The sequence below is a fragment of the Micropterus salmoides genome, unplaced genomic scaffold (genome assembly GCF_014851395.1).
Source record: "Micropterus salmoides isolate LMB-PRFRI ecotype aquatic unplaced genomic scaffold, ASM1485139v1 Ms_hic_scaffold_2, whole genome shotgun sequence".
NCBI classification, from domain to species: Eukaryota; Metazoa; Chordata; class Actinopteri; order Centrarchiformes; family Centrarchidae; genus Micropterus; species Micropterus salmoides.
Window position 1 is genome coordinate 17,176,811 of NW_024041150.1, and position 144,179 is coordinate 17,320,989.

General features: G+C 41.2%; 2 protein-coding genes across 2 annotated transcripts; both read right to left on the bottom strand.

Moving 5' to 3' along the window:
* Nucleotides 1-1,950: 1,950 nt before the first annotated feature.
* LOC119911899 (fibroblast growth factor 14-like) lies at nt 1,951-48,022 on the bottom strand. The gene is made up of 4 exons (XM_038730879.1): nt 47,885-48,022; nt 39,032-39,148; nt 13,903-14,101; nt 1,951-11,806 (listed from the first exon to the last, which is right to left on the bottom strand). The coding sequence occupies exons 1-4, from the start codon at nt 48,020-48,022 to the stop codon at nt 11,664-11,666; spliced, it is 597 nt and encodes a 198-aa protein (XP_038586807.1). The 3' UTR covers nt 1,951-11,663.
* Nucleotides 48,023-53,294: 5,272 nt separating this feature from the next.
* LOC119911900 (fibroblast growth factor 11-like) lies at nt 53,295-104,293 on the bottom strand. Its single transcript, XM_038730880.1, has 2 exons — nt 103,059-104,293; nt 53,295-53,413 (listed from the first exon to the last, which is right to left on the bottom strand). Exons 1-2 carry the CDS (start codon nt 103,249-103,251, stop codon nt 53,295-53,297), a joined length of 312 nt encoding a protein of 103 aa, XP_038586808.1. The 5' UTR covers nt 103,252-104,293.
* Nucleotides 104,294-144,179: the final 39,886 nt, after the last annotated feature.

The following is a 144,179-nucleotide window of genomic DNA, read 5'->3' on the forward strand; positions in this document are numbered from 1 at the left end:
CAAAATTGTATTCATTTGAATTGAAGTAAGAGTCACTTCTTCCAATACCGAATCTCACTCCAAACTAAATTGAAAAGTTGGCAGCCCTGTGTTAGCACATTTAATGCCTGTTTGCCTGCACAAAAGGTAAAGGAGAAGAGCTGTCGGTACAAATGCAATACAAATGCAGATAGGTTGAAAATATCTGAACATTTTTGGTCAATGGGAGATTCAGCCAGGCAAGAACTAAAGGAAACTGTGTTGAGAATTTCTTCTGAGAGCACAATTTGGTAACACATCAAGTCATTCCGAGCAACTGAATCCCATTACTGCACAAAGGACACAAGGAAGCTCTATTTAAAGGGGAACTATTAAAAAAAATTGTATACAGAGATAGGCAACAAAGATTGGAAAATCAACCCGCAAAAACAAAGCATGTACAGAAGGGTGTTTCACATTGAGTTTAACCTTAATTTCTACATGACCAAACAAAAATGACCACCATGAGGTATCAACAATTTGAATAGATTAAAAATGAAGACCACCAAGCACAAAAATTGCTTGCCAGACAGCATAAAGAAACTCGAGCAAATTGAGCACATACAGTCTAACACTAAATGACACTAAATACGCAGAATGTGGTGTGAGAGGGAAAGTAGTGGTTGTGCATCATCCAGCACACACTAGTGAGAGTGGCAAGAAGAGATAAGCCATAGAGTGTTCACGAGCTGGGACTTCATGTAGTCACTTTCAAGTCAGATCATCAAAGGCAAAGGGAAAGATGAAGACGGAGAACTTGTTTGCTGGCATAAGATCAATTGGTTTTGCTATGTAAAAGAGGCCCTCAAGACAGTTTACTTCAAGTATGGGCTCTCTGACCAGTCTTTAAGAAAGATGCAGGTGGCACAAAGAGTAGCCAGAGGCAAGCTATATGTCAAAACCCCTCAGCAGATGTACGAGTCCTCCAGGAGTCAGCGCACAGAAAAGGCAAGACTTGCTGACACAAAGAAAAGCACGCCACAGTGTGATGAGGACTTTTATAGCTACTTGAATGTGTCAAAAGAACACAGTCCTAGGACACAGCAATAAATGATAAGGACAATCCAAAACATTTATTTATATATATATATATATATACAAGCAGAAGCATTTAACAAAAAAACAAACTATACCAGTTGTTTTGATAAGTTACATAGCCTAGATTTCTTTTTTGTTGAAAGCTGCTGAGCATTACTTCAAGATAAATCCATATCTTATCTTTTTTTCAGTGTTGATTGAAGTGCAATTGATGCACTTTAATTAAAATAAATATGTTTACAATTGTTTACTTACATCTGACCACATGTAATGATAGCCAGCTAGGCTGTGTAGTGAGTAAACCTTCAATGCTAGCGGCCATGGGCTTTAGTCTCCTTTGTTAGCGTGTTTGCCTCCCATACTTGAGGTGAGTAGTACAATCTCAGGGAGAATCCTCACGCATGTTCTGCATTAGTCTATCAGGAAAAGGTTTGTGATTAAAAGGTGCATATAACCCTTCTCCCAACTTTAAAACGTGTAAACGTGAGGCGCAGAGGGAGAGATGTGAGGAAGATACCGCATGAGGTGGAAGCAACAGGTGTATGCCTCTTTTCTGAAAACAGCAGGGAGTTATGTTATTGCAGCTTGAGGTAGACTTTGGAAATCCCTGGTGACCAACTGAACTACAGGTGTGAAAGCAACCAAAGGGGCTGAGCCCAAACCGATATCAGATCCTGTGATCATATTGTGTAATTAGATTATGCTAACCCCCCCAAAAAAACTCTCAGTACACCAGCGTTACAATCATACAAATATATTAGTTTGTTTTATTCAATTATATCCAATAATACATCTCCCTTGATTTTGTGTAAGTTATTATAGAAATAAATACAGATCATATTGCAAATGCAGAGACAAGAGTTTGGGATAATAGAGTGTTGTGGGGGGGGGGTTAAGGGGTTAAAGAGTAAATATTGGGTAAAGACTGTTTCTTTGAAGGTGTCCAGTAAATGATTGGCGCATGCATGCTTGTAGTCCCGCCTGTCTGTGATCCTCTACCTCAACCCAGGAGTTTCAAACTACAAGTCCCTTGCCTCTCTGTAGTCCTTTTTCTCCAAGTGATCCATGGGTTTGGATGGCGTGTAGTAGTTGTGTTGTTCCACCATGCCAGCAACAGGGGGAGTTATTGCACCCGAACCACATTTGCATGGATATATTTATATATAGAGATATATAGATATATTTTTTGCCCCATTTGTATACAAAAATAATGTCATTGTGGCTTTGATAGCTGGAAGACTGAAGCACTCTTTTTGCATTTGGAAGACAACAAGGAAAGTAAGATTATGGTGATTTCCTTAAAATCTTTTCCGGAAGACTTTGTCACAATAACTTGGATCGTCCATGCAGTACAAAGAGGAGCAAAAAATAAAAGAATCAAACGTTCAAAAAATCCTTCAGTGGTCGATCACAGAATCACACGCACACAGGTGGAAGATGTGTGTGTGTGTGTGTATGTGTGTTTGAGGGAGAGACAGACGGTGAATGAGCAGTCGGCGAGCCAATTAAATCTCCGTTAACAGATCGAAGGTCAGAGGTCAGTCAGTCGGACTTTGATTGACATGTGAGTGCTGGAGGATTGTGGGAGATCAGGAGGAAGAGGTTTGAGACCCCACAGTCTTGACATAAATAGTTTTCCTCTCTTTATAGACTGAGCTCCATTGTTCAATATCCCACGTATGTGATGGGATAAAAGACACAGATATACATTTAAATGGCAAAATAAACACGTTGAATCAACAAACACGCATGGACAAATCAACAAAGATTCATTAAAAGGGCATTCAAATGGAAACCAATACTCAGAATCAGAAACTCACAGTACTTACACTGAGAAATAGTCAAAACACAATCCATACTCTTTTTTTAAAAGAAAACACTTGAAAAGGTGGGTAATAAAGACATTTTAGTATAGAGTACAGTGTAAAGTCACCACTAAAACATTGTCGGTGCATTAACTTGTGAGAGGTGAAGTCCCTCCATGATCTGTTGTAAAGGTCACCCCATTTAGCCACATCTGCGCTGGCTTGGTGCAGGGTGCTGTGTGAGCAATGCAGATGTGTCCAGGGACTGTGGGTGTGTGCTTTTGAAAACACAGCCTGATTTTTCTATTTTTTAAGTTAATATGTTGGTTACTACTATCCAGCACGTGACATTAGGTGCTCGGTCCGCCGATTCCGACATAAAAGCACTTTTTTACAAAGCAGCTAAAGAAAAAAAAAAACAAGAGGCAGAGAGAGAAAATCTGTCCGAGCACGGCGTCACTCTTTTTGTCACGTGAGCCGCTCTCTTCCTCCCTCTCTTTTTTGTGTTTTCTGCTGCATTGCAGATGTGGTGAAGGGACTCCACCTCAAAGTAACGCACATACACAGCAACCAAGCTCACAAAAAGGGCAAAGTCTTAGAAAAATAAAAGCTCTAAAAAAACACACATAATTCGTTTCTATATCAATATTAATCCTGTTTTTTGTTTTCCAGACCCTCCTAGATAATGTGGCTGCACCTTGTTAATGGAGTTTATTGCTTTCTGCCCAAGGACTCGTGCTCATTGATTTGGCCTCTGATTTATCATCTATTTTTCTCTCTGCCTGATACTTTATTCCCTCTTCTTCTTGGATACACATAATGGACATACAGAGATAATCACAACAATCACAGTTACACAACGATTACGCACAAGGACCAAAGCTGATGAATGAGATCTAGAAAAAGCACACACACACACACACATACTGCCTCCAGGTTAAAGGGATGTTGTGTTTGCAAAAAGGATTAGAGAGAGGAAGTGGAACTTCAAAGGGAGACTGTGAGTACACTACAGTATGTGACACATGTCTCTCTCTCTCTCTCTCTCTCTCTCTCTCTCTCTCTAGCTGAGTCCTTCACAACCCCGGATGACCCTCTCTGCAGTTGTAATTCGCTCAGTAAGCAGGGAGGGCCCTGACTCGGAAGAAATGGGAGGGAAGGGAGTCCCCAGGGAGAGAAGTGTGCGTGTGTGATGTGTGAAGTGTGCCGCTGAATCAGATATACATCATTTAACCCCCTTCGATATCCACACACACACACACCTCCCAACTTTTTTTTTTTACTCCAAAGACATGGTGATGCCAAGCCCTCCAAATGGCCAATATTTAACATTTAGAGCTGAATCCAGAGATTTATCAGCTAGTTACAGGCGATGTATTCAGCCATGGGACGGTTTCACTAATCAAACATGTGTTCAGATAGACAGCGGGCGAGATAAATGGCAATCTTCACATCCGGTAATTCACACAGAATCGCTTGAAGTGAAGCCTGAAGGCCGCAGAGCACACTGGCTGGATTAGAGAAGTTGATTTCAGGCTTCACAAAAGACTAACAGCAGAGAAAAATGGGAGAGTAAGAACACCGCAAAGCACGCAAACGAGTCTGTGATACACACACATACACACACACACACTCATGCAATCATGCGAACTGTCTGGGAAGGTAGAATTATATTTTTTTAATTCTACCTTTCTGCAAAGTGAAAACAATAACGCTGCAAACAGAGTGGGATACACATTTTCAAGCTTCCTCTTTTAAAAACTTTATCTCTATCTCCTTACCCAAATATATTGTTCAGAAGTACTCGAATAACAGGTAACATCTAATAGGATTAATCTGATTACAAAAGATAATATCTGTTACAGTTTCTGCCAACGAATTACAGTAATTAGATTACAGAAAAAATAAGAGATTCAAAAACAGCATGGGCACAAACATAAAATGTTCCTGTCTGATGGATAGTTAATCCTGGTTGACCAGCATGGGGATGACTGTTGCAATAAGTCAGTTCGCAAACTGGAATAAAAAAGCTAATCTATCAGCATTTTCTACAGTGGCACAATGAACAGATGATGCATAGTTGCATACTAATGGCCGATGCAACTATAAGTGGCTGATGGATCATTTGTACTGTTCACTCATAGTGTGTTAACTGAGATACGAATCCATCACTAGATGTCAGTGTTGACTGACGCTCAGTCATGAGATCTGATGGCTTGGTTTAATAGACTCTTGATTCTTGTGGCTAAAGTTTAAAGTCACTTAAACACAGAGTTTGAGGCAGGAAATGAGATGATTGTAGACCTACACGTACCACAAACAAATGAAGTCTATATGCGTGTCCTCTTATCTAGAAATGCCACCTCGTGTGCGATCATTTTTTTCATCTGTACAAGCATACGCACCAACAGAAAATAATTTAAAATACTTTTTAGCTTTAAAGGGACTACCAAGCAATTTAGTATTCCACTTCCACAAAGTTTGGGGACTTAAAAAAGAATAGTGAAAGTTATAGCAGCGGAGGGCCGACATTTCCCACTAAGCAACCCATCTTTCATTAGACCCTCCATGCCCCCTAAATGCTCACTTATTTGAATCCCCATACCTGTTAAAACATTTGAGCTCAATCCAAACTTGATGGCAAGGCGAATTTTAGATGCATGATGCAAGATAAAAATGTTTCTACTTAAGCACAAAAAGGAAAATAAAGGAGAGAGACTGGAGGTAAATCACAGAAAATAACAGGCACGCACTTACTGCAGACGCGGTCGGTTGCTAGCTAGCTTACAGCTAACATAAGTATAGCCAGTACAGTAACAGTCCAGTGGTAAAATTTGTGCAAGTAACGTGAAAGGCGAAAATTTGCTTCACTTTCTGTCTGAGCACACCTGTACAAAGCTCATTCCGGAGCCACAGAAGAAATTTTACAACTGTTGTAAAGTGACTTTCATGTGTAAAATCAGTGGATGTTACATATCTCTTATCTGAACTTTATCTAAATTACATAATTACATTAATTACATCATTATTTTCACAGTCCACATTAATAGCTTGAACTAAAATTTTAGCCCTTAACTCTCCTTCACAGCTCTTTCTTTCTATTCAGACTCGAATTCTGAAAACAACAAATATGGCGCATACTTGAGAAAATATTGCAACAAAGATTTCACAGCCCTTAAAGTAAATATCACAGAAGTCATGGCTATGTCTGCTTGCTGAATTCCTCTTTTCCTCCCATCTCACAGGATCTCTCTATCTTGTCCCAGACAGTCTTCATTCTATTCTAGCAGGCAGGAGCCTCACTTAATTAAATATTTGTGTAATTACTTTGCGAATAGTACTCAAACATTTGGTTCTGGATTTAAAGATCCATGGGGGTGAATGGTCATACACAACAACCTGAGGGTCTATTTAACAATTTAATTAAGGTCTTTAGTGTGTAATTGAGGTTTTAACTGTAGCTTGTGTTGAATAATAAATAAAAATAATGGGTTGCAATTCACTGAACTGTAACTTTCTTTTCTTTCCTCACAAGTCCTTCATTTTAATTTATTTGTTGAAGTGTCTTTCTTTCTACTTTTGATCCATCCTTACTTCCTTTCACCTATCTTTCCCTTCAAACAACCTCTTTTCATTCTTCTCAACTGCTGTCTTTCTCTCTTCAGAAAAGCACAGGTGAAGTTTGCTTCATCTCTCAGTTGGCAGATCACTTTGCTTCAAAGCTCGCCTCTTTTCTTCACTGGTTATCAGCTATTATTATTTACAACCACAGGTTACAGGGGAGCAGAGGATTATGCATTAAATGAGAAGTGTGTGCAAATGTGCGTGTGTGTGTGTGTGTGTGTGTGTGCGTGCGTGTTCAGGGAACACTCCACATTACTGCAGTTCTCTCATAAAACTCTTTTTCTTTTGCTCATCACCACAAATTATTAAACATCTTTGGTGCGTATGTCTCTCTGAGCCCTGATCATAGCCTCTGCCTCCTGAACACACAGCACCCCACGCTTCCCACAATACATCAACATTAGGCAGAAACAATTACCCTGCATGGCATATTGTACCAACAAAGTTTCGTATTAAAAATGATTGCTTTTCGTGTTGAATGGGAAGAACAAATTGAAACACATAAAAACAAGAATAGTGAAATATTATCAAAAAAATAGTTCCATTTACCAGGAGAGTCCATCAGAGAAACACAAAAATGTCAAATCAAATAAATCACAGTAAATATCTATCTTTCCATCTCCTTTTTTAGAATCATCATCCTTTTGATGTGCTATAGCCAGGACAGTTTCTTGCTATATGCGGACCATGCCCCCGAAGCCACCAGGGAGGCCCTTAAGCTACCATTTTAGCCTCTTTATTGATTTTTTAAATTGTGTTTTAATTAAAATGACCGGGTGTAGCCAAGCACCCTCATGTGTTGAGTGAACCCTAACCCTAAATATCCAAAAATCTATAAACGTTATTATTAAGATGCTGTGATGGATAGGGGAGCTGTGTCTGTGTCAACAAAGTCATCATAAGACCATCACTCAATGATTGAGGTCCTATTGTTGACCAATGTATATTGTATTTCACCTATTAGTTAGCCAATGTGCCTTTGCTGCTGTGCACACAGCTAGGCTAACAAGTAGGTTGGGGATGGAGGGGTCTAACTAAAATAAGGTCCACTAGAGCAATGCTAGCTGGGTCCTGTCCAAGCATTAGTATATTTTTAAATAGTTGCCACATTGTCTAATTTTAGGGGTTTGGGGTTAGTGTGGGGAGGGGGAGTAGCTGGGGAAATCTCCAGAATCCTTTAATGCAGTATAGTCAAATAATTCTTCTCACTTTGAGTTTGTGGCTTGTGGATTGCAGTGTTTGGGCTGTGTGTGTTGACAGATAATGATAAATTGCAGCGCCTCCAGTAGAGAGTGATAGCAAGCCGTGTTCAAATGGTGTGCCTTAAGCTACAAGTCTGTAATGTAACGTATGTGGTATTACAATATGAATAATACTTGTTGATAAATTGTGTTGATTAACTTAAGAAACTTTGTCAGTCTGAAATAGTTTGGCCAGCCCAAACAGAGCCAGAGGGGAAACCAAGTCCATCTTCACTACCTACTGACAGACAAGCACTAAGTCTATCTTCAGCAACTGCGGACTCACGAGCGCCACACCCTTCTTTTGTTCAACCAATTGATTCAGGTGATTGTCCCTCAGTTCTGTCAGAATCAGTCAAGACAGGCAGCTTCCATCAACATTGTCTATAGAGGAAATTAGTTAATTGGGAAAAGATAACGCGGATCTGGCTTACGTACTCGTGAAAAAATGATGGACACACAACCCGCATGGAAACACAGAAGGATTTGGAACTGCGCCTACAAACAGGCAGAGAGATGTCCTTACCCGCTTGATCTCTATCACACAATCTCTAGCGGAAAAAAATCTTGCATGGAGGGTGTCTGCAAACACGTTACACCAGCAACACAATGGAAATTTCTTAGGAGATGCTTTCCAAATTTGATGCTGTCATGAAGCAGCACATTGATCGTGCGGAGAGTGGGCAGTTCAGTCATTCCAGCTACTTTGGAAATGTGATCCAAATAGAGGTGATTGCTTCAATCACCTCTCAGAGTGGACGTAGCATGCAAATCAAGCAACACTTTCTAGGATTACTTGTGGTTTTCCGAACAACAGTTCTTGGTTTCTCATCTTTGATTCTGAACAGGGTTGAGTAGCTAAACATTCCTTTTGACAAATACAGAGGACAGTCGCACGACAATGGGGCCAATATAAAGGGGAAGAACAAACGTGTTCAAGCAAGACTGCTGGAGAAAAAATCCTTGCTCAGTTAATGTTCCATGCGGGGCGCATACATTGAATTTTATGGTGGCTGATACAGCAAAAGGGTCTGCAGATACCATCAGCAGCACCACAACAATGGGCAATCTTAAACGACCATATGACTTTGACACTGAAATCCTGGAGAGCAATGAGGCGGTAGAGCTGTGTCAACAGCTCCACAGCATCGACGCTGTGTGGTACCAGGCCCATAACAGAAGGGAGGCACTGTTGGAGGTCAAGCCACAGATACCCTGACCAAGGTTGAAGCACAAGCTTTGGCAGAATAGTTTCAGTCATAACCTTTTCCATATGTGCACAGTGGTATGGTATGATATCCTAAACCAAGTAAACCATGTGAGCAAGATCCTGCGGTCTGAAGGCCTCTTAATGAACAGTCTCGCTGACAAGATACAGAGACACTGGCTTTGCCGCTCCTCTGCTAAACACAAAAGTGAGGAGATGAATATGTAGGCTGTACTTAAAGAAGATTAGACACGCAAGGAAACACCATGAAGCCCCAGACAAGCCTGTCCGAGATGCCATGAAGAGACTACTACTACACCACTGAGTCATTAAAGGAAAGGTGTGAAACACTGGGTGACTTGCGAGCCAGATTTGGAGTGCTGCTTGACTTTTGACTTGGATGGTGAGGCATTTTCCAACCAGTGTGACGAGCTCTGCAGCACAGTAAGAATTGGAAATAAAGATGGCATTGTTGGTAAGGAGCTGGCTCTAGAAATGATTAATTTCCCAAGTCTTTGGATGAGCTGACTCCACTGGACCTCACAAGAAACAGACCGAAAATTTTCATGAAGAGGGCTTATTGTTACATGTTTATAGTTCCACATTAACGGCAAATATATATTATTGGTATGCTATGTGTTTTTATCATTTGCACTTTTATATGGATGCTATGACCCCCCCCCCCATAGTTTAACAAAAGAGGGTCCTCCAAACAACTTCTTGCATAGGGCCCCCGAAAAGCTAGAAACAGCCCTGGCCACAGCTATCTATTTAATTATTTATGACTTTGGTTATTTTCCCACCTCACAAAACAGTCACATTAATCATAATATATTAAGTTTCAATCGTTATAGTACATATATAAGACATTGAACTGACAAGTAAAAAAGGCCTGAATTCCTTTGCATCATAACCAAAGTGTCCAGGATATATTTATGGTAATTCATCTGAACAAGTTTAGAAAAAGATTAACAAAAAAAAGTTGGGGGAATTTCAAGAGACATATTTAAAAAAGGACGGTCAAAATCCATGCAGCAGACGTCAAGATACTGTGACTTTTACTCCCTAGTATGGGTCAAGCTTAAAAAAAATACTGGATCTTACACTCCCTATAGCAGTTTGATGGCATATTTCATTGGACACTGCCTGGTAAATACCCACATCTCTCTAACTCCACACTAGAGTTCTGTCTCCCAAGCCTGGAAATTTAGCTTTCTTCAGTCCTAACCCTGCGTTACTCAAGTGCTGTCAATTGAGTCATTTTCTCTCCTCTCTCCACGGAAAAACAACTGTAGGCTGAGAAGTATTTCCCATGACTTGTGAAATGTGTGGAGTGCCCCTTTAAAAACTGTAAAATGTTTCTTGCATGGGGACAGTGATGGGGTGTCATGGAATCTAAAGAAATTGTTATATATTTTTTAAAATTCATCAGAATTTGCACAATAGGGATGTAAAAATAAACATATTTCTGTTTTTTAGACAAGAATACCACATTGAGTGAAAGAGGGTCCACAGATACTGTGTGGGCCTTGTGGGTTTGTGCAATGCATGGCCAGCCACAGTGAAAAAAACCAATTACAGTGCCAAGCTACACAGTCAGGCTCCATCAGTACCCCATCACACTGATGATATCCTCATCATCTCCCACAACCTGCATTCACACTCGCCACCATGTCGGCGTGTGTGTGCATTTGTGAGTGCGTGTGTTAAGTATGTTAAGTCGTGACATAATTTTCTGTGGTCGTTGCTCATAGATATCAGGGCGCTAAAGTGTGTGCACAACACATACACCTTTGCGCGTGTGTATGTAAATGTCAGTGTAATAATGAGTGTGTGTGTGTGTGTGTGTGTGTGTGTGTGTGTGTGTGCGGCTATGCAATGTGCAGAGGGAGCTCTCGGCCCCTCGTTTGAGGGGCGAATGATTATGCCCCAGACTCCATTAACAGAGCCAAAGAGGACAGGAGGGGTTTTCTTGTGCCGCAGAGTGGAAAATTGAGTCTGTGTCACAAACTAATCAAATCAAAGGTGGATGGAAGAAGGGAACACACACGCACACAAACATACACAAGCAGGGCTGACAAATATCCAGGCCATCTCACAAAGTTGCTGACACACAGAAGATGTGGACTGAGCAGATGGCTGCAGAACAAAAGTCTGCAAGGGTCTCTGTGACAGTGTCTGTGTCAGGCTAACATTAGCATGGAACCCTGTGGGGAAATAAAAACACAACCCATTTGTAAAGTGTGTGCTGCAGAGGGACAGATTTGACCGCCGCACCCGTTGTGGTAAAACCAGGAAGACTTTGCTCGGATATTTGGTTGACTGGAAGGGTGCTGCTGATGACGGCTAAAAGATGAGTGGGATTTTCTTCCAGCAGGTTACACACGCTGTGGTGACATGCTATATGATGCTAGGAGACTGTTCACCTCTTCATGGAGTTATTGCTTTTAAATCCCAGGCTTTGATAATCACAGAGGTTATTAAATAATAAGGTAGAGGGGCTGGTGTGGATGGGGATCTGTGAAGGTAAAAGGGGCTTCCCAATGGCCAGCTCCACTCTGCCTGGACCTGCTCCTTTTTTCTCCAACTTTAGTCCAGTGTATTGTGGTATTAAGAGTTCCCAGGGGGTCAGTGTTGCAGGCAGCAGGTGGGGGGTAGCCCTAACAATCCTGTTCAGGTGTCCACTGGCGCCCAGTGCCCCATGTCCTCCACCCGTTGAGTCTTTGAGCGCTAGGAGGAGGAGGTTTTGGTTTTGGATTGAGGGTCCTTCTTGCCATTCTGCAGCACAGGTGAGTCACTGGAGGTCTTGGGTGTTTTCCTGGGTGGACTCTGCTCAGCGACGTCATGTAGAGAGGGCTCCCTGTACATGGCCACTGGGGAGGGAGAAGGTTGCAAAATGTTAAGACTGGGTAAAGACGAGAGACAATATAGGTGAATAGGGTTGGGTATCGTTTAAAATTTTACGATACCAGTACCAAAACCAGTACCCTTAAAGTGATACTGATACCAATAGAGTACGTCATTCAATACCTTGCATAAAGTGCCACCTGTTGAAGACATAGTAGTTGACTGGTAGCATATTATTATTTTTATTGTTGTTATGGACAAGCAAGGTGATCTATTCTATTTTTTTCTTGTTTTAAATAACTGTTAAATAATAGTATTGGGAAATTGTATCACATCCCCCTCATCCTAATTAGTTCATCCTCACAGGTATTATTTATGCAGTGAAAGACTACAGCTTGCAAATTTTTTAATATTTGAATGAGAGAGGAAATCATACACATAGTGACGTTAACAATGTGCTTATTTAAAATACAAGTTCAAATAGATGACACTGGATTACTCCCAAAATTTGATTTTAAAGCTGCACCAATTAATATCTTAATATGAATAACGGATCGAATGATTATGCGTAATGTAACCGCTCTTTTACAATGATGAAAGCAGTGTGCGAACTATACCATGGCTTTCAGGGGACCTCCCTTTTTTTTCACTCTCACCGAGGGCGAGGGCTGGCGGGTGGGCAGACTGATTCTCATCTCAGGGCGTCATATACCGACGATTTGAGAAAGAGTGACAAAGCGTAGTTATTTGACGGTAGCATCTGTGTGTTTCTATGGGACGCTACAGACCCGAAGTGCTAGTTAGCTAGCGCTGGCTAAATGTATGCATGTCGACCCGATAACCCTACCTGTTAGGGTAGGGTAGCAAACGGGGGCGTTTCATACGGACGCTGAAGGGTACCTTTAGCATAAAATCCTCACGCCTCACGCTGCCTGAAAGCGTCAATTATGACGCATTGAGATGAGAATGTGTTGCAATAGCTGCAAGCATGTAGGCCTGGGCTGTATGTGAACGTATCAGGCATGTTTTTCTTATTATTATAATAAGAAAAATGTAATTATTAATATTATTATCATATGTAGCCATTTTTATACAATTAGGCTTCACGCAACAGCTTTTTGCGACCTGACCTTTCTTTTCTCCGTGAGAGGGAAGAATTTTGAGAGCCCCCAGCTGCAGTAGGCCTACTGCATGGATCATGCCTAATATCCAGTGAACGATCACGAACCGTTTACAGCACGTCGGCCGTACTAGCGACACAACCCGTACCAGTAGTACCGACAGTAGGTCGGACCAGGGACAGGAGATCGAGGAGCGACTGGCCCGCTGCGGAGTCTGACGCTCCTGAATTTATGCATGGATCCATGATGATAGAGAAATATATATAAATTATTGGCAATAAAGCCTGCTGTCAATATTTTAGACTAAAAAGCATTTTTCTTTCAGACCATTATTTTGTTTTTTACAGCCCTCAACTTCACTTTTTCGGTACACTTTCTCAATCTCATCAACCTCAAATCCAGCAGCAGTAGCAGGAAAGCTGTTTGCAGAAAAAAATAAACTAACTGTACACTACCGGGTACAGTTAGACAAAGTTAACTACTGGCCCACAACCACAGTGGAGTATTTAATAGCTAAAGAGCCAGTTATTTTCCTTAGGAGGTGTGAGACAAAACCACAGTGACTATTGGACTTCAGGTGGACAGAAACATGACTCTACTGGATGTGCGAATAAGAAACTATTTGCTAACACTTAAAGCATATCAACTTTATTTGTCAGAGTTATGTTTACAGCTTATTCCACTGTCCCCAAGTGGCTAACAAAGCAGTTAATGCAGCTTTATTAACTACGCTCCAAACGTTTCCTGGTTAGTTAAAATAAACATTTGGGAGTGATATTATCCTTTTGCCATTTAATGCCCTAAACATTTGATGCCAAGTTGTACTTTCTTGGCAAAAAATCTTTTACATAGAGTAAGTGGTGTGTTTTACATTTCCAGCAAAGAACATCGCACTGGACACAGTGTAATGACAATGGCAATGACCACAAAGCATCTTACACTAACACTCACTGGTCCCTGCCTGTGGAACATCTTGTACAAGATATATTAATCTGTAGTACCTTCAATGAGTTTGGGCAGGAAGTGCGCAGCTCCCTTTGTCTTCTTGACTCGGTTCCCTTTCATGACCTGTCCATCTCGGTTGATACCGATGTACCACGCCCGGCCCGACTGGGTCTGTCTGTACAGGATGGACGAGTAGGTGACGTAGTAGTTTTCAAAAACACACTCCTTAAACTTACACTCCGGCGTGAAGTGTTCCTGAAAAAAAACACACACACACACACACAGACAGAAGCACACACATCAGGTCAGCGGAGAAGAATAACACATTTGGATTAGGATTTGGATCAGCCATTTTTTTATCTGTTCTGTTTTTTTATACATGTTTACTCTCCAATTCCACTGGCTCAGCTGGGAATGGGAGGAAATGGGCCCCACATTTCATTGTGACAGGGTTGCAGGAGCATTTGTGGCTGGATCAACAAACACACACACGCACGCACGCACACACATGCAGACAAACACGTGTACATGCCTATTCGCCACATGGACGAAGTGCTTCCAGAGCTGGAATATGCCATAACTCAACAGGGTCCGGTTTACCTGTAACAAACCACAATCAACCAGATCCTTCACCCCCTCCATAGCTTGACGACCCCACTGCCAGCCTTCAGCTCTCTCTCTCTCTCTCTCTCTCTCTCTCTCTCACACACACACACAGACATAGACACGAATAGTTCTGCATTATACAATACGTCAACATCGGAACACCCCCCACCCTCCTCAAATCCCTCTCCCTCTCGTTACTGCTCTCACATATTCCCTCCTTGGATCATATTCTGCCTCTCCTTCTCCACTTCATCCCCCCCATCCCTCCGTCATTTGGTAACCTTGTTGAGGAACAAACCAATTTGCAGGATTGATTTGGAGCCTTGATGTGACGGGTGAGCAGAAAAGGCCTGAATAAGGAGTTTGCTCTCTCTCTCTCTCTCTCTCTCTCTCTCTGTCTCTTCTTGTCTGCCACCGCAGGCGCAGGGCCTTAACGCCTGCCTATATCCATTGTACCGCACATAAACAAGCTAATTACATTGACTGTATCGCCCATTCTTTAATTACACATCCATTCACTTAGGCAGCCATTCATTCCCTCACCCACCCATTAACTTAGCTCTAATAGTACACAGCGGAATCCAAACGTCTGGAGTCTCTTGGAAGGTGTAATCAGATTGCTATCATTAACCGTGTTTGCACTGCAGTGTGTTGCATCTCATCTTGAAGCCTGCTTTGTACAGCCTGAAGTTCATTAATTGATTAATTACGTGAATTAAACTGAATCTGGCCAAATGAGTAATGTGTAGCGTGATGCATGTTTAAATGAGTGTGTTTACCAATCCATGACGAACCTTGTGCAAAGGAGGTCTTTTCGATTAGCCATTATCATCCTGGGCGCTAGCAAAGTCAGATTTTCCAATTAAAGACAAAAATTTGGGTGGCCTTTGACACTGTTTCCTACTAGAGTAGTTCATTTATGTTTGTGACCAATACAGGTACTCTACACACTTGAAAGTGTATTCTGATCTCCAGTATTTTTAGTCTACAGTGTTGACAGCAAATAAATAGAAAGAAAGCTTAAAACTTCTCCACACAGAGGTTGATCAGCTTTGATCATTACGTATACATTTGATACCTTACTTTCTGCCCTCCGAGTGATCATGCATAAGAAGACAGCTCACAATACAGTAGATTTCAAATTCATGGTTAAATATCATATGCTAGGAGGTAAAATATGGCCTCCAGCAGTGTTAATACTACTTTTCCCAGTAACTAGTAGTGTAATGGATTACTTTTTCAAAACAATATTGTTATTATAGTTACTAATCCAAGTAACTCTGCGTTACTGCGTTACTGAACGCACCATCCTTGACGTGAATGTGCGACTGCGCTGCAGGTCAGCGGCACTGGAGCTTATGTTGTTCAAGTCAGCTTTTAGCCAAGAAGCTAATGGAAGAATGGAGAACGAGGGAGAGAGACGTTATTTCCACAGCTCTCAGTATCTACTGGCATTATTCTGTCACAGCTGCAAAGAACATTGTTCCTTGTTGAACACAGAATTTCCCCTTGTAAAACACCTTTAATTAATATTTCATGCAATTTAACTCAATTTAACTGTAATGCTTAGCATGATACTACGCTGACCAAACCACCCAGCAGGAAAAACAAGACTTACAAGGAGCTTGAATGATTTCATGTGCGCACTCACCTGACAGGGGAAAGTGTATTTGCAATGGTCTAAATACTTCCAAAACCTTTTATCAATATACTTCTTACATCTGGCATTTGTAAATATTTGACAAACAAAGTAACTCCTACTGTATAGGACATGCCAACCATCATGTATCAAAATAAGTTCTAATTAAGTCTTTTCTACACTTTTGTCCTGGCCAGAAGCCAACCACATGTACTTAGTCACAGACACACACCCAGGGTGCCATCAGCAACACCGCTTTATAGGATAACAGACTATTAAGCAGTCATTTATAGAGACACATTATTCCCACAGCAGACACACAGGGGACAGATGCACATCTGTCTGCACAGTGATTACTCTGACTAGACTTCAGGCTGATTTCAGACCGATCACTTCCTCGCTTTCAAACATCTCTTCACCTAACAAAACACTGAAGCAGAGGCTCCACTAAATAAAAGCAGCAAAAGCGACCTGTCACCTGATTCCAATTACTGTCATTCCCCCTCATCTGAAAGACAAACCAGACTTTATAATGAGTGCTGCAGTTCCTGATGTGTTCAGCAGGGGCTGCTCCAAACATGCAGGCTGTCGGCGGCTTCTGTCACTTCCCCTGCTGCCGTTGATGCTCCAAAATTAACTCGCGTCTACTTGCCACTCCACAATGCTCAGCTCTACCCAAAGAGCCCCTTTGAGCACGCTAAAAACCACTCGAGTCATACAACAGCCACAAATCCACCCAAGGATTTCTTTCTGCGCTGCTTTTTATGCGCCAAACTCCATGCTGTTTTGTATATATTAAGTAGAATTAGCTGAAATGACCCATTATGTTGCATTTTAAGGGCCTATTAGCAGCTCTAAAAGTTGTTTTTAACTAACTTCAGAAAGAGATTAACTTTCATTTGGCCATGATGCATTTCTACAGCTTTTCAATGTAGGTGGAGACCACTCAGCAGGCTTACATCAAAGTATTTGCCAAAATAGATAAGAAAAATAAGAGAATATGAACAGAGACAGTAAAGAACTGACAGAGACACACCCCCTAATCAGATCAAGTCAGAGTCAATAGAAAGTATCTGAGACCAGACAGTACATTTACTAAAATCCTCTGTTCCACATAGATAGTGTGTACGACGAGGATTGCGTGTGTGTGTTTCTGCGTGTGTGTGTACATCCACTCATGCGTGTCTGCTGTTGTGACAGGGAGACATGACGGATCCCTCTTACATCAGTGGGAGGCCGCCCGGCGCCAGATGACATGCATACACACACACACTCACACACACGTTCACAACATCAACAGTGAAGGATGGACCGGTAGCCTCCCTCATCATTCACTCCCATAGACAGGAGAGAGAAAGAGAGGGACAGAGGGAGAGAGAGGGAGAGAGAGGGAGAGAGAGGGAGAGGGGACAAGATGAAACAAGAGAAGGAGGAGGGGAAATGAAGTGGGGGGGAAAGACGACAAAATAGATGAGGGTGGAGACACGGAGGATGTACAGTAGGATTATTCTCCAGTAATGATACACACACCCTTGCCTCATTTCCATAGGTTGACACTTAAAGACATTATTCAGCCCTGTTCGCAGGCACACCGCTGCTATTAACCATTGCGCTCATCTGGGGAATTGATTCTATGTAAGACCTCTGTGAAAAGTCAGTAGGCATTAGTCCAGAAAAAACCTGGATTAGGCTTTGATTGGACGCACGACGCGGCCGACGCAACCGAGCGTGAAGAACTTAAAACGATTTACAAGCTGCAATTGGGCACCCACAGGTTAATCCAGGGGCTTTAAGTCGCAGACACCATTCGACCACATCCAAGAGGACAAATGTATTTCACAGCGTCGATAGGGCACATGTATGAATGAGCCTGTGTGTGTGTGCTCACACGTGTGTTTGTCCTGTAGGCCTACATGACTCAAGAAATGCACGAGATGCGTTACTGCTGTCACACCTATAACAACTAACTGCTCGCTGGGAGGTTGGATGGCCTCGTTCAAGCAAAATAGGCTTTTGCAGGTCAGTGTCAGCGTGTGCAATTGATCGACTAGAGAGATATAAGCTTCAAATATGGCAGAGGTGGAAAGATGCCATTGTGCTGTAAGTCACAGCTAAGTCTCAAATCATTGAAGTCAACTCCCAAGTTAGGACAGGTAAGTCCAGGAGCAAGACCAACAAGTCCCAAATAAAACCCAAGTGCTTTGTGTTTTCGTGCCTTAAACAACCTTCTCCAAATGTAGTGCCGTTACTTTTTTTTCAAAGAGTAAATTTACAGAAATAATAGATTTTTCCTTTATTATTTTCAAATAAACTTTTAAATACAAAATGCATATTCCTTTGACACAAGTACAATCATTTGTCATCTCTGAGCTAAATAATTCACATGCAGTGGCCGAATGCCCCTAATTATATTACTTAAATGCATTACTGGGGTGCAAGTACTTGACTAAAATATTTCCATGTCATGCTACTTAACGCTTGTCTAATCCACATCATTTTAGAGGGGATATAGTTTACTTTTTAACGGCGCTTCATTCACTTGTTTGTCATGTTAAGGTCAACAGGTCCCGTTTGCTTCACAACTTCAAGTCAGTCCACTGACTGTCTGTCAGATCACATCTTCAGCCTCCCTGTCTCTCCCCCATCCCTCCTGTCTCTTCATTTCACAATCCAATAAAAAAGTAACTGCTGTTAAAATATCCTGCGGGAGGGAAGAAAAAAGTTTAAAGGGATGGCTCGGGTTATAAAAATATATGGGATTAATCATGTTTTCTTTCATCCAGAAAGCACTTGCCCCAGTGGCTTTTTCTTGTGGCACTGTAGCAGAAGCAGTTTGAGATTGAGATTGTGAAGAAATCAGCTTTATTGGCCACCAAAAGACATTTGTGTGATGCAATTATGTGTACATAATTTTCTATCATAACGGTACATTGAGAACGTCTGAAGATTGGATAAAAGTTAACATCAGTGCCATTTGATGTTATGCTACAGCTGTGTGTTATTTAGCGTTAAATAATAAAGCTACGGGGAAAACAGAACCAAGAAACAGTGGGATAATCCTAACAGTGAAATAAAGTGTCCCTGCATGGTGAATGATGAAATATTTACCTGCAGATGCAACTCTTGTCAGAAGGATAAGAATCAGCACTAAAAGCACACGGAGCAAGGTTAGCCTTATAAAAGCTTGTTTACCAGCAAAACTGATCATTATCTGAGCAAATGAGCAGAAAAAAACAACTTTAATTGAGGACAAACAGCTGAGGAAGCATCACAGGAGCTTGCAAAACAATTGTCTAAAGATAGGAGTAATTATCATTTATTAATTTATGCAGAACATGTAGCCCCACTGGCATTCTCTGTAGTGTTATCATCAGCACTGCTCTTTCAAACTCTTTGCAGAAACCATCGCTCAGCATTTAGAGGACTCAGAAACGGTCTACATAAAAAGCTCCATTTCCAAGCCAGCATTGTGCTCTCAGGTGGATAAACTAGCCAGCTCGAGTTTCAAAAAGCTTTAACATCTGCAACCTTTAAGTGAAAAACAACCTCTGTCATTCAAAGCAACTTTGTACGCTCGAGTTTTAAAAGCAACATTTTTCCGGTTGACTTGCACTACAACTGGTAAGCAGGGTTGTTATTTCACATATGCTTCCCTCTGAAAAAGGCTTGTGCCATCTTCACTGTGGTGAAGTGTGTGTGCAAGTCTGCTCTGTTACTGTAGGACAGCACACTGCAACAAAAGAAATGACAAGAGGGGCAAAAGATTGTAGTTCATATTCAAGCTCATTTTAAAGGCCCTTTCAGTCTCAATATATCACAGGTTTGTTAGCATGTAAACTATAACTGGGTTTGATTCACAGTTTGACTGAAATGTATGCCTGTGTTTGCAATAATGACAGATGTAAACAAACCTTTATGCAGCTGTTATGTGTTAGTCTGCATCAAATTAGTGATTCTGGGAGTGGCAGGCTCTAATACAGTTTAGAATTGTGGTGGTTGGAGACCCCTTTGTTTATATTTATATAAGGGATTGATGAAATGTATTTACTCTACATTCATGAGAGCTTTTACATTTGGTGAGCTGTGCTTTCCTAGTCAGAAAATAAGCACAGGAAACCCAGTTTTGGTGTGAGGCTGTTTTGTCTGATCCAACGTCGACAATCAACTCAACTTTTAAGCCGAGGTGGACAGGAAGTACTTAAGCTTGTAGTTACTCAACTCATGACGGTACTATCTGTTGAATAGACCATATTCCTACACATAAGCCCAACTACACCGTGCACTGTATTACCCGACAGATCAGCTGTTTTGTTCAGTTACAGCGGCACAGCCCGCAAAAACACAATGACGCACCAAGTTTGAAATCTTCAGTCAATGAAGTTTGATTTCAGTCTGATCTCACAACTTTCCTACCCAAACAGCTGATCTGCCATGTAATACAGAGGCACATTTGGGCGTGGGAATGTGTGATTTTCGCTGAAAAAGGCTGTCAGGCAGCAGGGTAAAGCAGTAAAATTATTGTTAATATAACTAAAGCCCTGGATAAATTTGCTTTTTAACAATGAGACGTCATTGTCCACATATTTGTCTGCGTACTTTGCGTGCACAGGGAGGATTAAACGTGAATCCACTAGGGGGCAGACCAAGACCGGATTATCTCTCGCCAACACCGGATGATCTTCCTTGACAACTTCCGAATTTGCACATCGTAAACAAACCAAACATAGCAACACTCGAGGGGGTTGTGATTTTAATGAGACATCACAACGATCTTGGCAATTGCGTACTAGGTCCAGGAGTTTTATTGTAAACATCCCGCCAACAATCTCCTTTTTTTTTAAGTCTGCTACTGACCCTCTTCTTCTTCTTTTGTGTTTAATGGTGGTTGGCAAACCACCGCCACCACCTGACCTACCAGTCAGATTGACATACTACCCCCCGTTCATGTGCTGAATTACATCTTGCCGATGCGTAGCATTAATTCCTGGGGATGTGCACAACCTACGCTCCAAAGGAACGCAGGATACGTGTGCTAGCCATCTTGCGAACGCGTAGTTAAAAGCGAGTATGTCCAGGGCTTTACACTTAAAGCATATTTACGTGGCTAAAATAAGTTTTTTTCCGCTGCCACTGCCCACAGCAGTGCATTGCTTAGCTTCTCTGCTGGGACTCTTTGGGTGGGCTGGCCACTGTCTACTGTCGATAAAACAGTATGTCAGTATGTCGTGTGTCTTGAAAAGTAAGACAACAGTGATTTTTGAATCATCCGACAGTCCTCCCAGCTCACCACAAATCAAACAGACCTCACAACAACCTAACCACTGGCTTTTAAGGTCTTTTCTCTGTCTTATTTCCACCCCTCGGCCTCTCAGTGCTCTTGTGAACTCTCATGAGTGAGTTGCTGACTGACAGAGGAGAGAGAAACAAAGTTTTAAGCATTACAGAGGAGAGGGGTCCTCATCTGAGCCAACATTCTGGCATTTACAGGGATACCCTGAGGAGCGCTGGAGCTCGACCAGAAAACACACCCACAGACACATGTACACCGAATGGCAGCTCCTGCATACACAGGCAAGCGCATGAGAGAATCTGTCCAAAAACACATGTGTAAACAGACATGTCGATGATGTCTGACAATTGACTAAACGAGGCACACGCATGAAACAAACTTTTGACACAAACACACACATAGACATATGAATGGATACCTCAGCAGACACACACACACGCACACAAACGGTAATGGGAACAGCTGGAGAGGGTGCAGGCGGGTGCGCAAGGGGGAAGAAGCAGAGAGGGAGGTAGGGCGGGAGGGATGTCCTCTGCTTCTCACCTTGACTGCCAGACCCTCGCTGTGCGTTTGGGGATTTTCCAAAGGGAACCAGAGATAACCTGCCTTACCTCTAGACAGCATTTTTCATCTACTCCTCTCTTGTCTTCCCTTCCTCTCTGTCTCTGTCTCTCTTCTTTTCTTATCCTCTCCGTCTTCCCCCATGTTTGTTACCAATGCCTTTCTCAAGGCCACATGTGTCTGTGCACTTTTGCAGCCACATCAGAGAAGGAAGGTGTGTTTGTGTGTGTGTGTGAGAGAAAGACAAAGGGGGGTCGATCAGAGTGCGAGAAAGGAGGGAGAGCAGAGGAAAGGAAACAAGAGTGCTGACTCAAAGAAAAAGAGACAAGCGGTTTCTGACTCGATGGGCGGGTAAGGAAGGTCAGAGGAGAGGAGTTGGAGGCAATGAGTGAGTGTGCGGGGGAGTGTGTGTGTGCAGGCAGCTCGGTCCTCTCAGGTCAAACTGAAAGAAGCCTTTGTTTTTAAGCTTTGTTGAGGGAACTGACTAATTGCCAGTTTGCCACCTGTCAGGTGTGTCTGTGTGTGCTGATGTGTGTGTGTCGATGAGGAATCAGGGACAAGAAGTACTTTCGTATACTAAATCCTTATATTTAAATACTATCACTCCATAAACAAATCAAAGATGTATTATGTCAGAAAACATGAATAAAGTGCACAACACAGAATCTACATTATACATGGCAGTACTTGTGGGTATTGTAGACATGTGAGGAAAATGTGTCAGGAGGTCATTCACCAAAATCTGAGGAAGACCTACAGCAACTCTGACAGAGAGCAAGAACTGGGTGAGTGTAACATCTTAATAGAACCCATGAAAACGGAGGTGCAGAGAGGTTGTCCGCAAAGTAAGGGCAAGCTCCGCTCCAGGACCAAGCAGCACCTCGTACAAAGTGTACAAGAACTGTCCCAATCTCCTGCTGCTTCTGTGGAAGATCCTGCGAGTCTTCTGGAGAAGGGGGAAGATCCCATGATGGAGAGTAGCTGAAGAGGTGTAGATCCCGAAGGAGAAAAACTCTACCCTGATACAACAGTTCAGTTCAGTCCAGTTCATCATCTCCCTGCTGTGTACAGAGGTCTTCTTCAGTGTCATCTGTGCACTAACCTGGCAAAGAACAACTATATCGACACAAGTCCAGAAGGGTGGCATTTCAGGGGTGCCAGGCTGTCTGGAGCCCACTGCTGTGGTGACACAGCTCATCAGGGAGGTCAGAGAGAACACAGGTAACCTGTCAGTGTTGTGGCTAGACTTGGCAAATGCATATGGCTCCATTCCAAGGGCTGGTGCAGCTCGTACCGACCAAAATTCACGTCCCCACCAGAGTCGCAGACCGCATGTGTGTTTCTTCAGGGTAAATTAAAATAAGGTGGAACAAGGTGGAGATCTGCACCATCACAGGGTGCACTATCTCTGTGTACTGTCTCCCTAGCCATGAACATACTCACTAAGTCTGCTGAACCAGAGTGCAGATGGCCTAGGATGAAATCCGTTCAATGGCAACCACCCATCAGAGCACTAATGGATGACTTTTCAGTCAGATGCGTTTTAAATCGGCTAAATCAAGATCTTTGGTGCTGGGAAAAGTGAAGGAGTAGGACAATATCAAGGGTCAATATTGCAGGCACAGACATCCCAATCATCACAGAAAAACCCTTCAAGAGCTTAGGCAAGGTTTTTGACAGCTTTCTGAGGGACACCACATCCATCCAGTCGACCCGAAGTTAGCCTTTCCTACGACGCTCCAAGCCTGGGTGTATCAGCATGGCATTCTTCCCAGAATCCTGTGGCCCATCCTCTTCTATGCAGCTTCAATCTTGACAGTTGAAACCTTAGAGAGGAGGGTCAGCAACCACCTCAGGAGACGGCTGGGGCTGCCAAAGAGCCTGAGCAGCATTGCAATCTATGGACACCACAGCACACTGCAACTGACCTTCAAATCCTTGGAGGAGGAATTTAAGGAGTTAGAGAAGTGGTACAGCACAGGGAATCGAGTGAACCCAAGGTGGTTAAAGCAGGGATCCAAGTGAGGACTGGCAGCAAGTGGAAGACAAAGGAAGCTGTTCAGGAAGCAGAGACAAGGATGTGTCACAAGATGCTTGCGGGAGTGGTCACATGAGGTCGAGCTGGGCTGGGATCCTTTCCAACTCCCCAAACAAAGTTTGATAACTGATGACAGGTTACTTGCATTTTTACACAGAAAGCTGCTTTGAACAGTCGGACCATACCGTAAATGGTGACGCCTGCATGAAAATTGGTGGGAGTAATGAACTGAGAATGTAACAATGCACTAGCAGAAGGGCATGGGAGAAGACAGTATTCAAAATGCTTTATGATGAAGGAAATGCTTATGCTTAGACATCAAGTAAAAATGCAAGTATTTCGGTGAGAAACACTGGATATAAGAATAACTATTATGACAATAATCTTATTCTTAAAAATCCAGGACTGAGTGCTGCCTCACTCTCCAAGGTGCTGATACAGCTGCAGGAAGCAGTTAGGGAGCTCTCTTTCTCCTGGGCCCACATCAGTGGGAGACTGCTGACAGCTGTAACTTTCTGCCAATATCATGTCATATCATTAACTTCACCTGTTTCCTAATGTGTACATATGGACATAAATATATATTATATATATATACAGTATATCAATGTCATGTGGCATGCAGCCCCGGGGAAAGCCGGACCCAATTTCTAACCAGCATGCCTCATGTTAAGTCCAGCATGCATCACGTTAAGTTAGCGCTGTGCAGCGCCGCATTAAGGCATACGGACCTAATGTGTTGTGTCTACAGCTGGTTTATGCTGCCCTCTAGTGGCCAAAACATCTATTGCAGGTTTTACACGACTCTTCTGCAAGCAAGCTATAAGATAAAGCAAAAATTATATAATGTACAGTGTAACTTCTTTGGAAGAAGCTATCTTGGTATTCTCAGTAACATATACATATCATGGCAGAGGCTACAAAGAGACCGAAGAAGACGTCAGAGAAATCAAGGAAAAGAAAAAAAAGAGTGTGCCTGAGCAAGAGACCAGACAAGAGTAAGTATGGGAATATGCTTTACCTATTGGCATAGGCTAAAAGAGCTGAAAGGATGCAAGACAGATGCAGATCTTGCCTTCTTTCTGTTGGACTCGTCAGTAAAAACTTATTAACTGTCTTGCTATGTCTTGTGTTGTTGCATTTATTTATGTTTTTATTTATGTATGTCTGTGTTAGCAAAGTTGTTGACTTCGAAAATCAGACAGAGGATTACCCTCTAGCTATAAATCTCGAGTTGGTGTTAACAAACGTACTACATTACAGGGACGTAGGTATAGACAATGCAGACAGTGCACTGGGGCCCGCGACGGGAGCGGCCCGCCGAGTTACGAACTAGACTTTGTCAGTTACATGGTATAACCATATCCTGTCTTATCACTCAAAGTAAACACCCAATACACATCAAATTTTTTCCCCCCATGAAGGTCAAGCAACGGCGGTGCGGTGGTCCAGTGGTTAGCACTGTCGCCTCACAGCAAGAAGGTTGTGGATTCAAACCCCGGTTGCCCCGGCCTTTCTGTGCGGATTTAACATGTTCTCCCCGTGTCTGCGTTGGTTCTCTCCGGGTGATCCAAAGGCATGCAGGTTAGGTTAATTGGTGTCTCTAAAATTGCCCTTAGGTGTGAGTGGTTGTTTGTCTGTGTGTGGCCTTGCGATGGACTGGCGACCTGTCACCTCCATCCACCCAAACCACCTCCTTACTTCGTCTTTTCTGTTAAATATTATATACCTTCCTTTACTGTCAAAAACTGACGCTACAGGGCTTCCCCTTAAACGTTGAACTATGACACTAAAGGGATCCCCAATGCGTTACAAACTGACGACGATGGTGACGAGTCAGGGAGCGAGAACGAGTTGGTACAGCTGTCTTTATTGACAGTGGTGAATTACACTAGTGCCACAAAATCGCACAAAAAGAACAAGTCTTACATGATGTTGCTTTAAGGTCTCACTTTGTTTATATACAGTATAAAATGGAGTTGGTGGGTGAAAAAGAAACAACTGCAAAATTCAATTAATTTCATATAGTGATGTGTAGTAGATGTGCACATGGTTACCAAAAATCAACCAGACTTCAAATCATTTAATTATTTAAATGTTTTAAAATTAAAATGTATTTCACTATAATTTCAAAATCATCAGTTTCTATCCTTTGGATATTGCCAGTTGCCTATCAATCAACAAAGACCATTATTTGGGTGTGTCTCTTTGCATAAGTTCTCAGGGAAGTTAAAGAGGACATTCCTTAACAAAACTTCTCCAAGTATATCCTCATCCCTGCATGAATCCTGTGACCTACTCTTCACATAAGATCTGCAAGAAAAACCAGTGAGCTATCTTGAAGAGACCATCCCCATATGCATATGCTCTCCCTCCCTCCCTCACACACACACACACACACACACACACTCACTCTCTCTCTGTGTCTCTGCCAGTCTCCACAGAGAAAGGAAGTGCTCGCTGTTATAGAACAGTGAAGATGGATGTGGTAACTTTCTATATCACCAAAGACCATCCATTCCAAATAACTGGTTTTGTAAGACATAGCAGCAAAATACATGAAGAACAACTTCACTCATAAGAAATCATTTACAGAACTTTTTCTACCGTATTAATGCTTGATATTCTAAAAATCATCATTTAAATATCTACACACACAAGTGTGTGTGTGTGTGTTTGTGTGTGTGCGTGTGTGTGTGTGTTTGTGTGTGTGTGTGTGTGTGTGTGGATTGTTAGTACTGCTTTGAATGTGGAACAGGGCTCTACCCTGTCATCAGGGACAGTCATAACTAGTCACGATGCAGCAAGGCTATTGTTTTGGCTGTGGATATAGCTGCAGCATTTTAAGGTGGATATGAAATCCTGTCTCTTGTCACCTCTTCCTCCACTTCCTCATCCTTCATGATGCCCCACATCTTCTTTTTGCCCATTCCCCTGCCCTTCCTTCCTCATCTCTTTCTCATCTGTCCCTTCCCTTGTTCCACTGGTCCCGCCCTCCCTCTTTCCCTCCTCTCTGAGGCTGGTCATGTAAGCAGAGGTGTTCCCTATTTAGCGTCCGGTGCCTCTGTGCATCTCTAAAGGAGTCTCCAGTGGAGAGCTTTAGAAGCCACAAACAGTGCAGAGAACAGGCAGGGAGGGGGGAGAGAAAGACAACAAGCAAATTAGAGGTATGGTAGGAGTGATAAATAGAAGTAGAAGGTGATCAGGGAATGAATAAGCACCGAGGTAAATTAGAGAAATCAGGGGTGAAGTCTTTAAAATAACATATAATATTTGGTTCTTGAAGCTTGCTCTCATATGGTGTACATTAGACTGCAGGCCAAAGTGACCAAATCCGATTGCTCATATGTGACTCAGATCAGATCTTTTTATAACAGCGTGAACAGCCCAAGTCACAAGGAATCTGATCTTTTCCAGTTCGGATTCAGGCCACTTTCATATGTGGCCAGAAAAGCCATAATTAAAACAAGTGGCTCTCTTTTTTCTCTACCTTGCTGTCATCTGCTTACAAATTCCTTTTCTTCCACCTGAAATCCACCTGGTCGCGAGCTCTCTTATGAGATAGAGAGGGAGTGATTTGTGGGGCAGATGCATTGTACAGCGCCAGAAACTGTCATGGAAAGGACAGAAAGTCGTGAACATTTGTCATAATTCAGGAGAAATGTGACCCCGGGAGGAAACTGTGAGCGGACATTGAAATACAGGAGTCTCCCAAATCGGGAGGGTTTGCAGGTATGAGCAAACTGAAGCTACGTGCTCCTTGTTGTTGTCGTGTTATTTTTTTGCACATGCGGGTTACTTTCAGGCCGTCGACAGTTCACACAGGAGTCTGATATGGGCTACATTTAGACAATAATGTGAACTGTTAAACAAAAATATCTGATATGGGAAAAAAATCGAAAAGAGCATTGAGGCCTGCATTGTGAACGTAGCCATAGACCACGTGCAGAAGTAGTCGGTTAACTACTGTAGGAGTCCACCTAACTGCTAACGCCAGTCAGTACATGCTAGCACTTTTCAGTAACCCTAGCTTTCTGGGCTTTGTTCTATTTTCTGTGCACTTCTGTGTACCCTCTGACGTTTTTTTCTTGGGATCATAATTTAATTAGATTTTACTGAAGAGGGGGAAAAGCTGTCCAGGCTAATAAGCTTGCTAACTGTTAGCTGTTAAATGGGACAATAAGTTCACACAGTTTATTCAAAATACATATTTGTACCACAACTCCTGTCTCATAACTTATGCATCATGTAAAGCAAGAAGCAGTTTATAATACGACAGAAGAGACTTAAATGCCAGTGGATGGTACATCAGCTAATAAACTACACTAGCAATATAAAAACAAACCATAGCTTCCTCCATTTTGAGCTCTCCATTTCCCCAAAGGTCAGCACTGTCAAGGCAGCTTGCTGTTGGTCAGCTGCATGAATTTGTGGCTCAAAGGTTAGCAAAAGACTGTCCTCAAGAAGAACAAAAGCATCAGCCCCAAATCGACATTCATTTACTCCCAAGTGACAACGCGCTTTGCTTGTAGTAATGCATTGTAGTTATAAAGGGACATAGTTCCAAATGATGTTGTCCTGCTGATAGGGGCGCCAGACATATTTTACATGTCAGAACACCTTTGAACTGAGTTTTGCTTGCATGTAATGCTGGTGATCTAGTAATAAAATCTCATACTGTCTTTAAACCTAAATGGACAACAGTGTGCATTAAATATGGAAATTTTTTACATCTTACATGTGAAAAATCTCTCCTCAGGCATCCCATATGCTATCAATACCATTCCTGAAATTGTATGTGAAAGGGTTTTGTTTCTGCCTCCTATTCTTCCCTCCACAGATTCTCAGTATTGGGTCGTAAGTAGAGCTGTGTTTGTTCATCCTCTGAGTGTAGATCCACAATGTCATCCAGCAGAGTAAAGTTTTACCTTGGCAAACTTTCCCCTGTTAACTGCAGTGAGTCTGGCCAAAGCTGGTCCTGGATATCGGAGTCCGGCCCAATTATGTCTACCTACCTCTGTCAGATTGTTTATACCTGGCTGCACATGTGTGTTTGTGGGAATGTGGAGGGTGGCTAAATTGCACAGGGGAGTGTGTGTGTGTGTGTGTGTGTGTGTGTGTGTGTGCAAGTTAACTTTTTGCTGTGTGTGTGCCTTTTACAGCATCTCAAAACACCATGCCACCCCCCCCTCCCGTCCCGCCATCCACACATCACTCCTCCATACCTCTCCGCTCCACCATTTCTCTACCCGGGAGGCTTTTCCAGAGCACACGGCTAATAAAGTGGGCCATGTCTGCGGCTGAGCACTATTTTTATCAGAAAGCAATTTTCAGGAGGTGCCCACAGGTAAGCGGGTCCCAGTGCCTCAGACAATGGAGCCATGACAAGGAGTTTCCCCCCGCCATTAACCTCTGCTGAGCCAATCCCGAATGCCCCGCTGCTTCAGGAGCACTGAACAGCCACCACATAGACTTGGTCCTTGTCCCTGTATTAATATCAAGACCTCCAAAAACAATTGAATTGTTTAGTGTTTTCTTAGAATTATTAGTAGTATTAGTATGTATGATTTAGGATTCATAGGGCAGTAGACATGATGGAAAGAGAGGCAGTGGATGGGAAATGAAAAGAGATGTACTGTGACCAGATGAATAAAGGTACTGCAGAGGTGAAGGCGACTGAGAGAATGATGAAGAGGAGGTGTGTATTGTTAGGGATGTGTAAAGACAGATGGATACACACAGCCCATCTGGCCCCTCTTTTTATACAGCTGGATATCCAGCACTGCATTGAAAAAGTTACTGTTCCTGCATGATATCACCACAGAGTCAGGCTTCATTTATTACTGATTATTATTAGCCCTGAACTGCAGCAAAGTGAAATTTTTAAGTGTATAGATGTAGGTCACTCAAAGATGAGCGTTTTTGCTCAGTATTTCCTCTCTTACACTGTAGCTGACACTGTCCCATGGAAAATTTCTGTCACATGGAAGGGGTAGAAAAAATATCACCAACACGTGCACGAAATATCCAATGAGCCAATAATCAACACGGTGACCAGAGGCTGCAGCGAATTGAACTTCAAGAAGAATGAATCAGGTCCACAGGACATCCACTATTACATAATTGCAGCAGTCTGTGGGTGCATGTGTATTCACCTAGTCCAATGCAAGATATTTAATATAATATTACATAAGAGTTATGAATTGGTGCTACATAAATAAAATTAAATTGAACTAAACCAGGACCATTCTCATCTCAGGGTGTCCAATACCAACGCTTTTAGAAAAAGTGACAAAACATAGTTATTTCATAGAGTCTCATAGAGACTACCCGGGGCGTCTCTATGAGACGCTTCCGGATGCTAGCTAGTACTTCCGGTCGTGTTTAACGTCAGTTAAATAACGGTATTTGAATAACTTATGCAACTTACGTAACCTCCATAACTGACACTGACATTTTGTGGGTCATAAACAAAAGTAAACTAATTTTTGAGTATGGTTCAATGGATCAAATGATACCATTTATCCATTGTTAATGTAAATATTGATTTGTGCAGCTTTAACTAACTTTAAGTTATATTTTAAAGCAGGACTGGTAATAGAGTATTTTTACATTGTGGTATTTTTTTTATTTTACTTCTGAATCTGAATACTCTCCCCTCCAATGACTACATAGTTGTGCATAGCCCCACATCTGCCCTGTCACATTTCTAATCAGTGCTTCAGTCATATTTTTGGAGCTGTGCTGCAAAATGTTATTCCAAAGCATGCCACTTCTGTGTGTCTTGGACTTGCTGCATTATGCCCTTACAATTAGCATTCACCTGGGACAGCTGTCACTGTTCTAGCCCCATGGCAGCTTTGCTGACCAGCATTAAAATGGAAGACTTCAACTAACATCACTTGATTGGTATGTGGGCAGATGCTTCACTTCAGCTAAAATGTTAAGGAACATGCTGTCACAGAAACGTATTTAGTACCTCTACGCGTCTTTTCCACATCAGCGTCCGTTCACATTACATTAAGAAATGGATAATGTCCTCGAATAGATATGAACAGACATTTAGTATTCTGTATATGGACAGGTTTGCAGTTACAATGAAAATGTGAGAGAGGAGAGCTGACTGTGAGAGGGAAAGGTTTCAGGGCGAGGAGGCAGAGGACAAAGGGAGAAAGGGGAAAAGGAGAACAGAGAGGTAGAGGACAGAGCTAGGACAAGGGCAGCAGATAAGGGACACATCATCAAGACAGGGCTATATATTCAGAATAAAAGAGGTTCACGGTGTGATAAAAAGCATGTGAGGAAGAAAGTACTGATGGCCGCAGAGCAAAGAAAAAGACAAACCACAAGAGAGGCCAACAGACACAAACAGCCGGACAGGGAGTGAGACAGACTGACAGGCGAGTAAAAGCTGTACAAGTGAGACAGAGGGGAGATAAAGGGAGATGGGGGAAGGAGGGGGGAAGAAAGATGAGTACGGAGGCGGTTGTTGCTCCCAGCGGAGACGTTATGTTCGCTATGAGCCTGGGCCTGTCAGGCCATCCGTCTCTTCCTCTCTCCCTCCCAGCATCCATTGCCACTCATCTCCCCTATTCTTTCTCTACCTTCCTCCTCTCAAGACAACGACAACAGTCAGCCCGGTTTGTTGTTACTTGTGGTACGAGTCAGCCTATCCTGCCTATCAAACTGCCCTGCCACCCACTCCTCAAGAAGTTTGAGAAACCTCGGCCTTGAATACAGATTCGTGTGTGTGTGTGTGTATGGATACACACAAGGAAGCTTTGCACTGTATGTATGAGACGGTAAAAAATCTAATAAAAAAGTGCCAGCTTTTCATTCGGTCTGATGCTTGTGTGTTAAGCTTAGGTGTCAGTGGGTGTCTCATTTTAAACCTAAGTCCATTTCCACCCTGTACATTTTAATGTAAATGTAGAAAAAACGGTGCTTCGCAGTCACTCACTCCTCTGTTCTCCTTCTCACCTCTATTATCATCTCGTTTTATCCTCCTGAAACAAAAGCAAGGACAAAAGGACATTTGCTCCATCATTTAGACTTTCACTCCTGGAGTGTTACTTATATATTTCTTATAATGTCTTTCTCCATCTCAGTGCTACATAGGTGATCCTTAAATGGCAGGGCTGGACTGGAATGTTTGGAAATTCATCCCTCTTCAGTAAAGTAATTCCGGTTTATTTTTTCCCTTGTCCTGGCAGGAGCTCCTTTCACTGCCGCTGTGTTAAATGTGTCTGGAGGTTTAAGTGTCGTCTGGTCAGCCAAACACGCGAGTTGGGGATTTACCACACTTGCATGTGATCAATAATTCATGCTGTGTGTTTGCAGGGGAAATACCACTGTGCAAACTAAAGTAATCAAACTCCATACATATAGATACTTAATGGGTATTAAAGTTTAATTTGAATTCTCCTCGTTTTTGTTTAAAGAAACATACATTGTAATGATACAGCAGCTATTGTGCATATTTTTGAAATTTTCAAGGAGCTTGAAACAGTATATGGACAGACTGGTGCAGCCTGCAGCTTCAAGCTGCTGGATGAGAGTTTCCCATGGCAGGAGTTGACTAATGTTTGGAAGGCGGTATTGCTAGAAGACGTGGCTTCAACTTCTTCATGTTACTATGACGTTGCAGCCTACAAATGGTGATTCAAGGATTTTCCCCTTTTCAACACGTCCACATAACATTACCTATTAACTGTTAGTTTGCTAATGGTACTGATATCCCAGCCCGTTCTCATTCCCAGAGCGACAAATAGCTATGCTTTGTGATGTCTTTTGGCATCTGGTACCAACACACATGGCACCCTTTTGCGTCAAAGTGTAATGTACCAGGGAAAGCCCTTTAGCACCAGTACTATTATAACAGAAAAGTGAAAGCCTAACCAGATGTTGCATATTTATGCTTGCTAACTTAACCGCAGAGCTTTACACGTACAAAAACAACACTTAAGGTTACACAGGGCGTTATAGAGCGACACAAGTGGTCTTGAAAAAGTTTCCAGATGTGACGGGCTGGAATGAGAACGAGTTGGATATCCACTTTCTTCCTTTAGGTAATTACAATTTTGACCAAATAAAAACACAAATCAACAAACACCAAGGATATATATGCACTGCTTGGTAGATCCCTTTGACCTCCCTTTCTGAGGAGACAGGTAAAATATAATTTCTCTATGGGCAGCAGTGACCTTGACCAAGAATTGCTTATGGGACTTTGTCATCCTCTAATCACTCATTGTCTTCCTTGTTTACAGGCGAATTTCTCATATATGACAAAAGTGGAATACATGATCAAGCGCATTTCATCAAAAGCACTGTAAGCACTGTGTTCAGGCTGTCTAATTAGCTTGCAAGATAAAATGAGGTCACAACTATTTGAAATGTTTATAAAAGGTGACATCATTAAATTAGATTCGGTGAGAAATTACATTTCAGTGATTCTCATGGGGAAAATTACTTGTGGCAGCAGAGGAGTAGAGAATATAAACAAGTATAGAACCAAGAAAAACTACTGAAGATTGTACAAAAAGAAAACCACATCAAAAGGAGCTTGAAATGATGCAACTGATAAATGAAGATAAATGACGGGGCTTTAGAAAGCCAAGCTGGAAAACTACTTTTCTCCTTTCTCTGAGCCATTACTGGCAAATGTACAGCTGGGAGGAGGTACTTCATTTGCAAATCCTTTAAATAAGTGTTGTAATTATCTGCTTGTGTGTGTGCGGTTGCAGAAGGGAACGCATCTGCCACAGAGGCCCATGAAAGATTAATGCTGAGTAGCCACTGGAACACTGCCGCAGCCGAGATGAGCCTTTGTTATTGCTACAAAAAGGTAACAGGAAACACCTCTCAACCCTGGTTCCATATTTTTTTATCCTGATTCTGTTGATTTGAGCCTGAGAAAACAAATCATGAGGATGTAACTGCCAGTCTTGTCTCCTAGAAATTACGTTCATACTACTTCTTTGCAAATTAATTTAGCATGAAACATAAGACAACTTTAATCAACATAATCAGGAAACATTGTTATTTAGTATTTAGACATAGTGAAAGTATTTGCAAATCATTCACTTCTATTTTATTTATTTTCAATAATAACTCCCTTTTGGATACAATATCCACTCTTAACAGCTAAAGCATGATTGAACTTTTATTGAGCTTTTTTATGGTCATATTCAGCACTCACAGTTAATAATAACTTTAAGTTAAGTTAAGTTAAGGTTATGGAAATATCATCGTCTCTCATCGGTTAAATATTGACAGAGTCAACAGTTTTCCTATTAGCTCCGTTTTACTTACCTGTGGGGATTTCGGACACAGCCTTTAACTGCCAGGTGATGCTGAGCAGCTAGCATACAGGACTGCTGCATCTGAATACAAAGTTGATAGGAGCAGTGAGTGTGAACTAAAGCAGTACAATTTTGACCCATAAAACCAAACCAAGGAGCTGAAAGATGCTAAAGCACTTCGTCCAACTGAGTTGAACTGTGCGTTCGTCACTACAAGCGACCTTTTTGCACATACACATAATTTGATCCGTTGTTGATGTGAAAATATTGTTCACAGCAGCTTTAAAGGAGCATTTTAACTTTTAGAATTACAACCCATTCACCTCAATCAGTTCGCAATGTAAGCATGGCAGCCCCTTATTTGGTCACAGTCTTGCAAACCATAGCTTTCTTTCTGTCCCTCTGCAATGCAGACCAAACACCATCCACAAACTAACAAACATCTTCCTCATGATAAATCATTAAAGAAAGCACACATAAGAAATTGAACAACAACAGAGTTTCTCCTCCTTCCTCTCCTTCTCCCACATCCCCACAGTGCAGTTTCCACTACAGTAAGCAAAAGGAAATGTGTGTGTACCCATGACCTAAAATGGCACATGTAGCAAAATATTTTCCGAAATTTCTACATATTCATGTTAAGATTTTACATCAAGGTTATTTCTTTGACTGCTTGCTAAAATTTCCCTTACCCTGCGGGGGATGACGCAGGGGCCTTGTTCCCTGCACATGCTAGCGGTTGCATAACAGGGTGTTAAGGATCTGCACTGCCTCTCTCCGGAACCCTGAGGGCAACGAGCGCAAAACATGCCTTCCTCCTCTATTTCTGTTCTCCGACTTTTTCTCTATCTCTCTGGTGCTCACATTTGCAAAGAACAATAGCAGAGCAGGTAGTTTAAGTTGAAAGGGGGAAAATTACTCCTCTTCTCCTGTGTCCTCCCTCCTTTTTCATCTGAGGGATTTTCTCGAGCACCCCCCCTCCCCCTCTTTCTGTTTCTGTCTCTCTGTGGTTTTTTCCCTTAGTGAAAATGGGTCACCTTTCTTCTGTCAGGAGAATGCTTGGGTAAGTATAACCTCTATGTGTGTGTGTGTGTGTGTGTGCATGCAAGGTTTTTACTGTCTAGGGGGGTTCCAAGCCCTGGAAAAGTCATGTGCAAGGACCATTTTCTGGGGCTCATTAGGGGAAAAGTTTTTTGGGCTAGCGTTATAGTAGGGTTAGGAGAAAGGTTAAAATATGTATTGGGGTTACTTTTATCATTTCGGCAAGTTGCAATGACAGTTAAGGCTACAATACTCAAAACTTCTTCTGACTTTTTTTCAACCTTATTGTCGTCAAAGTGGCCACTCAGATCATTTTTTCCCTTGGCACCTTCGTTGCACATTACAAATGAAAGTAAACACAGACCATGCCAAGTTTTCTATTTGCACAACTTACATTACTTACTTACTTGCTACACATTGAACATGCGTACGTATATAACATCTTCCTTGTAAATCTACATATACTTTACACATTATATATGTGTGTAAATGTAACAATAAACATTTTTTTCCATGTGTGTATCGTGGAGTGCATTACATTGTGCAACCCTGTGTAATGACAATAGAGCTGAACCTTGAGTAAGTAGTTGTATAAAAGGTAGCGTGCTATATGTGTGAGACTATGTCATAAATGTTTTTTATTACTACGGATGAATATGTAGCATTGATTTGCTAGTTGGCTAACCAAACAGCTTGATTAGCCTGCAAGTAAATACATATGCAGCTACTAATCTAATCCAGTTTCTGTGTTTACTTTAGTTTAAACATCTCTACAACAGTGCAAAGTTCTGTTACGTCTCTTCAATTTGTGGTTGGCAAAGTGGTAAACTGTTAGAAAAGAAGGACCGACATTAACCAGTGTTCATGTCTCAACAGAATGATGTTCACCTACTGTAGATGAGGCAGTAAGCAAGGGACTTTGTGTATATCTCTATACGTGTGTTTTCCAGGCTGATAGAAACCCTGCATCCCCTCTCTTTGTCTCTGGCAGTATGCATGCAGGCAGTGTTGGACTTTCATGTGAGAGCACCATTGCACTTCAAACAAGATCTCAAACACATTGACTGTGTGCCTAAAGGAGAAAAAAAGCTGAAAAAAGAGATTCTCTCTGCATCCTGATAGAGTGCACTGGGATCCACCCTCTTGCCTCTTCATCTATTCTTCCATCTACCTGTCAAATCTGTGGCTCAGCTGTGCCGCTTCTCTCTGCACATCAATGTGAAACAACTCTCTGGAAGCACCGCATGAGCTGTTTCACAAGTTGTAGAATGCAAGTGCTGCTGTGACCGAGAGTGGGAAACCGTTTCATGCACAGACACATGCAGATATGACACACAGTTACACAAGTCACCACCTCAGCCACTGTCACCAGTGCGAGTAAAAGGGAATCAGGATGGGGTGAAAAGTTTCAGAGTGTCAGACTACAGCATTATGTCATGACGGTGTGTGTGTATTAATCGTAGTATACTTAGGGGTATAGACAGCTCATCATGTTACATTGCTAATTGCTAATATTAGACCATAGAAAAGGATATTTCTGGTTTAGTTTTTTAAAACCATTAATCTGCTACTTCTTCTAACGCTAGCCTCTTGTTGAAGACAAGGTGACTTTATTAAATACATTTGTATGGCAAAAACATTGAGAGATCTTGACCTTAGAAAAAGTAAGATTAGGTTAAAAAGCTTGATTAAAAAGTGTGACCTTGAATTACGTTACACATATATCCAATGTTATGCATACTGAGATGTGAATTTCACTTCCATCCTATCCCTAGTGACAACACAACTTGCATACTTGTTATACTGTAAATGTGAGATAATATGAAAAGGTCTGTGCCTATATGAAGCTAAACATCCAACCATCCATCCATCCATCCATCCATCCATCCATCGTCAACCGCTTATCCTGTGTAAAGGGTCGTGGGGTGAAGCTAGACATGCGTGTTTAATTTGACAAACCAGGCATTAAAAAGTTTAAAGTTTAAAAAAAAGTTTCACTTTTGTTGAATAAATTACTGCAAGTTGGAATAACTTCATTTTTTAAACCCAAACACAACGCATGTACATACTGTATATGCTAATAAGCTAATAGTATGGCCATTGTGTGGTCATTTACTCAACTCATCCTTTTAAGTTACAAGACTGAGCCCATGAAAAAACAGATAAGTGGACAATTTCAAGCAATACTGGATAACTACGAATAGACAGCTAGATTTTGAAAGTATTTCATCACCTCCAATCAGGCCTCCCTCCAAATGGCAGCTAGGTAGGTAGGCAGGTATCGAATGAAACGTTTGGCTGTGCTTATACAGTGGAGAATTTCAACAAATAAAACAAAAAATGCGTCTGAAATAAATTGCCCGACCCAGATTAAAGTTGACCTAAACACAAAGACTTGATAATTAATTATTATATTATATATAAGATTTTAGGGTTAAGTACATTATTTTTCAGGACTCACTCACCATTGTTGAAAATACTAGCTTGGTTTGTTGGCACAAAATCATGTCTTTCTTTGAAAGCAACAACTTGTGCTCTGTATTTATGCCAAAAATATAAGTTGACATTTTTACAATACACAATCTAAAACTGGCATCTGCAAAGCTTCTTAAAGGTTAAGTCTGTAAGTGTTAGTGGTGAGGGTTGCGAATTGCATCCAACTGCTCACTCACAGCTCCCCCCTCCCTTTGCGTGTAGAAGAAACTACGGTGGCCGACATGCTCTGTCGGCTCTTGTGCTAAATAATACAGTATGTGTGGTCCTCTATATGTTCAAATTTCTCTTATCTTCTTACAACTTCTTACGACTTCTTCTTCGTCTTCTCCTTTTTTTCGGCTTTTTTGGGCTACTGTAGAAATGTGGTGGGACAACATGGCGACTTCCATGCAAGAAGTGTGTAGATAGAAATGGCTCATTCTAAGACATATTGGTTCACTATGTAAGGTCTTTATACACCACTGAAAACATTGTTATGCATATTATATTCCATCTCTGTCAATAGATCCTCCTACATATTACACACTCGGCCTTTAACTAACATATGAATAATATACCCATCTGTATGGTGAATTATCGTAACACACTGCACATTTATTGTGAATGAAGGCTGTGGACAATGCTATTTACAAATGGTGATCGATTTGTCTGGTTTGTATTGTATTACTTGGCAATGGCTATGAAGTAAATGAAAAATGGAGCCTGGGCAATGCAATTGAAACACAAATGTTTATATTTCCATACATCTAAATCAAGCAGAAGCCCAGCAGCATCACACTTTGCAAGATGGAGAATTTCTGAGCATCATCATTTTTTGTGAATGACCTTTTTTTTCACTGCAGAGATCAACAGTTTGTGGTAAGTTACAGTAAACATTTCAGCTCTGTAAATTATAAATGTAGAGGCCCTTTGTTATTCTGTAACTTTTAAGGACAATATAAAGACATCACAAGTCACTTTCACAATTTTTCCACATAGACTTTCATAACTGCATGTAACTCCTGACATATTTCTGTATTACCTTCATTTTAAGAAACACTACTGCCACATTTAAAATGCACGTGTTGCTGCCCCAAACTGCCTACTGTGTTTAATTAGATACAGAGCCAGTGGTGGGGTGGCACTTTTTCAACCAGGACTGGTGTAATGAATTTACAAATCAAGTCTTTAAGGGCTTACTGCATTACTGTACTGTATGTGCTGACCGTACCGAAGTGTAGAGGTAGCCCTCGCTGTTCATGGCAACGTAGAGCCCTGTCTTGGTGCTCTGGATGGCCACTATCCTGAGCCCCACAGGAATCAAGTTGAACTGCACTGCAAAAAAAAAAGAGGGAAGGGGTTGTTAGAGCAATCATTCTTTCTCTTAAACGCTCACAGTGCTTCCTCGTGGCATAAAAACACAATTGCTTTCCATCTGTCTCCTATTTCATCCTCCCTGGTGTACAGTATATCTGTCAAAGGCGGGAAAAGGACGTGTGTGAGAAAGAGAGAGGGAGAGACAGGGAAGGATTATGAGGGGGAGATATAGGAGGAATGAAGTTCGGTTGCTGGTACACCGGAGGTGAGACAAAGCTGGGAGTGACAGTAAGGAGAACTCCCCTGCAGGAGAGAGAGAGAGAGATAGACAGAGCTTGGATTAGCAGAGAGCTTTAAGGATACAGTACATTAGAAAGTGACATCTCCTTAGCCTTCTTTGAATTCATTTCCTCTGTCCCGACACAGTAAACAGCACTTTGGAATGCAGTTCGCTGAATCCGCTACCTGCTGAACCTTGGATTTCTTATGTGCATAGCTCTCCATATAAAACTACCTTCAACATGGCCACTGGGACAACACTCACACTGTGTATTTGTGTGTTTGAATCAAAAGTGTCAACAGTAGGGTTACCTGCATGTGCTTGCCATTTGTTGTATCATTTGTTGTGCAGTTCTGTATGTTCATGTTTCCTGTGTATTCACGTGTTTATCCTTTTGAGATCTCTTGAGCGAGTGCAATCTAAAACAGTGTCTTACATAATCTGACATGGTAAGCTGAGTGATACTGACAAAACAGCCTCTGGCTGCCAGCTGCTCTATGGTCACATTGTTATGATGACCAAACGCTCCCATGACGATTAAAGTCAATGAAGCATTTGGATTGAATCCGGGATGAGAAAGGCGACCAAAACAGACGAGTTTAAGAAGATTGAAAACAATAACCGCTCTAATTAAATTATTCAAGGAAAGGAATATCTCCACATTTTAGGAAATATGCTTATTGGATTTTTTGCTTGACTTCCAGGGACCATATCCTCACCATGAGGTACCAGACAACCAGCGGAGACTCAAAGTAGTCCATGTAACTGGCTGGTGGTTACCAAGTCCTCATTTCTACAAATTTCTGTTTGTGTATTAAACAAAAAAGAAATTAATATAAATATGTCAGTCTTATGTCAGGCACTTTGAACTGCCTTGTTTTTGAAAGTAGCACTATAATAAACTTGCCTTGCCTGCTTTCATTCGTTATACTAAGCAAAGATAAGTGACCCTCAGCTCTAGCGCCATAGCTAAGACAGAGACACGAGAGTGGTATCAATCTTCTCATCTAACTCTTGGCAAGAAAATATCTGGTCGAACATGATATTAATAATAATTCTTGACTTTCTAACCTTAACAAGTGACAACAACAAGGTCCTCTTACTAGCCAGCAGGTCCGTTTTTATGCATTTCATTATAGATCATTAGTTTGTGTGACTGTAGTGAATTACCGTAAATAAGCTCTATTAAAAGAAACAAAAATCGGGACCGTTACTCATTTCTAAACCCTGGCTACGGTCAAGCAGACATTATAAAGTGGCAGTGGGGTTATCAAAATTTCAGATTTGAAGTCTCAGAAGCAGGTTTTAGATCCATGGAGCCATTAGTTGCTATTAAAAAATCTATTTCAAATGAAAGGTTCTGCCAACATAATGGATGGAAGTTAAGTTATCAGATGGAAACAGAAAGTCAATGCTGGCCATGATGGGGGCAAAAAACAAACAATAAAATGTGTCAACACTATTTTTGATGAATAATGAGTTTTGAAGTGTTTGGAATTATTTAAGAAAGTTTAGTTTATCTTTTAGTAATGCATCTAAAACAAACAATTTTCTTTCAGTTTTTCCTTCTATTTAGGCACTGTGTGTGCTAAACAGGCAGAAAGTTGTACATTTCACTTTTTACTGCCAGTGTGAACATAGTCCAATTTTACTGTAATCTCACATTAAACAGAAATAATATTCACTCTGTCAGCCAGTCCTGTATAAATTAAAGAAAACACAGCACACAGATAGTGATGTGTGTCCAGCTTGAAGGTGCACATTTAGGTAATGAAAACTGCACATGCTTCTCAAAGGGCATCACTTTGTTTTGAAAAGTGGTGGGCACATAATGGCTCAGATTAGGGTCGTGATGATACACGAGAACAAAATGAGAAGATTTTTAACACTATTTTGAAGAAATATGAAATGCTGAAATATGTAACGTGAAATGTGTACGTCTTGGGGTCCTCCTCCAGAAAATTGGAGTATTAAACACTTAATTTCCTTCATTCTGGAGACAGTTTCTGCTCCAATTTATGGTGGAAATGTCTTTATTTAACTAAAGGGAAACAAAAAGTTCAGATGGCACGTGACAATTCAGAAAAATAAATATAGAATATAATGCTGTAATCAGCAGCTTGTTTTTTTTTAGCTTAAGGTACTTTCTTGGACAATGCACTTTTTTTTCTTGTGTATTTAAATTTTTTATTATTGTGCAAATAAACCTTTCTCAAAGCATTTTCATTTGTAATTTACCATTTTTTGGTGCTAGCTATTTTCAGAACATTTTTAACAAATGCTTTCAAAAAGTGATGGGGACAGAATCAGCCATTTCAAAATGTGGTGGGGACATGTCCACAGCGTCCCCAGTGAATATGACACCTATGTGCTTCTCACCCCCCCTTTCTCCCTCCCTCATTCAGATCTTCAGAGTCCTGCATCTATTTGCTCGATCGATCCCTGCATCTCAAACAGTCGGTTTCGCAAATGAACAAAGTGTCACCAAAGACCATGGCCGGGATGACAAATAGAGCAGGACACGCAGGCGTCGCCTCCTTCCTGGCCCTCACCTTTCCTTTTACTCTTGTTTCTCACTCTCTTACACCAGCAGTCTGCGGTGTTGTTGACCCCACATAACCTACTGCACATTGAGACACACACATGAGGAAAAACACCACCACACACATGCAGCGCTGTACTGCCATCAATAATGAAATCTGGAATGCAGAGAGCATTTGTCATTCACTTGATGATAGTTTATTTGGTTGTTTTTGTTTTTATAAGATAGAAGAGCAAAAGACTAAAAAATGGATTAAACTGCGTTGGTCTGCCCTAAAGTTGCAACTGTTAGCATGGCTAACTAGCTTACAACCTCTAGTGGTAACTGGGTGTTACTTCCATCTTTTTATGTTAAAAAGCGACTGTTGTTCCCCCATTGTGTGTAAGAAGGTCCTCAATGAATGCTAATCAGAGAGTAGGCTAACGTTAGTGGTACTAACTAGCTCTGTTGGATTTGGAAACTCTTTATCCAAGATAGTGTTACATTCGCCCAACACGTCAGTCTTAATATAAAAAGCACTCTCTCTTGTTAAAAAATTAAAAGTAAAATATTTGGTTTGATGATACAAACAATGAAACATAAATCTAACTTCTGCCTTACTTGTCCAAGTGTGCTAAGCAGCCAAGGATCCTACAACTGGCTAGCTCTACAATACAATACAAGAATGTCTTCTACTGTAAATGTATCAGGGATATGAAGCTTTAGTCTTAGTCTTTTAACCCGATATAATATATGTAGCAATCAAGAGCAGGGTTTACAGGGTTCTTGTTTTACTACTAGTCAGCTGGAAACGTTAGAAAAGATAGCCAGAGAAAATGTTAAAGCTAATTTTAGCTTAATGAGCCAGGTAGCTGGGCAACAGTTTTCATTTCAGCTAGCTGGCAAAATTGACGTCACCAGCTAGAAAAGAGAACCCAGCTTTTAACACGTCTAAAATTGAGGACATATTGTTTTGAAAAATTTGGAGTGGTGAATCTGACCCTGTTGTTGTAAACTATGTACTGAGATTGGAAACTCACCCTCCCGCCATTGTCTTTTGTTTCCTTCATCCCTCTCTTTCTCTATCACGCTATCGCTGCATCTATCTTTATTTCCCCCTACTAAGAAAGTTTGCTTACTTTCTCATACTCAATCAAAAAGAGCTTGTCTTATCAAATGGATCACATAACTCTCTCCTGGGATAATAGAGGCATCCCACCTCTCTTTTGTTTGCCCTTTTCCCTCATGGCTCTCTCTCTCTCTCCGTCCTTCCGTTTGACTCATTTTTTTTTTCCTCTGCAACTTAGAGAGGAGGTCGGTGGATTAATCAAAATTCTTTTGAGGGAGAGACGGAGGGAGGGAAAAGGAGAAGAGGGGAGGGAAATGAAAGGGAGGGAGGAGGGTGTTGCCAAATCAATCCCACAAGTCAATTTGAGGCTTGAGATCTTTCACACAATAAATAAACAAGGAGAAAGTGGAGATGGGATGAGGGGGAGGAGGGGCGGCTGAGCGGGGGGGAAGCAGTAGCAGGACACAGAGTTAAGCTGTGCAGAGGGCATCTGCAAGCCTGCACACTGTGCTGCCGCTCTGCGGTGTTGTATTGTACAGCCCAGTTGGTCTCTACTGGAATGAGAAGAGGATTATAATCTCTCTGTGAGAAGTCACATAGAGTTTAACTGGACAGGCATTCTCTTATGTGGAATAAGATAAACAAAATATTGGACTCACTGAGATCAAGTTCTCTTTTTTCAAACTTATGGTCAGTGCATCAACAAACTTGATGAAATCATGAGCTTCATCGTGAGATCCCCTCACTGGTGACTCAAAGCACTGCTGTCAGGTTGCACATAGTTGGAGTCCATAGTCTCTGTCCAACCAATACACGCTGAACAGCTGGACATGCTGGACATGCTGTAGGCTACAGGCTCAAAATTATAGTAGTTACCATGACCCAACTGTATATACTGACCACCCAGTTAGTATACAAGAAATGAATGTATTTTACCATGTTTATAACAATAAATAATGCGATATGTGCCACTGCTAATTTAACTTAACAAAGCCAAAGTTGTAATGGTGCATACCATATAATCATAACATCCTTCAATTCAGGCATTGGTCCTTGGCTGCATGTCTTTCACACACTTTGTTTCCTGTCTCTCTCTCTACACGGCTTACTGTCAAATAAAGGCAAAAAATAATTTAAAAAACAACAAATAAATTATATGATATATTAAATGTTCATAAATAATCAAATAATTTGTATTCCCAAAGGTTATGGTTATGGTGTTATGTAAATGTCCATCTTAAGGAATGTATATGTTTGTGTGAATATTAACTACAATTACATGACCCATTCCACTACAGTTCCACAAAGTTAAATTAACATCTACATCTTGAAATAAGACAGACCACCGCATTGGGATCAGTACAACTTGACACTTGAATTAATAAAGTTGTAGGAGACAAGTTGATTTGCATTGGCAGTAAATAAAACAGCCTGTCTTCATTCGCAGTCTGTCATTTGCATTGTAAAAAATGAGCTTTAAAGACTAAATAGTAGATTAAATGAGTTGTCGCTGAGCTTCACGGCTGATTTCCCTGGTGGTCGATGTCTCTGATTACAAGACAACTACCTTCCCTCCCCTGTTATTTAACTTCTACCTCTTCCCTGAGGCTTTCCTCTCCATAACTGGTTTCTCTCAGCTTTTACCCGTCTTCCTTTCAGTCCATCTGTCTTTCCCCTTCTCTTCTCCTCTCTCCCTATTTTTTTCTGTCTTTTCACCCTGCCTTGTCATGAATTAACAACCTTTTTCTTATCTCACTCTGTTTTTTTTATACGTCTCACCATTTTTCTCCCTTATTTGTTCCCTTTCAGTTCCCTCGTTGCCTGCTGTCGTTCTCTCCATCTTGTGAAACCAATACTCAATCCACGTCCATTCATCTTTGTCCTATTTTACCCTGCAGCCTTCTCTGTCTGTCTCTTCATTACTCTCTCTTCTTGTCTCTGCCTCCCCTCTTTTGTATCTTCTATCCTCACTTCCCCCTCGTTGGGTATTCTTCATGCTCTTCTTTTCAACCTTACGAGCCCGCTGTGGTACTCTTTTTACCTTTCTCCTCATCTAGCTGAGAGAGCTGTTGCTTTCGATGTTCACATTTTTTCCTCTTTGAATGCTGCAGCTCTCACACAGCGTTTCCCTCATCTGCCTTTCAAGTCTTTGAATTTTTTTTTCTCTCTGTCCTCTGCGAAGAAGCGTTATCGAGCACTGTTGAAAGTTAGACAGAGAGAAATAGCATACTTGTTCCAGAGCAGAGAAAAAGATAAGGAAAATTTCCCTCCAACAGTGGGAGATGGTAATTACAGTGGATAAAAGTCAGGGAATCAAGCTCCTCCTTATGGCTTTCCGATGTACACACTGAGAGTCAATAGCTTTCATCTCTTTCTGACTCTCTCCCTACTTGCCTTCCTTCCTTTTTTCTCTTCTTCGCTGTCTATCAAACTGTCTCAATATGTTTTTTTTCTCTTCCTCTCCAAGAAACAAAATTCGGAAATATACCAAACCCAGTGACAATCACACCAGCAGCTCCATCCGTCATCCCTTGCTCAGTTCATTTATTCTATCCCTGCTTTCTTTTGTGTGTGTTTTAATCTTTCTTCAGCTCCTCTGAGATATGGTTCCCTCCATGTCTGTTCCTTAAATCTTCTGTTTGGTGACAGCACTCACCAAACCCCTTGTTCTGTGAATGTTTCACTTCAGTTGCTGTTGTCATCTGTTATATATCTTTGCTTGTCTATAATATCTATTTGATTAACCCCATATTTAGCATGCACATCTCATGTTGGCATGTACATGTGAGCTTTAGGCCCCTAGTTGTTAATGGATACATAGTACCTATTTATTATGATCCTATCTTATTATGAGCTATGGGACCACACATCAACACAAAATTGCCTTCTAACTTACAATTGTTTTTGGTTATTTCACATTTGAACCTTGCATGTTTTTGTTGGTTTGAAGTGGTTGGCCGAAGATAACATTAAGTTTAGAAAGTAAGAAACTTGCCCAAATTGTAGTCACAATGTGCAGAAATTGAAAATTCTTGACTATAAAGCCCCCAGAACCAGTATCAAAAAGACACTTTGGCAGACTACAATTGACAATTTTTGCCATCAGAATAATTTCAAATATGCCACAATCACATTACAGTTTTACACAGTTTTCACATACAGATTTGTCAAATCAATACATTTTTCCACATTCATTACCACACGCCTATAATGTAACTGATAAACTGAATAAAAGCAGACAGGAATATTTCAAGTTACTTTTAGGTCTTTGCTAGCTGCATTTCACACTGGACTAAAATGAATGGAAACCTACTACAGTGGTTTGGGGGTTTGGGTTTTTGAGTCTTATGCCTTCTTGTTTTATTTTAAAACGTGTCCTTGTGTGTTCTTTGCAGCTTTATTAATCCCTTCCTTCCTTGTATATTTAAAGTTGCCGTAGAAAGGAAAACTGTGTACTGAAAACTGTAACATGAAACTGATATAACTTGAGCCTCAATCACCATTGTTTCCTCCTTCATATGTAAATATTGCTCATGCAAGAGACCCCGGAAAATCGGGCAATTGTCGCAAATTCGCATCACACCTTCCTTTCAGACTACAGCTGAGATAACTGTTTATATAACCCAAATGCCTGTTTGTGCATATTCGATACGTACCTGGGAACCTTTTGCAAGCACTGGTTTCTCATTTATGTCTGTTGTCGCTAATTTGCATCATACCTACATCATACCTGAATTTATATATTTTCTATGTTCTATAGACAAATTAACAATCTTCACTTAATTTAACATCAACCTGGAAGCAAATGAAAATATTTTTTTTTTATTGTAAATAAATTTAAATAAAAGTATGAACCTGAAAATGAGGATTCTATGGTACCTTGAAGTTTCCTTATGCTTTGTTGTTTAAAAGATCATACTTTGTCTTTATGTCAACTGTTAATGGACTGACATTACATTTATTCATTTAGCTGACACTTTCATCCTGGGTCTCTCACACCAAAGGCATGCGTCTTATCCACTGCACCATCACCACCAACAACTTTTGTTGGATTGTTTGGACTTTGATTCCGCTTGCTTTTGACCTTTGCCTGGTTACCTCTAACCCGCAAGCTTGCTCATCTTTTTTTTAACTTTAACCATAAACTGTACTTGTTCCGTCTGTGTGTTTGCATGTTATGAAGTTAGGAAACTGCATTAAAAGTCTACATAGTATTTCAGGAAATAGTTGGCAATCTGTAAAGAATTACAAAGTGGCTAAAATGTGCAAAAATACCTGTATTGTCCTTTTAACAGAACCTTTTTCCTGGTAAATAATAAAGCAAAAGTCCCTCACCATACTCTCTCTCCCCTCTAATTCCTCTTCCAGCTTTATTACATAACAGCTTGGAACAGACAAGAACAGAGAAGGAGAGTGGAGCAGGATGGGAGGAGGGGGTGACAGCTCCTCTGACCTCCCACCAGAGGGGGGAGACACTGTGATTGAGGAGCCATCAGCTGTGTGCCAGCTGTTCCTTCTGCACCCCATCGCTCCCTCCCCTCTCCCTATCTTCATTACTATCATCCTCGTCTTTTTTCCCTCTCTTTTCCCCTGCCAACCCGTCTTGTCTTGCTGGCTCAGATTTCTTTAGCGCATTTCAACGTGCCCTCTTTCTCTTTCTCCTCTCATCTCTGATTCCCTTATTCTCTTATTCTCTCTTCCTTCCTTCCTTCCTTCCCTTTGTCGCTTTTTGCTTTAATATACAGTCCCTTCCAGCTTCATGATAACTTCCTCTATCTCCTAGTTATGGAAGTGATAAAAGTATTGCAAGGCCATACAAAAGCCACGCTCACATCACGTTTTGCAATATCCCCTCAGGGCTTCCGTACCTCCTTCCAACTTTTGTCCCTACGCCAACCTTTCCCTTCTGCCCAGAAGAACCAGGAGGTGAAGGCAGCTGCTGTAAAGCCAGGTAGCCCAGGAAGAGAGGTGACAAGAGGGAGTCAGCGAGGTATTCAGTCCCATTATTTGCTCCCTTCTGCTCCCTGGAGGCCATTGGTTCAGTGTCATTACACCAGGTCACAGCAGGTCACAGGTGTGAAAGAGCGTGAGGAGAAGTCAGGGTCAAAGCGCGGTGCGGTTTAAAACACTAATGGAGGAACAGAGGGATGAGAGGTGGCGATTCTGGGAGAGGCCCTTTAAAGCTATACTTTGTAATTTTGTGTTTGCAAGTTGAGCTAGACAAGCACATGTCTGAAAAAGTGCGTTTGCAAGTGTGTATTTGTTTGAATGCGCAAATCCAGGAACATGCATCACCATTTTTAGGGCAGATCAGTTGATTAGTACCACAGTTGGCCAAGAACTTCATCACAGTGGGAGACTCCCTTAATTATTTATCCCATTTGCTGCTGATTTGGCCCTTTTTTTTGGGTTGTCTTGGCGTGCACCGCCGTGGGGTTCATACTTTCTGCGCACACATGCATAAACACTCTCTGAGGAGACGAAGGGGAGTGGAAGGTGACACATTGTAATATGGTTGCATGCCTCAGGATTTCATTTAGTTTCACATATTTGTCTAGATCAGATCTGAAAAATATATTCAGATGCATTATTATGCAAACTGTCCATTGGCCCAGCTCCAGTGTCGGCCTGGGCACTGAACCCTCACAGACTTTAACTGACATCACTGTCTGAGTGCATCTCTGCACTCTACTGAGTGCTCTCCATTGGAAATAATGGCACAGTGTGAAAGCCCTGTCACAACGGAGAAAGAACTTTGGTTGCCTGGACAAAGACATTTTAAGGACATGCATTAGGCTGAAATCTTATGTTGTAAAAAATTTGGACCAAATCTACATATTTTAATGTCACTATCATTTCATTATAAGTCAAATAACTATTCAGTAATAGTGAGTAACATAGGTGTTTTCAGCTGACTTGCTAAAAATATAAAACACACAGTTTCCCTGTTCAATGAGAGATTATTACAGATATTTTGATTTACCCCAAAATAAAGTGGTTTAGAGAGTCTGGATAAATTGTTGGCTTGTTTACAATCTGTTTTATCGGCTGACTGCTTGCCGTTTTGGCCCCTTTGTTGTGGCAGAGTCATCTTACTTCTAGATATCAGCAATTCATTTGGTGAGTACAAGGCAATCATAACTAAGAGAAATTATGGCTGAAAATACGAAAAGAAGACCCAGGTCGTAATCAGGGATGCTAACTTGCCACCTTTTTGTGATAACCGTTTTTATTCCAAAATTCATTTTTGTGATTCATGTAGATCCGATGTGAAGACTGAAGAGGCCGTCTCTGGAAGGTCAGTGTTTGACTGCCAGCATGCCTTAAGAATCTCTTACAGTACTGTTATGATGACCTTAACTGGCTTATATGACAATATGTCAAGCTTGGGACTGTTATCAGTCCCAAGACTGATATGGTTTAGTTGTTTTGATTTAGCAAACGGTAACCACCCCAATTTGGATGTAACATGTAGTTGTTGTTTTTTTCCCCATGGAGTCTAATGTTAGATAGCATACTTGTTTATTCCAAATTCCACTTATAACACTTATTATGGCTCTGGGACTACTCGTTTAATGAACGATTTTCGACAATGACAACTTAAGTTGAGCTCCTCAGCCAACTTAATGTTAAAATTTGCCCCTGGTGGTTCCATTTTATTTAACTAAGATAATGGCAACACTAATACTGTCATAACCATGATATAATTAAAGACTTTGCCTTTGCATTTGTTTTTAACACGAGACTTATTCATGAGACAGTGTAGACATAAAACCCTGTTAAAATGGACCTTAATAGATGTTCTGTTAATATAACAATGTAATTTTTATAGGGTAAGTTTTTCCTTATATCCTAATGCTAATATTATCTCTCAATCCACATTTTAAAGCTGATATTTAAAATAATAATATTAATAATCCTGGGGGTGATGCTCCCTGACTCCCCTAGGGGATTTACATCTTTGTCACCTTTTTCACCCTGTGAAGAGATTGCATCCCTTTGTAATAAATCAGACATATGCCTTAAGGCTAATCATGTAAAACCTGACATGTCACATATCAGGGGCCAAGAGGTGTGTTGATCCAAGGCTGGATTACTAATGGTAAAACGGGCCTCTGCCCTAGACCTGTTCTAAGTTCATTGTGTGGTAATTGGTTTATGGTATTTTGATCAATCATAACTTTATATGGGGATACCATAAATGCATCACTAAAGCGTAATGTCAGCTGACTTTAGTGCCTGTTTTATTACTTTGTCTTGATCCAGTTTGCACACTACATGATCTGTACTGACGTAAAAAACAGCGATTTGACTGAGAAATTAGAGCTACGATTGAAATTGAAAGTAAAAGCTGTTTTGTTGCAGGCCAGTTTCCATTGTACTAAAAGGGCTCTGCTCCCGGGGAGACTACTGAAGATAACCTGCCAGTCAGTGTGTTACCGTACATGCCCACGCAGCTATTTCCACCTTTTCAATATTCTGTGCAGCCAGGTAGATGATTGTGCTGCTGATTGATACTCAGTTACAGTAATGTCAATCATTGAACGATTTCTGCATGAATGAATAAATAATCAGACAGAAAAAAGTGCACAATTTACATGTTTTACAGGACTTACCTGTCAACCTCTCCACACTGCCCACTGAGGATGCAGGGAGACAGCATTAAACCAGATCAGACCAAATAGAATTCCAGTTGTTATAAAATTAACCATAAGTCAAACCCACGCAAATATTTGCTGGGTGTTACATAGGAAGGAGTGGTGAGAGCAGCTCTGATCAGTTACTGTAGAGCTTTCTGGAGGTGTGTGGGCTTAGTTTTACCAAACAGCTGCGTGAGTGCCCTCTCAAAAGTTTTCCCATTACTCCTGGATTTTCAAGGCATTGTAACTCAAAATCCTGTCTTTTAGAGTGAATAGAAACCCGTCCAAATCCAAATGAACACTTTTGAACACAAAATAATGGCAGTGGCTAAGTTCCTTAAAACGTCCATCCATTATCTATAACCGCTTATCCTTTGAAATCCCAAGACATGCTTGGGAGAAAAGGTGGGTACAACCTGGAGAGTCACAAGTCATATAGACACATAAGCCCCTTTTCCACTGCATGGTACCAGCTCGCCTTGCCTTTTATTGGTTTTTCTTTGTGGAAAAGTTGTACCTGTATCTGCTACTTTTTTTCGTATCACCTCCATCGAGGTTCCAAGTGAGCTGAGGCGATACTGAAACTGTGATGTGAAAACACAGCAGACCAGTGATTGGTCAGAGAGAATCGTCCCTATTCACTGCATCAAGATTGTGTGCGCCAGAGGCCAGCAACAGAAAGTTTTATATTTTATATACAATTTTCATACGTTATTTCATCACTAAATCCACTTCTGAGAAGTTTTGAGGTGAGAAATCAGCTGTGTAGATTTCAAATATTGAGTGGCGGCGGGTGAAACCTGCGGAAACCCGCGGGAGGAGCGTGTGAGGCCGGCCAGCCGCCCGTTCACAGAGCCCTCTGCTCCCGCCGACACACAGACCACTGCAGCAACAACGGCAGAGGAAAACACAGCTGGAAGGTTTTTATACCACTTATCTGTCTTTACATTCTGAGGAATGTTGAAACATTTTAACTTAAATCAAGAGAAAGCTTTAAGTGCTTAGCGCCTTAGACATACTGTTCAATTTTCTTTCCTAAAAAAAGAAAAACCTCATCCCTCAAGGTTAAAACCAGGTTATTCACACCTATTAACATTGCTGCTGCCCCAAGTATTCTGAAATCTCACTGAAATGTTGAAGTACAAACATTTCTGAGGGAACCACAATTTAGAGTTAAAGTGTGATTACACTGTAAATCCAACTTTGTGCTGGCTTCATGTTTTAGATCCAAACTGGTGTTTTGGCAGAAAAAAATGCTGTGTTGCCACAACGGGAAATATCCTACAATACAATATTGATCGCTTTGGGAAGGTTACAGGGAGTCCGGGGACTCTGGGAATCATGGTTATTGGTCAGTAATCACCCAGGTGATGATCCCTCGCAGGGTGATGTGTGTTGCTGTTCTGTATTTTTTTGGCCATGCTATAGCAACATTACTATAGGGATGGAAATTGTAGTTGGTCAGTCCACAACTCTAAACACTGAAAACAATCCACATGGCGGCGGTAACCACCTGGTATTTGAAACCATCTTTATTGTTTGGTATTACATATATAAAACAAAATACTTTTTTTTTTTCTTTCTACGTTTTCTTTTCACTTTTTGTTATGGTTTCATCATCTAATTTTATCATTTAATGATAATCATTGCATTCATTATATTTATTTATATTACTCTCACCATTTAAAAGGAGATTGCTTAGCTGCTGTATTGTTTTATTTGACATTTATTCAGGAGCAAGAAGACTACGGTAGATAACCCTATTAGCTTCCAGGTTATTCACATTTGAATAATCTGCATAGTAATTTAGGTTTATAAGTATCCCATAACAAATCCATAGGAATCACATTGTCCTTCTCACATCCCTGTCTGAGATAAATGAGGATGTTGGGAACATTATCGAGCACTGGCTGCTTTAGAGCACACAGCTACTTAAAATCATCCACGCTTGAGAGACACAGTACCATCGGCACTGACTTGGGTTAAACATGGGGGAAGGAGTGATGTTTGATGACATCGTGTCTTGAGGAGACTCTCCAAGCAGACATGGTACAGCATGTGGAAAGCAAACAGATCAGCCTACTAACCTAACAACCAGGCTATGTCATCACATCGGGATGAAAAAAGAAGTTGCCTACTATAATGTTGGGGAATTTATACTATAGAAACTTGGGTTTATTGAATGATATATGCTAACTCACAAACTATTTGGACACATATTACAGCAAGCATGGCATTTTTCTTCTGCCGCTTTTCTGTAGCCGATAGAATAGTCAGTGTGGGCAAAGCTCTGACCTGGCCGCCACCAATCGTTCCTAATGGAGGAATGCGCATAGTGACAGGAAATCCTTGTCTGCGCAGAGTGTGCAGTGTATAGCTGTGTCAAACTTGTGTTTGAAAAAGTCAATCTGTGGCAGGGACCTGCTGTGTAGTCCCATTTAGCTGCCGTTCACCCAGTGCACCTCGCCAAGTGTGCATTCATTTTCAACCTGATTGATCCTAGTGTGAATCAAACCAGAAAGCATGGCAGTGTAACGGCGTTCAGATATTCAACTGTCCTGCCAGGAAGTCCCTTTTTAAACGTTGTTTGGCATGCAAGCTGCGGAACAGCTATGAAATACACACCTGCATCCAACTATCTGACAACATCTCGGTGTGTCTGATTGTTCACTTACAGAAGGAGCTGCTTTCGTCCTTTGTGCCTTCCATGGTGCCATCCGGCAGCATCTGGAGGTAGAAGCCGTGTCTGCAGTAAAGCCGCGTGACGATGCCCTTCAGCTGGGGCTCTGCAGAGCAAACACAGGGTTAAACACACGTTAGCATAGAGTAACACACACATGCACACACACACTTGTCGGTGCACATATATTAATGCACACACCTACCTATGAGCATGCACGTTGACTAAACAAGGATGGTCTTGATATTTACACTGTGAAATAGTCAAACAGTGAAGTGTGTGTGCTTGCATGTGTGTTTGACTGTGGCCTTCAGCATGATTGATGGGACCCCGGTGTCTGCAAAAAAGAAGCATCTTTCACGGACAGGTTCGAGTGAGGCTGGCAAAATGTTCATTGTGTATGTGTGTGAGTGTGTGTGCGTTTACGCTCATGCACGTTTTCGTGGTTGCTTGTAACTGCTGCCCACCACTCTCCAATGGACTGAGCACTTCAAACATACAAGCTCTCTTGTGAGAACTGGGGGACTGAAACAATGCCAGCACCAGTCTTAAACTTCAAATTTCAGTTAATTAGGCTGGATGTTTGATGACAGTCTATGTGGATCCTGGATTCAAGGTCAGACAGACCTAACAGTGACAAGGAAAGCTGTGTGGCTCCTCTGATGAAGATTTGTGTCGGACTGTTCACATGTTACAACATCAGAAAGCGCTACTGGTGACCCAAAAAAGCTTTTGGATGCCGAAGAGAACAGTAAGTTGAACACTTTCTGAACAAACCGTTCTCACTCACATACGGACGCATGGTCAAGACCCCTTGGCATCAGTTTATAACACACTGGGAAGCCCCTTAGCAGCATAGTTCAACACACTGCGTGGAGGTCCAGTTGCTTCATTTACATGAGTAGGATATAAAAACAACAGAAATGCCAGAGTAAAGAGGTGGTTGGGGTGGATGGTGGGCCAGAAACTGGACTTTAAAAGTGGTTAAAAACGCTGCTCTCTGTCCGCTCCTACACACATACACACAGCGCGTCCTTAACTAGGAACTGTGCATGTGCAACTCCCAATAAAGATCATGTAGAGGCAAGATGCATCACTCCCTAGCTAAAACGAAGCCGTAAATGCACAGGGTGAGAGATACAACAGTATGACAAAAATATGTTCACCCTGTATGCTGCAGGGTAGCAGGGGCTGGGGCCAATCCCAGCTGACACCTTGGGGCGAAAGGCAGGGTACACCCTGGACAGGTTGCCAATCCATCGCAGGACAAACAAACAACCAGTCACACTCACACCTAAGGACAATTTAGGGTCACTAATTAACCTAGTCCACATGTCTTTGGACGGTTGGAGAGCACGGGGAGCACATGCACACTTCACAAGGCCAGGGCAACCGGGGTTTGAACCCGTGACTTGCTGTGAGGCCACCGTGCTGCCCCACAAAAATCTGGTGTTTTTTGAAAATTAAACCATGTAAACCTGTTCTGGTACAACCCCTAAATAAGGTTATAAACCTGAAAATGAGCATAATACCACCTCTTTAAGTTAAGTGACGTAGGTTACGTAAGTAACGTAACATAAATTATGTAAATTAAGTCGCAAGTTAAGTAAGGTAGTTATTTTAACTCAAACCATGATGCTTTCCCAAACCACACCAGGTAGTTTTGGTGCCTCAGCCTAACCAAATTGTGATGTTTACAATGTTAATGACATGCTGTTTCACGATGTTAACCAGTAGTTTTATTTTTAATGTCTAACTGGATATATTTATTAATGCTAACTTTACCAGACCTTGCATATTTAATGTTGCTTGACACAGGGGTACCCAGGGCGTTAAAAAGCGACGCTAGGTCTTGACAAAGTGTCTATATGTGATGAGGGAGAATGTGTTGTTCTGAATGGAGAGGCGTCAACTAAAATGACACACTTTAGTATTGGCAGTGGAGAATCTGCTACAAAGAGTAATTTTGATGGTTAAAAGACCCTTGTTTGTGATTTGGGGTTTAATTGGAAGCTCTATTTATTTGTCTTGTTTTAATTTATTCATTCATGTGTCAGGTATAAATATATTTTTAGTTTTATAATTGCTAGTTTTAGTTATTTTAACATATGTTAAGGGTCTTTGATCTTTTTTTATTATTATTATTTCTGATTTATTTGATTAATTTCCAAAAATTTAGGCAAATTATGAATCACCTTACAATTATAATTTTTTTCTGGGGTGTCTGTGATCAGTTATTTGAAAAGGTAGAGATAAGTTGACGTGCTCTAACATCGTGTTTGTGTTGAGTTTCTTTTCTCAAGCCGCACATGCATGACTGAGGGGGCTCTTTCACTTCCGAAGTGCTGAGGGAGACTAAATAGTGGATCAGAAGGAATGTCAGAATGCTGAAGTGTTTCCACAATGAAGTTTTAATGAGACGCATAAAATATGGATGAGGACGAGAAGTACGGGGGCATCTGGCAGTTGGCCCTCGGTTGACAGCAGGGGTGTGAGAGAGAGGGAGAGAGAGGGGGAGAGACATACGCTGCAAAAGCTATCCATCCCCACATTTACACCCATGGAATGAATTATACACATAAAACAAACATATTTTCCCTGAGGTACATGGAAAACAATGATGTAACACAAATTAAACAGTTTTTCTTGAATTAAGTTGAATCTTTCAGCTTTTTTCATATATCAAAACACTATAATACAGTGTTGGCATCATACCGAAATACTGCAGGTCAAATCAACCTCATATTATTCCGCCTTGGGAGAGTTCACACATCATTCTGAGATAGTAAACCCCAAGTGAGCTATTCTGAACTGCCACATGTTGGCGAGATGCAATGAAATGTTCAAACGGGGATAATGACTCACACTTTTGAACTGTCCTGTATACCGACTCACCTCCACACACCTGGTCAATCACTGTGTGAAGTGAGTGTACTTATCAGATGTTTATTTTAAAAATTGTCGGACCCCCCCTCCACCCCCCAATTCAACAAACACTTAGTTTGAAGCATACTGACACATTTAGTAGACATTGGTAAATGCCCATGGCTTTTAAACTGATGCTCCAATTTACAATGAAGGCTTTCTGTTAAAAATGTGTCATCTCTAAACCCCGGCCAAGATAACTTTGTTGACATCATCACAGGTTATTTTCTCAAAGTAGGAAATTTCAGAGCGACATTACACCACTGTTTTGACAGGCTGAGTAGTACTTTCCATGAAGAGTAAATTGACATTGAGAGCAATAGGCCATTCTTACTTAGCTGGCAGGCCATCTAATTATTCTTGTAGTAGTAGCAATCATTACGGTTTAACATTTTCAAACTTACTCAGCAATCTCCCTGTTATCAATTCAACAGTTTTCTTTTTTCAATTTTAAGAGAAGGTGACACAAAATTTTAAGTAAATATTCTCCTTTTTGTCATTGCAAAGCTAACGCATCTTTTGTGCACCTGGAGAAGTTGAAGCTCATTAGGGTTAAGCCTTGATGTCTCTGAATTAGTCAAATAAATGCTGGTGTGTAATCCTCCCTTTCATGCTGCCAGTGTGACACAACATGTTTGGAAGCTTTTCATCGGAGGTTCTGGTCTCAGCAGCGAGATTCAGCCGCTGTAACTACTATAAGATAAAAGCTCATCCATCCATCGCTGGCTGACTAGACACAGAAGGTCAAACATGGAGTGTGGTAATCTGTAATATCCTGAGTGTTAATCCCAAATTAAGCCTCAGACCACACACCAGGCCATGTGCCGCTTAACACATCTGCCTCAGTGCAGAGCAGCGCTGAGCAACAAACGCACACAGAGGAGAATGATGTTGACCTCTAGCGCGACTCCGCCTCTGTACATCTGCTGTCATCCAAAACACTCCACTGCTCAGACACAAGGACATGCAAGTGGTACATGTACAGAGCACATTCCCAAACACACACACACACACACACACAAAATCCACGTGAGAGCAAATGCTAGAAGCAGAAGAAATTGCCATTAGTCATACCTAAGGCAATATGTTAAACCGAGGAGTTCACACACACAGACTTTGCCAAAGTGTGTAGAGTGTGGCTGCAAGTATAAAGTGAAAATACAAGAAAAGGCCATCATTACCTACGATTTGAAACAAAATAAAAACAGCGCTATAATTTTAATACATTTTCAAGAAAATTACATTTTAGAAAGTGAAGTCAATAGTTCACCTTATTCCATGAAAGCTTGTAAAACAATACTCTTAAAGTGATGCTTTGACCTCAACAGAGCTCAGATTCTGTCCTCACAGTTCCAACACAGCTTGAAATCTGTTGGAAACCTAAAACGTCTTCTGATGTCCTCAAGTCAAAATTCTGGCCAAATAGTGGCACTAGAGTCAGTGTTCATCAAAGACACTGGGACTCATTGATTGGGGACCATCCATCCATCGTCAACCACTTATCCTGCGTACAGGGTCGCGGGGGGCTGGAGCCAATCCCAGCTGACATCAGGCAGAAGGCGGGGACCTGGACAGTAGTAACATAGTTGTATATATTCAGTATTTTCTTTTACCACACAAAAGTTAGGGAGTCTTTGGAATTGTCGGGAATAATCCTTTGGGGGACTACAAAAGTCCATGGCAATCTATCCAGTAGATGTTGAGATATGTCAGACAGATGGTCGAAGGAATGTCATCCTCAGGCTCCACTACTACTCGGGCAAAAATTATAAGCAGGGCATGTGATTGTTTTTAAGGTGCTGGGACAATTATTTTATGTTACCCTGCCCAGGAATTAAATTCATATTGGTCAGTTCTGCAGGGCACAATTTACATCCAGTGCCAATGTTCAGGACCAGTGAAGGAAGTAGTGTGCACTACATATATAGACAGAAGTTAATAGTGTATAGGTTGGGGTGGTAGATGGGTATTTTCCAGTGGGGTGACCTTTGCAACTGCTTCAGCAGTCTCCATGTCTCTGGTGAAATTTAGGTGTATCCGCTGCTGGTGATATGCATTATACATGCAGAGTCCAACTAGATTTGGTCAAGATGTGAAAACTTGTTTTCCACATGCATACTGGAGTGGCCTGGTCGACTTATGTACTTTGTGTCATGCATGAAGTAATTCAAAGCACTCATAAAATTAAATCAACAATACATACTCAAGGAGGAGGTTGGGGGGGGTGGAGGGAGATGCAGCAGCAAATGTTGTTGACATGAGTATATCAGCAGAGTAAAGGTGCTTTTGGACAGCGAGACGTTGACAGTAAGCCATTGAGCGAGGCACCCAAGTCATTGTTGTGCATTTTGAATCAGCAATTCAGGAATTATGAACATATTGTAGGAAGTTGCATATTTATGTAGTGACATTGACCTGTGTACCTTTTAAATGATGCCCAATCCGGCCTGCATCAGATTCTATAGATTCTGCATCAGCTGTATCGAACTTTTGGGCCTTCTGAAAACAGTTAAAGGGGTATTCTAGCAATTTAGTAGTGTACCATAAAGTAAGGGAACTTACAAAAGACATAAAAATGAAAGCATGGTTAAAATCAATGCAGTAAAGGTATAGGTCAAACTAAAACACTTGACCAGTTAAAGCCTGAAACCGGCCTAGGATTTAACTGAAGGAGGCTTTGAAAGCTTGTACTTACATTTTGGTTTTAAAGCGGCCAATTCAATTTTATGCTTAAATTTTTTGCCCCAAAATTACAACTATGCATTGTTTCCCCTTGAGTTTCATTCTTGGCAGGGTGCCTCTGAAATGGCATTAAGACCATGGGACTAAAACAAATTCATGTTCCTGTAGACTTCAGTCACGCTGTCACATTCAAATGTATCCCGGGAATATAATAGCATTAAACAACAGCCGATAGATTTGAGTGCATCATATCCTAAGGCACAAGAGCACGTGGTGGTGTGTGTTTGTGCATGAGGAGGATTTGTGGTTCTAACCCCACAGACATTCAACGCCAATTATAGAGTGACCTTAATGAGGAGCAGGATTAATTTTACTTATTAAGAATTTCAACCATTAAAGTCACCCTGATCCCTCAAGTCTGCCTCAAGTCAGACGACAACTGGGCACCAGCTAGTGTTATTTTCACCCCCGTTACACACTCTAGTTCTTAATGTGTACGGGCTTGGCTGAAGAAGCAGAGGTGGTCTGCCAAGGACAATGTCTGTTTGTTATCACACACACACACACACACACACACACAAATATTTTCTTCTCCTTCCCTCTGTCAATCCGTATGCCTCCTCTCAAGTGTCTTCCCACCATTTACAGTCCTGCCCAGGACTATAAATGGTCATATTGGTCAGTTCTGCAGGGCACAATTTACATTCAGTGCCAACGTTCAGTAGTGTTGTAGTGTATTGTAGAGTTTTGAAGATGATAGTAATGGATGTAGAAAAAACAACAACAATTCACTTTGTTTCACATTTTGCAGCCTTATGCTACAATCAAGGTCTTCACTTTGTGTTGAAAAGTGACGATGCACAATATTGGATTAACAACAACAAGATATTTTAATACTGTTGAGAAGAAGTATTCCATGATGAAATATATGAATGGAGGAATTTATGGTGGAAATGTCTTTATTTACATAAAGGGAAACATAAAATTCCGTTACTTTTATTTTTTTTGGATAGTGCACATTTGTTTCTCAATTTTAATTGCATTGCATGTTTTCTGATTGTGCAAATAAACCTTTCTCAAAGCATTCCCATTTGTTAGTTAACATTACTTGTCGCAAGCTATTTTTCTGAACATTTTTAACAAAGTGCTTTCAAAAAGTGGTGCGGACATGTCCCCACTGTAAATAACACCTAGGCTACAATCGTTTAAATGTATTTTCACCGCATCAATCTACTCAATATCCCATAATACTGCCCTACAAAGGCAAAAGACCTCAACTCGCCAGAGTGTAGAACTGAGAAAAATGACTTTAAAGTTGATTTGTTGCCCAGTCAAATTTAATTGTAGGTAGAATATTGGAAATGTGGCAGTTCATTGTTTTTTTTAATAAAGTTATTTATCTACCTAAAAATGTTGATCTCAAGCATGACCTTTGACCCTTATTTGGAAGTTAATGTACTCTGCCTTTGCATTGTCAGCAAAATAATAAGGGTCAAGCCAAAGCAAAAAGCATTAATTTCCATTTGATTGCTTGCTTGGTAGCTGATCCCTATATAAAATCAGTATAATGATAACATGTACATAAAATCTACTAATAATGGCACAATTAGGCTTAGTAGAACATAAATTTAAGTTTAATATAATGTAAATGCAAATAAATTCAGGTCACAAATGGGGTTGGGCCAATAGACGCTGCGTCCATTGTAGTTCCATTGTTGTATTAAAACTTGATTTATTGATTTATATTGACTTGAAACAAAACACCGCTATTCAAAATACAGACTTCCTGCTCAAATTGGGGACAAAAGAGGGAGGCATGGTACAGAAAAGAAAGAGCGAGAAACTAAATATCTGTGATTGTCCCGCTCTGCTTTAATGTTTCCCACAGGTAGTCAGTTCACTTCAGCAGCACTGGGACGCACTGATGACTTGTTATTGATGTTTCACTTAGCAAGTATAATTCATATTTCTCTCAGGCACTAAAGTCTGTCGCACCTCTTGAAGCTGATGGCACTGCGACAATAGCTGATTATTATACTTCCCTCTGTTTGTCGAGACATCATATTAAATGCTCTCTTTTTTGTCTGTGTCAGCACAGACGCAGTCAAACTCCAGGGAGAACAGATGTGCCACATCACTGCCGCATCATGGTCATTGTAGTTCACTAACTATTTCGGCAATTGGCCATATTAAAGCTAGGAAACGTCATTGAAGAGAATCAGCAGCTACAGTATATTATAATATACTATACTATTTGTATAGGAGTCTGGAATTCGAACACAGACTTTTTTTGTTCCTGTTGCAATAAAGATGATGCAACAGCATGCCCCTGCATCAATCCAAGAGTGTTTGTTTCCCTTTGGATTTACTGAAGAAGGTAAACACGTTTGAAGTGATTTTTTCATCCCCTTCCTCATGTTCCAACTTGAAGGAACTCTGACAGCTTTGGTTCTGCCCACTGCCCTGTTTTGTCTTGTCTTTGAAAACGAGGACTATGTTAGTGAACAAGTGTGTTAATCCAATTTCTGAATGATTTGCTGCTATGCTAGATCCTACTAGATGAGCTAGAACTGCAGAAAGAAAGTTATATTCAAACAGAGTAACAGAGTTAGGAAATGACAATTCAATTCAATTTTATTTATGTAGCGAACAGGTCTAGACCACACTCTTCATAATAGTATTAACAAACGTTACTGACATGTAATCAAGCTTACCTTGCCGAAAGCAAATTCCACCGACCTTAGTGGTGTGGTCATTAATAAATGATTGATTTATGATGCAGAGAGACACACTGCCTGTTCCACTAACCTCGCTATCAGGGGTGTAGGATGTGGGGGGCAAAGGGGACTGAGTATGCAGGGCGCTCGTGTGAGGAGGCCCACAAAGATACTAGAATGAATAGCTGAGGATCGTGGAACCCCCATCTCCAGGGTCCACAATTTTGTGCTGCTCACGATGAATAAGAATCACACCTAGATGTTGACGCCTGCATCCTCTATGTGCAAAAAAATTACAAGCAAATGTGACTAAAATTTCACTGACAAATATTAGGTTTTGGTTGGAAAAAAAACATCAACTGACAAAAATCTGACTAAAAATAGTGGACATTTCTTCAAAAGACTACAACTAAATCAAGTGTCATAATTAACACTGCTGCAGGTGCTGTTTCTTTCCATTCTTTAAGCCATCAAGCAGAATTGAATACGCATATTAACACAAAACTCTCAGTCAACTGGCTGACAGAGTGTTCTTTGTGCTGCCTGACAGGTGGAAACAAAGCACAGTTGAATTTTTCTAGTAATTTTTCCAAGTAATTACTCCTTGAGGCAGAGCAACAGAGCAGCAGTAATTTACAGTCGCATGCTGTTCCTGCAGTAAAAGAGTATAATCTTTGCAGTCTGTGCCTGCACTGTTACTACTCTATAACGCGAGGGCATGCATACATCTTCATGCACAAACATACAGCTCTTGTGCACTTACTGTCCTTTTTTGGTGCATATATTGCCTAAAAATCGACCTTGAGTTCAAACCATCTTGGTTCCTTCATCAAAGGTCATTTCCATATATTTCTGTATAATCAAATATAGCACTGTGGGCAAATTCCTGCTTGGTTGGTATTACTTAACATGCCGTGCCTCTGCACGCTGGTCCCAGAAACAATTCTAGCTTTTTCCGGAGTTAATAAGCTTGTTACTCCCCACTGGCTCTAATATTGTCTTGCTCACCACTGGCACGAGAGCCTGAAGCTATTAATCCATGGACATATGGATTTTAAAACTGCTAGTATTTCATCTCCCAGCATTGATTGCATCCAAAGGTAAACGCTCGATGGCAGCCACAAAAGCAATAACATAACCTGTTCTGAAATGAGAACAAGTGGAGTATCATATGTAGATATGTTTCTTATCACAGTGAAGGCAAAGTTGTTGTTCTTTTGCATGTACTCTTCTCAAAAGCTCAAAAACATTTGGATACAGGAACAGGGCGCACAACATGAGTTCTCATATTTTCATATACTGTTCACATTAAGCACACAGCTAAGATACATAAAATTAGGGGCTCGCAGTGGCCCCAGTTGACAATGAATAATGGGGATGAAGGCGGGGAGAGCCTATATGATAATGGCCCATATATACAAGGCTCATCAATCATATCGAAACTGCCAGAAGCCTCATCCCTCATAGGACGGAGAGAGAGAAAGGGGCGGGATGCATTCAAAACAAACTGCTTCTCCCTCTTTCCCATCGGTTCTCTCTCTCTCACACACACACACACACAAACGGCAGTCCAGGTTTAGCTTTTAGGAAAATCAACAGTGACAAAAGTGATGAGGAGCAATCCAGCTGAAGGTTTACCAGACTCCCAGTTTAGACATGTTTTTGGTTATAATTATAAATGTCCAAAAAGGAAAGACCACATGAATTATACAGCAATAGAAGAACAGCAGATGGAATTGGCGAAAGTGGAGGAGAAAAAGAAATGCTTAGCAAGGAAAGATCAAGTTGACATTTGTGAAAATCTAATTCTGGTGTGTCAGACTCCGTATTCCAGAGAAGAGATCAAAGTCGCCACACAAACTGCAGCAGAGAGACTAGAGAGCTGAGACAACCAATACATTTATATCTACTTGTGGGCTCTGTAGAAATACAGTGTCTGTAAGAATACTGCATGAATGTAATGGGATTACAGTTACTACATTGTGAAGCTAGTGGCCATCACCTTGACCTCCCCACCCTCAACACATTGAAGAAAGGACACACAGCTGTACCTCATTAGGGCTGCAACAATTAGTTAACGTAATCGACGACGTTTATAAAAAATCGTTGACGCAGAATTTCAGCATCGACGCATCGTTTCAGAGATGTTTATAAGAGGATGCGATAGCAATCTATAACATTTCTGGTCATTCATTTGTAACTGCAATGCACAATAACAAGCTGGGGGGGCAGTATAGCTTCCATTGTCTGCCATGACTGCATGACAGTAAGACTACTCGCGAAGAAGAATTATGAACGATGGTGGAGAGAGACCAGCCCAAAACTGTCTGTCGTATGGGCCCACTGTAACGAAAATAAACCAGCGAAACAAGTTCTGTGCAAACACTGTAAAGCAGAGCTGGCGTTTCATGGCAGCACTACAGCGATGCATGTACATCTAAAACGCAAGCACCCTGGAGCTGTGGTTTCTAATGTTACTCCGGATGGGTACGTGTTTTTCCGACTGTTTCGTGCTTTAACCAACTGGCTATAATGTTAGTATCATGGTGTTTGTCATTTTATCTGTAAGAAAAAAACTTGTCATGGATGGTGCTGGTTAAAAGAACGCTATTTCAGTTGTGTTAACTAACGCGTTAAGTGCAAATCAGAGCAAATAGTAAATCACTGAATTATAGAAGTAGCCTACCCTGTCTCGTCTAATTCACTATTTCTTTTCCTCGCACTTATACTAGGATTCCTTCTGAATAGTAAACCTCCTTACCACCTTAACGGTCGCTAGTTAGTCTGTTACTTTGTTGGAGTATATCAGTAATTCAGTTGTAAGATATTTAATTAGGTAAATTGTTTAATTAGCATAGTCAGTACCCTATTTGTGATAAACTATGGCACATAACCTTCAACTGGTTTATTAATTCAGAATTGGTTTTGTTCTTTCTGTTTTAGCAGTACTGATGAATGAATTTGTCCTTAAAAGAGGCTCATGCAACCCTCAAATGGCTGAAGTCTTGACAAAGAGCATCCTCAACATCCCCACCATTATCTATGTTTGGAGATGAGGGCTTTAAGCAGATGACAAACACATCGAGAACTCTACACTTTACACAGCTCATGGAGGCAAAATATGAAGCTGCTTTTGGTAAGGTTAAAGATGCTCTTAAATCGACCAACAATAAGATTTCCCTGACAGTGGAAATAAAGAAGCCACAGCTGAGCAAATTCCAAAAAGGTCTATTTCAGCTGTCGATTCACTGCTTGGATGTGACTCAACAGACAGTGACAGTGAGACCAATTAACAGGATGCGAACAACCAAGTGATCACTAATGAAGTAAGATTTATTTATTTTGATAGGAACAGCACATATTAATGAACATTTCAAATCACATGTAAACTTCCTGATTTAGCCACCAGGCTTATTTGATCTGTTGTCCCATGGCACGTGCTGATGTACTTTGGAGAGCAGCCCATCTCAAAGACAGAAAGTCTCCTGTCATGGTGGAAGTTGAATGAGGCGAAGTATCCAACTCTTGCATCACTTGCCAAATCATTCTTGTGCATTCCTGCTACTTCTACTCCCTCTGATCGTCTCTTCTCTGCAGCTGGGAACATCGTCTCGAAGAAGAAAGCTATGTGTATGTATGCTTGAACCATAGGCTTGGACTCATGACCGAGCATAATCCGAAACAACCGTTTTCATACAAAGATCACACAGTAAACAGGGAAACACAGCCATGCCGACTGTGGCTTTTCACCTAGACATGTTCAGGTTCTGTTTCTACCAATGTTCCCAGCTCAGACAGCGCATCGAGCCGGCATATTTGCACAGTACTCCCGGAAAAAAAGGCAATGTGACAGTCGCCATAGATAGACAGGGAGACAGCTTCACACAACATGCTGAAAACTCAGGTAAACTCCTACTGCAATGCTACAGTAATATTTTTATCAGCTTGAGGTTGAACTAATCCATGCTGGTTGCATGATAACGTTACATTTACTGCATTTAGCTGATGTGATACATCGCGTTAGCTCGCCTGCCGGTACCGGTGGTACACAGGACAAGTTCAGATGTGTAATGGGAATTTCATGAGAATCATCTCCAAACACTGCCATGTAACTAATCTCACTAGGGGCCTCCGGGCTCTTGGGTATGGGGTCAATGGAAGGTAAATATGGGTGATGCTTTATGATATGTCCGGGGGGGTCATGACTTTAAGTGGTTCACCACATGTATCTGAACATGATAGTCTTACATTGAGTGTCCCCTAGGGAACACTAAATACATCATGTTCCCTTGATAAGATAGTGCTCCGACCCTGAGATTAGGTTAAAAGCTGCATGTGCTGAGACAGAGCAGCTCACTCGGATGATACTCTGATGAGTGTGTGTCCCAGTGAGTTCCTTCTGCAGAAGACTTGAATCAAATTCACAGAAAGACAAGTGTCTGCCTGAGCTGTTTATTTGAACACCCTCGTTCCCACCACAGATGGGTTCACTGTGGTCATAAAGGGATGGACATGGTCAGCAATAATACTCAGGTAGGCTGTCACGTTTAAACGATGCTCAGTATGTACTAAGGAGTCCAAAATGTGCCAAGAAAATATCCCCCACACCAGAGCTGGCCAGCTCCACCCCCTCCCCTCCTCTCTCCATCACAGAGAGGGAAGTTAACGGTCTTTTCAGGAGGCAGAAACCCCGCAAAGCAGCTGGGCCGGACTCTGTCTCCCCATCCACCCTGAAGCACTGTGCTGATCAGCTGTCTTTGGTGTTCACAGACATTTTTAACACCTCACTGGAGACATGCCATGTGCCAGCCTGCTTCAAAGCCTCCTCCATCATCCCTGTCTCCAAGAAACCAAGGACCACACTAAACGACTACAGACCCATCGCCCTGACCTCTGTGGTTATGAAGTCCTTTGAACGCCTTGTGTTGTCCCACCTAAAATCCATTACAGACCCACTCGTCTGTAGACGATACAATAAATGTGGCCCTTCACTTCATCCTCCAGCACCTGGACTCCCCAGGAAAGAGCCTAGCCCCATCATCCTGTGTGACTACCCAGTCACCACTGTGGACTCCTTCCGCTTCCTGGGCACCATCATCTCCCAGGACCTCAAGTGGGAGCTGAAAATCACCTCCTTCACCAAGAAGGCCCAGCAGAGGATGTACTTCCTGCGGCAGCTGAAGAAGTTCAGCCTGCCAAAGACAATGATGGTGCACTTCTACACCACCATCATTGAGTCCATCCTCACCTCCTCCATCACCATCTGGTATGCTGCTGCCACTGCCAGGGACAAGGGCAGGCTGCAGCACATCATTCGCTCTGCAGAGAAGGTGATTGGCTGCAGTCTTCCTTCTCTTCTGGACCTGTACTCCTCGAGGACTCTGAGGCGAGCAGAAAAGATTGCAGCTGACCCCTCCCACCCCGGACACAAACTGCTTCAGACTCTCCCCTCTGGCAGGAGGCTGCGGTCCATCAGGACCAAAACCTCTCGCCACAAAAACAGCTTCTTCCCGTCTGCAGCTAGCCTCATTAACAAGGCCCGGGTCCCCCACTGACACTCCCCCCTTTCAAATGACGTCTTTGCACATGTAAATACTGTTTCATCTCGTGTCATGCACAGACCTGGCACGTTGCACATATTTGTTGTTGATTGTTGATCTTTGTTGTTGTATATTTTTATGTTTATGTCAGTTTATATATATAGGTGGTTGTGATGGATAAGACGCCTGCCTTTGGTGTGAGAGACCTGGGTTCAATCCACCACCGTGTCCCTGAGCAAGACACTTAATCCCTACTTGCACCAGAGGTGTGTGACCTCTGACATGTATAGCAATTGAAAGTCACTTTGGATAAAAAGTGTCAGCTAAATGAATAAACGTAATATATTTATATGTACACAATATTCTCTTCCGTTACGTTACTTCTGCGCGGCACAGACCCAGAATAATGCACATGTATATATCTGCAACGTTGTTCTTCCATTCCATATTCATATATTTCTACATTTATTTATGTCAGCTGTATGTTTGTCTGCGTGTAGCACCTGATCACCACAGCAAATTCCTCGTATGTGTAAAACACTACTTGGCAATAAAGCTCCTTTCCCTTTCTGATTCTGATTCTGATTACACTACCACCACCAGCCTGAACCGTTGATACAAGGCAGGATGGATCCATGCTTTCATGTTGTTTACGCCAAATTCTGACCCTACCATCTGAATGTCGCAGCTGAAATTGAGACTCATCAGACCAGGCAACATTTTTCCAATCTTCTGTTGTCCAATGTTGGTGAGTGTGAATTGTAGCCTCAGTTTCCTGTTCTTAGCTGACAGGAGTGGCACCCAGTGTGGTCTTCTGCTGCTGTAGCCCATTTGCTTCAAGGTTCGACATGTTGTGTGTTCAGAGATGGTATTCTGCATACCTTTGTTGTAACGATTGATTATTTGAGTTACTGTTGTCTTTCTGTCATCTCGAACCAGGCTGCCCATTCTCCTCTGACATCAACAAGGCATTTTGGTCCACACAACTGCCGCTCACTAAATATTTTCTCTTTTTTGCACCATTCTCTGGAAACCCTAGAGATGGTTGTGCGTAATACTCAGACCAGCCCGTCTGCCATATTCAAAATCACTTAAATCCACTTTCTTCCCCATTCTGATGCACAGTTTGGACTTCAGCAAGTTGTCTTGACCACATCTACATGCCTAAATGCATTAAGTTGCTGCCATATGATTGGCTGATTACCTAATAAAGTGGCCAGTGAGGGTCTATGCCTACTCTTATGTGATTCTGGATGTGAACCACTGTCTTCAGTGTCTAACTCATACACTTTGAAAAATGTGAAGGAAGTAACCCAATTTCCTTTCAAACATAGTGCATGTGGGAAAACCAGGACAGGCACACATAGGTCCATGAGTGGACACTGGGAAAATGTTCGTTTGGAAACAAGAAGCCACTCGAACAAGACGTGACATAACACACACACACTTATAGGTCAGGCAGAGTGAGATGTGGATTAATTAGAAAAGCAACGGGTGAACTTTTCAGTCTGCGCTCTAAAGCTTAATGATTTAAAGCTTAAATGAATGGCCTAATGATTAAGTCAGAGAGAGAGAAAGAGAGAGGAACAAAAGCAGCTGTCTCAGAAGTGAAAGAGTGTATATATGGAGAGAAAGATAAAGAGAAGGGATAAAGAACAAGATAGAAAATAGGATGAGAAGGAGAAAGAATGAGACAAAGAAATGGGCATAAATCAAGAAAGGAGCCAAGACCTAAGATGGGGGGAGATGACACTTTAAAAGTTAAAAGAAAGATACCCTTGGTGGTTGTTGTGTTTGTAATAGGCAAACGTACAGAGACATGGAGACCAAGAGAGAGAAGCAGCAAAAGAAATACTGAAAGAGAAGGAGAGGTGCCCGGTGGGACAGGCCTAACCTGGATCAGAGAGAAAAATGTGGGTACGAGAACAAACCAGAGCAAAAAAAGAGAGAATAAAACAGCATCAGATCAGAGACAGAACAAGGGACAGAGAGAGAGTAGGTGTCAAATGGAGAATGTAAGAGAGACAGAAAGAGGAAATGAGAGACACAGAAAGAGAACAGAAAAAACACAGATCCTGCTCCAGAAGTATAAAAAGGAAGTCTACAAATCTAGTACTACAACATACTGTAACGTTTCCAACAATTTGTCCAAACTAAACACCAAACATGTTCTTTGTCACAGCCCTCGAAATGACCTTGTTACCCCTATTAGTGAGATGGCATCTCTCTTAGTGCAATTTATGGCAATTTATAATCTGCCACCTCGATATATAAGGTTTGGTTAAGTTTAGGTACAAAGACTTCTTGGTCACGGTTAGGGAACCTTTATGGTCACGGTTACAGGGAACCACTGTTTGAGGCCCATTGACACTGAGCATGCAATATTCACCGGTTTTATAACAAAGTGCAGGTCTCTCCATGACTCAAACACTTTTACAATGTTGTCTGTGTTATCGCCCGACGTCAATCTGATTATCAATTGGCCTGAAGGGCTTCAGCACAGAAAAGTTTCTTTTCAGAAAAGAGCACTGTATTAGAGAGTATGTGTTTGGAGCCGTGGTAGACTCCATTTCATTGCATTAGCTGTGGTGTTGACCGCTGTGTGTACATTTCAGAATCAGTAGGCAAGAGGCTGCTCCAAATGTCTATCAAAGTCAATTCTACTCAACATTAATAACTGAAGTTTCCTCGCAGGTGACTTCAACTGTATCATGGATCCTGAGGTACCACCAAGGCTGTTCCTTCTAAAATGAAAGAGGCCATGAGGGAGGTGTGTTTAGCTCTAGATCGGTCTGAAACTTCCCCCAGAAAGGGACTATACCTTTTTTTCCAACCCTCATCAAAGTTTTTAGTTAATAGATTATTTTTATACTTTGAGGCAGGTGCTTGATAGAGGAATGACGGAATAATGCACTATAGGTACTAGACTTGCTCTAGACTCTGATAATGCTGACATATCTATTTAAGTCACCACACCATTCTCTCAACCCCCCTCACGTCATTGCCGTTTGAATCCTTCCATTTTGAGTAGCCCCTTTTTAGTGGCCTATTTAGAAAAAACAAACTGAACTCTTTTTAGCAACTAACAGTAATACAGATGCAAATCCTTTAACACTCTCTGACTTTGGTGTTTTAAGAGGTTAAAAATACTGTACAATAAGTCGTACAATATCACAACTTAAAGGTTAAATTACTATTTTTGTGAAGGGAGTCTGGTGGCTTTGAAAAGAGCAATATAACAGTTGTTTCTGGTTAAACAAAAAGGATCTTAGTTTATAAAAAAAAATATGTTGCATCTTTATAAATTCACATGTTTAATCATTTTACCACACAGCAATTCATGAGGTCAGGTACTATTCTAGCACAGAAAAAAAGAGTACACAATGCACAGTAAGTGGAAAGTTTTGGGGATTAATGAGGGCACAGCAGCAAAGTTTTGCCCCGGGGCTCTCCAGCAGATTTTAGCTCCTTGTGAGGGTCTTTACTGCATTTTGCCATCATTTACAGTCACTATGTTTCACTGAGGGAGGGGGCCTAGCACATTCACACACACAGTGCGGAGCAGCTAACAAACAAATTTCTGCCTCCCTCAGAGTATTTAAAGAAATCTTGACTAATGTCAACAGTCAGAACAGTCTGCAGGGGCCGACAGGCTGTTTTATACACGTACAGTGTGAGCACTTATATCGTGAGCTTTGGCTTTACTCATACTGTGTGAGCTGGAATAATAAAGCAGCAAAGGTGGCAGCTGCTTGTTTTCTGGCAGTAAGGGCAGATATACATCTAAAAGATTGAAATTATTCAGTGTTCCAGTGTTATATCTTTAAAAAAGCTTAGAACAGAACACTGCAAAGGCCTGATGATGCCCAAACGAGAAAAAGACAGTGCTAGTGCAGAGGTTTTCAGTATCCCAGGACCCTTCTTTACTGATGTTAATTACACTAACAATCAACAGGGAGACCCCGCCCACACAGTGTGGATCCAGGCCAGGATCCGATATCACAGGGGCAGGGAGGAACGACAAAGAGACGTGGAGGGAGAGAATGGAAAGGACTGGATGGACAGGGAGCGTTGGTAAAAGCAGGACACTAGAGTGAAGGAGATAAGAAGGAAGAGTAACAAAGAATATGAAAGGATGCTGGAGGTTTAAAAGTCGAAAGACGGAAGGGGTCAGTAAAAAAGGATGAAGAGAAGGAGAAAGAGGATGGATCGAGGAAGAGGGAAAGAAAGAACAGAGGACATGTGAGGAAGATAGGAAACAAGGATGGGGAAATATGAACAGGGAGTAAGAAAGAAAGGCGTGGAAGGGAGGGAGGAATTACAGATGAAAGAGGGAATGCAGAAGAAAGCAAAGGAGCTAGGGAAGATGGAGGAACTTAAGGTAACAGGGGGGGACAAGGAGACAGAGTGTAAGCTAGATAACTGACACCAGAGAGTGGAATGAGAAAGGAGGGAGGAAGTGCAACAAAGGAGGAGGAGTATGGGTAAGAAAGAAGAGAGAGGGGAAGGAGGATGGAGATAAACTGTGAGAAAACATTTGCGGAGGGAGGGGATGAAAGCGAGCAAGTGAATTAGCAGGAGATGAAGGAGCGGAGGGCAATCACAGAGGGAGAGAGAAGGGTGGGAGGCGAGTGGAAAGATCAATCATCAATGGCCCTGGTGTTGTAACACTGAAGAGTCAATGGCCAGAAACCAAACTTTCCACCCACGCACTTCTTCTCTCTTCATTGCAAACGTCTCTCTCTTTTTCCTGAGAACGCCTCCCTTCCCCTTTCTCTCCTGTACACTCTCTCAGTTTATAGCTTTCTTTACTCGCTCTCTCTTAACAACACCTTACATCTTTCAGCATTTTAATGCCATACTATATTTCTCCTCTTCCTGGTAAGTGCTGACCTATACAGAGATAAATAGGAATATTCCCTTAAGAGCCATTAGAGGCAAATACAAGCCAATTTCCTGTCTATAGAACCTCGCTAGATGACACTTAAAGCATATTATGCCATAACTCACAGCAACGCAGCGAGAGGAAATAAATATCACACGTGAAAATGTGAAGGAAAATACCCCATGAGACACAAATTGGCCATATTCTCCAAGTTTACAACTCTGACCAATGACAATAATTTATTGACGGTGTAGAACTTGCAAAAATGTTTAACTTTCAGTCCTGAAACTTTAGTGACTCACTGCCATATTGAAACATGAACATTACATGTTCACTGTATACTGAAAGTCCGCACCACAGTCCGGACCAAAGTTCATGTTTTGAAACATTTTGATGCATTTGCTTAGTGTTGGTTTGTTTCACACTGCAATTATGTGAGCACACCAGAGAACTTTAAATGACAACTTGCGTCCTGTCGTCATCATCTATGTGGGTTGTAGGTTGACATTGATTGGTTTTTTAAACAGCTCCGCAGGGAGCTTTTGACAAGAATAAATGAATGAGGGATGAACTGATGCATATCGTTGCCACTGTATTGTTAGTATTATGCAAGCTGGAAGTTTCCAGTCTGAGAAGTGAGGCCAACGCGGAAGTCCCTTAAACCTGCATTCTATCAAACAGCCAGCATGGGGACACTCTTCTGGTTGCAAAAAGAGGATTAGAAATAATGGCAAAATAACCCCTACTTCTCACCTGATTTATTACCTCAGTAAACACCTTCCTTATGAGTTTGTGGTCTCAATCGCTAGTTTCATGTCTTCTTTAATACAGCATTTTACATTACAGCAATTTAGAGGAAAATAGACCATAAAGCAGAGTATGCTTCTGTGATTGACAAATCGTTACCATGGCGACTTGTCAATCAAGCTAGAGTGACAGTTTAATAGGAGTTGGCTGTTCACTTTCTCTGGTGAGTACATTTAGTTTTAAGCCTGTTGTTCGCTAGACAGAATTATCATCCCTTGTTAAAATAACTGTTAACATGAATTACAGATGCACCAGCCAAGCAAGCTAGTTAGCTCCACGCGGAGAAGTTGCTTCCACTGTCTCTTCCAAATATGGTCATGTCTGGAGCAGCTGGTTGCAAAAAATCAACATGGCGGCTCCCTATTGGCCAAACTCGAGGCTTCAAAACGGCAGTCTACAAACCAACGGGTGACGTCACGATGACTATATCCGCTTCTTCTTCGCGTCTATACTCGAGGCTAGCTCAACTTCGCCATAATCTCCATAGTGGAAGTCTGTTTTAAAAGATGAGCAGGCTATTTACTTTTCGGGTCCTTATTTCAATACATTTCTCTGTGCATTTATTTGTTTCTGGCTTCCTGTAAATGGTCTGAAAGTCAGAACCATCCAACAAATGCTTTGAACCATGGTTCACTTTGATCCGGACCGGGACTACCTCTTTTCGTCAGACCAAATCTCATCTGCTTGGTCCTGACCGTGGTCCAGTGGAGGTTTCACAGCTAAATAAAAACATTTGGCTGTTGACATTTTGAGTTTAACGAAGTATGCTATGTTGATATTCACCTTCTCAACAGTCATTTTCGGGTATCTGTTATGGATGTTTGTCTTGTGTGTGTTCATGCGTGTGTGCGGCTCAAGATCCTGTTACTCCTCAGTAGTTCATAAGCAAGACGAGAAACATCCACGAGCACACACGCACAGGTCACGACAAAAAATAGGCCATGACACTTTGCTGATGTCATTCTCTTTTTCAATTGTCTCCCATGAGAGCCCAAACTAAATTCATGTGACACCGGATGCTTTGAGGATGCCATATCCATGTGTGGGTATGTGCATGTGCGTGTAATCATAAGCAATGCAGTGCATGCCTATGAGTGTATGTTTGTGTGGACGTCTGGCCATGAGAGCCTGCATGTTTACATATCCACCTGAGAATACCGACACACGTGTCTCTATGCATTTGTGCTTGTGTGTGTGTGTGTGTTCTTGGCTGAAGCTCTGACAGAGATGGATGAGGCAGATTCGGCCCTTCAAGGGACTTGCGTGCTTTTCGCGTCAGTCACCTATGACCTCAGCAAGGCTGGCAGTGGGGGACACGCTTTCCCGCTGTGCATTAGTTAATGACCAGTTGCTGTCTCCCTGCAAGACTCACATACACACAGGTGGGTTTCTCATCCTCAAGAAGAGAAAGTATGTGTGTGTGTGTGTGTGTGTGTGTGTGTGTGTGTGTGTGTGTGTGTGCGTGCGTGTTGGAGCAGATGGGTAATGGGCTGGAGGGAAGGGTGAATCGACAATGACTTGACGAATTTAAACAACCCAGAAGGACTCTTTGCTCAATTCTTCACTTGGATCACATCCAGAGTCGCTAATAGAAAGAGGACAAATCAATTTGCTTTCACATTATTATCAGACACTCTTCACAGCTCTACGTGTGGAGGTTTTAAACATCAGGATATCATTAGGAAATTAATTCTGATATCTCGGTGTTAGGCTCAGACTGACAGTATTTTAGGCTGACAAAGATATTGTGTGAAGTTCTATGGTACACTTTTGGTATGACTTTTTAAAAAATATAATAATAATAATAATAATTTAGTATTTTCACATGTCTGTTAAAGGGTAAGATTGGCCATAATCTATTAAGGTCTCTTTGCCATAGAGCTCCATTACTGTCCAAAAACACACCAATGAGACACACCGGTGCTCTGGATGACATTTTCCATAAAAACCATAACCATAAACAAACACAAGGTAGTTTAAATTTACCTAATACCACATACACGTCTGTGTGTAAATACTCACAAGATTAAATCAAATGTGGAATAATCTTTAGCTTAAAATAGTCCCCAACAAAAAGCACTACTTCCTCCAGCTTGAGCAACATTTGCTAAAAACTACAGTGCTCGGCTGTTTTGGGAAATTTACTGAGCTTTTTTGAAAACGAAACATACATTTGTGACCTGTTTTTAAAATGTATGTTTTGAGTAGAAGCCAGTGGGCACGGTGCTAAGTGCCACAGTATAAAAAGATACATAGAATATCAACATCTTAATGTTTTAATAAAGGTTATCTTACAGTAATAAAGCAAATCTGAATACTGGGGCGGCGGAGGGAAAAGAGAACAGCAACTGAAAGAAAGAGAGATTGAAAGGATGGCAATGATAAAACAAAATAAACATGATTCTCAGTTTTATTGATACAGTCTCCACAGTGAAAGAGAGAGCGTGTGTATTTAGATGTTCGGAGTTTGTGAGGAGAAAAAGTGATATATAGAGAGAGAGATACAGAGTGTGTATGTTAGAAAATAGGAAGGAGGAAACTAAAATTGACAACTGAAAGTGAACTTGAGAGCTTTGAGTGTCTGTGTGTGTGTGTGTGTGTGTGTGTGTGTGTGTGTGTAGGCGTGAGACACAAGCAAGGAACAGGGAGAAAGTGTGTGTTTAAGGCCCCTATGTCTTAAAGGTCCACTGCACCTTACACTGTGTGTGATGGTTCCAAGTAAAATAACCACCTTGCGGTTGTATGACATTGCCAACCAGTCAGGTCTGTCCAGACACCATATGTATGTAGTGAAGCTATCACTATATTGATGATATGATTACAGTGATTATACAGTGTTAAAATGATTAATGAAGGATTATCATCGATGTATTGGCTATACAGGTACACTTTCTTACTATGTCAATGTGGTTTCTTGTTTTGTTCATATATTTCACTGTAGGATCAACCAATGACCAAGTGGTCTGTCTTCCTTTATTAATTGCCTTTGTAGTTGCAATATTAGAATAACCAGACGGTAAAGATAAAGTTTAGGCCAGAAAAACTGAGATATTAAGAAATGAGTTAACAACTTTAAGTTATCCTGCTGCAATGGAAGTTTGTTTTGAACACTGCCATTTAAAGTTTTTCACTGAACTTTTTCAATTTACCACTACTTTTTCAATTTTTCACTATTTTAATAAAAACTAGAGAAGGATGTTCTAAGACTTTTCAAAAAATGTGGTTCTATTTCGTATAGGCTTCGCCCTCTAAGGCCATCGCTATTGGGTTTACCCCAAGCGCGCCATCGTGGCACTGATAAATTTTGTCTACGCCCACCCACAGCGCGGGCCTCTCCTACGTCTGCACCTTGAATATATATAACGGTGAGACCCAGCCATCAACTCCCATTTTTCTTCAGCACTGAGCTGTCTAAAGAGCAGATGATTTGTCTAAAGAGCGAAAGACTTTCCAGCCAGGAAACAAGAAGAACAATGTCTTCCAGCAAGCCGGCGAGATGCTGCTACAACCGGACGGGTGTGTGGAGTCTGCCACACGGGCTACATCGTGCTGGGTGATCTATGTCCCCGCTGCAAGGTGTGCCTCGAACCGGAGCACGCCAGCCGAGCGTTCACTCTCGGTTCGCACTGCCCGTTCTGCGCCCTTCTCCCCTCTGAAGAGTGGCGGCGCCGTTGTATATATACAAGGTGCAGACGTAGGAGAGGCCCATGCTGTGGGTGGGCATAGACAAAATTTACCCGTGCCGCGCAGACGTGCGTAGGGGTAAACCCAATGGCGATGGCCTTAGAGGGCTGCGCCTATACTCATAGAATCTGGAGTTACAATGCGTAACTATAGTTCTTTTGTTTTCTGCTGGCATTTTTAGATGCAAAGCCTCTCTATGAGCAATACTTGAAACTCACACACACACTCACAGGATCACCATTAGCTAGTTGTTTGCAGGAAGTGAAAGGCAGAAAGGGCCAGATGGAGGAAAGCCCGTACAATGCTAGATATTGTTTGCTCATTGTGTCATCCCAGTCAAGACGTGCCACATCTGGAATTGCCAGCTTCATTCTTAAATTATGGCTAAAACCTTGACCTTTGAGTACTAAATTACATGGGACGAACAACCCGAAAACATAAAGCTAACGATGACCCCGAGGCATAATAAAATCTTGGTTGCAATCTGGTGTCAGACTGTAGGAGGGATGCCAGTTTGTGAGGAAATCTTAGTGCTATGATGTAAATAGAAAGAAGGACGATAAGGAAAGGGAAAGAGACTCTGACAAACAACGTGTAGGTCTGAGAGAAAGAGAGAGAAGAGACCTCACTTCTCCTCGCCTAATTGCTTCTCTTTCCTCACACTGTTCTCTCCTCTCATCTCTAAACATATGGAGTGAACACCTCTCACCTCCTTTCTCCTCTCCTCCTTCCTTTGGCACAGTGCTGAGCCAGCACTTCGGCCTCCTTCATCCTTCTCTCTCTCATTCTCCCTCCGTGCGCCTCGCTCTCGCTTCTTCCCTCTCTCTCTCTCCAGGCCACAGCAGTGAAACATGGAGCACAATGCTAATCAGGCTCTCGCGCTGTGCGTACACCTCGCTCTCTCTCATGCGCTCACACACAAACATGCGCGCATGACATAGAAAACCCCATCTAACGAGTGTCAGGAGTCATAAAAAGAACCAAACTTTGTCTCGCCTTTTCCTCACCCTCTCCCCCATACCTTTCTCTCTCTCTTTTTTTATTCGTTTTATGTCAGCGTCAGCTCCCAGATGAGGCAATCAACAGCCATGGAACTATAATACAGGATTTTTTTCTTCAGGCCATATCCCTAATACTGTCATGTAGAGCGTGGTCTGTGATATTTTCATCTGCAAGCTGAACAACAATAGTGTCATTTAAGTTTTTATTTTTATTTTTTATTTTTTGGATGAATCAGTTTGCTTCTGGGTTGAAACACAACATCCTACCATTCATTTGCTTTTATTTCTTTATTGTGAATTTTGGCTCTTTCTTCATGTGCACATCATTTATTTATTTTTGTTATTATAGGTATTTTTTCTTCCCAAAACAGGGAAGAAAGAAGTAATATAAAGATTGAATGAAAAGGACTTTGACGTCTGTAAATCACCATTCCAAACTCTGCCACAAAGGTAGGTCTTATTAGTTTGCAGTAGTAGTCCCAAATTTCCGTTCAGCCCACTGATAATGTTTTGAAACTTTCACAGCCAAGTTTCAAAACATCACTTGTGATTTGGGAACGCCATAAATTCCCATTTCTTCCCCATTCTGATGCTCGGTTTGAACTTCAGCAAGTTGTCTTGACCACGTCTACATGCCTAAATGCATTGAGTTGCTGTCATGTGATTGGCTGATTAGCTATTTGTAGTAACGAGTAGTTCGACAGGTGTACCTAATAAAGTGGCCAGTGAGTGTATGTTCCGGGGATATAAATATCTCTGACGTCCACTCATAGAATAAAGAGGCTCCTTATGTCCAGAACTTGCCTGAGAATCATCGTGTTTTAAATTTTCTTCAGCAGCAAAGAAATCCAGTGACAGTTGTCTGCACATCAGTGGGTACACTGGAAACAGGAAGTGTTAGCAGCTAATTAGACAAAATATAAATATGTAAAGGTCCACAGCTAAATACTGACTACAAATAAATTTAATATTATTTTGCTGTTATTCACAGCTTCATTTACACTGATCTAAACTGGCTTTTGCTGAACTTCAGTTTGACAATAATTGCAAACCCAATTTTAAAGGCTGTTAGAAACACTGTAGCTGGGACATGATTGGCTCCAAAATACATGAACGTAAACTGGCCATGCAGCAAATGCGTTTTCTTTCATGACATTAAAAGATTCGCCTGGGGTCTTGAGAATTTTTTGTTTTTGCGTCCAACATGGGATTGTGTTCAGCCACAAACAAGGACATAGGACATACAATAGATTGTGTGTGTGTGTGTGTGTGTGTGTCCTGCAGCAATTGTGTTGCATCTTGTCACCAGATTCTGTATGACACTTCTAATTAGGCTCTCAGCGACAGACAGGCCACACAGCCAGACATGTTTCACCCACACACACACACACACAGCCTAGTCACACACACTGCCTAGCTCAGATGGTACAACATCGTCAAGATAGGAAACACCCTGGGTGCTGTGGCAACCTAAGGAGCACCATGGGACCGCTGTGCTGCGCATCACCACAGGCAAGGAGTCTACTGCGATGTGTTTTCTCCCAAATCATTCTCCCTCTCGCCATCATTCTCTCTCCCTCTCTTTCTCTCTCTCTGTCTCTCTATCTCCAATCTGTGTCTCTCTCACTGTGTAATCATATCATTTACACCATAGGCTCCCAATCTAATCTCATGCACCGGTACTCTTTAATTAAACTGATTTGCAGAGAGTCTCTCTTCCAGTTTGTCCTCAATGCATTCATACCATACGCATACCAAAATACACACACACACACACACACACTCATGCAGTACATCCTGATTCCACTGCGTTTCTTGTTGGCAGCTCTGCAATCACGCCAAAATGCCACGCAGTTCACCAAATGTCACTCATAATTATTTCCTGATCTCATTAAAGCAGCTGTTCCCCATCCAGCACGATCACTCTTAGATCGTGGACACCAAACAGTGACGAAGCGACAATAAACAGCCCACCAGAATGTCCTGAAATGACACCTCGGGGTGGGTGGAATCAAAGTCAAATTTTCACTGGCTGTTGTTCATGCAGTTCATCTGTCAACGGAAATTGAACTTAGAGAGATGGGGTTATCCCCGCAAAGCAGAGTGGGTTTTAGTTTTTAAATCTGCTGCAGCTAGTCACAGCAACAAGAGAAAACACACACATACATATTTTGTACAGTAGCTCCTGTGCCTGTGAGTTTAATTTGCTGCACAGAGATAATAGAAGAAGTGAAGCTACAGTGCTCTCTCATTCCTGTTCTTCCTCTCTTTATAGTTTCCTCTTTGTTCACCTGCTTATCTACCTCTTCCTCTTTCTCCCACCATTCTCGTCTCAGTTCTGAGGGATTCAATTTCCCTCCAGCCAGTAAACTGCACTATAATTATACAAGCTACTTTATTGAACTGGATGGGGATAATTCCCTTTATGCATACAGAGACGGGCCTCTCATTAAAACCCACCCGGGCAACCCCATCATCTCCAGCCGGCCCGGTGATCTTCCTCCTACATCTGTCCATCTGTTCATCTGTCGTTTTTCTTCTCCCAGTCGTCCCTTTAGTAGCTGTCTTCTTCCTTTTTTCTGTCAGCGGGTCAGCTTGTCTCACTCGGTGCTGGTGATTCTATTTATTGCCGTTGTGTATCTCCATTGCGCTGCAGCAGAGGGTACAAAACCTGTGCTAAAACTTAGCACACAGAGCTTGAATTAGGTTTAGAGGAGGCTGTTGCATTATTCAAGACGATGAAAGTAACGAGGTACATTTACTGAAGAACTGAAAGACTTGTGGGGTGATTTACTGAGACGTTCAGGTCCAAGATTTAGCCAGGTAGCAAATTCTGTCCTGAGCATGCATGCTGTACGTAGTGTGCTGAAAACAGTTTTCCTGTGGTACATGTGAATCACATTTTGTGTCTCAAAATATTCCCCCGCACACACAGAGGTAAAAAAACAAAACAAAAAGAATACATAGAAATTATTTTTGTGACATTTTACTAAACAATTTGCTCACTAAAATGAAATGAAAATAACTTTAATATATAGCAAATCCTGCTGTCTAAAGAGGTCTGATTGTTGCACATTTGAAGTAACTCTGATTTCAGTTCAAACTTATTTCGCAGATATCACTACAAAAACATTCCATAATGTATAAGTAGGTATTATTTTAGTGTTGGTTAACCATATAGCATTTGAAAAAAAGGGACAGTAAACTGGTACATGCTGTAGCATTTTGCTCTGAACATATTTAATTATTGACTTAATTTATGACTAGACATAAGATTTTCTCTGAATGGAGAAAACAAAAGTGTAACACTGGCTTCTACAGAGAGCATTATAATGAGTTATTTATAGCCTTAATGTTACTAGGCTAGCAGGTTTCTTCAAGTCTATAGTATTTTGTCAGCTCTAACAATGTTTCATTATCCCAGTTTAACCTACAGGTTTTAAAGTGTGTGTTTAAAAAGACAGGAAAATGCTAAATGTAGCAGACAAAATTATTCTGACCACTTTAAGATCCTGTCTGGTGAGTTTTTGTGACTGATACATGGTAATGTGAGATTTACATTTTGCCTTCATTAAAACTTTTCAGGTTCCACATTTCAAAGAGAAACAGCTTCCAGACAGACAGACAGACAGAGTCCCCTTTATGACAATATGATGATGCTTTAGGGGAACTTCCCAAAAGACTAGGAGAGCGTTTCTATCTTCAAAAAGTCTTTGGGGTCGTCTTGTAACCCTGGTCGTCTTATGTTTAGGCCAATTTGGTAATTATATAAATCCCCACTTGTTTGAAAGATTAATTGTGCATTGTTTAGAACAAACAAAATACTTGACCTGAAAATGCTACTAGAGGAAACACTATTGGGTCATTAAAATCAAAACAGGTACCGGTAACACCTTGGGATCATCAATGCGCTCAGTGCATTAACTGGTAACTTTGATGTTCCACGTTGAAATTTTGAATTGTTTGGTGACACATTAGGAAAGGTCAGAGGGGGATCATGAATATCCACAGTAAAAATTCATTGCAGTCTAGCCAGTTGTCGTGGAAATATCTTCGACCACAGTATTGGACAGAGTGACCAACCTCACTACACGGATTTACCATTACAACTTATGAATATCTTAACAACCAAAAACCCTATTAAAAAGTGATACTTCATTGAGACCACCCTTACCTACAGCAAAGTCAGAGGTTAAGGTCAAAATCTCTTTCTGAAGGACACTTCAGAAGAGCATATACTTCCTAATAGGGTGGCTTAACTGGAGCTTATTTAAGATTATCTTCTAAAATCTTCAAGAGCCTGAGATTCTTTAGCGGGCGACTTAATTGATGGAAGAGTATGCAAAGAATCTGGCAACCCACTCACAGATCCACACCAACATGTAAAGCCATAATGACTGTCAGGCTGATCATTACTGTCATGCAACAGGAAGGCAAAACATGACTAATTGCTTCCTTCTATGGTCCTGGGAGATTTACTGTGTACATGAATGATGGCTTCTAGAGGGGCAGAGAGGAGAGGGAAGGGAGGATGACGGAGAAGCGGGTTCTCAATAAGTTGGTCAGCTTTCCCATATTGCTTAGCTCTCTCTCATTTTCTCTGTCTTTGGTTTAATTGGAGAAAATGTGAGGCGCGATGGAGGCGGTGGTGGTGGAGGGAACCTTCAGCCATTTTGTCTATCTAATTGCTGCGGGTGTGGGAGTGGGGTTTTTGTAATTACAGTTAAGTCAAAGACCCTTTAGGCTGCTGGAGGACTGAGGGGAGAAAAGTTGAGAAATGTGGAAATGGAAAGGATATTAAACGCTTAAATTTGAAGGGTAATAAAAGCTTTGCAGTTGTAAAAAATATCACCTAACAAACGTAGGTGGTGACGAATGAATATGGTGCACCATGAAGGTAGAGTGAAGACCTTGATGTACACAAAATGACTTATAATTAGAACAACAAGGTTAAATTATCATAATCCTGTAGCTTAGGTGAAAGTGAAAGTCGAGTATAGTTGACTTTCTACTAAAACTCAACACTGTTATAGCTTGAGCAGAAACTGTTAACCGTAACATAGCTGTCATCTGGCTAACTAGCAAACATGCTAATATAGCAAACACTAAACAGACATGGCTACATTTTGAAACTGAGTAGCCTTGGTTTCCTTTAATGGCCACTCCAGTAATGCTCAAATTGTATTGTAATGAATGAAAAACATTTGTACAAAGTCACTGTACTTTTGTAAATGTAAAAATGTAGGCTAACTGTAATATCAGCTGTAAGAGGATATTAAAGGATAAAGACATCTGTATTTTTCCAACTTCAAATGCAGGCTTAAAAAATCCCAATAGAAACCTTTGTCTGGCTTTACAAACAAAATGTCAATATTTTTCAACAGTGGGGGGCTAAATTTAGGAAGCTCAATAGCCGCCACTAAAGCTGGCTTGTTAGATACTTTAGCCATGAAGCTAAGCATCAGTAACACGCTGTGGTTATCATAACATTATACTCACCAGGGTAATTGTTGAGATCTGGATGGGAAAACAGAGCAGAACAGTATAATTATTACTCAAATGCTTGACTGCTCGTGTGTCTTGCCTTGTGGGATGTATTTTTAGCATTGCTGCTATGTTCGGAGATCTCATAAATTACCTTGGTGAATACAGTTTTATCGTAACTGATAAATCTAAAAGGCTACGGATATGGAAATAAAACCGAAGTTGTATTAAACAGCAGTTTGCCTTTAAAAATGTCTATATATACACTGGATTGAGTTAAATTAATATCTGTCACCCCATATTGAATATTGAATGCTGTAATTGTACAGTACGTGATTTATATCTTCATTTATAAGCCATAACCGAGGCAAGGAAGGTCATTTTATGGCTAAATGTATACTGTATGTTAGGCAAAACCAGGATACACACATGGGCTGGCACAAAGAACAAGCCAATTCTCAAAACAGTAGTCTAACTATTCTACAACCATATATGCTATAAAGACTATTCTGACCAATAAATACATAAGGGACTTTTAGGGTAGATTGCCAAGATATATTTAGCATTATCAATGTATAGTCACTTGTTCGACTCTGTCTGGCATTGTTCTGCAGGTGATGGAAAGTACTTTTGCTTTTGGACCGATTACACAGCAAATAGCCTGTTTGGATGTCTAAATTCAGACAAACATTGTGTGTGAGATCACAAATTGATTGTCACTTGACAGCCTCCAGGCTGGACATCATGTTGACATTACAGATTACAGTATGGGCACTGCAACTTCAGGCTTCCAGAGAGTGAGCATCCAAGGTATAAGTAAAACTTATGAGTATTAAATTGAATGCCAATCCCTTTCAAATGGCATCCATCGAACACAACAATATGTCGGTGTTAAATCCATTTCCACGTTCCAAGTTTTTAGTCTTATGTGTCTGCTTCTGTAGCTTTCCTGGCATTTGAGTCCACATAACTCTCATTTGAAAAAATTATTTACAGCAGCTACTGTATGAGTAGCAAAGTGTAAAGCAGCACGAGTTCAGCTTCATCTGTGCACGTGCCACAAGTCCAGTAGCATAGTTCGGATCAATCTTTCTCCATTGAGGGAGAATAACTTCACAGCAGCAAACTCTCCTTTTTTCTTTACCACCAAGTCAGTGTTTCCCCAAGAGACTCACTGCACGCAACCCCGGGTCCCTGTGAACTTCACACGTGCTCAAATGTAAACTGTGATTCGCGCACACACACACACTTGAACTTCCTATGTCACATCCTCCTCTCTCTGACTGACACTTATCTAACATTTATACTTCCGCTGAAAGCCTTACATAACACAACACGACCCTCAGGGTGTGTGTGTGTGTGTGTGTGTGTGTGTGTGTGTGACTAAGCTGGTGTGTCTGAGCCTTGAGTGTTCACTTTACCTTGACTTGTGGTAAATGGAGGACTACTCTATATGTATAAGTTACGCGCAGCTTATACTGCTGTGTAATAGGTAAACTTTAAGGTGGCTTCCTTTTATGTGACAGCTTTTGATCCAGCCTGCGGGCACTGGTGAACAGTCTTACTTTTGTAAGAACAGCGATCTGTAAGATATAAACATTCCCACCCTCCAAACACCCCAAGTCCTTGTCCTATTAGTCATGCTAATTCTAGCTGGAGGACAACTAAATGAAAATTAAAAAAGTAGAGTTTATTATGATGTTTTTTCCTTGCTATTGTGAAATTTTCAGCTCAGATTTTTTTTTTCAGAAATGACAGTTTTTCCACTCACATTTATCTTAAAGGTTCAGTGTGAACATTTTAGTGGAATCTAGTGGTGAGGGTTAGGATTTCAAACAATGGCTCAGTATGCATTCACATGCTCCTCTGTTGGTCCCATTCCCTGAGTTGTAAGGTCTTTATACACCACTGAAAACATAGTAATGTATATTATATTGCATTTCTGTCAGTAGATCCCATTTAATATTTTCATTCTCTGTAATTTTCAACTTTATTTCCCTGCTGTAATTGTTCCCTAACAGGATATTATTAGGGATGTCCCAATCAATTTTTTGGTTCAGATCCTGATCCATGTGTTTAATAATAATCTGACAAAGAACAAAAAATAATATACATAAATAGAGGAACTGTTTAATTACATAATAAGTAGCTAGGTTAAATGTCTACACCAGGAGTCGGCAAATTTTTTCAAGCCGTTATGTGGCAGGCCAGAACATTATTTCAAACCCATGGATACTCATGTGCACATTTAGCTCAGTCAGTAGAGTGCGGGACTCCCGTTGGAGGAGCTTTAAGATTGATCCCAAAATCTTGCTGACTTTTTTTTTCTCCCTTGTTAAACAAATTGATTTGCCTATAAGGACACTTTTTCACATGCTCGCAATAAAGCATGTGCCGCAGTGTGTGTGCATCCCGGCGTTTGATCCGCATTCAAAAACCTATGAACACTAATTTTCATTTCATGAAAAAATCTCCCGCTTTTATTTTGGAGGCACAATCACTTAAGAGGAAGTGACTATGTGAGTAACTGTTGCTGTCATGACTGAGCTATATTTCAGCACCAGCCGCGTTCTGGCCAGTGGGCCGCCTTTTGCCGACCACTGGTCTACACCTTTGTCAAATCAAACCAACTCAACCTCATCAGTCCCAAGCATGAAAAACATCACAATGGCCCACAAAGATTAGGTTGCAGCCCTGTCTTGCTGCTGCAGCATTCTCGCTTGATAGTGGAACAATTAAAATAAAATTGTCCCAATTAGTCACTAAGACTAAGAGATTTTCACTGAAAGGTGATAAGTTCGCACACCCGTATGTATATTTCCATTATGTGTGAGTAGAAAGTTAACTAAGTTATTTTACCAACCAGACCTTTATAGTGGGATACATCTAGGTTTTCAACTTCTTGTGGGCAAGTTAATCCTTTCATTAAAACATGACTATATGGTAATCAATGAATACATAATGCATATGTGTGTGAGTGAGTGTGCGGGAATGTGAGTGAGTGTGTGTGTGTGTGTGTGTGTGCACTGACTAATGCAGAGATACTGTCATTGAGGGTACAAGGGCATCGCTAAAAGCCCTCTTTATGCAAATGGAGTGGAGATGACAGTGTGTATGTGTCACAGGCAGGACATATCTCATAATGATAACTTATCTCAGCCAGCAGATACGCCTGATATGGAATATGAGAGACACACAGAAACTCTCTGTGCCTCCCCTCTGTGCTTCACACACGCTATGCACACAATTGCACACGATCTCCCTCTCCCTCGTTCTCTCTCTCTGTTACATGGAGTGCTCATTAACAAATTTATTAATGGCCTCTTAATTATGTCTGCTTATCTTCTTCTAAAGCACCGGCACTGCCCCCCAGACTCCAATCTCATCTTGGCTACAAACACACACACACACACACACAGTATATGTACATATTTATATCCTCACACTCTGTACATACATAACTTATGTGTGTCTCTCCTACCCACACTGAAATCTTCATGACAAACAAACACACACTGAATTACTGGTATTTTTCAGACTAAATAATCTGATGAAGGCTCATGAAAGAAATGAATTGACTTCAGCTTCTTACATTTGTTTTTTTGACTTCCTCTCTCCCCTGCCTCATCCCCTCTTCCTAACTGAGCACTTCTTTCCCATGACTATCTCTTCCCCTTTTTGCCTCCATAGCTCTTTACTTTTGCTAAGTATTTTTTCAACGACTCTTTTCTCCTTCCACCGTTCTATTCTTCCCTTCTCTCCTCCATCCTCCCCCTATCAGTCCATCTCTCTCCGCTGCTCCTGACCCTCTTACCTCCCTCCTAGCTTCCACCCACCCACCTCCTCTCGTCTTTATCCTTCTATCTCTCTATCACACCATCTCTCGCTCGCCTTTTTAGAGCCGCTTTTAGTTCTTGCTTCCTCTTCCCTATCTGCCCATCTCTCTCTGGCTTCCCAAGATATGTCTGTGTGCTCCCTCCTTCCTTCTTACCTTCCCACCCCCCTTTCGTCTCTATCCATCTGACTCACCAGCTCCTGCAGAGCTGTATCACTCCTTATAGACGCTTTCAGTCAAATCATGTTATGAATTAAAAACATTAAGACATCCAAAGCTAACACTGTGGGAGTCATTTCCATTTTTTCTTCACAATTCCCCAATGAATACCTGTTCTAAAATTAAATTAGTTTGTTGCAAATCAACTTACAGTAGTTCAACTATTTTTGCTAACCAGTTAACCACTTCTAAACTAACTAAAATTGTATTATTTAGTAGTAGAATTAATAAAATATGGTCATGGTGAGACTGAATTAATCAATAATTAAATACTCTTATTAAGAAACCATCAAAAATATTTAACTGTAATTTTACTTTACTGTACCTAGACAAAAATATTCACGCACACAGTACAGATAAATGCAACAACACACACGTGCTCTTGCATGTGATTTCTAAATATTCACAGCAGCCTTTCAGCAGTGGTATGTACCCAAGATGCCATGTTGCAACCTGACACAGTGGCTGTCATTTTCAGTGAAATAATGCAAATAGCTCACCGTCCCCTTTGACAGTGTGAATGTTTGTGTGTGTGTTTGTGTGTGTGTGTGTGTGTGGTACAGTACGCTATGTATGGATACACATAAAGATCGGGACCAAACATTCTTCTCAGGAAAGCCTTGACAAGAATACACACTCTGTTGCTGGGCATTTGAAGTCTCCAGACCCAAATAGAGACGTCCTGATATCACAGCTGTTTCAAGTTAAAAACCCTCCAAAACTCTCTGGTTCAACAAGAGCTGACAAAAAGTCAATACCCTCCGCAGGCTCCCATTTTGTAAAAGAGACACAGGTCTGCAAAATCCCGACATGGCAAGCTGCAGCTAAAATAGACTTTTACCTGACTGCTGAAATACTCCAAACTGTCCAATTCATGCTGCTCAAAGCTGCACCTCAGAAGTGTAAATATGTGCAAAACTAGATATAACAGGACAACCTTCTCATTACAGTAATGTAAGATGATTAAAAACATAATCTAGCATGATATAATATCCTCATGTCTTTCTCTTTCCTAGACCTTCTGACCTGTGGCATCCCACTTATGTCTTTATCTCTCCATCCTCCTCCTTCTCCTCTCTCTCTTGGTTACCACTAGCTAGAGGTCAGACTTCATTCTTTCCTTGTCTGCTCTAATCACACCATCTCCCAATTCACTTTTAGTCACAGAGAGGTGAGTGGGAGCTTCACTTCATTGCACACATTTCTTAAAAAATTGCCATGCGAAATATTTACATAAACACACTTATTTTTAATAAAATCAGCCGTTTCCTTTTTTTTTTTTGCAATTACTTCCCCTTCTTGTAACTATAACTATAGAAAATGGAAAATATTTGTATAAATGGGCTTCTGTGGATTTGTTTTTTTATGTAAATCACAACGTCTCAAAGGGCTAAATGGAAATGGAAAATGGTGATGAAATTTAGTCGCAAAAGGACTGCTGCTTTGCTGATAGTGTGTGAGGAATATAAATGCATTTACATTTGCTTGAATAAAAATCACACAAACTGTATACTGTGTTTGATGGTTACAGTGGTAACGCAAAGAAACGTCCCACCCTGCTGTGAGTTAACTCCACCTGTGCTATTGATGCGCCACACTTGTAGCCTAATGCCAATCAGACTGACTTGTCTCTTAATTAATTCAGCCTGCCTATGTGTTCTTATTAAGTCATTTCTGTTTTTAATTTTTTACAAAAATATGCCAATATAAAGAGTTTGTGTCTGTATATTATTTACAACAACAACTGTACAGCTCTGTAAGTCTCATCCACAACCTGAAGCTATTTTTGTGGCTATTTTTTCTTAGATGTCGGCAGCGATTCTGCAGTGTTGAACCATCGAATAGAGTATTATTTAGCACAAGAGCCGACAGAGCATGTCGACCACCGTAGCTTCTCCAACGCGCTTGGAAAAGGAGGGGAATAATCTAAAACCCTTTTTTCTCCTTAAATCTTTATTGCAAAATGAGAAAAAAAGTGTACATGGGACATAAAGAAGTACACAGAGCGATATACAAATATATGAGAAGACACAACTAATAAAAACTTAACCAGGTGTAGTCTATATTATAAATGCATATTAAAAGAGAACCATATGTTGACAGTTTTCACAGCCTTTTGTTGTTTGATTTAGAAATTAAATTGATATGCTGTAACCTTATTGGGAAAAAGTAAAAAGTTAAGTTTTTTACTGCTGATTTTACGATTGCCATTATTTTATTATAAAGTTCTTATTTTGTCCGAGGACCACGTGATGCACAGTGAGCTGTTGTTTTCAATTTGCAACCTTCACCACTAGATGCCACTAAAACAATGCTTCTGAAACTACTGAAAGGGGCAGAAATATTGAGTGTAATTTTTAATTCATTGTAAAACCAACAAGTCCCCCAAACAACAAAATACATTTTGTCTATGCCCCCTAGAAGTGTTTTCTAATCTGATCAGCAGTACATCATTTGTTTTATGATTTGTAACACTACGGTCAAGGTTTGGTTAGGTTTAGGCATAAAAACAACTTGGTTAGGTTGAGGGAAAGATTAAGGTTTGGTTTAAGAACAGTATTTTGTTAACGTTAGGGAAACAGGGTTCAAATGATGTTACAATAATAAACCTTATGGAACAATCATGTCCATGGGTGTGAATGACTGGAGCTGTTTCAGTTGCAAGCAATAGATTGAGTAGATCTCTCGTCCCTCTCCCTCTATCTGTCAGTGGCGTAGTGCTAAGATGGCGTCCTGCCACAAAGTCAGTGTTCTCAGGAGCGAACAGCTGAGGCTTTGGCAGAGTCCATCCTGCTGGATATGAACAGGCAGGGGAGTTTAGCTTGGGGACTTCAGCTGGACTGGGGCAGGCAGCTCACAGGAGGATCACGAGCCGAGCCCACATATGTACAAGAGAATCAAACAAATCAAACACTTGACCGTAGCATATATGAATCTATGATGGACCTGTCTAATTGGGATTCAGATCTCTTGTTCTCTGTCACATCCAATAACTGAGTAGCTCTACGTCCCTGTGGCCTTTTTTTTGTCCACTTCCAACTTTTAGCTGGGATCTGTGTGCCACCTTCAACATAAATACAGGAATATTTATTTTGACAGTGAAAATTTTTTTTCAACAAATCCTGTAATGCTTCTATATAAAATGATGGGACTGGGTTTCACTCAAATATTCTGCATCATACAGTAAGTACATTTAAAGCCCGATTAGAATCAGATCCTCTGCAATAAGACTTGTTGAAATGAGCCTTGATTTTAGAGTGTGACATGAATTTCTGCGATAAACTGAGTTGAATAAGTTTCATCATCTGGTTTCATTATAATGATTTAATGCTTCTGCCCTCCATCTCCACTGGTCCTTAAATGGATTACATGAAACACACTGAACATGAATACATATGTTAATATATCCATTTATGCATGGAACATGAATTAAAGGAGCGAGCGATAGATGTTGTGTAGATATGAGTCATCATGGTAGACCAGTTTGAATCTGTCTTGTGACCTCTGTGAATGTCAGCACCCAACCGCCGCTCTAAGCCGTCACTTCCCACTTTAAAACGTCTAATAAAGCTGAAATGGTTTTAAAATAATGATGATAAATATCTGTGAATGGCTGTCCTTCATGGCCCAACGGCCTTAAGGGGCTTGCAACGTCTCAATTTGCAAAGATTTCAGGCGGTTCTCCCCTCCCCTCTGTCTCTCTTCTGCCCTATAGCTGCCTGATGCTGGTGTGATTCACATATCCAGCATGTAATAGTGAGCTTCATGATTTAACATAAATGGACAAAAATTATTTTAACTGACTGCCAGCCAACATACATAACTTTCTTCTTGAGGATAAGTATGATTTAGTCCCAGTCTCTCTCAACATCTGTCATCTTCTGTTACAAGCAAGGGACCAGTAAATACGCACATTATAACTAACAGCAGCTGGGGAGGGGGATTATCAGTGTATCATCAGCTTTACCCTTCTTTTGACCCAAAAATATTTGTGTTGCAAACTATTACATTAAGGAAGTTATTGAGCTCTAAAGTGTCAAAATGTTGTTCAGTGTAACTGACCGGATTAAAATTATAACAGCAAAAGTGTTTTTAAAATGTAGAAATTCATCCTAAAACTGTTAATGAACACCCATGGCATACTGGTGTTGGTGTTTACAGCAACATATAAAATAATAGGCAACATAGTGTATCCGAAAAAGGAAAAATTTAAAACGAAGACCCATTGAAAACCCTCTATCTTATGGGCTGATGTGAGTTAATATCCTTGAAATTCACAATCTAGTGACATTTGTAACAAAAATGCATGTCCTCTGGTACAACACAGAAAAAATACTTTAAATGTTATTATTTTATAAAAAGCCATATTAAATATGAAAATTAAGGATAATCTTTATAGGTTTAGGCCATTACTTTTTATATAGGTGGCCAAGGAACTGCCTGTTAAATATGTGCATGTATGAATTCTGTCCTTCAGTTACACAACAAAAAAGTTATATGTTGTCATTATGTTATACCACAATGCCACCTGTTACCCCACATTCTCACTAGTTTACAAAATTTAATCAGGCAATTCCTATTTACTTTGTTGTATGAATACTGAATATTATCATATTAAACAATTTCATTTTTAGGTTATCTGTTATCTTTATACTATACTATTGTAGTGAACAACGGTGTGGATTTGTGCACTATATATTATTATACCAGTGTCTAATAAAGAGAAGGCTGCACTGAAAAAAACAACAACAACAGTTCCTAGTTATGAAAGACTAGACTATTGTTTTAATGCTACTGTCTGCACCACAATAGGATATAATAGGATATAAAACTGGGTGGATAACACTTGATGTTAAGTTGCACTATTTCACTGTAGTTAAGGTTTTGTGGCACTGCAGTAAAAGTATAACTGATGTATTATATTAGTTATTAGTTATATTACACACATAGAATTATGGATTAAAATGGATTGTAAATTATATTAGTAAATAGCTACTTCACATTTAGAGCGTCCAGTATAGAGGGTTCAGCTAGCCTGCACATTTTAAACATCTTGTTCAGAGTTTTATAACTTAAAAACACTGTTAAAATAAGCTCAAGTTTGACTATCACATTGGCTAAAATAGGCCACAGTTATCTTGAATGCACCATTTAAAATGCACATGCAGTGACAACTAGTAAGTGTCCTAAAATCAACCGGGACTGAAATCTATTGTCAGTATTTAGTCCAATGTTAATTAAGTCTTATTTTTATGATGAGAGCCAAAAGAGAGATCATTTTATATTTTTTGACAAAAATGAAACTTTATGTTAACCTAGTTAATGTTTCATGATATTTTTTCATAAATGTATTAAACACATTGAACAGCGCTGAATATTCAGCTTTCCATTTTTTTTACTTGTCTAATTAGTCTAATTATATTAAGAGTCAAGGTTAGACTTAATGAATGGCTAAGAGGGCTTTCTATCTCTGTCTGTCTCTATCTTTCTGTCCCTCCTTCACTGCAGAACGAGAGTCTAATTGCATGATGGATCATTTAATGGCAAGCCCCAGTTTTAGAGGAAACCCTCTTCTCACCTGCACGCAAAATCTAACATTTCTAGAGTATATGTACTGTACAAATGTGCATGTCTCTGTGTTTCTTTGTTTTCGTTTCTGTGTGTTTGTGTGTGTGTGTGTGTGTGTGTGTGTGTGTGTGTGTGTGTGTGTGTGTGTGTGTGTGTGTGCCAGGTTGCACTCTGGCTTATCTCCAACTTACAGGTTGATTGATGGTACATTTAAGTGAAGGACGCGTCACGCACCTGTGCTTGTGTACCACAGAAGAACAACACACAGGTAGACAGGGTGCTGCTATCAGCAAGGTGCCCCCCACCCACCCACCCGTAAACACACTTGGGAATTTACAGTGAATACGACTTGTTCAAAGGGAGCAAACAGATGCCAAATCCCTACCCAAAGAACACATGTATGTGCCATAGGTCCTGAGTCAACATCTAAACATGTGCTTCTGAAAGCACATGCCGTGCCTACAGGGGGTTGAAACAGTAAAGATCACACCCTGTGTGCTCCGTGTCCCTTGTATCATCACTGTGTGTGCTTTTAGTGTGAACAAGTGAGCAACTGCAAATGTAAACTGCATGCCTGTCTGTGTGATTTGCCACATTTCTCTTCAAAACAATGCAGCAGTGTTTGCATTTGTATACAAAGATTGCATGCATGCACATTGTGTGAATGCCTGAAATGTTACATATGTTCACGCAGTAACCACGAATTATCTCTCTCTGGCGTGAAACACTTGCTCTGCTGCCTGTCTGTTGACACACGCCGGTTACATTATTCAGTGTTATTCATGTACTGACTTGGTAACACACTTGCAAATGCAAGTAACTAAATGCAGCATGCATGGAGGAAAGAGAGAAATACAGGAAGTGGAAGAATTTTAGAGAGGTGATGACAGACACAAGAGATAACCTGAAAAAGAAAACTGTGAAAACAAGTTTTAATTCTCACCAAAAATCTGGTCCCACTGGCTGGATCCTGGGATTTTTGACGTGTGTGCTTGTCTGCATGTGTCTGTGTTTGTTCATCAAACCACCAAAAAAGTATCAAACGGACATTTACAGCCAAACCATTTCGAGGAGGATATGCTGAAAAACAGAAGATCAAATGATGTATGGTTGCAATGAACATAATCTTCTAATTAATTATCCACAGTTCTGTGTTTTTGAAACGAAATGTCTTGTAAAGGAATTCCTGGAATCCCGGGGGTTTAATCCGTCCATGAAAGATCTATTTATGGGGGAGTCTAGCCATTTGGTCACATTGCCAAATACATGTTGAAAGGAATGGTCCTGAAATTATCTATGTGTCACAAAGTCCAATTTGAAACTTACATTAATCTACAAAAGTGGGGCACTTCATCAAAGAAAAAAAACTGCCATGAGGATTGAGTTTCATTTGGCCACGTTTTGAGATATTTGTCACAGACATTTCTGCCTCATCATCATTTGTGATGCTCAAGTCATTCATAAATTAAACATTTTAAAAATCAACAATGTGTTTTTATAGAAATGATCTCTGTATTACCCTGGATACACACAGATCTCACTGGGAAAAGTTATTCACTTTTTTACATAGAACCTTTGTAAGAAATTTTCCTTCTGAAAACCTATGAGGCAAGTGAGAAAAGTTTCCTTGTAATTTGTGTGAAATAGCCCTTTAAAATATTATATAGATTCGTGATTTAAATTTTTTTAAAGCAAAAACAAAAGTAGCTCAAAAACTACAATGGACTAGCAAGTCATGCTCAAGTGTTGTGTAAAGAAAATACATTGTGTGAATTTCAGTGATTTAATAAACAAGCCTGGCAGGTTTAGACTCATTAAAACTAACAAACCTTCCAGTTTATAGCTGCCAGAAGCTAATGATCTTCTATTACTTTCCATACTGTGGGCTAAAGAATTAGCATACTACTGGAGACTCGGAATTTCTGCTTTATTTTATCTTCTCTATCCCCTAAATTAGAAGTAAAGTTGAATTTTAATGACATTTCAATAACACAATAATAAGTTTGCTTGCATTAGACTCCTTTTTAGGTTACATTTTCAATAACAGACAGAGAGACAGACAAATGTGAGGACAGGGGCCGTGCTGCTGTATGCTGATCTGTCGGTCCACAGCACCTGTCAGTAAATCCTACACCCCCCTTGGGTGCCACAGTCTCTGTGATCAAAGTAAATTAACCCGTAATCAGATACAGACGCAAGCAGGAAAGCATGCACACACAGACTTTTCCCTGAAGGCCGGTTTATTCTCGCCATCACTCGACAGCAGGTTTTAGGTGATGTGTGTGTGAGAGTGAGGGGTAAACACACACACACACACACACGACAAAAATGACATATGATTTAATGAGTTTTCTTTTAGACAGTGTCACTTCGGTCAGGGACACAGTGGTTGAGAGAGAGACTCTCCATGCATGACCAGGACGTGTGTGTGTGCGTGTGTGTGTGTGTGTGTGTGTGTGTGTGTGTGTGTGTGTGTGTGTGTGTGTTTTCAATGGCATTGTCTATGTCTTGTTCGGGATCTAGCCAGAAGGCTTTCATGCTGACTGTGTATTCCCATGGTTGTGTGTCTGTTTGTGTGTGTGTTTGTCCTGTATCCCTATACTTGCATCTCCATGTGACACACGCCACAGCTCAAGCACACAAACCATGCGGCAAATTGATTACATATAAAATGCTAATGCTGGCTTTATTGTCCTCAGCATGTTGATATTGCAGTTTAACTATAGGCATTGATTAAAGGGGCAGTGCGCTGTTTCTGTGGGGTTTTTTTGACATTGAGATAAGGAAGGTTATATTGGTGGTGTTGGGGGGGGGGGGGGGCACAAGATGCTGACTCGACGCTCGCCGGCCATTTGTTACTTGGGCTCTCAAGACAGTGAATCCCAGCGGAGTGGAAATCTGACGGAAAATAAGATGATGAGAGCTGGTGTAGATTATTTACATGCATGCAGACATGCTTCACTGTAGCTGTGTGTGCACAAGGGACGATCTCAGCTGGAGGTCATTTGAAGAGCAATGTTGCCAGATCTTAAACCACCTCGCCGTCCTCGCCCCGCTCTCATTACACTTTGGTGTTCTCAATGCCATGCTGTGCCGTGCCGTTCCGGGCCAAGAATGCGCCCTGTTGAGTCCAAGCAGCTCACCTCATTCCTACCAGGGCAGCGCGGCCTTAATAAACCCAGCATGTCTTCACTCACAGAGCTCAGACACCTGGAACACACACACCCACACTGAAATACAGCAGACAATACACACACACACACACAGGCAAATGCAGCAGAAATATTCTATTTTCTCTGATAATGATGATTGATGCCCATCTAAAGACACTCGGCTCCATAAATCAATTGGTTGGGACGGGCGGCACTGAAAGCACTCATTGATCATCACACAGTTCAAATGTTAGCATCTTCAAATCATTTATTCATACACAACATCTGCCGCACAGGCAGAGAGAGAGTGCGGAACCAAAACAACAGAGGCCATCGGCTGCCTGATAATGCACAGTGAGCACAGTGAGCACGTGGCAATATTTTTTTGGGGGTGGTGGGGGGAATGAGCAAAAGATGTGGGAGCCTGCACAATTCAAAATGTCTTTTAACATGTTCAATAAAGAGTTTTAGACACGAAATATTAAAGGAGTTCTTGGTGCCACATGAGAAAAAGATGATTTCCATCAGGACAGTAGTTAAAATTGTCTCCATTTTGTCCAAAAAAAATTTCTGAAAGATGTTACAGTATATTTATGGCTGCCGGGGGACGCCACAGAAAGTGGGCAGTATGGGGTCAGAGTGGGAGCGGAGCAGAGGTGTGACATGACAACACGTGAGACATCATTATGTGTAGTCTGGTGGACCTCCACACTGAGAATATAAAAAAAAAGAAAGAAACAATGGCGTGATGAAGCAACTTTAAATGCCCGCTGGCTTGCAACAGGTTAATTTACTGTGTTCCACTGTACAGCTGTTTGTCTTGTTTAACTCTTTGAACTCTGAGCTGATACTGCTTTACATTATTCCTTAGCTAGCAGCTAGTGTGTTAGGTACTGTACACTTTCATGGATAGTTTTACAAAAGGAAATGATTTAAACTCTGTATATGAAAGGATAACGTGAGGAATAATGAGAGGAGGATGTTAGTGTTCCAAGGATATTAATGCCATATTGATAGGTCTGTTTGTAGTTAGGATGAATATGTTTTTAATTTTTTCCTCAGGCTTCAAATCATGCTTTGAGTGATGTAAAAAGGAGCTGAGTGTCGACCATTTTAGTCCTTTTTTTGCCCTGAAGATGGCACGGTTTGAGTATTTTGGGTTTTGAACTTCCTGTTTTGTAAGTTTTGTTTTAAGTAACCTGCCTCTGGTGTCCTGATTGCCTAATGTTTCTCACCTGTATAATCACCCTGCCTGCTTGTGTATGTGTGTGTATAGTCTATGTTTCCTCCCTGGTCTTTGTCACCTCGTCTTCTTATGTTGTCAAGGGTCTCTGCCTGTTGCCAGATATTTCTGTCGTGTTTAGGATTTACTTTTGGATTACTGAGCACCGCGGAAAGTCATGCTGTCTTGTGTTGTGCAGATACTGTACATTTTTATACATTTTGAACATTATATTATCTCACATTACACTACTTTTTGCACAGCCACAAATGTATGACTAATACACTCACACTCTACAGATCAATGAACCATTCTCAATGTGGGTGAGACAACAAGACTGCAGGGTCCTCAAAAGTGTTGACTATAAAAGAGAAATGCGGCATTACTTTGTGCAAATCTACTATATGGAGCAGTAGATGGCTGGAAGATGCAGACAGCATGGTGTGACTGTTCTGCTGCGGACTTCAGTTTCATTTATCTCCCAGCACAGTCTCAAGAAAACAGTAGCCACAACATGTAAAATTCCACTTCAGTAATATTCAATTAAACTCATTACAGTTTATAACAGGACCGCGGCTATGTGGAGAAATACATGCCGAATGGAACAGCTAAAACTGCAACGAGGCGGGCCATGGTTTCTGAAATCCATCGATCATCTACCTGATCGTTCAGCAAATGAATCAGGTGTTGCCACCCTCCTCAAACAGAGCATCAGACGCCAATCAATCTGGCAGAAATTCAGATGAGTCTAAAATCTGAAGTCAGGGTTAAAAACAGGCTTAATCTGTCTCCAATGTGGTGTTAATGCATTAATAACACAGCAGTTTACATAGCATTTCTTTTTTCGTCGGATTTTTAAGTAAAACATAATAATCAGATTCACAATGTGTTGTGTTATTTGTTAGATTAATATAAAAGTATGTAAATAGCATTCACATAGACTTCATGTGTATCCCTAACTGAAAACAGTAAACAAATAAACTCCAAATCCAAATGATTAGAGTTCCATACATTAGACATGCATTACCCTTATCCATTAACAGTAGTACCAGGGTTTCGTAACACGGCACCCCCAACATCTCTGTAGCACCCAGTGAGTGATGATTAGACACAGTGGGAAAATACAGCAAACCTTTTTGGCAACATTGTTTAACTTAAACATGCCAATAAAGCATATTGAAGAGAGAGAGAGAGAGCGAGAGAGACATTTGAAGAAAACTAGATGTCCTTGAGAAGAGAAGTGAGCGGTGTGGAGGGGGGACGGGGCGATTGAGACTGTGGGAGAAAGGGAGGTGAGAGAGAGGGATTGATAGGAAGTAAGAGAGAGTGAGAAAGCTGACAGAGAGAGCGAGAGGGAGAGGGAGAGAGCGAAATATAGTCCTTCCTGGTGTAGCCCGTCCAGAGTGTCTCGTCTATGAGGCAGTAAATCGCCCCAGTCAATGTGTGCTCTCCAAACGCTGCCTCACATTATTGATAAATCAGTGTGTGTTAATGAAAGGCGCTGGTGTGGCCTGATGAATCACGGCATAACAATGAGCCTCACACACACACACACACACACAGAAGAACACATAATCTACTGTCATTTGTCGGCGACACAAACATGCACATATTTTCTCTCTCTCCTGCACACACACACACACACACACACACACACACACACTCGCACAAACTAATTTGCAGTAGCTGGATGAACACTTGGCCCCGTGCTGCAGTAAGAACTCCGAGTGTTATTCTATCCTGTTAACAGAAGAGAGGAGGGCTTCCACAGCAGCAACACAAGCTATTTTGGTTTCGCTTTGATATCCAATAGGCGGCTTAACATCCTCATTAGATCATATCAGCCCCCCCACACGCGCACACACACCGCACACAAATACACACAAACACACGCAAAGCCAGGGCAAAATTATCTCTCTCCCACACTCCCTACCTAAATTACCATGACATCTCATCATTTGTTTGTGTTTGTGTGCTGATTTATTAGTTTATGTGAATGTGTGTATTTGTATTTATGTAAGTGTGTGTTTGTAATTATTGATATGTGTACTTGAGGATGTGTGCACTTGAAAGTGTGTGTGTTCTCTAGCGCTAGTTTGCTTGTGTGTGTGTGTGTGTGTGTGTGTGTGTGTGTGTGTGTGTGTGTGTATGCAGGGCGAGCTGACCTTGTTATAAGCTGAGTGGGCTGTAGTGCTCGGGCGTCATTAGTATGGGTTAGGTGAGGGTTAGAGGGTGTGTGCCTGTGTGTAGAGGTGAGGGGGTGACCGAGTGGGGGAGAGGTGCTGGATGACAGCGTAAGGGGGTAAAGGTATGTGGGTCAGCCCGGGGCACACGTCGCTCCCCCGCAGCCAGATAGCGAATGTTTGAGGACACACGCGTTGGTTCTTAAGTACAACTCCTCCTGTCCTACAATAGCCTCAAATGGCCTTCAACAGCACAAAGTGAACCTGGACTATCCGGTCACAGGGCAGTGACGCATAAGCAGTGTTAGATGCATGATAGCATCTACACACACATAGGCCTACTCACACACACACAGAAACACTGCATATTTAAGACGCCATTAGTTTACCTGTGCAAGTGCTTCTCATCTAAGTTATTATTTTTGATATTTTGTCTTTTTAGCAAGAGGGTTGATATTTAAGAAAAGCCCCCAACTGGACTCGAAGCAAGTGGAGGGGTGGAGGGGTGAGCTGCTGCATGACGTGAGTGCTTTTTCTACACCAGATGAAGCAAAATGTATTGCAAATTCAAAGTGTATTCGACTTACAACTTTTCCACCTGAGCCTTAAAAAGGTCTTCCAATAATTCTGAATAGTTATTCTTTCTTTTTTTTTCTGAAAATGCACAGCTGCATGGAAACATACCCAATTGTTAAGTCGTTTCTAATCAGGCCTGCTGGGAGACGATAGAACATGCAAACAGTTACCAGTGAAAGAGACTTCAGTCGAAACAAGTAGAAGCTATCACTGATATTCATAACATCTAAGAGTACAAATAAGAGTGGTATTACTCCAAACAAGGGCAGAGGCAATGGTACATGATGTTGGCAGCATTAGGAGGCTGGCAAATGAATGAGATAGCACACATCAGATGGTATGTATTAGCAGCTGTTTCCTGACACGTGTAGCTGTTCCTGATGATGATTTTAAAGTAAAACCAAACGCTAAAAAGAACTGTACTCTGATATGCAGAGGCTAGTTTAGTAAGTGAACAAAACACAAAATAATAAAACCACAGGACAGATTATTGTACAGCTGATGCTTTTGTGATGTTTCACCACTAACCCACAAAGTTGCCCATTCCCCACTGGTTTCGGGCACAGTACTTTCCACATTACGTAACCTGAGGGTGATCATATTGCTTTGGTGCAGCTGATTGTTTCTCTGCCTGCCTGGAAACAACAGCAAGCAAATTACTGACTTGGGCGTGACTGTGTTGTTGTATATGTCTTTCGACATTTAACCTAGGTGGAAACATTGTAATGATCATAAAGGGCTGCATCAATAATACTGACATGCTGCTTATGTGAAGTATCACAGTGCAAACGAGGCGTTCGTCTTGCATTATAAATTAAAAGCCCATACAAGTAGTGATGCTGTAATACGTCATACCAGTATCCGCTGTCTGTAGTGAAAACTGGGTGGATTTTTTATTTATATGCCTCAGGTAGTTCCTAGAATCTTATCGTCCCTGAGTGCATAGGAGAAATGAAAACTGAGATTCTGTGCTTGACAAAAGTCTACAGAAGCCAAGAGAGAGTAACGAGAGCCAAAGGAAGCCAATGTGACAGTGGAAGCCATCAGAAAACAATGGGAACCAACCAAAAGACAATGCAAGAGACTATAAGCCACAAGATGCAGAATAAGCCAATAGCAGCCATGTGATGCCAGTGAAAACAATGGAAGCCAGTTGGAGGCAAAGTGAACGCAAGCTGTAAGCAGGCTGCTCTGAAGTCCTGCCAGGAGGTGGAAGAGGATGAGGAAGAGGACGAGGAAGAGGAGGAGGGAGAGGAGGAGGAAAAGGAGGAGGTGGAGGCTACAGCTCGGGAATATTCCAGTCATTTATTCCTGGCCAGGGGTCAACTGTGGCCTCGGGCTGAAGCTCAGAGAAGGAGGGAGAAAGTTACACATGATGAGAATCCACACTCACAAACACCAGCTAGCGCACACACTCATTGTCAGGGGCCAGCAGTGTCCTCTATACGCTGAACACACCCACATGTAGAGACTCCATGAGAGAATGACAAAGACGCACACTGCCACGCTCGGTACTTAATGCAGACCCCTTGAAAATCACAACCTGAAACTGTGAAGACGGTAATGCGTCTCTGATCACAGTCTCCATACCTCGTCCCCATGATTACCATAATAAATCCATAAGAGTGTCGGAAGCACTGAAGCCATTAGGATGGAAATGGTTTCAAACAATGGGCATGGTGCACGTGTGGCCTTTTCCCAAAGAGCTGTCACTGCCACGACCTGTCCAACATATTTTACAACCGTAATTACAATATAGAGAGCGGCCGCCTCTATGGCAGATGCTGCTTCCCACGTTAGAGGTTCCACCACGTAATTATCATGATGAACTTGGCACACTGGGGTAATAAATATCACAGAACACACACACACACACACACACACTTACGCTTGCATGGGGCGGAAAAGGACTCACACATACCTTACGTGGAAGTGCAGGACAGTAGGTGAGGGGAAAGACACACACAGCCATGCAGACTGGTGAGGTGGGGACAAACTTATCCAGGGAAGACATGCATGACGATACACACACATACTGTTGTATAGAGGGAGACAAGATCTGTGTCAAATGTAGTACAGTGCTTAACTTAACAGTGAGAAAGTAGACAGAGGAATAGATCCAATGTGACTTTCAGACAAAGACTAAAACAAGAAAAAAAGAATTTAACTTTTTAAGATAATATTTCAAGTCAAAAGCAAAAACCAAACTGGCCAAAAAAGAAACAAACTCAAACATGACTTCTGAAATAAGACAAATGGGTAATATACCTTTAAAAGCTATAATTGCTAAGACTAAAGATTAATGATATATAATTATTTAAACTGCTATTATTATACATAAAAACTAACCATGGCAAGTACATCTGTTTGTGGACAAACGGCCAGCTCCACTGGTGTGTGAGTGTGTTTTACTGCTCGCTTCTGCCTCTCCTTATAATTTAATGATGTATTTACAAAAATACCCAAAAGGTTTCACCAAGACCCCAGAACCTCCGAAGAGCCATATTATTGTAATTGTAAGTATTGTAATCATTAAGATACAGTATAGAGTTTGGATCTGTATACAGTATAGTTACAGTATACAGAAGCATTATTCTCAATTTATCTTTGACTCGTTATGTCAAAAACCATCACCACACACAGCACAGACACACTCATCGCAGAAAGTGTCTTATTTAGCTTCATTGAATCATTTTGCAATTACATATACCATGCAAAGACACAAAACAAATTAGGCCAGGTTTCACTTGCCTGGAGGGGAGCACAGGGACAGTAATGGCCCCCAGAATTGCAAATGAGGCGCCTCTTGACATTTTTATATCACAGTAAATCAGCGTGTGTACGAGCCAGTCCATTGTGTGTTTGCAGATTACCAGCGTGTGTGTGGACGTGTTTACATGCACCTCAAGAACCTCGTCAGAGGCACAAATCTATGTGTATTAAGCTGGAATTTACTCTGTCCATTTCCTGTACTACCCTAAATACAGAACATGTTGTGTACAGCTACCAGGAAGATGGGCTGGGATGTTTCCCAGATTCCGATTAAGTCCTGAACTGGAAATTACAGGCTGGGGATGTTCTCTATTGAAGCTTGACAGCTGAGGATTAATCTGTAGTCTGGCACATCAACTATCAAAATCCAGTTATTCAGTACAGGCAGAAAATGGAGCAAAGAAGAAGAGAAGACGGACAGGGTGTAGGAAGGAAGGAAGGAAGGAAGGAAGAAACTAGAAGAAATGAGATTTTAATAAGAAGGCCTAACAGAACTCACCTGGTCTTTTTTCCATTTTTCTCCCTCGACTGCCACATAGTCGAACCTTTGATATTAATATGAGGATTTGCTTCTGGCAGAGTGACTTGTTGCTCTTTGGGCAGGGCTTGCGCTTGCTGGCGATCTGCCGGTTTGCCTGGGGGTCCTTGACCTCCCTGCGCTGGCGAATGAGGGAGCTGGCGAGAGCGGCCATCTTCCCAGCGCTGACCCTGCCGCCGCCTCACCAGCCTCTGGCGGCTCGGTGGCGCCCAGGTGTCGGGGGGTACCGTGGGCCACCCCCCTGCCCGCTCACCCAGGGCGACGGAGCACCGCTGAGGGAGGGGTGCAGAGCGGAGGAGGGAGCTTCTTAAGGATGGACCAAAGCAACGGGGGACAAAGGCAAAAAAGAGAAGAAGGGAAGAAGAGGAGGAGGTGGAGGAGGAAAGAAGGGTGGATCCCTTCAAGATCTACCCAAAACTGACAACTGGCGCTCGTTGAGGTTTGAACTGATGAGCGATAGCCTTTAAAGGTCGTTTAAGTTGGATGTTTTCTGGTTCGGAGTGAGGTTCAGGTGAAGCTTTGATACGTCACTATTCCTCTTTTAGGACAAGTCATGTTGTTATCCACCACAAAAACCAACGCACTCTAGCCGATATCTCCCGGTGCCTCTGTCCCAGTCCGAGAATACCCCTGGAGCTCCAGTGAAGTTTGACTCAATCCCGTCCGAAAGGGTTCAGCAACAGAACCATTCGCCGCATGACAAAACCAGACCCACACAAAAATCACACTGAGTCCACTTAACCTGCTCAGTCCTGCAGATCAGAAGCGCCTGAACCAAAAATGTCTGAATATCAACTCTCCCAAATAACAGGAGGGACACTGTCAGGACACACCACAGCTCCTTTTCGTTCTGTCCATCACCTGTAAAATGTCCCCATCCGCAACAATGACAGCACAAGAGAAGTGGAAGAAAAAGTGGGGGACCGTCTGACCTGAGGTTTCAGCTCTGCAAGCTGGGTTGAGGATGAAGGGATGCAGACGGACGCTGCTGGACGGAGGGCGGCTTGTTTCCTCTCTGTCTTTCAAGCTCTCCCGGCATCCCCCTTACGATCACCCTCACCCTGAGAGAAGAAGGGGAGAAGACAGGGGTTTGATGAATACAGCATTTCCCAGAGATAGAGGTGACATTCATGAACGAGCGAGCGCGGGGATAGAGAGACAGACAGGGACACAGAAAGAAAGAGGAGGGAGGGAGGGAGTGCAGTGAGTCTACATATCCCCCCCACTCGGCTCGGGCTCTCCAACTCTCTCGGCTGCGCGCTACACCCCAGCAGAGCACAGCGCTGTGTCCTTCAGCATCGCACGCCGCCTCGCAGCTGGGAGAAGGAGGGATGAATGAATGGAGGGGGGGAGATGAGGTGAAGGGGAATAGGGGAAGGGGGTGTGCTGGCAGGTAGCCGTGCCTTACGGTAGATGCTGTATTGTCGCCGTTCATCCAAATGAACATCCACTGGTGGGTGACAGTAGTCCGGTCTGGTTCCGATGAGTCCAGTTGCACAGTGTGTGTCCATGTGTGTGTTTGAGAGAGAGACAGAGAGAGAGAGGGGGGGGGGGGGGGGGGGGGGGGGGGGGGGGAGGGGGAGGGAGGAGGAGGGGGAGAAAGTGTGTCTCCCCCGAACAAGGCACCTCTCAGCCTCAGCACACACGTGTGAGGAAGTGTGTATGTGTGTGAAAGAGCAGCACAGTGTGAAGGTGTACGGGTGTGAGGGTGTGTGACAGAGGCAGCATGTACGTGTGTGTGTGTGTCTGTGTGTGTGTGTGTGTGTGTGTGTGTGTGTGTGTGTGTGTGTGTGACTCGCTCTCTTGCTTGTCCCTGTTCACAGTGCATTACCGAGAGAGTGCTGGCATCGTGCTTCGCATGCTCTCTCTGTCGCTTCCTCCCTCTCTCTCTCTCCCTCTCTCTCCCTCAAATCTATTTCCCTAAACCCTCCCCTTTGCTCTTCTTTCTGCCACCCTTTTCTCCTTCTCCTCACTCTAATCCCTCCTTCGATGTGTGCGATCCAAACTCCCTTCCTCCTCTGGCTCCCCTATTATTTTCATCACTTCTCTTGCACCGTACTAGGCCAGGTCAGAGCACCCCCACCCCCCACTCCACCCTCCTACTCTTCTCTCCCATCCCACCATCTCTGATGCGATGCTGTCTTAAAGAGACAAACTAAGCGAGGTTGTCAATGTTGTGCTCTCAGCTATGACAAGGACGTATAGATGCCGCGACACAGCATGAGTCAGTCGGGACCTTGCGTCACTGTCATCAGAACATCTGTAAATGCGTCACTCACACAAACACTATCACGTACACTGCAGAGCAAGAAACTCACGGTCAGATCAGACAGGTTGTAAACAAGCCAACAGTTTGGTCAGATTATCTGAGCCAATTTCTTTGGAGGCAAGTGCAAAAGTGTTTGCACCCAAACTTGGATAATGATCCTAATTGCACAGCAAAACTGTGTGCAGGCACAACTACGGCAAGCATAGGTCAAAGTTGAAGAAGTCAGTCTATGGTGGATGTTTACAACAGTGTGGGTAATAATTTTCACATTCATTTTTAAATAAATAAATTTGTCTAACTTGTCTAACACCTGAGTCCAAGTCCAACTGAGATTATATTACTATATAAAATAGGGCATGGCACGTTAACGCGTTATCGCGTTAATGCATTAATTAATTAACGCCGAAAATTATTTTATCGCACATTAATGTAGTTTTTATTTTATTATTATTTTGAAAGTCCCTTGCTTACTGGCTCTGAATACACATACAGTCAAACCATGGGTCACAGGCCTTGTAACATCATTTCAGGTTTTTAACCGAATGAAGTGTGTGCAATTGAACACACGCCCTGACCCCGCTACACCCCCCCCCCCCCCCCCTCCCGCCATCGTCAATCCCGATGTTTCAATGTATTTTTGTAGACATCATCCCAACCCTACTGAACAGACTGATAAAAGATACCTGTTCAGAAAAAAAACAGGAAAAATGGTTTGGTTGGTTTAATATTTGATTTGATTACATTAATGTTTAAGTTGAGATTTAAAATAAATATTTTATTTGATTACATTGGAGCATTTCCAGTACCAGTAGTACCAGTACAGCGACAGGCAACAGGACCATAATTACGTAAGTCACGCGATGTAAGTCACATGACATAAACACGTGGTAGACGTGAAACGGTCACAGTTTGCTTGGGTTTAGGTAACAAAACTACTTGGTTAGGTTTAGGAAAACATTGCAGTTTGGTCAGCCACGTAACGGATGTCAGGTGACTTCACATGCAATGGAACGGAAGTCAGTAACGATAATAAATTTAAATAACACTATTTGCTTCGTTTCACATGGGACTCAAATGCCATTTTCCTGCATGAAAGTCCCGGCTCGGTCTGACCCGTTTCTCTACCCCCATGACCTTTCTCGTTATTTATGTCACCCTACTTGCCCCTTTGCTACCATTGTCCGGCCACTGGAGGTCGCTGTCACAATAAACTGTAATATGAGTTGTAATAACGTACTGAAAGGAAATATTCTCAAACCTATTTTCCATATCAAACTGAAAAATCCATCCTTCTGAATTTAAGTTTCTCTCTTTCACTGCTCTTGCCTTGTTAACTGTCTGTAAAACACACTTCATTCAACTCGACTCAAACTAAGTAAAACTCCCTAAAACTGTGCTGGTTAGTCTTCCCAGTTTTCCAACAACTCTGGTTTGGTCGAAATAAACCCTTAATTCAGTGTTAGATGTGAAAATATTCTGTCTCTACATGCTGTCGCTCTGATGCCTGAGCTCCCTCTTGCTCCTCTCCCGCTTGACGCCTCTCCTGTCCCGGCCTAAAGCCGCTGTGTCATTCATGGAGTTAGAGTCCAGGTCAGAGCTGCTGTAAATCACCTTGGTACTGAATTCTCCTTTCATCAAACTAGCTAATGGCAATTCAGTGTCAGTGTTCTATCAAAAGGCTGATAGTCACACTAAAAACAAGACAGCCACAGACTCTGAAAAACAACCACATCAGCTTCCCTGCTAAAATGTCTTTCCTCTGTTACTTAAAAACATGAACACACAGCTTGTCCTGCATTCTGCAAATGCTAGTTTGCCAACAAGATAGCTTATTAGCTGCACAACAGCATGTTAACTTACCAGATAATGTAACTTTGGTCTGTTTAGATCAGTGGTTCTCAACCTTTTTTGGGCCAGCATCCCCCTATCCATTATCCAGGTCCCTTACCGCCCCCCATCAAAAAAGATGTTTGCTGTTTACTCTAAATATTGTTGATTTTTTTATTGTTACTATTGTTATTAAAAACATGGAAAAGGTAACAAAAAGCCATGTGAACAGTAATTATATTTAACTAATAAGTGAATGTTCCTACCAGAAACTGTGTGTGAAGCCAGATACTGTTTTCTTGGATGGGGCACTTAATAAGTGGGGGCTATGGGGGTCCTCATAGGTCCTCATTTGAGCATTAAACACTTAATTTCCTGCATTTTGGTGAAAATTTCAATTTCTGCCTTTTCTGCACAAATTTATGGTGGAAATTCAGGTGGCAGGTGACAATTATATAATTATAATAGAATATGATCTAGTGAGGCTCTCAGGCATTCTTATTGCTTTTAAATATTTTTCTCCTGTAGATCAACTTATTTAATATCATCCCTGCTGAGTCAACACACGATTAAGTCTTACCTCCTCTTTTGGGGGGAAGTAACCTATTTAAACATGTTTGTGGCCCCTTTTCATCTCAGTAATAAATTAATACGTTTTAAGTCAGTTATTGACTGGACTTATCTGTTAATAACGTATCATAACTCAGTGTTTCCCACAGAATGACAGTGTAACTGTTGGGCAGATACAGCATGCTAGCCTCGAAAACCCAGCTGTATTCTAACATTAACTTAGCTCTCCTTATTAGCTAGGCTCCTTACATGCTTGCTAATAACTTTTAATAGCTGGGTCTCCGACATTGACAGCATTGTGTTGTGTGACAGATTTGTGCAGCTTTGTTCATGAGGGAGAGAGAGCGAGAGGGACGGGTGAGAGATGTGCCGCGCGAATACGCGCTGCCTGCAGCTCAAATACGATTTTGTGGCAGGCCGCCACAAATAAATGAACATATGGGAAACACTGTAACTTATCTGCTCATTCAGAATCTCTCCCATGTAGCCTATCTGAGTTCTCTGACATGTAAAGAAAAAAAGTCGTAATGGGAGACTAACGTCATTAGCCTATTTAAAGAGAATTCATAATATTTTAGGCTACTAAGTTACATGCCCTATACTGCATTATGTTACTGATTCACTGAAAATATCCCTTCGCCGTCTAACAGACAAAACTGTGCCGGGGGAAAACGAAACTAACCAACAACACCTGTGATCAGGCAGAAAGCTCACGAATAATTCCACACAGTTAACTTCAACATCTCTGATAAAGTGCCGCTTACAATCCCCAACAGTTTTTAACGTTACATTTTTATAGCCTACTGAAACTACAGTAGGCCCTATATGTCCGCTTTGGCACAAACTGTCTGCGACTCACAGCGCAAGGTGGGTCCACGTCACTCGCTGGTGTCGCAGCGAAGTTGCTTTCAGGGTGAGTCCGACAGCAGAGAAATAAACACTTTTCCGCAAAGAGTTTACACAGTAAATCATGTGGGTAAAATTTTAGAGATGATACTCTGACTTCCCGTTCCCATGAATGCAGCACGAACATGCACCACAAGTAGCTGATGGAGAAAAAATACAGAGTCTCGTCCAGTCGCAGTGGACTAAACTGGCAGGTTTTAATGTTGCAGACCACAGCTTTTGCAAGTTTAAAGTTTAAACTCGTATTGTTGTGAATATTAAGTGTAAACTAGCCTAAAAATTTCCAACCAACAAACGCCCCCCATCGTCCTCGGAACACCCCCTGGGGGGCGGTGCCGCCCCGGTGAGAAACACTAGTTTAGATGCTGGTGTGGTGCTTACTCTTCAATGCCACTTACAACAAGGTGTCCACCCAGAACGTTTCCTCCCAGACACTAACATACCCCTCCAGCCACTTTAGACAAAAGGAGAATTTCTGCTATAACCCCAAATATCTTTTAATTCTTCCTTTTAATATAAAAAAAATATCAGCAATACTTTTAAAAGACACTAACATTATTTTGACTACAAAAAGGGGTAATTAAATTGAAACCTGTCTGATCATCTACACTTTCTTCGTTTTTTGTCCTGTTGTACTTCCTTTTAGTAACATATTACCTACAGTTAACAGGGGTTCTTGAGGGTGTCCCAGGGGGTCCCCCAGGACAAATTTATTGTCACTATAATTTTATGAGTACCACAAAGACAGAATGTATTGTATGAATGTATATGGTCTAATTTGTGTCGGTTTAGGGTGCCTTGATGTGAAAAAGTTTGAGAACCACTGCCCTAGAAAATGTAATCAACTGATTTTGCTGATCCCTTTGCTTTTCATAAGTAATGACAGTCCCATATGTGTTTAGTGCTAATTAGAAAATGGTTACATGCTAAAAGGCAAAAATGTTTCACAAGGTAAACATAATCAGCTCTACAACTGAAAGATCAGTTAGCAAAGCAGTAGACTTGTTATATTACAGATAACAGATTACAAATTAAATATGACCAAAACTACTAAAAAATAACTTCCAGGTTATAATAATAAATATATTTATGCTTTAAGTAGAATTATAAGTTCACACTTCGGTCACATGATGGCATCTGAGCAAACTCCATCTGGTCTGATGAAGACAGTGAGATGTGGCTGAAAGTCCTGGAAAAGGCTGGTACCCCTGAGTAAGATGCACTTTGAGTGAGGTTTTCACTCAGTTGTATGGCTGAAAAATCAGCTTCAACAGAAAACTTCTGAAAACATCATTTCAAACTCTCTGTGAATTTGTTAATGCCCAACGTTACAACGTTAACGCTAATGGTGAACTGGAAACAGGGCAAGGCAAAGATGTAGTGATATGATGAAACTACATGGCTTAATCACATCAAGCTAAAAGAATCAATTCAATCCAAAACAGCTTTGTTGGCATGAATGTATGACAACAATCTGAAATCTCCCAGCCATCCATCCATCCATCTTTCCATCTAGCCATCCATCACTGATCATAGGACAGTAGCTCAATACATCAATATTTTCATCTTGCCCAATAATGAGTTTGAATAAGTTAGAATGTTATTAATCCAGTGTCAATACAAGAAGGACATGAACCAACTACTGTCACCCTGTTTTGAATAATGGGGTATTGTTTAGGAAAAAATAGCTATAGTAATCACATAATATTTATTATGAATATTTATCTAAAAGAATGAACACATTGCAGCACTGTAGTCCGAATACTGATTGCACCTCAGTCAATTAAACATATGTACTATGGTGAAAATCCACCGATAAATTTTTAACCTGTTGGAAAAACAATGTCATTTTCTTGTGCCAGCACCAAACAAATTGTGACAAAGAAAAATGGCAAAAGAAAATGGCAACACAAATAGCATAAAAAGCAATAAAAGCAAATGATGAAAATAGCTAGGATTAACACAATGTTAGACTTAAAAATGTCATGACAACAAAATGGTAATTTTCAGGCTAGGTTAAATATAAAGCACAATTTGCCATCACGAACAGTGATATTGTAACCAGCAGCACTAGACTGGTGAAGAATTGCAAAGGGCAGTTCTAGTGATAAACTGCCCACACTGCTGGTTTGTGATTCAATGTTTGCATAAAACTGTGATGACAGCAGAGCAACAGTACCTCAGCCCCCAGAGCAGTCAGCATTCCCCTGGGAAGGCAAATGTAAAATGATAGCGGGATTCTGTGATTGTAGGCAGACCGGCTACTGGTCTGTCCCTCTGCATTTCTGCTGGCCTAGCAGGGAACAAGAAGAGAAAACCCTTCAGGATTTCCCCTTAGCACGCACACACACACACCCACACACCTATCACTACTGTATTGCAGTTTCCTGAGCTTTTAAATAACACAATTCTCTCTCTCTCTCTCTCTCTCTCTCTCTCTCTCTCTCTCTCTCTCTCTCTCTCTCTCTCTCTTTCTCTCTCTTTCTCTATCTTTCCCAACTTTCCCCACCCAAGGGCATCACTCACCTCTCTCTACAAAACCAAACTCCCGGTTGTGGGTACCCCACAATCTCTACCTCCAAACCCACCTATTACATCATACACTGGGCCAGCGCTGAGGCAGACAGTCCGCCAGACTTTTGGAAAAGCCTGGCAGCTTAAAGGATGCAAGTGGAGGATGCAAACTGTTACAGAGGCGAGATTTGGTTTAGGGGTTGTAGTGAAACTGACGCTGGTGGATTGCAATGAAGACATCACCCTGCATAGCCGAGCCAGAACGTGGTACAGAGAGTGCCAGGAGGGAGAACAAAGCCGCCAAGGAGACAGACGAACACTGGCCAAGACACAGAGTCACAGAAACAGAAGGAGGGACAGAGAGGGCAAGAGAAGGAAAGATATGTACTGAGTCAGTTTGTGCCTGTGTGCTTGTTTTCACTTGTGCAACATCTGTGTGTGCCAGCTTGCACGTGTACATGTATGTGTGAGTGTGTCCGGGTACACGTGGGCCTGCGCCAATGCCATCCACGGGTGGCTGGACATGAAGCTGTTTTCTGAGCGAGTCAGTTTCCATCGGCAAATGCCTCTGAGGGTGACACTATGATCTGGCCTCGCCTGCCACAGCATTTTCCACCCCAACCTCCCCTTCCTCCATCTATCCCTCCACTCCTCGCCCAGACAGACTGGCCCAGTTCTGTCTGCATGTTTCCCTGACTTCAATTCAATTCACAAGGTTCTTTATTGGTGTAGTAGGGAGCTTTAACACTGCTCTAACCATAAAAACACATGCAGCACTGACAGAAAGATTCTGCATAAATTTTATTTAGGTAATAATAATAATAATAATAATATCAGCATCTGTTATTTAGTCTGGGTTATCATTAATCTGGTTATCATCAGTCAGCTAGTTTTTTAGTGGTGTTTTGGTATTTTCCTTATTTCTGTTCCGTTCCTTGTTGAGTGTTGTCCTGTTTCCTGGACGGTCCTGTCTCTGTTCCCTACCCTGCTCTGTGTAACAGTTGGCACATGTTTTCTGTTTTGGGGTTTTGTTCCTGGTCTTGTATTCTCTGTTTAGCCTTGTTTATTCCATTGTTCATTTGCATGTTCAGTTTTGCTCGTCTGTACCTGTGTATAAATGTTTTGTGTTTCTGTTCATTCCCTGTCCGGTCATTGTAGTGTGAATACGCTCTGTTGTGAGGTGTGTGTGCTACCTGCTTCGGTGTTACCTGTTACCTTTTTTTGGATTTTTGCCATTCATCACCTGTAAATTTTGTTTCTTTTGTGGATTAAAATCCCTGAAGTATACCTCTGCTCTCCAGTGTCGTTCCTTTGGGTTCTCACCTGCTTTGCACACTGAGTGCAATGACATTTGAGATTTAGTTAGTCCAGTAATTTATGTCAGCGAGACATTTGTGAAGGGTTGCACTATTAAATGTGATGAATAGTAAAAATAGAGAATCCAACAATGTGTTTCTCAGTTTACTTTTTTTTTCATAAAAGGCAAACTGTCATGAGTTTTGTTTACATTGTTGAGAAGAAGTCAACTTTAAACTACACTCCTCATTTCCTCACCCACTTGCTGACACCATTTGTCTTATACCCACCTCTTCATCTCCTATTTTAACTTAACTTTCTCTCCCAGTAATGCACTAACCATGGTTACCTCCCACTGCCCAACCACCTGCCCTATCCCCTCTCACCTTCTGCAGTCTATTGCTCCTGATCTCCTTCCTTTGGTAGTTTTTTTTCCCACACCCAAACCCACATTTAACCCTTGTAATGTAATGAATTACAAACGTCTCTCTTCTTCCTTTTCTTTCTAAAACACCTGAGCGTGCTGTCTTCTCTCAACTTTCTGCATTTCTCCACCAGAACAACCTTCTTGACTCCCACCAGTCTGGTTTCAAGGCAGGGCTCTCAATTGAGACTCTTTGCTGTAACAAAGGAACTCCACACTGCTATACCAATCTCCCCCTCCTCAGTCGTCATCCTGCTGGATCTTTCAGCAGCTAGTGAACCACTAGATCCTGCATTTCCCTGTTCATCGGAACTTAGGACCCTATATAATTTGCTCAAATGAGGCTTAAGGTCCCACAAACAAAGTCAGTCTTTTATATTCTTGGAATGATCATCAACACATGCAAAAATCAAAAGCCTCACTCAGAGTTCTGTTCTGGGTTCCTTACTCTAAAGAACTTGGCTCTGGTATTCACTCACATTTCTTTTCCTATCACATCTATGCAGATGACACTCAACTAATTCAGCTCAGGGGGCTGTGCAGATTCTGGTCCAGTCTTTTAACATCTCGTACCTAGATTACTGCAAGTCAGTCTAAGTGATCCAGAATTCATCAGCCCAGCTGGTCTACAACCTACCCAAGTTTTCCCACACTACACCTCTCCTTTGCATTCTGCACTGTCTACTGGTGGCTGCTCGAATCCTATTCAAGACACGGGTACTTGCCCACCATGCTTCAAATGTTCAGGACATGGTCAAACCATAGACCCAAGCTAAACTACTACTGCCAATCAGCTTCCTACTCTCTCACTACCAAGGGGGAGCTATCTCTGAACGAAATCACAACTGTTTGCTGTCCTGGCTCTACAATGGTGGAACAAGCTCCCCATTGCTACTGCTAGAGATACTTGCATGATTCAACTTTTGGGTTGTATTCACATGGTTGAATGCACTTCTTGTAAGTCACTTTTAATAAAAGCTTCAGCTAAATAATGTAATGTGATGTAAACTGAAAACCCGGTCGCAACAGCATTTAAAACATAAAAAAATTGCCAAACTTTCAAAGTGCAACCAGTTTCAATGGAATCACCATAATATGTAGATTCTCCTTCAACTTTGGTGAACTCAAGGGAGCAGAGAGTCAAGAGAGTCTAAAATGCAGGTAGCTATCATAGCGTATTAGCCGTGTTACACCATCCAGTTTTATTAACTGTGAGATGTTAAAAGTTTAATTTTACATGGGAATATCATTTTCACCAATGTATTGTACCAATGGAAGTTTCATCTTATGGAGAATGTCTGCACTTAATTTAATTGGATCATGAGGATGATGATGTTGATGATGAATATCAGAGAGACATATCAAATATCCAACCAGCATTGTCACTGCCAAGTGACAAGTTGAAAATCTACAGTATATTCGTTTCTCTGTCTATGTTTGTCCACCTCCTCTTCACTATTTGTATGTCTCCATCTCTGTTTCATTTTAGCTCAATGACTTGGCATACAGAATATTGGCAAACCATATGGAGATAATTACTTCTCATTTTATTTGCTATGAAATGTGTTTGCCACAATACAGTCTTCATTTTCCTCCTCTCCACATGTAACCCATCCTAATCTCTCTCCGCCTCTATATGTTACTCATCTCATCATCTTTTCCCCTCCCACCGTCTCTCCTCATCTAACCATCTTTATTCTCTCTCTGACGCTGTAGAGGTGACTGGTCCTGTTTTGCCTCTCAGTCTAATCTCAGGCTCATTATGTAAAGGCGTGTTGGCTCATTTGATATTTCTGGCTCCAATAACCCTGATTAAGGCTGTTTCCCCCTTCTTTTTCTTTACCTCCTTCCTCCATCCTATTGTCAGTTGACATTAATGATAGCTTCACTGGCCGCCTTCGAGAAGGGTTCCTCACGTCTCTTCTGTAGCAACAGACATTTTGATTCTAAAATGACATTAGTGACTCACACAATAACCTGCAAGCATATTAGTTATACAACTTTACAAACTATCTTTCACGTCAGTAAAGGCAGAATTTAAGGTATTTATTTTGTAGTTTATAACTCATTAAACATTTGGGAACACCAGACATGAGCTGTTTTTTTATGTTTTGTTTTCCCTGAAAAAGATAGGACGTATTCCGTTAAAAGAAACTTCCACTTTCAGTTTGCATGACTGATCATACAGTGAGTGTTTCGCTGTGGGCAGCTCACTGATATTCAGATTTCAGTGGTGCAGTGAGGGCTCTAAAATGCCACCAGAGCAGCAGGAAAGGGAAGGAGTAAATTTGTTCTATTTAATGAAGCTTTTAAATAAAGCTAGGCACTATAAGCACTGGAGGTAAGTCCTGGGTGATGTTACTGTAGTGCTACCAGTTATTTTCATTTTGTTAAGGACTCACCTTTAGTGGGTACATTTTACCAGCAGTGGCAGTGAAGACAACATTCCTAGAAGGTGCATTCAAGAGTGCTGTGAAGGTTATGAGCTACTGCACTATATTGTCATAGTGATGTAGTTGTAGGATGCTGGCCCAGCTTTGACTTTAGGCTTTTCTAAAGATTCTGTCTGGACAAAATTGGAATCAGGTTGCCAAAAAATGGAAATCGGAGACTGTTGTGCTGACATCTTTACAGACACCTGCTTATCAACATCCCGTATCCAACACTCGCCAGGCGAACTGTGTTCCGAGCCAACAGAGCACAAGACTCTGCACAGTCAACATGGACTCAGTGTCCCAAATGTCAGACTTTTTAATCTAAAGATGAAAACCATATTGTCATCCTGTTGCTGCTGTTTACACTCACCCCAGACTAGAAATAGCTTAAGCTGGTGGCACGGTGTGCTTCAAGAGGTTTTATACAGCCAAAGAACTTCTATGAAAACCAGACCAGGCGTCTAATTGGGTCTAGGCTTTTAATTGAAGTTTTACTGGATGTAATATTGTTGGCTTGATCAAGGCATTAAGGAAATGGCTTTATATAATTTCAAGGCAGAAGTGTGTATTATTTATGATCATCGACAGCAATCAGACGACAACCAAATAACTGTAAATTGACAGCAACCACTTTAGACTTGTGTTGTGTTGAAGGCATTAGAGAAATGTTACTAGGCCTAACCGAGTAAGATTAGGTGTGACTTTTCCATAAGTTCACACCAACCTTGTTTAGTCTGGTTGAACCGAACCCCTGAGTGTAGAGCTTGGTGTGGTTCGTTTAGGTTGCTGTGAATGCCAGACTGGAACTCTGGAACAAACAACCGCTCTCTCAGTGTTTCCCAGAGTCGGGCGCTCTCTGGTGGTCTCGGACCGTGCACTCTTGAGCGGCGCATATCCATCGAAACAATTGTACTCTTCTGTTTCATTTCATTGGTTAAAAAAGCGTTTTCTTATCCTGTTTTGGTGACTGGTGAACCAAAATGTTTGGGCTGCAGAGAACTATCTCAATCACTAGAGAAGGTTCATAAGAACACTAAGGTATAAAATGAAGGAGAATGGATTCTAGCAAACTGTTGAGCAATGCTGTGTGAAAGTTAAAAAACTGTGTCAAGAGTAAATCAAAGTATTGTAGTATGAAAACATTTGGAGGGGGTTGTTCTTTACCTGTTCTAAAACGACATTCCCACCACATGGCTTTTGTTTACAATTTCTGGGAAGTTTGAGTTTTGCCTTTGTGAATGCAAACTGGACCAGTAGGAAAACTGAAACAATGTATTATCCTTCCAAAGGTTCAATTCAGGAACCGGACTTTTAGGTGTTAACCTCCTCTTAAAGTTATTTATTTAAACATTTGATTAGCACAAGTTTTGAGATGTGACCTGTTAGTTCACTGTTTATATTTCAATGCTTATCTATTATCCTTCCTGTTTCATCTGTTCCTACAGTAGAGCATTGAAGGATAGAAAAAGACATGAGGACAGAAGGAAGGGTTGGAGACTGCAGTCTTGCGTGATATAGATCAGTATGGAACAGACAATCTGCTCGGATCTGAGGGGATGAGTACAGAGACAGGACGAGCTAACTGATTCAGAGCAGGGATATAAACACACAGAGAGCAAAGAGCCCAAGGCTAATTCATAAAGAAAGACTGATGTAGGAGTACAAGAGGCAAAGGAATGAATTTGGGCGTGTGACAGTTGCATGATGAAAAGGCACAAAATCAAGGGGTGTGTGCTCTTTGTCGCATACATTCAGGCATTCACACTGTACATGGAAAAATCTTGCTTGAACAGTGTAGCCAGAGCTATATAAGATACAGCTCAGGATTTGTCATCTCGACATCAGCAATTGCATGGGGGGATCTGAGGGGGCTAATACATTATGACTTCATATATCAGCCTGTGCCCAACCAGGACTTGGTGTCACAGATAAATATACCCAATAAAGATAGAAAACACACACAGTGCATCTATTAAACCACAAATGGAGCCATGTCAAAGCTGATTCAAGAGGTTGAAAAGTGCATGTTTATCATTTCCCTGTTTTATGAACTGTGTTTGTGTCTGTCAATTTGTGTGTGTATGTGTGTGTGTGTGTGTGTGTGTGTGTGTGTGTGTGTGTGTGTGTAGGTGTTGCTCCATTGGTGTGTCACATTACCCCCTGCTCACCTAAATCCCCCAATACAGCTGTGGATTAGACGCTTGTGAATTATGGCTCAGCGGCGCTGTGCTGACTCGAATAATGCAATAATGCACCATCCCTCAGTGTCAGTCAGTGCCTGTTAACCAGCCCCAGCCTGAGACAAATCGGCCCCAAATTGGGATTGATATGGAGGGCTTTTCTGCGGGGGACTTTAATCAAGACATAATGCAGGTATCGGGCGCTCTGGCTTCCGTAGATACTGAAAATAAAACTCTTGGTGACAGCAAGCGAGACTGGACCAGGATGCTTATTTGTGGTTAGCAAGTTATACTAGATGTTTATTATCACACTGCTGAGTTCCAGAGGTGTTCATTTTGTCAATCACCATACATCATATTGCACCTAAAACTAATGGTTATGAGGTAATTTTGGGTAGAGGGGCAGGATTCTCTTATTTTGGGATTGCAGTAGTTTTTTCTACCGAAAGAAATCACATTCATCTATACAAAAAGCTTCTTTAAAGTGAAATCAAACCTCATCTTTTATACTATTTATGGTCAGCATTTTTCTACAATAGCCATTAAATGTATTTACATTCAGTAATTACCTTTCTATAGTAGGAGTCCACCATTTACACTCTGGATATAGTTTGCATACTAAGCACAAGGATTCACAGAAAAAGGTGCTAATGACGTAATCCAGCACAATTCTATCTCAGTAATAACAGCTGGGCTGGTTGTGTCAGAGCTGTATTAAGTCACTGCTAATGCAAACAGAATATCCTACCGCCACTGTTTTACTTTTAAACCCTACAGCTGGTGAAACAGGGGGCTGCTTTTACCGTGAAGCAGCCACAGGAATGCGCCTACAAAACATGTCAGTCACTTTCAGCAATTTAAAGGCAGCAGATCATTAAATTTGTTTTTGCAAGATATGGAAAAAGAAGCACAGTAGCTGTTAGATGAAAATTAAAGAAACGAAAGAAAATGAAAGTTATAAACATTGCTCCCACTCCTATGAGCCCTGCCAACATTGATGTATGATGCTGCCTGCATTGCTCAATGTTACACCTCACTCTTGTAAAAAGTTTACGGTGAATTGCACCACACTACTGCAGCTGTGCAGAAATTTAACCTGTAGCCTATCTTGAATGTGGATATTTCAAAGTTGTTGTAAAGTTTTTCAAAATCCATGACCAAACAGTAGTTCTGTACATTGACAGGGGGAGGAAAGTGTGAGAAAACACGTATTTAGGTAAACATTATAACCCATTATTTATAGGCCCATTTGCTGTGACTATTTTTATATCTACATTATTAAATGTGTGTAACTGGCCGGTGATGAACCACTGTGTTAGGCAGCAATACAATGAGTCATTTCAGCTGCATGTGAAGTGACTAATGGCAAGGGACAACACCCTCAAAAGGGAATTGTCTTTTTTACAATATATGCTGGGGGAAACATGGACCTTGAAATATATGAATAAAATGAAAAGACAAATCAGACACATAAGTACTAAGTATTCACCTGTACACTTATACACTTACACAGCAGCAGAGCCAAGAGATAAGGGTTTATAAAAGTTTTCTCTGCAGGTGAGTAAACTCAGGAGTTATTCTCTGTCAATGAATTTCAGTTACACCACTGAAACCACCATAAATAATTTTATTGTCCTTGTTGGATACTTGGTTTTCTGAAAAGTAGGGTCAAAGTATAATGACATGAACATCTGTATGAATAACTATGAAAATAGCTAATGATACAACCACAGGAGCAGTCTATAGATGCCATCATGCAGCTAAATAGACACTGAATCTGCCTGCTATCCAAAACCCAACCAGCCAGTCATGTAGAGCCAGGTGCAGCGGGGTTTGTGGAACCGAGCTGAATTCTATCCCAGATCTAAGCTTGCAAGCCTCCTTTTGTTACCAGCACAATAACGGCACATCACATCAAAGTGCAGAGTAAATCTCACACAAGAGGTGGAAAGGTCTCTAGGTTGGGGTGTATTACAAAAATGAAAAAAGCAAGTTAATGATCTACTTTGTTGTATCATTCATTTAGTCCTGAAATCTCTAATTTGTGGTTGTGCAAAGAAAACGTGATTATGTGAGTGCAGTAAAACGTTCCTCCCCTCATTCCTGTGTCTGCAGTACAAGACAAGTAACAAGACAGAAGCTCAAAAAATTGCATTAAAGATTCAGTGAACAAACTCGTAGTGTGTTGTACACAGCTCAGTGTTACAGACGGGAACCAAAATGACACTTAATGTGAGTAAAGGTGCTGTTACCTTAGCTCTCTTAAAGAGAATGACATGACATGCTGTATGTGTAGCATACATTTGTTTGACTATTTTGTGATTTTTGCCATTACTCTTTCCAGCTAAATAAATGACAAGTCAAACTTGTGGCTGTTTTACTTCTTTAACATTTATGAATAATGTATTAGTTTCAACACACACTTTATTTGTATGCGTAGACAAATAAAGCACCAGTCTTTTGCCTCATGTCAACATTGTGTGCTATTTAGAGCTTCATTAGGCTTGAGGATTGGTAGGACCTGCGATAAATATTGCACTACCCTCTGTCACCATTAATTTTAGCAAAGCCAGACCTTGGGCTGTTTCTGTGACATTGTATATTTATTGAGAGATGAAGGTGTAATGACACGCTGGTCAAGGTTGCTGTTCCTGCCTGTGACAAGTATTTACCTCGCAAGCCAATCAGCTATCAGGAAAATAAGGAGAAGATGTGATAGGATGAAAGATCACTTAAGACCATATTTCCAAGCACCTGAATGTTAACTGATATGGTTTGTCCATTCTGATAGCAGAAAGAAATGAATGGGAAAGACAAAAAGAACACAGGAGCATGAAGACCTTCATTACTAAAGGACAAGATACTAAATTAAACAGGAAATGACTCAACATGACTTGACCCTCTAATAAATAATTTCCTATCAAGCAAAAGTACTGTCCTCCTTCTGTATATTTACTCATGTTTGTTAAACAATCTTCACAACCAAACAAAATGTGAAAAACCAAGACATATGATTCTGTGTCTGTGTTCGGCTGTTAACGTTATGCTTCAAGGGAGACTGTCCTGTGCCTGTTTTCATGTTCATTTTTGTGAAAGGACTGCAAAACATGAGAACAGCGGGAGTCATCTGGACGATGCTGTGAAAATGGGCTCAATGTTACTTGCGCTCAACAGGCGCTCCAGTGAGTAGTACAACAAACACCCAGAAGTTTGTCCAGAGAAAAAAATGCCGGGCCACCTTTCTCCTCACGTGAGGCCTTAGCTCTGGTGAGTGAAAGCATCTTTTATCATCCTGACTCCGCTGCTGGTCCCTGCATGGGCTGTTGTGCTGGATCGGTTGAGACTAGGCTATGGATTACAGTTGTTGTCATAATGTTGTTGTCAAACAGCCACTTTCAGCTTGTCTATATACTGCATAATAGAATTCCTGAAATTCAGTTGTAAAATTATAAATTATATAATAAATTTTCTGGTGCACCTTTGCTTCCACTGTCTTAGTGCTGTTAGATTTGTTTGGAAATGTAATTATAATTACACTTACCTGCTTGGCAGCCCCAAAATATATTGGCCTATTACAGCGTTGTTGTGAATGAGAGTGTGTTCTTACTCATCATGTCTTGTGGTGGTGATGGAGCAGTGGATAAGACATGTCTTTGGTGCACACTGGCCAACCATATTCTAGTTTTTGCAGTTGTATTGTTTATTCCATCCTGTCGACACAGTCCCAGCTGAGTTGATACAACGCTGTTCAACGCTATTCACGTCTTACATCACCATGGTAACTTATTCTGAACGACTGACCTGCTCTGGGCCAGGTTAAATTTAAGATAATAAATCAATGCTATAAAAGCACCGCCCACTGACCAATCAGTTCTCTTGGAAAATGGCATCACCATTCATAGAAGACCCTGCAGATTGTTTTATACTTTTATGTAGGATGTGGAGATGATTTTGTATACTGATATCATCCTACAACAGACACTGATTGAAGCACTAAAGACTTGAACTTTAAACCTTTAACATAAGAACATTGGCCTACCTACACAAATATTGAAGAGAGAGAGAGGGAGAGAGAGAGGTGTGGGGGGGTGTTGAGATGGAGAGGGATAAAACACATAGAAATCAGGTCAAGCAGGAACATGGGGGCTGCAGGAAGCTTGCAACCACAGATCCAGATTCCACAGATCCAGAGCCAGAAACACATGCAGGAAAAGGACCAGAAAGCACAAAACTACGGGAGAGTCAAAGAAAGTCAAATTAGTAACATGCATAACTGGGATAAGAATGCATACAGATGGAGAGGGAGAGGAGGGAAGAGGAACTTTGTTCATCCCATGTGCACTGATTGAGTGAATCCCATGGTTAATTGTCAAAGATGGCTGACATTACTCTGCAACAGTCAAACCTAGCCTAGCTGCAGCTTAGCTAAAGCTACATTTACCTTTAGAAGGTCATTTATGTTTCAAATTTCTGCTGCATTGTTGGTATAGTACTATAAACCTTAATTCTGCTTTTAATAGCATTGTACAAAGACTTTGACTGATAAGGTATTCGTGTTTGATTGCTTACTCAGACAAGTATTGTTTAGCGCTTAGTCAGATGTTGTGAAGCTTTGAGAGAAATCTGAGTTTCCAAGTTGTGAATGTGACTTTGACGTGAGCAGTATTTACTCCGACATGGCATGTTCATGGCAAAAGGCTAGCCTTAGCTAGCGCTAAATACACTTTGTCCTTCCTGTTTACTGTATCAAAAATTTTATTTATACAGTTTGTTATACTAAGGCACGTGGCATGGTTTTTTGGAGGGAAAGGTAAAATAGTCTGCCCAAAACATATAGATATTTCAACGGGCAGCCTCAAAACTCTGATTCTCACCATCACTGTTTCAGTAGTAGTAGGATAGAAATACATACAGAAAAATGCAGCACTTTTTATCTTTTCTTCCTCTGTGGATCTGCTTTCATGTAAGAACACACACTTAAGAACTAAGGGGTCGACATATCTACATAATCAAGCCAATTAAGGCAGGATCTTCCTAGTCGCCCCCCTTATACAGCAAAATGAAAGTAACTGTTCAGCAGTCTCGTTGGCAATTTCTGAAATAATACATGGATCAAAAAATAGTGCTTTCCTCTCATCTGCAGTGCTGTGTGAGTGTGCTCTCCTGCTGCTCTATGTCCAATACTGTTGAACTGAACAGCAGTTGCTCCATCTGTGAACCAGTCACTCCTCCACACACACACACACGCACACACACACAATGTCACTCATGCAGTCTATCACTCTGTGTGTATGTGTGTGTGTGTGTGTTTTGCAGACACAGCCATGAATATTCATGTGTGTGCTCTAACACACACACACACACACACACACACACACACACAGACAGGAAGTCTAGACTCATAAGCAGAGGTTAAAAACAGGAAGCGTTCATTGAAGTTTTATTGAAGAGACAGGACAGGACGTGACAGGACAACAAATCAGCAACAGATTTGAAGTAATTAAAAAAAGGGAAGGAGACAAGAGGAGACAGTGACATTATGTCCAGAGACAGAAATATGCTGATGAAGAGAAGACGACATGAGAGGAAATGAAAGGGAGAGATGAAAAAAGAGAAAGGCAAGGGGAAGCTGACAAGGGACGGCGCATTAGAACCACTCAGACCGACAGAAGAGAGGAGAGAAAGAAAAGGCTAACAGCTCTAAATACTTAAAGAGCCACAGCGGACTGAGAAAGACAGAGAGAGAAGGAGAGAGCTGACCCGTTGTCTTGTGGAGATACAACACCCAGTCGAGCAAAGCGGACGATCTCTATGAAGCACAGGACTCTGTTATAAGGCCTCCGCCTGCTCCGCAGCCTTCATTTTGTTCATTAGAAGTTTCTTTACTTCCTCTGAGACTTGTGGGAGAAGTGGGGCGTACTCTAGTTTACAGCCAGCAAAACTTTATTTTTTCCCCACACCATTTTCAGTGCACCGTCCTTGCAAATGAGCTTTGTTTCTTCATTTTTAATCAACGCGTTTGATGACTTGTTTCATAATGACATTACCAGTGTGTGTCTATGAGTGGTTTGATGAGGATTTTTCTCCTGGGAGATAAGGAAGGCAATGCATAGTGCAGTCATGCTATCAATATCCAGAGATACATCTGGGGTGTTTTCATAAACAGACAGCTGGGGAGGTGGATGCAATGCAGATTACATTCAGGGGATGCAAGGGTAATTTCACGGTCAAAAGGCAAAGTAGGTGTGAGAATAAATTCCCTGATGGGGAATAGCTGGGAGGTGATTCCCATAACCACAATTGTCTTCAGTTGTTACTAAAGCTTCAGTGAAAGGATAATTCAGATTTATTACAACTTGGGTAATATTTCCATAGCTTTGGCCATCATGTGTATTTCTCTTCTCTTAGTAATTACTCAAGGTAAATGCTGAGATCTGGGGAAACTGTAACAAGTGCGATGGGAAAGAAACAAGCTGTTTATTCTGAGGTTTACTGAAAAGAGTGTATCTGAAATATGTTGGAAATAATACCTCATTGCATGTCTGTGCAATGAGGTATTAAAAAGTGTATGCACTCAAGTTCAGTTGAATCAAGAAGTTGGTCTATAAACTGTGATGGATATTTAGAGTTGACAGATTGTGTCATAATTTTACTGTTCGCATTTCTCTTCCAAATGCGTTTGGCTAACCTGGGGATTTGTTTGAAACCGGTCTGAGTCACTACTCGTGTTTTGTTCTCCATCAAATAGGATTCTATCCTATTAGAGAGGGGGGAAATGGCAACAACTATACAAAGACGTAGTAGTATTAATAAACTGGTGTTATTATTGGAGCATATTGCTGTTATAAGAGATTCAGGGAGTTAACGGGACCAAAAGTCTACAGCCATGCTAGGGGTTGTCCTTAGGAACAGAGGTGCTTTGAGCTAAATGCTGATGCAGGCATGGAAACATGGCAACATGCTCACAAGGACAATGCTAACATACTGATGTTGAGCAGGTATAATGTTTCCATGTTTACCATCTTAGTTTAACATTTGCTAAGTGGCGCTAAACACAAAGTGCAGATGGGGCTGAAAGGAATGTCATTAGTGTTGCAGGTATTTGGAAATATAATAAAATATTGAACTGATTATGAGGGCAAGAGGAAAAATTTAGGGATCACTGAAGTTGTTACGATTCATCCTGAGGCATTTATTATGCGTACCAAATTCCATGGTAATCCTTCACATGGTTGTTGACACATTTCACTTTACTGACACTCCTTGAGCTATGCTGCGAGCATGGCTAAAAAAAGAATGGTCATAAATGACACAGCAAAGGCCAAGATATCCTTTTAGTCCCAAATATTGGTCAAGCTCCAAAAATACTGAATTCTACACCTCCTATAACGCATTGGTTCTCAAACTATATCTGTCACGCACCCTTCACAAGCCAAAAACATACCCCTCCACAGCAAAAGTGGATTTCATTTTTATCATCATTAACAATACAGACAATTGAAATAAATAAGATTCAGGTTAACAACATAGCCTTGCCAACACCACAGCACTTTGGTTTGTTTATGTCACCCCATTAATCATATTCATGCCTATAAAAAAAATTATAAGTGCTCAAAACTTTCAGTCTTCACACCTGTAGCCTGACACAGTTCAATGATTTATTAGTTCAAATGTAGGTAGTAAGTGAGGCAGGCAAGGGTCAGAACTTGGAAAGCAGTCCAAAACAGACAAACATGTCCAAAAGGGAGCGGTCAAGAATCCAAAGTCTAATAAAACAAGCAAAAGGTCAAAAAGAAGCATGTTTCAGGTTTTCAGAAAAACAGAGTAAACAGGTCATCAAGGCTAGAAAGCAGGAGCATGACACACAAGATACCCTTGACAGTAAAAGAGAGCAATCCAGAGGGCTTGGGATGAGAGAGTGTGGCTGAAGAGAGGGGCTGAGGAGCAGACTGTGACAGAAATCACTTTTTATAGTACAGATACTCTCCACAACTGACAGCAAGATTTGTTAAAAAGTAGACCTTCAAAATAGACGGGGACTTTCTCAAGGGCAGCCCAGAAGTAGTTTTATGTGAGAAAAGAGGCTGTTTCGTGTTCATGTCTCCGCTGAGTCTTTTACCAGCTGGTCTGGCGGTTAAACTCAGGGATATCCAGAGCAATTTTTATTGACATTGAAGACAAGACAAGGATGACATGCAATATAACTCATTGTTTTAGATCAGTGCTTCCCATCCTGAGGGTTGGAACCCCATCAAGGTAACATGCTAAAAGAGAGAGATGATTGTTTTTGCCAAACAAAATTATCTTTTTCACTGTTTATGTTGTGTTTGTGAATTACTGGTTCATTTGACAACTTTAGGCCCATAAAAAGTATTCAAATAGAACAATATGAATCTTTGATTTAACTGGTTACCTCACGTAGATGTTAATTTGAAAAGGGGCCACAAGCAGATAAATGTGTAGGTAATCTGTTGATCTTATCATAATGTTGTGATCTTGTTCTACCTGCCATTAAATAGCTATAGTCTTCCTTTCCACTGATTCAGTTTAATTAAATGCGATGTCAACAGACAAAGAAAAGGTGCAACAAAATAGAAAAAAGTTGAGGTGTGCACACCTCGGAAATCCAACAGAGTTTTACAGACTGCTCACACTTCCAGTAACCGACAGCTTGGATAGAGACAAAACTCACATACGGGATTACAAATCTGATGGTAGTAGCCATGGGACAAACCTCCATAACATGATTGACAGCTGATCAACTCAGTCATGTGAGACCCACACGCTGAGGCAAACAGCAGCTTGGAATTCATTCAAATTCATTTCAGGGTCGTGGGCATGTCGAGGCTCAAGACACAAAGTGTTTGACACCTTTATTTATCTGTTTGCTTCTTCGTTGCTTGTATGGATTTTAAAGGGGCTATATGTAGTTATTTTAAATTAAATTGTCACTTTTTATTGTCTGTGTGCGAGGGGTTGGAACCTCACATAAAAACAATGCACTTGCTGTTTGTCTTTTACCTCTGACGGCCAGTTTACATGTAAACACAAACGCAAGTTTACTGATGATTCATATAGCCAACACACACGCTCACACACACACTCAGCACAGAGATACACACACACTGTACTTAAATCCAACCCATCAGACCCAATCAGTTTCTGAATGCGTCGTCATTTATGATGCTTCATCACATTTAGCTCTTGGAAAATGTACCATTTTGCTAGGCCTGCTTCAAAAGCCTACGCGCATGTGCTTGTTTTCTTAATTTCTCTCACTGTCAGTAGGAAGTGGTGTGTGACGCCTTAGCGTCACATGCACTTGAAAGAAAACAAAATGTGTAGAAATGACAGAGTACTCTGGAGGATGACAGAGACATAATGAGCAGCAAAATGACAGGGACACACTTTTGAAGCAGCAGAGCGTTTGGATGCAGCAAAAGGAAAATCCCACTAAACTAAGTGTTCGGAGTGCCAGAGCTGCAAGCCCGTGCCGGCTGGCAGACAGTGAGAGCTGGCGCTGGGGCAGGCGCACCCAATAGCCTGGCGCCGCGGCAGCTATAGAGCTGTTGTGTGATATCACAGCGAAACAGAGTGAGATTAGCCTGCCATGATCCACAGAGGAGAAAAGAGGGATGGAAGAGACAGTGAGGGATGGAGAGGAAAACAGAGATAGAGCTGTAGAGAGGCTTTCATAATTTGGGAGGGGAGTCCTCTAAAGTAGACAGGGAGAGAAAGATTGTTTCTTTCTTTTTTTACATTCTCTAATCACCCAATTGTTCTTTGGTTGCATCCCAATATTGCCAGTATTACACTGATTGGACAATATCCACTTTATCACTGCAACACACACATATTCATAATTCTATGTCTTTTTCCAGCATATCTTGTTCTCTTTATCTCATGTCCTTTGTCTTCTTTTATGGTTTCGCCTCAGGCTCTGTGTCTGTGTAATCTCACCTGTGTGCTACCTTGGCAAGGCAGATACACCTCCCAGGCGACCCTCTGGGTAAATTAGCCCTCATTAGAAATATGGAAGTGTCTCCCTGCTGTTCAGCCCAACTTCATTTTATAATCCCAACAATTATGACATCTCCTGGTATGAAACCTCCTCTTTTTCTTCTTTCTTTTCTCTTGCTCTCTGCACCAATCATGTCCTCTGGGTGTAGTGTATTCTAGCCTGATTGGCACATGAACACAGGCAGCAGAGTGGCCTTTGATGGTATTAGCTCTGTGCTACATGAGTGTGTGTTAGAGAGGGAGCGTTTTTCACACAGCATGATATCCTATATGGGTATTCTATATTTATGTGCCGTACTATACGAGCCTCTATATAGTTGAGTTTTTCACAGCAGGGGATTTGCGAAATTGGATTAGCCATTATCACTGAGGATTACAAATCTGATGGTAGTAGCCAGGGGACGATCCTCCATAGCATGATTGACAGCTGATCAACTCAGTCATGTGAGGCCCACGCACTGAGTGGGCGGCGCCCGGAGGCAAACAGCAGCTTGGAAAAGTTGCAAGTAGCAGCTGATTGGCTGGCTGGTGAAAGCTGAAGTGCGGCGATTAAATTCCGTTCAGGGTCGTGGGCATGTCAGGGATCAAGATGCAAAGTGTTTGTCACCTGTCTCTTGATATATCTGTTTGCTTCTTTGTTGCTTGTATGGATTTTAAAGGGGCTATATGTAGGTTTTTTTTAATGAAATGAATCACTTATTGGGGTTGGAACCTCACATAAAAACGATCCACTTTCCGGGTTTTTCTTTTACCTCTGACGGTCAGTTTACATGTAAATATGAACACAAAGGTCACTGATGGTTCATATAGCCAGAACCGTATGTAGTTTGTGCTATGATGGCATGATGATTACCCACAAAATAGATAATTATTGACAAGCTTGACAACCTCTCGTCCACTCTGTAGGGCAAGAGCCTGTGCGACGTACAAATCAGGCAGTCGGTGTGTCATGGTCACAAAGAAAGTAAAAAATGTTGCAGCCTCTTGCAATCACTTACCAGGTGACGTCAGATAAGTCTGTGAGGGTTTTAAATACAGTTGTTACACCACGCAGCTGTTGTGAGTTACAGCACATTGCTGTGCTGGTGGGACAGCAGCAGGAGCCGGGGGAGGGGCTGGGAGCTCTGGTTAACGAGGTAATAAAGGTTAGGACATGCAGTGTGGATGTGACCTCTGTCAATCTGCTGCCTGTTACAGACAGTCGATTGCTGGGCAGGGGTCACACTGTCAACCTCAGTAGACTTCAGTTATTTCCTCTGGTGTGTTTATGTGACTGGGTCAATATCCAGCAACAGGCAGTAAGAGTCTGTATTTTGTGTGTGTGTAGGTGTGTGTGTATGTGTGAGCAGTTGTGGGCATGCTAGAGAAGACATGGAGGAGAGGATGACCAGAGTCTTAAATCATGCAGCCCTCAGTTGTCATGGCACAGCATGTGTGTGTGTGTGTGTGTGGGTACGCACTTTCTCTCTCGGCCAGTGGAAAAAAAAGCACAAATGTTTTCCATGCCCATGTCACCTTCATTCAGCGCTCTCACTTTACACAATAGAAAAAATCATGCACACAGTCTTTAGCCTTTATTGAGAGCTTCAACAGCAGGTAGATGAAAAGATTGAGTCATTGTAATAAATCACACTGATCAAAGTCTATTAAAAGTCAAATTCACACACAACTCTACAGAAATACAATACCAATCTAATCAAATGGATCCACCTCCGCTGTCTCTGCTAGTCAATAAAAACGGAAATAATCATTTTAGTAGCAATCTCCCCATCTAGGTAGAGTAGAAAGTTCACCTAACTACATTTCTGTTGGATGTGCAGTCCTGCAGAAAGTTGACTAGTGGGATTTCAAAATCGTATTGCAGGGAAGGTAAAATCCATCTTCAACTTGTTGTAGCCACATGTGAATGCTGAACACTTCCTGGTGCAGTATTGCACTGCTTCTATTAAAAAAACTCCCATATTTCAATAGAAACACATAGAAATATGTACATGCACAAAACGTCATGTATATACAACATTTGATGAAATGTATGAAATTAATGTACAAAAAGTTTTTTTATACAAATAACCTTTAATCTGTGCTCCCGAGTTCCTTCTCAAATAAGCAGTGTAGACAAGGGCACTATAGGAGATAGTCAGTGATTTTTTTACCAAAAACAATTGAGCATCCCATAAAAATGTACTATTAAATTCTACAAATCACCAGCATTGACGCAAAATATTTTCATATTTCAAATGTTTTGTACAACTTTATTCTCATTTGATGACCCCATCTGTTTCTTTGGTGAAAGACAATAATGATGATGTGTGTGTTTAAAGGACTTAAATGAACTCTGCTGACGATTGAGATTCTAATTTTCATCTTTTTTTTCTTTTTGATTTAACAGAATGGATTTTGATTGGAGTGCAATCCCTTTACAGCAGCCCTAGGCACATGCTACAATGTGAAAACAATAGCAAAACACAGGGTGACTGAGTTTAATATGTTGACAGTAATGATCATTAATATTGTTTGTTGTTTATTGGCAAAAATAAGAGATTAAAAGGTTGATGGGTGAGCGTGACAGGAATCACTCACCATCAACTCTTATTCAAATGAATCATTTATAGGTTGTTTAATCTTAAAGTAAAAAATAAACCTCTTGTAATACTGTGAACCAGTCCAAATTAATATCACTGATTTCCTTCCAAAAATAAAAGTAAAAAACAAAAATAAAAACAAATACTCAGCATTCAATTTTGAATAACTTTTTCATTCAAGTCTGAGTTCTGAGAGTACAACTTTTGGACAGCAAACACTGAGAAAAGTTCCTGAAGGACCACAGGTGGATGCCAAGGTGGAATGAGTGAACATCATCCACTGGAGCTAAATGTGATAGCTGCTGACATCAATCAAGCATGAACACATCTTAATTCTATTTGAGTCTTATTATCTAATGAAATGAGACTCCCAAGAAAAACCCATGACTGCCATGGGAATTATGAGGCTTGTCCATCAGAAGCAAAGGCGGAACTAGCATGATGTTGCATTGGAGTAGATGGTTGGGTCAACAAAAGACTGCTGAGAGTGCGTTGAGTCTTTCCCATCTTTCCCTAGGCTTAACCAATGACAGTGGTCCCATAACCTTATCAAAACCGTAACCTCTCCCCAGCCCTATCCATTTAATTTTGTGTCTTTAATTTTAATTATAGCAGTAGCATATCAGAAAACATCATATTAGTATGTCACAATATGATGTCCTGCTGATAAAGGGGTTCAGAAACAACATATTTTGCTGTTAATTTTGGAGGACTGGAAGGCAATCAATAGGAAAAATGCTCTAAGTTATTATTTTAGTTATTAAACCAATGTTTTGTTTCATTCATAATTTTCTTGGAACCAGCATCTTTCAGGACTTTGTACTACGGCGCTCTCCAAGGTGCTGATCCTGCTGCTGGGAGAAGCTAGGAGCTATCAAGAGTGCTTCATTCCACGATCAAAGTAGTGGGACGGCTTATTCCAGTGGGAACTTAAAGCCATTAACTTCCTTGTCTAATCATTGACTTCACCTGTTTCCTAATATCTATATATATACCACATACTACAGCTCTTACTATTTTGTGTTTGCTGATTCTTGAATCCACTTTCACATTGGAGTACCATAGAAAAGTCTGTACCGTAGAAAATGCCTTAATAGCTTCCAAAATGATCCATATTACACTGGCCCACATATCACAAAAGTTTGACATTGTAGCTTAGCTTAGCACAACCCCTGAAAAAGTGGAACAAGATAACCTTGCTCTGTCCAAAGGTAACAAAATTCGCCTAACAACAGCTCTTACCATGTTATATGTTACATGTAAAAAAAAAAAAAAAAAAAAAGTGTTAACAGCAATTTGCAGTTTTACAAGGGGTCATTCCTTGGGAGCAGTAACGTCTCCATCTGACAATTTCTGACCTTAAGGTTTGGTTAAGTTTAGGCAACTACAAATATGTGGCTAATGAGCAAAGAGAATGGTCATGGTTAACACAAGCTAATGTTAATGCATTAACCTGGTAAAATACTGTACTATATTTTTTATGGTCTAAAAATCCAATAAAAGACTAAAACCAAAAGTCCATTAGACTGTCTCTCAATAATTTCTGGCTTCCCTACACTGCCTATGGCTCTCTGCCTGAAACTGGATCCAGACTGGCCGCCACTTCTTCAGTTGCTTCATAAAGAGGAAAGTAACGAATCCCACAGAAGTAAGGGGTCCCTTATAAATCATAGAACTCATAAATATAGGTCTTTTTAAAAATTTGAGTAAATGACAAATCTTGCAGTTCTTTTTTGGTGAGGACCCCCTCATTAGGCTACCTTTCAAGCATGCCTGAACCACGTTAGCTAAGAAACGTGCTGTCAAAACATAAGGATATGATTACAGCATGAAATAGTAACAGAAAGACCTTTGGAGAGGCTCTGATGACATAAAACGATGTCAACAGACTTATACATGCCCTCATTTATCAACCAGGCATACTTACTGCCTCAAACTGTATTTCATTCCATGAACATCCTTCAGCTCTCCAGAAATAATCCATTTATAAACCGTGTTCAGGGAGAGAAAAGATAAAATGTGTGTGCCTTGAGGTTTTAGCTCTCACAAAATATTGATTGGCTTTTTTCTTTTGGTCTTTCCGTGTAGTCCTGTACACCCGCACATCTTCACCGAGAGGAGGAAAGAAACCTCAGCTCAAAGGCTGTGGGATCTGTGGTACAGTGCCACCCCAAAGCACGCACACACACTGACCAGCTGTTACATCGTCTCTACTTGCTGACAAAAGTACACATAAAATGTATGGCTGATGAACACACAATCTAACTGGTATATACACAGAATTCTATGGACTATGGACAATTATGGATATTATGCATACACATACACAATAACAAGCAGGCTGTATAGGCAGATGCCCCACAGCGAGGGACCAGCGTCATAAATATTCATACATTCCCTTGATTGCAGAAATGTAAATAAGTCAACAGTCGTGAAATTGCCAGCATCTGGTCACTCTGGGGGGAGAGAAGGAAAGAGAAATTGAAGGAAGGAGGAGGACAAAGCAGAGGAGGATGAAAGAGGAAGGAGAAAAAGGAGTTAGTGATGAGAGAGAGAAAAGGGGAAGGCTGTAGGGGGGGAGTCAAATCACCCAGATTATTTTCCACTTCCAGTATAATGACTCTCGCTTGGTTTGGCACGCAATTACTTAATGATAAATATCCTGGAGAGCCTATCCATTTTGTTTTCTTCAGCTAGCGAGCAACAGCTGTAGTGAAGGCTGAGGAATGAGGAACATCTGCTTTACATGAAGAGAGCTAATGTCTCTCTGGGCGCCAGAGGATCACAGGTTGTGATCTGCCATCACAGTGTGGAGTTAGTCACCATGTGCTGTGAAGCCAAAGAGCAGTTTTGAAAGATGATGAAATTTTACCTGAGTGTGTAGAATGAAATAAACTTAAATTTAAAGCTGCAAATTTCTAATTTCTAATGCAAACATCCACTAACTCCGAAACATAACTCCAACGTTACTTCGTGTCTGCTAAATTTTAAAAAAGGCAAGTGTTTGCTAACTAGTTAGTCAATAAATACTTCATACGGTGATACTATGTCCAGTTTTGGTAGACAGGTGCATGGGAAAATTAAATCATGGGAAAGAAAATTTCCAGACACTACAATGTTTTGGTCGTGATTTTTCATCAGGCACCAGATTCACAATGTGATGCAACACCTCCTAAAGCTATTAAGTGGATATAAGACTTGTACTGGTACTTTAATGGTCTGATCTGCTTCCTGTACCACCTTTTGAAACTTTTCTTGTTATTTTGCATGGCCGATCTAATTTCAAATTTAATTTGCTTTGTACACATTTTGATATATCATTTAATAAATGAATGATGATGTGGCAATTGTCTGCTGGTTCAAGGTGGTTCAGGTGATTTGGGCATCTGATCGTGATGTCTCCTGGGCAACTCCGATCATTTTTTTCTGGGCATTCAACTGATAGGAGACCCCAGGGTGGACCCAGAACACTCTGCATGATTTATATATCTCACATGGTCTGGGAACTCCTCCGGATCCCCCAGGAAGAGCTGGAAAGTGTTGCTGGGGTGTGGGATGTCTATGTTCAAGAAATCCTTTCAACATACCTTATGAGTACACAATGAAACAAGTTCAACATTATACATGTGGACACCAGTGTCAACAAAGCATTATCAGAGAACTACCTACACACTCTGGCCACAGGAGGCAAGGCATTATTCTGCACCAGGAGGAGCCCGGGGCCCACTGCACCAGCGTGAGGTCTGACAACCGCTGTAAGGATTACACCCTGGTACCTAACAGCAGTCAGGGTACCGTTAGCTAGCAGGTGGAGGTCATTGTGAACCTTTAGGATATAGCAAGGATTATACTTTCCGCGTCCGTGTGTGTCATCAGAGGGGGTATGCGTAGGCTCTGTGAGGACATCCGCAGGACTCCCGTTTTTAATGACCAACCACACTTCCAGGGCACCAACCGATCTACTGTGCGTGTGTGGACCGAGTCCGTCAAGCTGACTCCAGAAAGTAGTATAAACAGAAGCAGTCGACGCAGTCCACAGCTGTCCGTGTAGGCGTCCGCCCCAGAGTATATTCAAGCCTAATGTCTTCCCAGACCATCACTGACCCACCGTCAAACCGGTCATGCTCGATGATGTTGCAGGCAGCACAACTTTCACCATGGCGTCTTCATGTGCTCATTGTGAACCTGGGCTGCAGGTACCACTTCATGCTACCAGTAGTGACAAGGAAACTGGCAAAACACAAAACTAGAGAGTATCAGTCAGGAAGGATGAGGAGAGAGAAAGTTTATGTGGCCACCAACTGCAAAAGTATTGTCTTGCTGTTTCCTCTCTTTTTGAGAGGCATTGATTCACAACCGATTTTGCTTCCTACCTTGACAGACTGATATCCCTGTAGTTTAATTGACATGATGATATACTGGGATTATTAAGTGTTACCTTATTTTATTTCAGCAGTATACATGAAACATATATAGTTGGCAGGTTAGTCAGGCTAGTGAGAAAGCTAAAAGAAAATACAGAGAATACACATCTTTCAATATATCCTACTACTTGTCTGTGAGCATTTAATTTATTTACTTATACAGTATATGCAACTAAAAAATCAGCAAACTGTATTCATGTTTCATATTTTTCATATTTTGGCACTGTATTTTAGTCAGCTAAACACTTTTCTGGTTTAAACAGCCTACACTGCCATGATGTTGGATACATAAGTTTGTGTGTGTGTGTGTGTGTGTGTGTGTGTGTGTGTGTGTGGGGTGGGGAATTTTAATATTTTAAGAAAAAAATTAAAATATAAATGACTGTAAGAGTATTTGCTGTTATCACTAGAAGGTGGCTTTTGCTTCAGCTAAGCTGAGCCAAACTCATCTGTGCAGCCCTGACCAGGCTATGCATGCATAAGTAACCATACTGCTGATACTGCGCTGGAAGGCACAAAGAGAACTCATACAATCTAGGCCAGAGCACTTATCATCTCTGTTTGGTTTGCTCTCATAGTTACTATGTAAAGTTTTAAAACCCCATGCAGTCCAGTGCCCAAAGAAGTTTTACCCCTACTGTACATCCTTTCCATAGATTTTGATTTATTATGTACAAAATAATGTCTGAGATTTTGTTTAAAAAAGTTATTTGATGTTAGTAACACTGAGTGAAACCTTGCTTGCTTACAGTTTTACGTAAAGATAATCGATTTTATTACATGCCTGATGCAGCTGTAGGATTGTAAATCCAGAAGCAACCCAAAACATTTAGAGCTACAAAAAGTGCAATTTGCATCAGAAATATAGGTCTTTTGCATTGGGTTTCTCCGTAGGAAGAGTGTTAAGCAGGTCTTGTCATGTGTAGCTGTTATTACATGTTATCTTACATTTTTGTAAGGAAACTGCATTCTGATACTTTCAGGTATCTCTCAATCAATGAGCCAGATGCTTACATGTACAGGTGCAAGATGTACAGGCAGCACCAAGCCCTCCACAGCTGACCTTCAACTGTCTGACGCAGGCGCAGGCCTCTACCCCTAAAGGGGGAATAAAAAGTAAGGTGATGAAAGGTTGAAATTGAGGCAGAGGAAAGACAAACATAGAGACAGAGACAGGACATCTTGTGAGTTGTTTCCTGTACCAGGATGACAACTCAACTGTCACGGCACAAGCTGTCCAGGGTTCAACTCGGCAGACTAAAACTACAACTCAGTTAGAGTCTACAGTGTCTGCAGTACAAGCAACATGGACTGCATGTACAGAAGGTGTCAAGGGAAAGCCTTCCCTACAGCCAATCGATCCGTCAACCAAAGGAAACATCATTTCCTGGGACGTGTTGGTCACCAAAGCAGTTACAGTTAAAAAAAAAAGGGAAGAGAACACAGTACTTGAGAAAAGCATACATCAATAGAAAAACCTGCTGACCGTGTGCAAGAAGAAGTTGACAAATCCATTTGTATACTGTCCAGCATCAGTTTCAGAAGCTAAAGTCACTAAAGGACTCTGACTGAGAAGGATGTGGTCGTCCACATCGATTATATTGAAAATTACAGCTGCAAGTACAGCAGGGAAGGGGGGGGAGGGGCAGCAAGGGGGAGTCTTTTGTCTCCCTGTCAGCGTGTTTGAACGTGAACAACTGGCAGCGCAATCATCAACGAGGCTGTACATGGTGACAGGCCTCGAATTGATTCCCCCATTGCTAAAACAGTGCCCGGAACTAGGAAGATACATCAGCTAGATCAATGTGACACGAGCAAGTTTGCTTAACTTAATCCATGATTGATTCTCATGCTACTTAACATTTACATTGAATACATTTTATAAAAATGTAATTACTGATTATGTGTGACTGAGTTCACTGTCTGGGGGCATGTTTAACATTTTGTCATGATTGTTGTTTGTTATTAAATTGTATATTGTAATTTTAGACTTTATTACCAAACTCAATAAATACAGGATCTGAACAGAACTAAATTGACCTCATTTCTGATATATGTGTGCATGTATGTATCTTTATTATTTTATGGTCATTACATCTAACAGAAAAGCTTGACTTTGAACCTGAGATGTGTATTTGACTGATCTTGCTAAAGATATCTTTTTTTTAGATACAGTTTTTTGGACACTGTTCATCAAAAGAGAACATGGCAGAAGATGAAGTGAGCTCTCTATTGTAGGTCTGAAGGAATAGTTAATCATTTTGGGAAACACGTATTCTCTTTCTTTTTGATAGAGGGAGCGATACCACTCTCATCCTGTGTGAGTTAAGCATGGAGCTGAAGCCAAGAGCCAACAACCCTCACTTGGCATAGAGACTGGAAGCAGGGAAAACAGCTAGCCTGGCATGTACAATAGTACACTTGCACCTCTAAAGCCCACTAATGGAAATGCTTTACCCTGTTTGTTCAAATCTGTACACAAACAGAAGTGTAAAAATTCCATTTTGTGATTTTGGAATAAGTTACATGTGATGACGAACAGCAGTTTATCCGCTGATTGCCTGGCACTGTCAACAACAGTCACTTTGCTCAGCTGTTGTTCGCCAAAAAAAAGTTACAGCTTCCTAACGAAAAGATGAAACCATAGCTGAAACAAAGACCAAATAATAAGTTAATTAGAGGTGCTGGTAGGTGTATTTTTGCATACAGCTAAACTAATCACATCCTGGCTATAGCTCCATTCTTCTTCTCACCCAACTCTTAGAAATTTGCTTGAAAGTTTAACTATTCCTTTAACAAGTATAGCTGGTGTGATCTTTGCAGCCCTCTGCAGTTGGTAAATGTAGTTCTTAATACTAAAATATTAGCCATGTTTCCATCCAATTGTCATGCAAATTTTAAGAGGACTTTTGAAATGTTGCAAAAAAGAAAAATACCCTGCAAATTAGGCCCGTTACCATCTGCTCAAGCGGACATGTTGTTAGCAGCCATGTCTCCGCACATTATGGGAATATCCGACAAGATGCCGACAGCGGAAACATCTGATCAGACGTGAGTTACACGTTCGTTACGTCAGAACTTATTTGGCAAAAGTGTTTCTATCTCTCATTTAGCACATTAACTCTTTTTAAAAACCTTTTTGCAAAATTAAGGATTTTTCATCAACCTTTTCTCATGTGATACTTCAAAATGCACATAAAAAAACGGTGACAGTAACACAACTATTTTACAGTAGTAGTAGCAATGCACACTAAAAGGAAGACCTCCCTACTTTTTATATGTTCCACGGGGTGACAAGGGTTTAGTCAGGTTAGTGTGACTGATGAGGACATCAGAAACAACCTCGATATCCACATCAGATGGCCTGACTCTTTCCAACTCACCAACAAAAAAGCCAAAACTAGCTCATGTATTGGGAGTCTTACTTGCCATATACCTTTAAGATATCCTTTTGAAACAGTACTTCACATGATAAAAGAACACAGGGTTTAGCCATGAAAGGGGTGGCCACGGCTGTCCTTATAGCACATTATATCCACCTATAGTGTGAAAGTAGAGGTGTGTGTTAGTGTGTCCAAGGTCTGTAGTGATTGATGTTCCTTCAGAGGCCTTTGGGCTTTGGGGACCGCACATTTGACCTCTACAGGGGTGAGTGGATCAGCCGCACTGCTGTGACTGACTGCCTACTTGGAGGAACACTCTAGATGCCTCCTCTGCCCTTCTCCAGCATGGAAAACACATGGGACACTTTGTATGTGGAGGTGAACTGTGCGTATGTGTTCAGACACACATGTCCTAATGCACTGTGGGCAGTACACACACACACACACACACACACACACACACGCACGTACCCTAAAACATCCAGTGGACTTCCCTTATCTTCCTCGAAGGTTAATGGACTGATAACCAAAATGAACCACACTTCTTCCTTTGTATATAAGCCTCTAAATTTAACCAATCACAACACAGTATTTCCCCTGGGATGTAATTCTAACCCAATCATTTTGATACATCTCAGGCTCTACCCTTGAGACACCCAGACACTCACAGATGAATAAAGCATTTGGCGGCCATCAATAATACACAAAGAGACGCTTAAACAATAAGGCAAATAAACAATCACTAATTCAATGCCACTCAAGTGTGCGCACACACACACACACACACCTGCGTGAAAGGCTAAGACAAACATGACAGCATACGCAAGGTCAGTCCACTTGTGCAAGTGTGTGTGTATGTGACATTAGATAACTTTATAAGTTGTGAGTGTGACATCCGCCTTTCCCCGTGTGAGGCTCCACTGCAGCTACTGGTGGGTGAGATAATCAAAGACACACAGTAAAGTAAGTGTTAACAGCTAGCAAAAGGGAGACACGCACGCACACACCTGGGAATGAGGTCCTAAATCTTCATCAGCCGTGCCACCTCGCCTGAGGATCAGAGCAGAAAAACTCACTGATGAATGACTCTATATTAGAGAGAGCGTGTGCAGAAGAGCGCCAGATGAGTGTGGGTGTGTGTGCGCATTCGTCTGTATGAGGATGTATGTTAGTACTAATGTTCCGCCATGGATTAGCTTCAAACCAATCAGGACAGCACTGTGTAATTGTCCCCAGTGTGATTTTACAAACCATGGCCTTGCACACCTCTTGCACATCCACAAAATAAACATCCTCCTCAGATGGTGCACGCGGTCAGTGCATCATTCCTCAGGTATTTTATGATTTTCACATTTTAAAATGTTGACTTACCGTATTGCCCCAGGCCAATCAATGTAATGTTTACAGGGGACCAAAGCCAACTTTCAAAACGCACGCCTCCAACATCTGTCAAGTATCAATCATCAATGATTTTGAGGTGTTCAGGAGACATGCATTGTTAGGTGCAAAACATAGCTCCAAATGAATGCCAATGTTCCTTAGAGTCTGTTGAATGTGCAAAACTAAAACCTTCGCCACAACAACTTTATTAGGTAATAATAATATGTCAGCCATGTGTCGACCAAGCTATACAAAAGCCTCCCAATAAATAAATAAACAAAATCAAGTAATGCAGCTTTAATATTTATGCTGTGTCTCATGTCAGTCAGTCCGTCAATTCTCTGAGGCAGAGGTTGTTCAAATGAATACATTTTACCCGTGATTTTTCTTTTATTGTGTCCCAGGTTAATAAGACAGTATTGTTATTAGTATTAATGAATGTTTCTAAAAGCATAACACAATTTATTGAATTGTTTCTCAATTAAAAAATTGTTACCATAAAGTATAATTCCCCGTTTATCATAACTCGGTTCTTGTTTTAGGAGGTATGGTCATCATTCCTATCAGTACAAATAACATCAAAGTTCCAGTGTGTGATATTTAGGAGGATCTCTTGAGAAATGCAAAATAAAATATTCATAACTATGTTTTCAGGGTGTATAAAGACCTTCCATAATGAACCTTTATGTTTTTATTACCTTAGGATGAGCCATTTTTATCTATATACATCCTCTTACATGGATGATGACATGTTGCACCACCATGTTTCTACAGTAGCCCCAGCAGCTCTACAGAGCGCATTTCGTCACTATGTTGAATACGTACAAGGAAGAAAGAATTTTGACCACACATATTATGTAGCACAAGAGCTACATAACCGTAGCTCCTCCTTTGCGCTTGGAAAGGGAGAGATGGTGCATTTTTGTGGTGTCGGAATAATCTGCTGAATTTACACTTTCCATTAGAAAGTACTTCTTTGGTCCGAGGAGCAAGTGAATGCACAGTGAGCCATTTGTTGCAATTCGCAACCCTCACCCCTAGATGCTGCTAAAACTTACACACTGAACCTTTAAGTAAAGATAAAGAAATTGTTAAACTGGGCAAGAAACACTAGTAGTTAGATGATCAGAGAGGTTGGAAACAAATGTCACATTAGTCACAGTATATAGTGCCGTGTGTACCTCATGTATTTCCTGTGCGTCTTTGATTTGTCTTACATCACTTCATCTCCCATGAGCATATTTATTGCCTCCTAATGTATTACTAATTAGATACGTACATACTCAATATTTTAACATCACGATTTTCTGAGTAACATTTTGAGTGATAGTATCAGTTTTTCTTAGGTGGAGTTGAATCACAGCCAAAGCAAATATTTTGTGATCAAGGTCACTATGTTATAATTTATTTTCTGAGCTTTGTGATCTCATAGAAATCCCATGTCTGAACTACACTTATGAGTACGCCTCCACTGACTGATCCACTATGTATTATAAATGTTTCCTTCATATAGCTGAAGAGCGCACAGTGGAAGAGGAACCTTGGTGGTGTCTGAAATGCCACACTACAACAAAAGAGTAGTTAACAGAAAACACTGAGTGGACAGATTGTAAAGGAACAGTTATATCCAATTCTTGGGCCCTGTGGGTCTAACTTCAGAGAAGTCAGATCCATAGAGCTCAGTCCAGCTTCAAGTCTTTGATTTATTCACTGGCTCAGCAACAGATTTCAATTCCATTTATGGATCTTCTTTCCATTGTTTGTGGTTTTGTTTTTTACACCTCAACAGATGCTAGCATTGACGTTTTGATATTGACAGCTTTGCTTTGATTTTGTATGCATAATAGCACCACTGTATTCTTTCCTTAACTCATGTTGTTCTTTGGCAGCATAACCCTTGGCACTGGTTGATAGGTGGTGAGCTGTGTCGAATAACTTTACAATTGATTGGTTATAATAACCGATTGATGGGTTGATTGATGAAGTCATTGACCTCTAATTAAACCTGGTGCACACCCAGAGGCTAAACGCCTTGAGGTAAGGAAATACATCAGCAGATCATTTCATTGGAAGCCACTGAAGGCTTAAACATACTAGAAACCACAACCTAATGCATACTGAAGGAATGTCCTATTCAACTGTATGTTAGAAAGTTTTCCCTCCTAACCCATCTCACACATATCTGCTTATTATTTGAATTCCCCTGTGAAGCACAACGCAAAGTCCTCAAAATACCAGAAATAATTTTGGAGTTTTGGGAAGAAAGTAGATGATGATGAAGCCTTTACATCATGAGTGATTCTGTTTCTGTATTAGCTGTGAGTGTTACATACAAATGCCTGGGGATAGGTAACAATTACCTTTGGGAGGTAACACCACAAGTAAGAGGAAAGGATTTTCACAGTAGAGTTTTTGCAAGAAGTCAGCTTACCTTCATCATAGAATATTCATGCTTTTGCTTGGTAAAATATAGTTTTGTCCCATGTGCCCAGCTACAGGCAGATGTCGTGTGTACAGAATAGACCAACATAGTCAAATTACATTATGGACAATCAGGATGACAAAAAATTCAGATAGATTATAAACATATGTGAAGAAAATGCAGCCGGGAGGATGTCGAGCAACTTGCAGGTAACACCAGACAGACTTGAGCCACACGACCACAGATTACAATATTCTCGTCAGCAGGACAAACGTGGATAAGTACTCGGCTTAATAGATTCACTGAGACTGAAACCGACCCTCTGGACAGATTGTGGAAACAGATACAAGCCTGTAAAGCTATGTCAGGTCAAATTGTATAAATATTAAGTCAAGAGTAATTTTATTTTAGCCCAGAAGTGCATCAGCTGAAGAAGGCACTGGCTAGTCTTAGCATTTAGCTGTGTACTTAGCTTGTGTTCTTAATAAAGGACAGCTACAGGGCCTGACGTAATTAAAGAATGAGCAATTAAATTAAAGTTAAGGCGAAAAGATGAGTTTTAAAGATCTGATATCAGGAGGAAGGTTATTCTAAAATGAGGTGGCAGGTAGAAAGGAGCTTTCCAATTAAAATTTAAATTTTGTCATCAGAAGGACTAAACTCTGATCTGACATTGATAGGGAGCCAATGAAGGGAAGCTGAAATTGGTGTAATATAGTAAAATTTGCCAAAAAATAGTACTTGCAGTATTTTGAACCATTTTGTCAGGCCCAACAACAAAATATTACGATAATAAGTCTGGATAAAACAGAGGCAATAAGAGTATCTGGCTGTCATGCTTTAAGAAATCACACAGCTGTCAAGAGTTATCACTTGATCAAACTGGTGTTTATATCGAGCAGGGCAAATGACCAGCATCATACTTTATCAGAAGCAGGAAATTATGTGACATCCAGTTTCTCACAGCAGACAAGCAAGCCTTTAATTATTATTTCTATATAATTATCTGAGTACCATAAGCGTAGCAATGGAAATTCATTCCATGACTGAGTATAATTTGGTTAAGAGGTGAAATATAAAGAGAGAAAAGCCGAGAGACAAGAACAGAGCCCTGAAGTACTATATACTTCTTATTAAGTCTGTTTGACAAAGTTTAGTACACTGTAAAGCATATATGTCAAAGGCTCCCAGTACATTTGTCTTATTATTACATTCACCAATCAGCCCCAAAATGTATCTCCTGCTTGGAGCTGAGCAGGTTGGGTACATTCAGTTTATCAGAGCTCCAAAAACAGCGGCCTGCTGCATCTGAAAGCACCACTGAGGAAAGTTATGAGAGTGAACAAAAAAAAAACTATATCTATTTAAAAGGCTCTACAGTTTCATTTGGGTTAGTCAATTGCTTTACTAGTTTGCTAATCTGTCTAGTTGAAAACCAAAAGGAACCATTAGTGTAGCAACTTTAATGAATAATGAATCGGGGTTTCTTTAAAAACACATTACTCCTATTATTAGGAAATATAATAAGAAATAAAGTCTGTTCATTTAATTTTACTTAAGGAAGCTTTATCTTAATCCTCTTCATGAGAAAAGTTTTAGCATAGGGACAACTGTTTTTGATTGAAAATGTAGTATCCGTGCAGGATCACGTCATCACATAAATTCACTTCAATAACTTCACACAGTTTCTTTTTATACACACTCCCTCCTGTCGTGACTGGCAGTCTTCCCTGCTCCCACTTTCATTGACAGAATCTGAGGTAGATATTTGAGGTTATTTTGCTCCCCCCACCCCACCCCCTTCAGTGTGTGTAATGCTTTCTCGCCCTTTCACACACTCCACAGCCCCTCTCTGCAGGTGTCCCTCCCCGTTCTGTTTCATTCACAGCGCAGTGCCGGGTAAGATGACTCATCCTACGGTGTGAAAGACGCGAATTGCTCTCTGTGTTCATCCCAGCACTTAGTTTGCTTCCAGTCTCCCTCATTCTTGCTGTCCTTCCCACAGCTCTCCCTCACTCCTTACCATGCCCCCTTCCCCTCCCCTCTATGAGGCACTGATCCGTAGCTCGGCACCGTCGTATGCAGACGTTGATGGACAGGGAGAATAAGTGGTTGCGACAAAGGAGCGCATGTTATATATGCAGATAGACAGTCAATTCATGTCACCCCGCTGCAACTCACTGTTACTGTACACATCACTGGATGCCTCAGTACCAGAGCCTGGACAGGAGAGTCCTGTTACTTTCACAATTCACTTGTGCTCAAAATTGCTTGAAAAAAAACCCCACCTTTATAAAGACTGGTGCAATAATAGACACTGCCCAGTGATAAGGCGGATGGCATTGTCTATAGTCTACTTTGTTTTAAGGATCATGAATATGTAGATTTGTGGAATTGTTTCTAAACAAGAATCAGATGTAAACCGCTGTAAAAGTCAAAATTTTGTTAAT

Excerpts from the sequence above, each read along its gene's own strand:
- LOC119911899 (XM_038730879.1), bottom strand. The coding sequence starts at position 48,022 with ATGGCCTCCAGGGAGCAGAAGGGAGCAAATAATGGGACTGAATACCTC. Across the intron at positions 39,149-47,884 it reads CTTCTGGGCAGAAGGGAAAG|TTTTTTTTTGCAGTGCAGTT; the intron begins GTTGGCGTAGGG and ends CCCCTTCCCTCT. Across the intron at positions 14,102-39,031 it reads AGGGCTACCTCTACACTTCG|GAACACTTCACGCCGGAGTG; the intron begins GTACGGTCAGCA and ends GTTTTTTTTCAG.
- LOC119911900 (XM_038730880.1), bottom strand. The coding sequence starts at position 103,251 with ATGGCCGCTCTCGCCAGCTCCCTCATTCGCCAGCGCAGGGAGGTCAAG. Across the intron at positions 53,414-103,058 it reads AAAAATGGAAAAAAGACCAG|AGCCCCAGCTGAAGGGCATC; the intron begins GTGAGTTCTGTT and ends TTTGCTCTGCAG.